Below are 144,179 nucleotides of genomic sequence, written 5' to 3' on the forward strand. Positions count from 1 at the left end.
GACTTGACTTGAGAAGTAATAGTCTAACAGGAAGCATACCGAGTTGCATTACAAATTTCAAAAACCTGTTTCATTTTAGTGTGCAGGGAAATTCAATTGAAGGCAATGTTTCGTTAATAAGTTTTATCAATGAAATGAGGCTAACTTATCTAGACCTGAGCGCAAATAGCCCGCGGCTAACCGTAGTTGTAGACCAACATTTCCATCTCTACTCTAAATTTAAACTACAGTATTTGAATTTGAAATCTTGCAATATGAAAGGTTTGTTCCCAACTTTTATATGCAAATTAAATGATCTTAGGTATTTGGATTTGTCCCATAACAATTTAACCGGAGTCATCCCTTCTAATTGCATCTCTAAACTCAAAAATCTCAATAGAATCGATATGTCATTTAACAAAATCCGCGGTCCTCTGCCGCTTCCACCTGAGCAAGCTCCGGGTAGCAAAATTTTTCCTGTTCTTGATCTATCTAACAATGAACTCAGTGGTGAAATCTCAACAGAATGTGGAAAAAGACTTTCAAAATTTTATTCCATTAATCTAGTTGGTAATAAACTTTCGGGTTCAATTCCATTTTCTATATGTTCAAATAATTCAATTCCTGTATATATTGACTTCTCAAGCAACAATTTATCCGGCGTAATACCTACCAGTATCGGGTACTGCAAAAATCTTAATGTTCTAAACCTTGGCAGCAACAATCTCATCGGAAACGTACCGCATGAGCTTGGAAAAGTACAATCATTAAGATATCTTCAACTGAATGACAACAATCTCAACGGCACCATTCTTAACTTCATCAGTAATATTGAATACTTGCAAGTTCTCAATTTAGCGAATAACCACTTTGAAGGAAGTATACCCACTGCATTTGGTTCACTTCATAACCTATGGATTCTTTCGTTAAGATCAAATAAGTTCAGTGGATCAATACCTGAAGAGATTTACCATTTAGATCAACTTCAAATGGTAGACTTATCAGTAAACTGTTTCTCCGGGGAAATTTCTGCTGAAATAAGAGGTTTAGTATTTCTAAGAACTAGACCTACTGGTGCGGTCGTGCTTAATGATTACAGTGCTAATCTGCAAGTGCAGATGGTGATTAAAGGGGTACTGACACAATTTGGGAAACTGAACAACTATAATTCAGGAATCGATCTTTCGAGTAACAATCTTGAGGGCAACATCCCAGAAGAGATTTGTTTACTACAAGGGCTTTCAACGCTTAATCTATCACATAATTTTCTTTCTGGTGTAATCCCTCAAAGTGTTGGAAGCATGGTTGGTTTAGGCGCGCTGGATTTCAGTTTTAACAAATTGTCTGGACATATCCCAGAATCTCTAGTATCAATAGACTCTCTTGGGTATTTGAACCTATCTCATAATAATTTGAGTGGCAAGATACCAAGAGAACCTCACTTTGATACATTAAGTGGAGATGGTTCTGCATATGCCAATAACAGTTTGCTGTGTAGCTACCTTACAAACATTACTTGCACAAATGATGAAAGAAGTGATGCTTCTCCAACTGAAATTGATGGAGAGGACGATCCAGAAAACGCAAAAGATAAGTTGTTGTTATATGTTATAGTTGCTTTGGGGTATGGAGTTGGAATCTGGGGTCTATTCTTGGTTTTGCTTGTCAAGAAAGAGAAATGGTGGTTAGGGTATTGGAGATTAGTGGATGTTGTTGCAGTGGGAGTTGTCGGAAACTTTGTCCGAACTAGGAGGATGGAAAACACTGAAAAGGAATTGTCATACTTCTGACTTCAAGGTTCTTTGGATTCTTTTAGACAAGACTATTCAACCCTTCCAAACAATAATATTTCACGAGTAAGAATGGGTTAGTGTAATGTCATTGTCTCTTGAAAAATTAGAGAATGTGTGGGCTGTGGTTGTATAATACTATTGTTATATGCTCATTTGTTATGTATGATAATCTTCTACCATGCATGGATTTAGTTTTTCTTCTTCTTAGAAGGAGTTTGAAAGACACTCCTATCCGAAACGGGTTCGTATAAAAATGTTGATTGTCTTGATCCATTATGGATGGTCTAATGGGCAATATACAAAAAAGATAGTATAATTGATCTATCTACCAATTGTATACCTACTACCGTATACATAGACTTTTTCTAGTCAACGGCGTTAGGAAAGAACGGACCAAAGGCTGCTAAAGTAGTCAAAAGTTCAAATCCAAACGTGCAGATCGGAGAAGCTATAGACTTAATGTGATAATTAAGGGAACAAACAAGGAGTCCTTGAAAGAAGCTCGGTCTGTGCCGGCATTTGTCAAACAAATCATTCTTATCGTGACCACAAAGATTGCATGCACTGACTACTGTTTACATATACTTTTTCCGGTCAACGGTAGTAAGAAGAAACGCACTAAAGGCTGCTAAAGCAATCAAAATTTCAAAACGAAACGTGCTGATATTATAGACTTAATCTGATTCTTAGAGAACAGATAGGGAGTCCTTAGAAAGAAGTATTGGAAACAAAAAAAAGAAGTCCTTGAAAGAAGCTCAGTCTCCGGTGATGCGGGAACTTGTCAGCATATCATCACCATCATGAGTCAGTCCAAGGTTGCATGTTGGAGTCATGTCCCCGGCACCCTAATAATCTCTTGATGCTGGAGAAGGAAAGGGATTTTCCAATCAACATAGATGTTCTGCTCTGCCGACTATAAAATTAAGATATCTAGAGACTACAGACTCTATAGAGCTGTGCCGGCTCGTTTGAGTAAATATTAACGATATAGTCAATTATATCAGTTGACTACTCACTGAGGCAACTGAATTAGACCGTAAAAAACACTTTTAAAGTGCGGATAATGGGTCAGAGCCAACCTGGAGTGGAAAAACTGTCTTTCCACTTGAAATTGACCAGAAAATCTGAATGGATTTCTAACTACGTTTTTCCTTCCAATTTCTTTGCAGTTGGACGATCAAAAGCTCTAAATTATATATTTGCAGCGGAAAATGGTTCATTTGTCGAAATATTTTTAAATCACGGTTCAAATAGACGAGTAAAAAGTAGTTTCAGTAAAAAATAGTAAGTCATTCTAATTTAAATTTAAAAAATAGCAAGGATGAAACTGGATATATCTTGTGTAAATTAAAAATAAGAAAAAATATTTGAAAATGAGCACGATGAAACTGATTACGTCCTGCCTATTTTTACATTTTTGTCCATTTAAACCGTATCAAAATCTAACTGTCCATTTCACCCAAAAATTATTGATTATGGTCTTTTTAACCAATTTTATGGATTCGCAAGCTCTAACTTTTTTTCCCTGATTGGATGAAAATGATTTTTTTTTTTTAATATCAAACTCAACTTAATTGATTAGATAGAATTTTCCAAAATCACTAGTCATTAATAGACGCAATACATTTTAATCAGCATATAGAAGGCTTCCTTTCAATCGACCTTAATACCTTAATTAGTAACTTAATAACCACTTAATCTTTTATATCTTCGAGTACAAGAATGGTTTGTTTTTTATATAAAACTTGCCAGTGGGAAGTTTCTCAGGTGGTAGTAAGACAATTTGTGCAGCCATTTCCGCAGCTGAATCCGCCGAGTGATTTCCTTTTCCGGCGGTCATGTCTGTCTGTGTAAACCCGGGGCATAAACAATTGACAGATAATCCCAACCCATCATAACGCTTAGCTAAAACTCGAGAGTACGCATTCAATCCTACTTTCGAGACTGCGTAATCTGTCCATACCTTTGGCCATCCTTCTCTTTCCCAAGTACCAGTAGTAACATCTTCAAGAAATCGATTTACAACAAAATCTATACGTTCTTCGCATAATCTGTCTTCGTCTTCTAATAACTCCCTTACAACAGGATTACTCACCTTCTGCATTTGAGAAAGTAAACAATATAATTTGCGACTGGTTTTACATCAGATAAAAACTCAACGACATGCGACCTAGGATGGGGAAGTTCGTGGTCTCAAGTCTTAACCTGCCCCAGTGTTTTAAAAGGTCCGGCATGTTAAAGAAAAATGAAAAAAAATAAAGATGTGGGACCCACACAAACAATATGCCCGGTAAATGGGAGGGAACCAACCAAAGTGTCCCAAAATATTTTGTTGTCATGAATAATTGAACTAGTTGTCTAAAGTTGTACTAGGTTAGTTGTTCTACTTACGTTCAACAAGCCAAGACGCGAGCTAACATTCAAAATCCTGCTTACGGATTCGGAACGGCGGAACAGTGGTAGCAGAGCTTCGGTTAACAACTTCGGTCCATAGTAGTTTGTCTTGATGGTGGTTTCGGCGTGTTGCATCGAGTTCTCGTTGATCTCGTTGAACGATACAGCAGCATTATTCACCTAAAACGTATACACGAAGATAAGTATATATGCAAAATTAGCTCTTTGGAGATATTTCTGAAATCCAATAATAAATGTCCAAAATTTTCAATCAAAACATTTAACAATTTTTGAGAAAAAAGGTTTATATGTATGCAAGTGGAGTCGCATCTTCTGCGCACAATAAATACAAAGATAATGTTTGTAGACTCCAGATTTTGTTTCTGTCAGTTAATTCAATTCTGAAATAAAAGTTAACCATTTTTTTTCTTTCTTTCTTTTCCGATCTATAAAGCGAGAAATATATTGATAAGATAAGAAGTAATGAAGTAATAGAAAAGCCAAATTCAATAAAAAAGTTTACACCAATAATGTCATGTATTGGACCACTTGACATGATCGAGTGTTGTGTTCTCCATCAAACATGGCCAACTCAACCAACCCCATGATCCATGATTCCTTTGACAATTATTGGAGTTTTGATTAGTCCGAAAGCATTTTATAACATGAAATCGGATAATTATATGAACTGACATATCATGTGGTCTTAAATAACTAACGTTCAGTATCTTGCGAGTCAATTTTCATGAAAGACTAAGATTTAAACAAAACCGCGTAGATACCATGAAACAAACACACTGACAGTGACCACCTTAAAAAAATGATGGATGCGGTGATGGTAAGGTTAATAAACAGAGATTTGATTTTACTTACAAGTATATCAAGACCTCCAAATGCTTCTTTCAACCATGAAACCAGTTCATTGATGCAAGCAGTGTCCATAACATCTAATCGGAAGAATCGAACATTATTGAGTCCTTGAGATTTGAGTGATTCAATTGCTTCTTGACCTTTAGAATCATCTCTACAAGTTAGGACTACAGTTAATCCAAGCTCGGCGAGTTTCTTAACTAGAGAGAATCCGATCCCTCTATTTCCTCCGGTCACAACCGCTACGGTGTTTTCCGACCACCACCTATACGTGCAACAACCACAAATTATCAATATCACATCTCCAAACATTTACAAGAACATAAATAGATACAAATTGAGAATCAAAGATCAAGAGATAGAGAAGTATTACCTAGTTAAGGAAGCAGAGGGCTCGTTAACTTCTTTTAATGCCATTGAAAGAGATGATACAAGTTGAGAGACAGAGGAGAACTATAGATAGATAGATAGATAGATAGATAGATAGATTGTATAGAGGAAGATCACCAAGCTAATGAGGAAGAAGAGTAGAGGGCAGCTTTAATGCCGATGAATGAAGTGAACACACAAGTTGACAAGATATATAGAATAAGAGTGACGATTCAAATCAAATAAAATATATAAGACTTGTGGACATTTTTCAAACTAACTAAATATATACATATATATTCACATTTACTCAAGTATATTTGGATGGGTGACGACTAAGTCGAGTCTTGATTTGATTTTTAGGTTTTGGATAATTTATTGTATCATAGGTTGAATTATTTTGATAAGACCCATAGAAATCAGATCAGTATAGTTGAAAATCATTTTTCAAATGAATACGAGGAACACCATTAGAGCTAGCACTATCTCCCTTCCCTATGCCTCTTTATCCATCAAAAACCCAAAAATTCATGTGACGTGCTCTCCCATATCCCTACATGGGTAATGATATTCATCTCTTTCCCAACACGGAGGATTATATCTGATCCCGCTTGTAGGGAAGGGAAACCACACTGTTACTCAGTTGCCGTATTTTTTCACACTTAACATTTTTTCTGGTTTTTAAAGTTTTACCTTAAAACTTTCCATTTTCACTTTTTTTTTTTACTAAAACTCCTTTTTTACTTATTATATCTCCTTTTTTTACCTATTATACATCTTTCTTTTACCCTAAAATATTTTTTTTTACCTAGACAAATATATTCCCATAGAAAAAAAATGGAAAAAAAATTTGGCACTATTCATACGGCTAAAGAGTAGCCGTATGGTGTAGGGAAGGGATACCAAACCATCATAGCGAGGTTGGCTTCCTTGTGCCATCCCTTCCCTACATATGAGGGATAAGGAAGGGATGGAATGCACCATAGTGCTAGCTCTTCAGGCACTAAGAGAGATCAGTTTTTATTCTTAAAGCAACGTAACATATACACATAACATGATGGTATTAACGGCAGAGAAATTATTTAAAGAAGCCGTAGGAGTGAAATATTGCACATTCATTATGTATGCGAAGTAAAGATCATTTGTCTTAAGCGAGGATTATCACACATGTTGAAATTAGGATGACGTATTTAATGATGTCAGCATAGTCACGAGTAAAGTGTGATAATCTATGCGAAGGAGTAAAGTATGTGAAATTGAGTGTATGTACATGAGCGATTGTAACACACAGTGATTCCGAAAACAAGGAATCTATTAGCTGCCATCCACTATGTAGTACCCTATATAAGGGGAAGGAATCTGTATAAAGGGGGATCTCTAAGGTGAGTGTTAGACAAGAAATTAAGAGAGAGAAAGTTTATTTGCAGAGCAAGTAAAGTCATTGTATTATCTTGTAACCGATTCAAGAACTTGATAAAATAATAATAAGATTTCCATTATGATTACTTAGAATCTTGTCTAAATTCATAAGGGTGTGGTTGTAGGATTTCCTGCAACTATATTTTGGCGCTAGAAACAGGGAGGAGTGGTATATCCTGTTGGTGAATCTGTGTAAAACTCAAGTTTCCAGAATTAAAAAACTTAGAATTTTTCCTTCAACATTTGAGATTTTCATTCGACAATACAAGAAAGTGGAAATGGTAAGAATTAGATCTTCTGTTAAGCAAGCGGCAGCAGCCAGAAGAAGTAAAATAATTGCCGAACAAAGAAGAGGAGAAATTTATGAGCAATTAGAGGAAGGAGAAAGAACAAATCAAAGAAATGATGTTCCGAATGGACTACAACGTACACAAGAGCAGAATAATGATATTGATTATGAGAGTGGGTATTCATACTACACATACGAACTCTACCGAAGATGAAATACAGAGAACTGGAGATGAAGGAAGAATTGAAGGAAATGAAGAAAATATGACACTTGTAGAACTTAAACAAAGATTGATTGTTGAGCGACAAAGAGAAGATGAAGAGCGTGCGAATTTGATACGACAGAATGACGATTTAAGAGAAGAGAATCTCATATTTCATGAACAAAGATCAAGAAGTGTTACGCGATCAAGATCAAGAACCAGCAGAAGCTCATCAATACATAGTCGATCAAATCTAAGAAATGTCAGACGAGATCAAACATTAGATAATATCGATGAGAATTTGCAAGAAGATGATAATCTACAAGATCAACGCGACGAGAGACGCACAGTAAATGACCGATAGGAACAGCCACATGAGCGTCGACGCAGACAAGAAGATCAAAGGAACCATAGACTTCCAGATGCAACTGAACGTCATCATACTCGTTACGAATCATATATGATGGAGAACATGATCCAGAACAAGGGATAATTCTATTACATGGTAGACAAATGTTGAGGGATCAATATGCACGCGAACAAGAGGAAGAGAGAAACAACGCTTTTCGCGAGCGTGCGAGATTTGAACGAGAAAGACGTAGAAGAAGAAGAGAAGAAACTGAAGAAAGAGAGATTGACTAGGCTATAAGTCAGAATAATCATGAGAATAGATTAAGACAAGCCAGATTAAAAATACCTATGCAACAATATTTAGACCAAACTATGAGCGAAGAAATTCTCCGAGAAATGGATGAATTGAGAGAAATGATGACTATGCGAAAAAATGGTGAAAGAAGGAAGTTAGAGGAAGCAGTAGAGGAAGCTGGGAAAACACCTTTTGCAAGGAAAATTCAAATTGCAATAATACTACCAAAATGCAACTTACCTGTATTCACTAGTATATTTGATGGTAGTACATGTGCAGTACAATACATAAAAGCCTATAGCCGATCTTTATTGCAGTGGGAAGAAAATGATGCGGTGTTGTGTAAATATTTTCCTGCGAGATTGACAGGAGAAGCCTTGCAGTGGTTTGAAGGATTACCAGTAGGAACTATTAGATCATTTCGTCATCTACAGAATGTCTTCTTAGGACAATATATCAGCAATAATATGTCAAGACCAGGAATTGAGACGTCCTTTGGACTTCGCAGAAGGGTCAATGAAAGTTTGCGTCATCTAACAACACGATGGAGAACCATGTGTAGTGAAATGGCAAGACGAGTAGATGAGCGATTTCTTATACTAGCCTTTGTCAATGCTCTTTTTCCTACAAATTTATTATATACAAAGATTTTTATGATAAAGACACCATCACAATGTCGGAGTTGCGTGAATTTCAAGAAGAGTATATTGCACTTGAGGAGAAACAAAGAGAAATGGAATCTTATCCAGTTGCAATGCCTAATGCGAACACTGGGAATGCAAGTTTACTCCCAAGGATGACAAATGTTGTTGCGAGTACATCGCAGGGTAACCAAGGAAAGAAAAGTACATAAATGGAACAAAAACAGGTAGCAATGGGTTGTGCATATCAGGAGGAACTCGAAAGAGAATATAAAGAAGCACAATCCCAAGCTAGAGGAAGAAATAACAAGATTCAAAGAATGGATAATCCCATGGAAGATTATGGAGGTCAACAACCATATCATAATAAAAGACAGGGATCTGGAAAGGTGATTTTGGAACAAATAAGCTTGCCAAAGTTGAATACTACAGTAGACAAAGTCAAGGAAGTTGTTATACTAATGGAAGAAATTCCTGAACCACACAACGTAGGAGATGAACCACCACCGAGTACAAGGAGCATAGAATTCTGTGTATATCATCCCTTTCATGGCCTTACAACAAGTAATTGCAGAAATGTGAGGAAGATCATACTGAGAATGATTGATCAAGGAAAGTTGAGCCACTTCTTAGTACAACAGCTGCAGAATTTACCACCACCACCACCAGGAGGAAATACATATGGTGAGGAAAGAGTAAAGAATACATTTATAATTGAAGTAGGTGCGAAGGCAAATAACCTATATTGCAATGCGATTATACACTCTTTCAAAAATATAGAAGATTTTCATGACAACATCTTAAGTCAGGTATATGCAAGAGATAATGATGGAAGAGAAATTCTCAACCATGCGAAGATATCACCATTAAAGGATTGGCAAAAGCAGGCAATTTCGTTCAGTGCGTAAGAAACACCAGGAGGAGGAGAATTACATGAATGTCCATTAGTGGTGAAGTTGGGAATAAATCCAAAAGAAAAAATAAATGATGATGAAGAAGAAGAAGATGAAGCAAATACTTGGGCTATAAATAGAATACTCATAGATCCTGGGAGTTCTGTTTATATTCTCTTTTATCATACATACAAGACCATGGGAGGAAGGGATGACGAGTTAATTCCAAGAAGTCAAAATGAGAATTCCACTGCGAAGCCTGCCAACAGAAATCGTATTTTGTGTTGTTGATGTTGAATCACCATATAATGCTCTGATTGGAAGACCATGGATGCATAGTATCTTGGGTGTGGCTTCGTTATTTCACCAATGCATAAAATTTCCTTTACCTCAAGGTCTAGGCATAATAAGAGGAGATACAAATGAAGGTAGAAATTGTCAGGAAATTGATATTGATAACTGTGAAGAGCGAGAATACAAACGAAGAAATTGGAAGCAACATGCTAAGGATAGTCAAAGGGGTGAAAGATTAATGGTGGATGTAGTGTCTAACTCTGGGAAGATAGACAAGAAGGATTTTGAAGCAGAATCTTCTGCGAATAATAACACCAAGTGAGTCAGGAAGATTAATTCTAAAGAAGGAGAGCGAGTTCAGAGGCAGAAGTTGTGTTCTCAGAAGAAAAATACCATATGCGATGATATTCGCACAGGGGAAATTGAAGATATCAGGTGAAATACTGTTCTGAGAAGCATCAATGAACTTAAATAAATACAAAAGATGACAGGAGCAGAAGAGTAATATGAATATATTTCTTCATGTATGAGAAATCAGTAAGAATTCTATGTACTAGACTTATATAACTCACACATAAGAATGGAATGAAAATTTTCTATTTTCATAAGATGATATCATTTTGATAAGGAAAATGTAAGACCTTAGTGTGAGGTAACAGAGTATATAACCACATAAGAGAGGCATCCAACTGTGGCGTGCACCCTAGTTCGCATACATGCAAGAGGCAAAAAGTAAGACCTATCACACGTCACATTTGGGGAAAACCTGATAAGCATGACTCAAGGGAAAGCTACATCGACCCTGGAACTTGAGTCATGGAGATTTGGGGTGAGAAAAAACGAAAAATCCCATCCAGGAGAGGTGCCTTAAATTTTCAGTCTAAGTTCATCGCCTAGATTGGAAGACCGAGGTGAGAAAGTCTCTCCTAAGGAGTGCAGAAACTCGATCAGGGCACCGAGGTACACGGTTGAGTCAAGAGTACGGGGGCGTTGGAGCCTACCTTACCATTCTTGACAAGTCCTGACTATGATGCACTCGGTCCAAAGAAACCCCACTTAGGGTGCGGTCTCGTAACGGTAAACCTTATCGGTAGAGGGATAAGAGACTGCGAAATCAACTGGATGTTGCATTACCGGATGGGAGGAGCCAACCTTAACCCGGTAGAGGTAAGATTCTTTGAAGGGGCAACCAGGGGGAATATAAGGACGACACCCTACATTAGGGAGCTGAATTGTGTCACAAAGACGTAAATGTCATGAGGCTTTTTACTCACAGGAGTATTAAGACTTATCATATTTACGCACGAGAAAAACCTGAAGAGGAAATAATACAAGAAAAAGATAAGGTGAGATCAATGAGTTGATATACTACAGTATAAAGACTTCCTGCGATTTCGCCACACAAGAATAAAAAAAAGATAGGCAACATAAGACCTTTAATTAGAAAGGCAAAGTAAGACCTCATAAGAAAAATACGATAGAAGTTAACTTTGTTTTGCATGAATTGATAGAAATAAGTTAGCTGTGAAGTGTTTCGCACGATACAAAATATGATTGAAGTAGAAAGCGACAATATGTTCATCAGCCTATCCATCTGTGACAATTAGCAGAGGCAAGAATGGAAATGCAAATATAAAAAGAGTACTATTTGCCCCATTTGGTAGTCTGATCCATGTGCGAAATAAATGGAACTTTGATATTTGCGAATGTGAATATAAGTTAAAGGGAACTTATAATTAAGGGTTGAAATTAATATTTTAAAGGTATATAAACCTAGAAGACATAAGGATATATAAGAGGCAGAAGAAGGATTTACATCAAGTGAAAAATAATTAATTATCTTCATCATTATGTTCAGCCTCAGAATTATTTCCTTCTTCTTCGTACTCTTCATATTCTTCTTCACTATCAATAATATCAGGAACCACATCGTTGGGAGGAACGTCTGCGAATTTATATTTAGAGAGAGGAATTCTATTGTCAACACAGACTTTCTTAACTGTCGCATCACGAGCGCGAATGGCATTCTTACCATTATTTGAAACAGTGAGGATATAATTCTTTTTCAACTGCTTATACTTGGAGTTGCAAGCAGATAACTCCATTGATAACTTTTCGGTCTCTTCAAGACGTATCTTTTCTTTAGCAGCAAGTTGTGTCTTTAACTCTTAACTTCTTCTCCAGATAATTCTTTTCTTTATCTGCAAAGTATAAACAAAATGGGTTGATTTAAAAGAGATGTCATCTTCAAGAAATAATTATGAAAGAAAAATAAAGTGACCTTCGTGATTGGAAATAATGTCTTTAACCAGCGCAGAATGTTCAGATTGAAGGCTCACATTTACAGCTAAATTTTCCCTAGCATCATTCAGAACTCTAGCAGCCCAACTAATTAAATTCAGCTTCACTTTCTGTGAGAAGTCGAGAACGGATTAAGCTTTTTTCCTCAATGAGTGCGAACTTTTCGCTCAAAGCTAAATCACGTTCATTTCGAACTTTATGGATAGTTTATTGGAATTTTTCTAATGCTTTCGCACCCTTGAGAGCGACTTCATCTTTTTCAGTAATGGTTTATTCTTCTTTTCTTCCAAAAGTTGAATTGTCTCCTTATTTTCATGAAGACGGCGTTTGAAGTTATTAAGTGTAGTTAGTAAGGGTCTATGATTCATTCTAAGAGCAATATACTTCAAGTTTAATCCTTCCGGGCTGAGGTTCTCAAATCCTTTGGTTGGATAATTGTTTAGAGAAGAATTAAGATGTTCTAAAAGGGTTTCCTCGTCAGAAAAGTTAGATGCCTCATCGGAAAGGTTATAAATATTTGCGAATATAAAGAAATGAGGAATGCTAATTATCACGTAAAACAAGGAGAATGAAAAAATCAAATATTACATATCAATAATTTCATCATTTCTTTCTCGAGCCTTGCGAAGTAATTCAATGTTGGTAGAATTTTCAGCCTTAAGTTTTGTATTTTCTTTTCCGAAGCTGAGAAGTTTCCTTTGATAATCCGAAGAAACTGCATACGATAAAAGAGATACCTGTAAAAGTACAGGAAAGATGTTATGTGTCGGAAAGAAAGATAAGAAAGAATATAAGAGAAAATATGAAGGTACATATATTACCAAAGAGCCAATCGCATATTGGAAACTTGGGTTTACAGCAGAAGAAGCTCCGCGAAGAGATGGATCATCCAAAATAGGAGCATCGCAGACTTGTGAGACCATACCAAAAGTCCGTCGTAGATCATCATCATTAAGAGCCGACATAGGATCAGAAAAAAGGTTGGATAATTCTTTCATTGAAGAAGAGATTGATGGATCTTCAGAAACAAGAATATCATCATCACTGGATTCAGAACTTGAAGAAGGGTAGAATTCTTTACGCTTCCTGGAAAGATCAGAAGAAGAAATTTTGGGCCCAGATTTAGATGAAAGTTTCTTGGTTCGTTTCTTGGTTTTCCCAGCATCCTTAGAACCCGGAGTTTCAACCTACGCGAATAATAAAGATAAGGAACATAGGAAACAATATTGTTTAAATTAAGAAAGGGAATGTTTCTTACTTCATTATTCTGCGAAGATGATGCATTGTGCGACGTTTTGGCCTTCTTAGCAGCCTGAAATCAAAATAGTAGCAAAGTAAGAAATAGAAAAAACAAGGTTATGCGAAATTAGGAAGGATATGCGAAGATTTCATACCATCTTCTTATTCTCATTATTAGATAAGAAAAATTTCCAAGGTTGATAAGCTGAAAGATTCGCAGGAAGGGGAAGATCAGAACCATCAACAGCTCTTCCACATACATAAAAACCAACTAAAATGACAGGGTAATTAAGCCAGCATGAATCATTAGATCTGCGAGCAGTGCTATTATACTTATCATTCCAATCAACATCACGCATAATTTTTTGGTCTTCAGTGATACCATATTTTCTTCTTAAGCGCATGTCCCATTTTTTTGATTCATTCTTCATTATCACACCATAGTAATTTTAAAAAAAATTATCAACAGTATGCTCTGAAGGGTTGATGTCTTTATCACGGTACGATGCATTTCGCACTTCATAAGAATAGGATGTTCCTAATCTGGTTGCGCGACGAGAGTATTCTAAAGCTATTCTAATAGCATCTCCACTTAATTGAAATATACCTCTTGCAAATCGATCATCGGATAGAATTTCATAGAATAAGGGAATTTCTAGAATATACAACGGGATGGGAAGATTATTCAAGAGTTGTCCTAGTGAAGTGATGATCTTTTGATTAAACCATTGTTCAGAGTTTATTAATTCAAGATTGAGTTTTGATGAATAATCAGAATGGGAAGGAAGAGAAAGTGAAAAGGCCTCTTATGCCAAATTCTCTTTTCAACCTGATGAATTCAGCTTCCTTCTTTTTACCGGCTGGAGCCATTATGAGAATGGTAATGAGAGATATATAGGTGAATGAAATCACAGTAAAAAAAAATGTGTATCTTAATCAGATCACGGACGGAAATTACAGTTAAAGTGCAGAAGCATGGGAAAAGAAAGAAGAAGATGAAAGAAGGTATATAAGGAAAATTTACTCTCGTTTTTCAAGTTTTTATCTCATTAATGCGAAGAATAAATGGATAGGAGTAGAAGGTTATAAGGACGTGTCAGATAACGAGTTGATAAAAAGACACGCGTAAGTAAGGAAAGCTCAAATTCTGGAAATGTGTCGCTAGAGCAGAATATGAAAACTCTAGCATGTGCGATATTAATAGATGGAGATCCTCATATCGCTCACTTTATAAAGAGAACGAAATGAGAAGAGGAAAAATGTAGGAGTGAAATATCACACAATCATTATGTATGCGAAGTAAAGGTCATTTGTCTTAAGCGAGGATTATCGCACATGTTAAAATTAGGATGACGTATTTAATGATGTCAGCATAGTCACGAGTAAAGTGTGATGATCTATGCGAAGGATTAAAGTATGCGAGATTGAGTGTATGTACATGAGCGATTGTAACGCACAGTAATTCCGAAAATAGGGGATCTATTAGTTGTCATCCACTATGTAGTACCCAATATAAGGGGAAGGAATCTGTGTAAAGGGGGATCTCTAAGGTGAGTGTTAGACATGGAATTAAGAGAGAGAAATTTTGTTTGGAGAGCAAGTAAAGTCATCGTATTATCTTGTACACAAAATTGGTTAAAAAGACCAAAATCAACAATTCCTGGGTCAAATGGACAGTTAGATTTTGATACTGTTTAAATGGACAAAAATGTAAAAATAGGCAGGATGTAACCAGTTTCATCGTGCCCATTTTCAAATATTTTTTCTTATTTTTAATTTACACAGGATGTATCCAGTTTCATCCTTGCTATTTTTTAAATTTAAACTAGGATGAAACCAGTTTCATCCTTACTATTTTTTCTTTTGGCCATTTCACCCAAACTATTTTTTACTCGTCCATTTGAACCGTGATTTAAAAATATTTGGGCAAATGACCCATTTTCCGTATCTTGTAATCGATTCAAGAACTTGATAAAATAATAATAAGATTTCCATTATGATTACTTGGAATTTTGTCTAAATTCATAGGGATGTGGTTGCAGGATTTCCCGTGACTATAGAAGCCATTAAAATTATTTCGATATTTACTTGTAGTTTCATGTAAAATTCCTTAATCTTCGAAAAAATATTTGAGTGGAATGAAAACATCCGGTGATAATCACGTTATTCTAGAAGCAACGGACTAGCAATTTCAAGTTCATCAATAAATTTCAATCAAGTCAGTAATAATATCACTTAAAAAATGATTAACTAGCTTGAGAATCTTTCCTTAAACAATGATATATATTGTGGCACTGGCACATGTACTTTGACTAGTTCCTTAAAGACTCTATGACCAAAGGGAGAACAAATTCAAGATAATGTTGTACAATTAGATGGAACTTAAAGACTCATCGATAATTTTGTCACATGGAGCAGATAAAATATGTTGGACCAAATTAGGTTTGAAGTCTTTCCCTTTCCTCTTTGCATATGCACCTTTAATAATGGCTGTCAAAAGCAGAACAAAATATATATATATATAAAAGTTTCACGAGTGTTATTTGAACAGAACATGCACTCTGTAAACAGTGCTGCAAGTATTTCTCCACTAAGCACCCAGCTAATTAAGAATGTTTAATTAACTAATCTCTTGTGTTCGTTTAGCGGCTGTTGTACGATCTCAATCGCTTAGGACGGTGGTGGTTTGCATTACCTAACCACAAATTGATTATGCAATGTGATACGTCATGAACTATGTTTTCTGGTTTTAAATAACCGAGCCATGCGTTAAACAAGTTAATTTAGATTAAGAAATGATTTGTGTTCCTTCTCTGCGCAATTAGGCCAGTAATTAACTAGTGTTTATGCTGCTCGGCATGTTTCATGTTTGGCACCTGAGATTCTTAAAAGGTTTTAGGCTTTTAGCAACACACTATTATTTATATTTTTTTCTTTTTCTTGGTTCCAGTGTAAAAACTCCTGGTGATTTTTCTTTAACATAATTATGTGGGTTTTGGGTGTTGATACCCAAGATCCGAGTCTGAAACCAATAATTGTAAAGACCCGTAGCCGGAGTTTTCGCCATGAACACTTACTCGGTAAAGAAGTATGGTTATGCTTTCACATCTGAATTTCACTTTTGTCAGATGAGCTTTACTTTAGGTGTGGGAAAGCAACGTACGAATGATGCACACTCCTAGATGTGGATTTATTGGTGGGATTACGCAAACAAGCACTACAGAAAACTGTTTATAAGAAAACAAAACAAGATTTAATAATACAACACTTGGTTTAAAAATAATGTCTTCATTTTAATTTATTTTAACATTATTCTCAGTTAAAACGCATTCTGGAATGTCTGCAGCAGATGCATAAAGAAGGATTGGAAGTGAAAAACTCATTTAGATGCGTGGGTTTTTCATGGCTCGAATTGCATGTTTTCGCATTCTTCTCTGACTGATTCGAAGAGAACAGAAGATAGATATCTCTCACCACAACTCGGAAACAAAACCTGCAACGTCCAGACATAGTATCAGCTAACAAGATAATTGGTTAAAAAGACTCAAAAAAAATAATCAGAGATTAATGTCATCCCTGCAAGACCAATATCAATGTGGGAGAAAGTAAGAAATAAAAGTATCTAATTGAAGTGTTGGTTATTGTAAGATTAGTCTTTTGCATCTAGAACGTTTACGGCAAGATGTCCTCTTTTGGTTTGCTGTTGTTGTCAGGATGCAATCGATTCTAGAACTCAGGCCTGAGCAGATCTTTTGACCAGTAGAGTACAGACACTAAGTATTGCAATTGTATCGCCATCGAGAGAAAAGAAAAAGACCAATTCACATCTTTAAGTTTACTTGAATCTATTTATGTCTTGAACTTTTAACAATTTAACCTGATAAACATTTTATGTGAACAAAGACTTCACACATGATGGGACCCTTAAAAGTCATGCATAAGTTTCACAACTTCAATTTAGAGGAAAAACTTAAGCTTACCAAGGAATGAAAGTCAAGACCCAAAAGGTCTCCATCGGCTGATTTGCCTTTGTAGTACAAGTATTCTCTTTGTGTTTACTATGTATACTCTTTTATGAATGAGACTTGGCTCTTATAGAGTCTTAAATACCATATTCAAAACCCAAGGAAGGAAAAGAGTGAAGGTCCTTACCGCAATAAGCTTTCCTGCATTCTCAGGCCTCTTTGCAACTTTGACGGCAGCTGCTGCAGCAGCGCCAGAAGAAATTCCTACCTGCATGACACGTTGAAACAAAAGCATTCAGGTATAGCAGTTTCTTTGCATGTATCAAAGATCCTCCACAGAAATTTTGTAGCTCGTCATTCAAGAGCAGTCATTTTTATAATTTCTATTGAATTTATGTAAAGAAGGGCCCATTATAGCCCTAGAAATAGGTGAATAGGTCTACTTATTCGCCAAATGACATTGTATTGCTTCTCAAATCTCAAAGAGTTTTTGATCCTCCAACTATAACAAGTATAAACCATTCGATTGTACTTCAAGGAGCTTCCCACGGTTAAATTCCTTAATATCATCTACTTTATGTACCTTTCCTGTAAAATAACTGAACACTTTAATCTAGACCTGACATGGTTAAATGTTTACCACATGGATTCAAGAACCCATATTCAACTAGATAATACAAAATCAAGTCCGAGACAAGAGTAAGTGTACAAACCATTAGGCCTTCTTTAAGTGCCAGCTGTTTCGCTGTTTCAATAGATTCATCACTTGATACCTGTTACATTAAGAATAATGAAATCCCAGAAAACAAGACTGCGTGGTTTTTACAGACAGATGAAATAACATGCATGAGAGAAGAATTGAACCTCAATGATTTCATCAACTACGCTCAGGTCTAAATTCCCAGGTACCAAGCCTGCTCCAATCCCTTGAATTTTGTGCGGACCTGTATATTTCATAGAAGCATGAGGGAAGTATTTAAACAATATGACAATGAACTTTCAGTGAAGATGCCAAACAACCCAGAATATCTAACCATTGCTTACCAGGTGTTCCCCCTGAAAGTATGTTGCTTTCTGTTGGCTCGACACCAATAACCTAATACATCATGAAGTCAATTGAAATTTCACACAATAACATCCTATTCTCAAAACAAATCTTGTTTTCAAAATAGTTAATCTCATAACTGAAAAGAAAACTTAAGGTACCTTTACGTCAGGATTTTGTTTCTTTAGGTACCGACCAACTCCAGATATAGTTCCACCGGTACCAATTCCGGCAACAAATATATCCACTTTGCCTCTTGTATCTTCCCAAATCTCAGGACCAGTAGTCTCAAAGTGAATCTATATGCCCCACATTAAAAAAACTTACTTAGGCAACATGAAATTGTTCCCCCACTCAAAACTAAAATAGATAATCTCATAACCCAGAGTGTTGTTATATTTGAAAGGTACAACGTCCTAGCAATCCCACCATGAGGCAGAACTTCACAACAGAGATGGTCAAACGTGTAAGATTAGTTTAAGGCGATACCTTCGGATTAGCAGGGTTGTCAAATTGTTGAAGCATGTACGAATTAGGTGTCTTCTTGAAAATCTCTTCTGCTTTTTCAAGAACTCCCACCACACCCTTGGCAGGATCTGTAAGAACTAACTCTGCTCCAAATGCCTTCGGAACAACTCGTCTTTCCATACTCATAGTTGCAGGCATTGTTAAGATGAGTTTGTATCCTCTTGCAGCAGCAATAAAGGCAAGGCCGATACCCGTGTTTCCACTGGTTGCTTCCACCAGGACACTCTTGATAATAGAGAGAGAGAATACAAAGTTAGATATAGCAATATAAGGTGATGAGCATATCGAATTTTCTGAAAAGCTATAACTGTTACCTTTCCAGGTGTTATAAGTCCCTTTTCCTCAGCATCAACTATCATACTGTAAGCTATCCTATAATAATTGGAGAAGAATGACGTCAGAAAATCAAATTTCATTCGCTAAGTGTCAGTCTCATAGTATGTGTAATGTACCTGTCTTTGACACTGCTACAAGGTTCCATCATCTCGATCTTGGCAGCAACACTTGCAACACAACCCTCGACAATATGATTGAGGTAAACCATAGGTGTCTTCCCAATAAGCTGTTATATAGCAACCAACATCGACATTGGATAACCTAAGTACAAGTATAATACCATATGTATCATTCATAAACGTTACAATACACAACTGAAGGCTCACCAGTCAGATCGTACAACTTGGCTTAGTCACTCAATTCAATCTAAAAGCACAAAACATAAAGCCCATGTCTCCATTTTCTGTTTCTCCCTCGATCTCAATTCGCAACCTGAGCTACCCTTCTAATTTTTAGAATTGGCCGTTCAAAATTGGAAGGTATTCTAATAAAACTAACTACAACATAATTTATATGTCACATCAAGTATAGATTCTATCTGGGTGGCACCGGCTTCCGGCTTCCCAGGGCCGAAACCCCCCAAATGCAGATAAATCTAATTGGGAGTTGACCCAGGATACATGTAAGCTCTAATGTTTTTGGTAAACAAAAACACCCAATTGACAACAGTAATCAGTGATATGCAACAAATTGAACACTTATGAAACAGAAATTCGAGTAAATGACTGGACAAAACCAATAAAAATTCAAACTTTATTTCAAAATGAATACAAGTAAACAAAACCCAGTTTGTAATTTGGGTTGACTTAATGATTGTGAAATGTATATACCTGAGTAACATCTTCAGCAATGTTAGAACCTTCAATTTCAGCAGATGGTTTGACTAATTGGGGTTTAGATTCAGAAGAAGAAGAAGAAGAAGAAGAAGAAGAAGAAGAAAGCCCTAATTTGGGGATAGAAGTCGATGGGTTTGAAGCCATTGTTGTTGTTGAATGGTTGGAGATTAAGAGTTGATGATGAGTCTGAAACCAACAACTCTAAAGATCCATAGGTTTCATCACGAAGTTGGAATGGCACAAGAAACAACATTTTAACTGGTAGTGAAGTTGATATCAAAGAGGATGAAAAGGAAAGGCAACTTCGTTCGTACTCCATCCGTCCCACTAATAATAAGTGACCTAGTTATTTTTAGATTTTGTCCCACCATTAAGTGACTTATATCAATAAACAAGGAGATATTTCTAAAATTATCATTTTAATTGATTATAAGAAATATAAGAAATATGCATAATTTGATAGTCATGTTTATATTTGTTACGTAGGTGTTTTAAAATGTTTTTCAATGGTATGAAGTTTGCGAACATCTGCGGTGTAGTTTGAGAGATAAATCATTTCAAAATTTCACTATTTATTATTCATAAGAGTATAATTGTAAAAAGTGCTTAAAAATACATTTCCCCTTGCTTACCTTAAAAATTGTACAAACTTGAACGAGATCACTTAATGGTCGGACGGAGGGAGTATTATTTTAACCAAATAATCCACTTTTGTGTGAGGGGTGAGTCCGATGTCGTCTTGGTCGGGTTAGGGACAGTAGGACGACTTTATTTCAGAGAGATTGTAGGTGGAATCTCATAATTTTTGGAGTACTTCTAAATTCGTGGAAAATGAGGGGTTTAAAAACCTGGCCAGATCCGGGTATACCCGGATTAATTAGGTATACTCATTTTGTTCCCATCTAAGATAGTGTGCTATGGGGTGTCTAAACGATGCTAAAAGACCAAATTACCCTTGCTATTAATATTCTGCCGACTTTTTTTAAAATGTATCTTCAAAACTGTAACCCAATATGATGAAGAAATTAATGATCAAAACGAAACTAAAAAAAAATGTGGCTACAGGATTTGAGATTGAGTATGATTGTAGAAAGATTGTAGATACAAAGGAGATGAAGAACAAGCCCGTAGAGCGGAAGAAAAAGAAGAAAAACAAAAAATGTTTTATGCTTGTCAAAGTGCTATGGAGACTTCCAAAAGTGAAGTGTGGTTTGTGGATAGTGGTTGTACAACTCATATGTCTGGTGACAAAAACGTGTTTGTTGATATGGATACTTCCATAAATTCTCTCGTGAAGATGGGGGATGGAAACATGGTTCAAGCTAACGGAAGAGGTACAATTCGCGTGCAAACTATCAAAGGAGAAAAATACATTAGAGATGTGTTATATGTTCCAGACTTGGCACAAAATTTGCTTAGTATTGGGCAACTTGTGGAGCTTGGGTACGCGGTCCATTTTGAAGATGGATATTGCACATTTATGACAAGAAACACAAGGACAAGAGACAAGTAATGAAGAGTATCAAGATGGAGAAGAATATAAGTTTTCCAATTGTGTTTGAAAAACAGAAGAATCTTGCAATAAGGATGGAAACCATTGATGAAACATGGTTATGGCATAAAAGACTTGGGCATTTGAATTTCAAAAGTCTTAAGGTGCTTTCCAACAAGAACATGGTGCAAGGACTTCCACAACATATCAACCATAAGGATGGAGTGTGTGAAGGTAGTGCACTTGGGAAGCAACATCGCCAACCATTTCGAAAAGGTGTAGCATGGAGAGCAAAAGAACTTCTTGGTTTGGTACATAACGACGTGTGTGGACCAATGAAGACACCAACTCATGGTGGTAATAGATACTTCATTTTATTCATTGAGGACTTTACTCGTATGACTTGGGTGTACTTCATGAAACAAAAGTCCGAAGTTTTTAGCATCTTCAAGAAGTTTAAAAGCCTTGTTGAAAAGCAAAGTGGTCACTACATCAAAGTTTTGAGAAGTGATAGAGGCAAAGTGTACTACAACAAAGAGTTTGATAAATTTTATGAAGATGAAGGCTTGGAAAGGCAACTAACCGTGGGTTATACTCCTCAACAAAATGGTGTTTTCGAGAGAAAGAACCAAACTGCGATGGAGATGGCGAAGTCCATGCTTCATGAGAAGGGTATGCCTAAAGAGTTTTGGGCCGAAGCCGTTAACACCGCCGTCTACTTGATGAATAGGTGTCCAACAAAATCAGTATGGGACAAAACTCCTTTTGAAGCATGGAGTGGGAGAAGGCCATCGGTAAGGCATCTCAAAGTTTTTGGTAGTGTGTGTTATTCTCAAATTCCAAAGGTAAAGAGAACAAAGCTTGATGAATCAAGTGAGAAATGTATATTTCTTGGATATAGCCTTCAATCAAAAGGTTATAGGTATTTTAGCTTGAAAAACAACATAATGATTACAAGTCGTGATGTATTATTCGATGAAGGTTCTTCATGGAATTGGAAAGAAGGTAAAATTGAGAAAAGAACCGTTGTTGTTGATGATGAACAAGAAAATTCAGAAACAAGTGGAGTTGGATAAGGTGAAGAAGAAGGTGAAGAAGAAGGTGAAGAACTACCTCAAACACCCCCAATTGCAAGGTTTAGAGCATCTCCAAGTATGTCTCCAAGTACTAGTGCATCAACATCACCACCATAGGCACCAAAGAAGATGCATAGTTGAATGAAGTGTACGAAATATGTAACTATTGTAGGGTTGACCGGAAATTTTTGAAGAAGCATCAAAAGAACTAGTATGGATAAAAGGCACAAAGCAAGGTTAGTGGCAAAGGGATATTCACAACAACCCGACATCGACTACAATGAGACTTTTGCACCAGTTGCTCGTCTTGACACCATTAGAGCCATGATTTCCATGGCTTCTCAAAGAGGTTGGTTACTTTATCAACTTGATGTCAAATCGGCATTTTTGAATGGAGAACTCCATGAAGATCTCTATGTAGAACAACCACAAGGTTTTGTGATTGAAGGAGAAGAGGACAAAGTATACAAGTTGAAGAAAGCTTTGTATAGCCTCAAGCAAGCACCAAGAGCTTGGTATAGTGCGATAGATGGATACTTCAAAGGGAAAAACTTAAACAAAAGCAAGAGTGAGACTACAGTATATGTGAAAACACAAGGTACAATTATTCTCATTGTTGCTTTATATATTGATGATCTTATTTTTACGGGTAATGATGCTCATATGATTGAGCAATTCAAGAGACAAATGATGATGAAATATGAGATGAGTGACATCGGTTTGATCAAGTACTTCCTTGGTATAAAAGTTCATCAAAGTGAAGACGGAGTGTTCATTTCTTAAAGCAAGTATGCCGAAAAGGTGTTGAAGAAATTTGGTATGCTTGGTTGTGACCCCACATCTACACCACTTGTAGTGAATGAGAAACTCAAGAAAGATGATGGAGGAAAAACAGTCGATGAGACTTACTATAGAGGTCTTATTGGAAACTTGTTGTACCTTACACATACAAGACCCGACATCATGTTTGCTTCAAGTATGCTTTCTAGTTTTATGAGTTCACCTAGTCATCCACATCTTGGCGCGGCAAAAAGGTTGTTAAGGTATATTCAAAGAACAATGAATTTTGGAATCTTGTATTCTAGAAATTTGGATGTCAAATTAGTTGGCTATTGTGATAGCGACTTGGCAGGATGTATTGATGACATGAAGAGTACATTGGGGTATGATTTTTCTCTTGGTTCGGGTATATTTACATGGGAATCGAAGAAGCAAGAAACCGTAGCTCAATCCACGGCGGAAGCGGAGTATATTTTGGAATCAATAGCTACATCTCATGTTGTATGGCTAAGAAGAATCATGGAAGACATTCAAGAGAAACAAGAAGGGTGCACCGGAATTTTTTATGACAACAAATCGACAATTGCTATGTCCAAAAATTCGGTTGAGCATTGTAGAGCAAGGCACATCAAACTCTAGTATCACTTCATTTGAGAAGCGGTTGAATATGGTGAGATAGAACTCTAGTATTTCAACACGGAAGATCAATTGGTGGACATATTCACCAAGACACTTCCCAAAGACAAGTTTCAAAAATCTAGAGAATTACTAGGAGTTGAAAATCATCACATTAAGGAGGAAAATGTTCAGTAATGTGATTAGATTAATTAGTTAATTAGTAGTATTAGTAGTAGTAGAATTGTATGGAAAATAGATGTCCACATGTCCTCTTATCTCTATGGTCTTATATTGACCATGTGTAGAGAGAGAAATTATTATTATTATTTAAACTGAAAAATGAATTGATTAAGCTTGAGTGTTTACATAGTGAGCTTCTTCTTGGACTATAGCAATGATCTCAACTGGTGAATCTAATAACCATACACTGCTTAATCTTTCAACTCTAGCAAGTTTAGATAACTTGTCCGCTACTTTATTCTGCTTTTTAGGTATATGTTTGCAATACCAAGAGCTAAAAGTCGAAAATAAAATTTTAATATCTAGAATTAAATTACGAAGCTTCCAATCAATATTAAAAACTTCTTTGTTTACTGAATCCACCACGATCTTTGAATCCATCTTGAAAACAACCTTATCTAGCTTCTTCTCCTTATCCCAATGCACAACCTCCCATAAGCCTCTACATTCATCTTGTTCTGCATTCAATATATGATTCAGATAGATGCATTTTGATCCCCTGTGGGTACCTGCAAAATCACAAATAGTTAGTCATATACCACCTGATTTATTAATATGCTGAAACGAACCACCAGAGTTAATTTTAAAAAAGCCTCTTTGAGGAGGAGACCAGTGCAAGTTAGATCTAGGATAGGAAGAGCATCCTTTAGCGTAGAAACTGTTTGTATGGTAAAATTACTTCTACCACAAACACGCTTTTTGATGATGATTTTGTTGAAGATCGATCCGTTGTTTTGTTCTCCAATTTAACAGTGAAGGGGGTACCTGCAAAAAAAAACCTTCGATGCTTAAGTTAGCTAGGGATTTTCCACATATAATTGTATGAAGAAGATTGCATACCTTTTGGGGTTGTGACCCCTGTATTTATATGGTGCGAATTTCAGTTTTATTTTGTGGTAGGCATCAATTGCCATAACTGGCCCCTGAATGCCTCCTGCCATAACTGGCCATGCATGCCTCCCTGTCATAACTTGCATTGACTGGTCCTGCATGCTTCCAGAATCTTCTTCATGGGTTATGGAATTGGTTAACCAAAATGGACGAAAGAGACCAAGCCCACGAAATAGTGTGAAATGACAAGCCCAAGAAGTAAAAAACTTGCTTAAGCCCACATGGAGCGCACAAATCCGCAAGGCCAACTGAATGGGGCTGAAAATTACTGAGCCAATGGCTTGAATAGCTTGCAACCCGGCTAGCTTGGCTCGGCTCGGGGTTGATATATCCATCAGTTGAGCAGAGGAGGGGTGCACAAATCTAAGGAGTATGGATTTACGTTACATCACGATGCCATGAATCAAGGGTACGGTATTAAGTTGTACCGCGCTGCACCAAAACGGATCCATGGAGTTAAGTTGCGTCGCGCTACACTGGATCAGACAAAGCTGCCAGCCGTGGTAGGCCGCCAGGATCTGCTACTGCAACTGTGCCGATAAAGGTAACGGAGTCGACGCCGGATAAGAGGACTGTCACCGGCTAGTAGCCGGCGACCTGCTGCTGAACAGCAACGGAGAAGACGAGCTGACGACATGGTGACGTCATCTGCTGGCATCATGCTGACACAAGTGACGGTAAAACCTAACGGCGTCATAACGGAGGCGGAATATGCCACTGGTGTAAGGGATATGCCAACGCCGTTATAACCTAACGGAATATTCGTAGAATATTTCGTCACCGTTTGCCGACGACTTGCTGACGTCTTCGTCCGATGGCGTCATGATGACGTCATCACCTGCTGACACCTAGTGACGTCATCGTTTGCTGACGCCTGCTGACGTCATATCTTGCTGACGTCACTACCACCTGTTTTGCTGACCGTTCTCTTCTCGATTACGTGGCAGTTATGGGTTGGTGGAAATTGTTTGACGTGGCGGTGTTTATGTGGAGACATCTTGCTACTTGGCTTGGAGTTTCTTGCACATGGGCTTGTGCATAGTGTGTTTGCAAAGCCCATATTGGCTATTATTAGGCTAATATGAGTTTCTTGCACATGGGCTTGGAGTTATTAGACCATTATTACTGTGAAACCATCATGGTCTCCCAATGTTAGGCTTAAGTCTAACCACTTGTGGCGCATCTTCTAGTGTAAAATATTATGGCACAAACAGAAACGTGTTTAGTTTCGAATTCAGAGATCTCTTTTCTGCACTTGTTGTTAGAGCACTGCTCGGTCGAACTCGCATGCGTTGCTATCTCAAGCATGTTTGTCAATGTTAGTGATCAAAACTATAAGTCTTGATCTCTAGTCTACTAATAGCTAAGTCTCGGACTAGGATAGAAAGTGTAGTTGAGCTCAAGACTCCATGGCGATCATCATAGAAAGACAAAGAACTACCCAAGGAACTGGTGGAACTTCAGCGACTAAAAGGTATGTGGAGACTTGAACTTATCAATCACTCAAAAGTCTATCTACTATATCTCCTATCTTAAGACAAAAGTCGTATTGCTATATAGACTTTGATTATACACATTTTCTATTTCGATCCGAGTTTATCTCGCTTATCTATTTCTCGAAATGTGTGTTGGTAAGCTTTCGCTTTTGCCAAGTTCATCTTTACTAGTGACGAAAGTCATATTAGTTTCAATTACTTGAAAATTGCTTTGACGAAAAATGGTTTGTGAACAACAACTATATAACGTCCTCTAAGAATGTTTCAATGATTGAAATGAGAGTTTAGAATATATAACCTTGGAAGGATATAAACATTGTGTGGTAACACATACGTGTGTAAGTCCTTATTCCTTGAACCAAAGTCCTTATTCTTTGTTGCTCAAGAGAATCGGAACTAAAGTCCGCGTACCAGTACGCGCACTGTCGGAAGTTCACGTCCCGTGAATTTCTGCTGGAGTTTGTGAACTGAAAACGAACTTATTCCGGGTACTTAAGTCTGCGTACCAGTATGCGTACTTAAGTTGGTTATTTTCTAAAAACGGTTGTTCGTGAACTTAAACTTATATAAACTAAGGAATGTATAATTGCGAATCGTGGCTATAAAGTTCATGAATTGATTCGGGTGAATCAAATCGTTTTTGCTTCTATTGTGTCTTGTATATTTCTATAAGATCTAAGCAATTGAACAACTCTCTAACTAGTTCATTTGAGTCATTTGAACTAGTTTTGGTAAAGAAGAATATGGTTGATATGGAAGTGCTCATATGGCTAACCATTTGGTTAACTACTGTTGAACCAACTAAGTGTACATGTTCGGGTACGGTTACACAAACCTAAATAAACGTGCGTTTAATTTGTGTGTAACAAGCTAAGTTTCGATATAACGGTTGAAAGATATTAGTTTGAATCTAATCAGGTTTTTATCTAACGGTGAATATTGAATGCTTTGTTACTAAGCTAACATTGATTGCAAACCTTGATTTGAAAGTCTATATAAAGGACATATTCACCCGGTTTGAATGAATTTTATTTGACTTTATGATCATATCTCATCTTGATTGCCTGCTGGTATCGGACAAACTGTTGTAAGGCCGTTTATCTTTGTTCTTCTAGCAACTCTTTATCCAAAGCCAGTATGTTGTCGTTTTTCCCAGATTTGACAGCACGAGTTTTGGTAGTCTTGAGATGTACCTCGGTGGGTATGACTGCCTCTGTCCCATAAGCCAGTGTAAATGGTGAAAATCCATTGGATCTTTTTGGGGTTGTTTGATAGGACCATAAGACTCCAGGGAATTCTTCTGTCCATTTTCCCTTCGCCTTTTCCATCCTTTTCTTGAGATTGTCCATAATAACGCGATTGGTCGCTTCCTCCTGCCCGTTGCTCTAAGCATAGTAAGGAGATGAGAAATTGTGGCGAATATTCAGGTTCTTACAAAAGTCTTTGATCACCCCAGAATCGAACTGCTTCCCATTGTCTGATATTATCGCGTCTGGGATTCCAAATCTGCAGAAGATATTTTCCCATATGAACCTTTTCACATCATATCTGGTAACGTGTACCAGTGCCACTGCTTCGACCCATTTGGTGAAATAATTAGTAGCGGCTAGTATGAATTTAATGGCTCCATGAGCTTTGGGAAGTGGTCCGACGATGTCTAGTCCCCACATAGAGAATGGTCACGGACTAAAAACTGGATGCAATTCGTTGACGGACCTTTTAGGAACTGAAGCGTGCTCTTGGCATGGAACGCATTTCTGTGCGTATTCTTTAGCATCTTTATACATGTATGTCCAGAAGTATCCCTGGTCAAGTGTCCTGTGCGCAAGACTGCGCCCTCCAGAATGGTTGCCACATATTCCTTCATGAGCCTCCGCCAATATCTGTTGCCCTTCTTCTGCTGATATGCACCTCAAAAATGGCTCCAAAGCTACAGGTTTGCGGTACATCTGTCCCTCGATCATTGAATATCTCCAAGCATTCTTCTTCACTTTTGAAGCGAGATGCTCATCTTCTGGGAGTTCACTGGTTGTCAAATACCGAACATAAGATTGACGCTAGTCTTAAGTGTTTTCAACAGGACTGCTTGAATCATCTATCACTGGATTGTCAACATCCATATTGTTGTCAACGTTATAGGTCTCCCTGTGCTGATGTAGTTGCCCTCTCGCGCCCCACTAGCGTGTTCGAGAGCCAGAAAAAAGTGGCTGTCGGAGATGCTAGGTAGCTCTTGAAAATCCACTACAACGAAACGGGTGGTATCAGTTTCGACTGCAGAAGAAAGATATGCTAAAGCATCTGCGTGCCTGTTTTCCAGCCGTGGTCGCTGCCCAATAGAGAACTAGTCGAACTCATTTGCCAGCTCTTTCATACGATCCAAATATAAGTTCATCCTTTCTTCCTTGGCTCTGTGGGTTCCCAGAAACTGGTTGACTACTAGCATGGAATCAGTTACCAGCTTCACGTTCTTCGCATCTAACTGTTTGACAGCCTTTAAACCGACAATTGTTGCTTCATATTCAACTTCATTGTTTGATGCTTGAAAAACCAATCTGGTCGCTTTCTCGATCCTCGAACCTTCAGGAGTAAGGATGACACATTCAACTCCATCTCCACCAACATTTGATGACCCATCAGTAAATACAGTCCATAATGGTTCAGGTGTATCGACCTCCATTACAGACTCGCCCCTAGTCTGATCTGTGGCTGGTTCTATGGGTTTGAACAACTCCTCTTCTTCTTCAGTAACTGTTTGTATGTCGTCCATAGGAAAATCTGCTAGCAGTGCAGCCAGGGCGTGTCCCTTCTCTGCAGTTCTGGTTTCATACTTGATCTCATACGCCCCCAGAAAATTTGACCATATGGCTAGTCGGCTGGAATCATCAGCACGTTCCAGGATTCTCTTCAGCTGGTATTCCGAGTAGACTACGATCTTCCTGGCTTGGAAATAAGGCTTGAGGCGACGAGATGCATGGAAAAGTGCAAGCGCTATCTTTTCAATTTTCTTGTACCATGGTTCCGCCCCTGTCAGAGATTTACTGACGAAGTAAACATGCTTTTCATGTGGATCCGTAACAAACAACACTGCACTTACCACGTTCTCTGTTGCAGCCAAATAAACTCCGATAGATTGTCCAGTTTTTTGGATTCACCAAAACTGGAGGAGTTTCCAAATATTGTTTGATCTCATTGAAAGCTTTTTCGCACTCATCCGTCCAACCAAAATTCACTGCTTTCTTCAAAATATCAAAGAATGGTTTAAACCGATCCGACGAGCGTGAAATGAAACGATTTAAAGATGCTAATCGTCCCGCTAGCTTCTGGACCTCCTTCTTCGTTCTTGGGGATGTCATCTCTTTGATGGATCTGATTTGCTCTGGATTCGCCTCGATTCCTCTTTACGTCATCAAGTATCCAAGGAACTTTCCTGACGATAGCCCGAATGAACAATTTGCTGGATTGAGCTTCTATTGCCTCAAGATATCGAACGTCTTCTAAAGATCAAGAAAATGCGACTCCTTTTGTTTAGATTTCACTACCATATCGTCGATATACACTTCCATCGACTTCCCAATCATATCCTTGAACATATTATCTACCAAATGCTGGTAGGTCGCCCCTGCGTTCTTTAGCCCGAACGGCATTACCGTATAGCAATAAACTCTTCTGTCAGTCACAAACGCAGTATGCTCTTGATCTTCCTCGAACAAAGGTATTTGGTTATACCCTGAAAAACCGTCCATGAATGACAGTCTCCCATACCATGAGGTTGCGTCCACCAAATCTCTTATATGTGGCAGCGGGTACGGATCACTCGGACATGCTTTATTCAAATCATTAAAATCGATACATACAAGAATTTTACCATTCTTCTTTGGAACGGGTACCACATTTAACAGCCAGCGAGGATACTGCACTGGTCTAATAAAGCCTGCTTCCAACAAATTTTTGACTTCTATAGTTACTTCATCTTTTTTGCTTTGCACCATATTCCTGATTTTCTGACGAACTGGATGGAACTTCTCATCGATATTTATCCTGTGGCAGGCTACATTCGGATCTATCCCAGGCATCTCAACAAAACTCCATGCGAAAACGTCGGCGTTTGACCTTAGCAATGTAATCAAACCATCATGTTCATGTGCAGGCAGATCTGCCCCTACGAACGTTGTTTTGTGCTTCTCATCTCCTATCTGGACCTCGATCAGTTTCTCAACTGTTGGGGGTTCAACTGCATCCTCTCCCGTATATGATTCTAGAGGGAGAGGATTTTGTAATTACTATTTTTGCTCCACTCGCATAATTTGGTTCCCGCTAACTTCTGACTTCTTGTACTCGTCCATAGCACTCTCGTGGCACTTGTGGGCGGCCATTTGGTCGCTCCTAATTTTCACGACTCCTTCAAGGGTAATAAACTTCAGACATGTAGGATCAGAATCTCGCAACGATAATGTGTCAGCGAAATTATCAACAACACAACACAACAGCATCGCAGAACAATTTCAGAAATGATACGATAAACGACGTCAGCTAGGATCACGAGAAAGATGTGATAGTCCTGCGAAAATTAGAGAGCTTGCGAAATTGACATTTGTAAGGTTGCGAGAATATCGCAGACCATACCCGAAAATAAAGGACAGATTAGCTGTCATCCACTATGTATTTCCCTATAAATAGTCGTTCAAGTTGTAAAGAAAGGGGAGAGATCTTTGTGAGTAAGAAACAAGTAAATAGGAGATAGAAAGTCTAGAGCAGAGGTCATTCTTGATTCCTTTATCTTTTATTGTAAGAACATTCAAAGATTGATCAATAAATTAAGAGTGTAAATCTAAAAATGAGTTGAGTAATAACGAAATCATATGAGGGGTGTAGTGCAGGATTTCCTACAACTACATAATGGCGCTAGAAACAGGGAAGAAATCAAGATGCCACCTCTAAATGCAAGTGTGGAGAAAATATGTGAAGCTATAATTTTAATGGAGAATATACCAACACCATGGAACATGGGAACGGAACCACCTCCAAACCACAGAAGCCATGAATTTTGTTCTTATCATCATTTTCATGGACATACAACAAATAATTGCAGAAATGTAAAAAGAATTATTTTGAGAATGATAGATCAAGGAAAACTAAACCACTTTTTGGTAGCGCATCCACCATCTCAACCACTACCACCACCATCAGAGCATCATAAAGTGAACACGATGAAAAAGAAGAAAACATTCTTCATAGAAGTTGGTGCAAAAGCAAAAACTCTATTCTGTCACTGTATCGTACATTCATATAAGACAATTGAAGATTTTCATGATAATGTTTTGAGTAGAGTTTTCGCAAGAGATAACGATGGAAGAGAAATTATGAATATTGCGAAAATTTCTCCACTGGAGGAATGGCAGAAATAGATCATTTCTTTTACCGCAGAAGAAATTCCCGAAGGAGAAGAGGTGCATGATAATCCATTGGTGGTAAAATTAGAAATTAATCAAAAACTGAAAGAAGATGAGGATGATGAAGCTGAAGATTCATGGGCAATTAATATAATTCTAATCGATACGTACTGGAAGCTCTGTGAACATTTTATTTTATCATACTTATAAAACTATGGGAGGAAGAGATGATGATCTTATACCATCAACATATAAGATATATGGTTTTAATGGTACTGCTAACAAGCCTAAAGGGGAGTATTATGTGGGATCTCTTCCAAGAGACAAAGATAATCAGAATGAGGAATATTATGATCGTCACAAACCATTTGGATAGTTTGATTGCGAAAATGCATGGCATCATTCTTAAAATTCGCAACAGTGATCTTGATTTGATTCTTTAATCTAGAATACTTGTCGTTGCGAGAAGAAAGATTCTTTGCGAGTTCCTCCTTTTAAGCTTCGAGTTCCTCAATCTTTTCACGATATCTATTTTCAGAATCTGCGAGCAAAATACAATCAATTATTAACTTGATGAAAATTCATAAGAAGCAAAAGATTAGTAAAGAATAGCAGTTAGTAACCTTCTCTGTCAGAAATCATATCTCTAATCAAGGATGTATGCTCAACTTGGAGACTAACATTTACACCTAAATCTTTTCTAGCATCATCTAAGATTTTTGCAGCCCAAACAAATTCATCCTCATTACTTATAAGAAGACGAGAACGAATTTGATTTTCCCTTTCACAGAGTTCGATGTTCTTGCGGTTAGCTTCATATCGTTCAAGTTGAACTTCAAGAAGAGTCTCTTGGAATTTCGCCAAAGCCTTAGCACCTTGATCAGAGATGCGATCCTTATCATCTATGAGACCGCTAATTTTGGTTTTTAACTCATTCGTTTTCTCTTTAGAATCAAGAAGGAGACGCTTAAATCGGTTGGCTAAACCTAAACTAGATCTATGGTCAATTTCTAAGAGGCGAAATTTAGATCTAAGCTCATTAAGAGAAAGAGATGAAATTCTATCATTTGAGAAGCTATTTAAGGAATTTTTAAGACGCTCAAGAAGAGTATCATTATCCAAGGCATTAGGAAATGAACGAAGAAGGGTATCTTCATCAGAAAGACCATAAATGTATGCAAAAAGGATCATTTAAATAAGATAAAACAACAAGATGAATGAATGAAGGGAAAAGAGAAAAGTAACATACCGTAAAGCTGATTATTATCTTGCTGAAGAATAGAGATTTTGTTCTTATACGAAGAAGAATCAATTTCTAATTGTCTATTTTTCTCGCGAAGACCCTTAACTTCAGCTTCCAATTCTTCATTCTTAGTGCGAAATTGGAGATTCTTCTTTTCAAGGTTTTCACGTCCCCTCTCTAGATCCGAGGCAACATCGAAAGAAGCTTTTCCATCCTGCGAGAAAATATAAAAAATATTAATATAGAAAGAAATTTTGAGTTATGACAATGAAGAAATAAAAGGATAAAAATATACCAAACTATTGAGGGAATGCAAGAAGTCGGGAGTCACTGATCTAGAAACTCCACGAAGAGAACTATCACCATCTAGCAAAGGGACATCGCAAATTGTAGCGAGAGCCTTACAGGTGTTAGCGAATTGGGTATCTCCAATTCCTTGCAGAGATTCAGAAAAGAGGCCAGAGAGCTTAGCCATAGAAGATTCAGGTGGAAAATCTTCACTTGCGGCAAGATCATCATTGTCCTCATCATCATTGTCACTTTCAGAATTTTCTTGAGGAGGAATATTTGAAGGGTAAGAAGAACAGACTTTCCTTTTCTTTGAAGGAGGAGCAGTTGATTTTTCTCTGCGAAGAGCACCTTTACCTTTATCACCAGTCTTCGCAACATCAGCAGGTTCTTCTATTTCAGCAATAATCTCCACACACAGATAGAAATAAGAAATGGAAGCAACAATATACAGTTTAAAATCATAAGAGAAAATTTCTTACCTCATCTGTGTATGAGCGAAGAGCTAACATAGTACTAGCTTTCCCAGTCCTGTTATAACTATCTTTCAGTTTTTGGATCTGCAGAATGTCGCAAGAGTTAGCGAACAGAATAATAAAAATAAATAAAGAAAGAAATATAAAGTGAGTTAAATGGGAAGAAACATACCTCTTTCTCTTTCTCAGGCCAAGAGGAAACCCAAGGTTGATAAGCAGCGAGATTCGCAGGAAGAACATTTGACCCAGCAATGTAAGGTCCTTTTAGCATTAAAGGAAAAACACACCATTTATCATCTTTGGATTGGCGAGGAGTTGTGTTTTTACCAGAATGCCAGTCAATATCTTGCATGAGAATTTTAGCTTCATCAATGTTATCTTTCCTTTTTAAGCGAATACCCCCGCGAGTATTCTCTTTCTTCATGGAGATAAGTTCACAGTTCTCAAAGAAACTCGCTACTGTGTATTTCTCAGCAATTATCTCTAGGTCTGCGAATTTAGGATCTCTAAGTTCTTTGGAGTACAGAGATCCTTTACCAGCACCACAGTTAGCGAACTCTAGCATCAGACGGATGCAGTCCCCACTCAGTTGGAAGATAGCTCGCGAAAATCCCGAGTGAGCGAGAATTTCATAGAATAAAGGAAGATCTGGGTCATAAAAAGGAATAGGGATACCTGCGAGAATATGACCTAGCGAAATTATGATTTATTGATCATCACAGTACTGATCAGAGAAAAGTTTGACAGAAAGAATTGATTTGGCATTTTCACCAGGAATGGTAGAGAGTGTGAAACCTTTATCAGCAAGATCTTTTTGGACATCTTTTAAATTCTTCTCATGTCTATGACTACTTGGAGCCATATTTGAATATTGAGTATGGGAATGAATAAAAGTAAGAGGATTGAAGGGGGGAATATTACAGCAGCAGAACTTGCAGAAGAATAACAGAATTGTAGAGATGAGAGAATAAAAATAGAAGAGAAAGTAAAAAGAAAGTGGAAAGAATAGTAAGAAGAGTATATAAAGGAGATTTTTGTACTCTAAGAAATAAACACCATTAAGACGAAAAGACGTGAGCGGTTGAAAAGCATCGGTTACAGAAGACATGTCAAGAAACAAATGGAAGAAAGAATATGTGTGATAAATGCAAAATATGAAGAGATGAACAGCTCCGGCATTTCTTACATCATTCTCTACTGTGCAGAGAAGATATGAGAAGAGGCAAGATGTAGGATCAGAATCTCGCAACGATAATGTTTCAGCAAAATTATCAACAACACAACACAACAGCGTCGCAGAACAATTTCAGAAATGATACAATAAACGACGTCAGCTAGGATCACGAGAAAGATGTGATAGTCCTGCGAAAATTAGAGAGCTTGCGAAATTAATATTTGTAAGTTTGTGAGAATATCGCAGACCATACCCGAAAATAAAGGACAGATTACTGTCATCCACTATGTATTTCCCTATAAATAGTCATTCAAGTTGTAAAGAAAGGGGAGAGATCTTTTTGAGTAAGAAACAAGTAAATAGGAGAGAGAAAGTCTAGAGAAGAGGTCATTCTTGATTCCTTTATCTTTTCTTGTAAGAACATTCAAAGATTGATCAATAAAATTAAGAGTGTAAATCTAAAAATGAGTTGAGTAATAACGAAATCATATGAGGGGTGTAGTGTAGGATTTCCTGCAACTACAAGACACTGATGGTATGAGGATGTGATTGCACCGATCTCATTCAGCCAGTCTCGTCCTAAGATCGCATTGTAGGGAGCTCTACAGTCAAGCAGCAAGAAATTTCCTAGCACGGACTTGTCAGCCACTGTTATAAGTATCTTCACTTTTCCAATTGCCTTTGTAACTTTGCCACTAAAACCGATAACTGGATTTTCATCCTCTTCGATCAAGTCATGTGGGAGATTCATAAAAGAATAAGCTCCTAAAAACAGCACGCTCACTGATCTTCCTGTATCCACTAGCATCAGGTGCACCCCGAAACATGCCAATCCAAGCAATTATAACGATAGCATCATTGTGGGGAGCATAAACACCTATCATGTCTACCTCAGAGAACTCGATCTTCATGCATCCAAGCTCCCGAATTTCTTCTCCATTTCCACCGACAAAATCGATATGATTTGTCAAGTACCATTCTTTTAACTGCCTGAGCTTTCTCCTGGTTTTATCTTCCGATGCCCTCCTGGTCATTGAATGGATCCTGGCATGACTGACATTAATCACATGTGCATTAATCACGTGTGATGCGCCAAATTTCCCCGAACCTTTCCCAAATTCACGTACTCTTGTATCTTTCCAGCGCGGATCATTCGCTGGACCTCGATCTGTAAAGAGCGGCAATTCTTAGTCTTGTGACCATGGTCTTTATGAAAGTTGCAGTATTTGCTCTTATCACGCTTATCACGTGTCTCCGCTGGCAAAGGCTGAGGGGGGCTCAAATCCTTGCTTATTTTCTCATACATCTCTGTAAGGCGTATGTTGAATGGTGTCAGCTTCATATCATGATATTTCTGATATCCAGTTTACATTCGTTCCCCCTGGTTTTTCTCTCGAACTTCACCTCGATCTTTATGATGTCCGCTCGAACAGTTTTTTGACTTGTCCTTCTTCCCATCATTTAGATGATTGGATGATCTGTTAACTTCTTCTCGAGCTTTAGAATCATCTTCCACTCGAGCGTATTCTTCTGCTCGATCATATAGTTCTTCCAAAGTATTTGCTGGTCTGTTGACCAAAGAACCGTACAAACCCCTTTGATCATACCGGTATGCCTGTTTGTAAGCCGCGATGACGACTTGATCGTTGGCACCATCCACATCGGCCGCCTCTTGATTGAAGCGTCGAGTAAACTGTCTGATGCTTTCTTCCTTCCAAATTTCCAGAAGGAACAATATGTGGCATCGCTTCCGATCACGTCTGTTGTATTTGTAGTGAGCACATAATTCGTCAACCAGTTTATGGTAAGTCCCGATCGACTGTATCGGTAGTTGATTGAACCACGTAACTGCTCCACCAGTGAGTGACTGTGGAAACATCTTACACATCAACTCATCGTTGTACTGCCACATAGTCATGGTAGTTTCATAGTGTAAAACATGCTGATATGGATCATCTGTTTTCTCATCGAATTCCGGCAGCTTGGGAACTTGAAAATTCATTGGCGGTCGGAATTCTCTGATGTTCAGTTTGAAAGGAGCTCATGTGGTTCAATGCAACCTGTCTATCTTTTCCTCTCTGGAGCGCTTTTTCGACATTACTTTCTCGATCTTATTGCAAAGGCGAGAACCTGTAATTTCGCTTACGTCGCCATCAGAAGTATTGTCTTCCTGCTCATAATCCCGATCATCTAGAATATGAGCTTTAGATCTCATTCTTTTCCTTTGGGGTCCAGTGGGATCTCTTCTAGCTCTTCCTTGCTCCGAACGAGCATAATAATCGGGTGAAAATTCTCTCTCATCGTGTCGATATCGAACCTCTTCTTTATCATTCCTGAGACGTTTTGAATGGGTGGTGGTTCTCGCCGCACTCTGCTGAGTTGCAGCTGGCCGGGTCCCTTCTCGTCGGGGACGTACAGGCCTTCGTTTAGGTAGATCTCCAGTGACCAACATATTTTTCTCTGGTCGATTAAGATCGATCACTTCTCTGTTTCGGTCTGCAGCTTGCGGGCTAACTCGACTTCCAAGGCGTTTCCATACAGACCGACCCCTATGGTTGTTCAGAATACCAGACCTAGGTCGAGGCTGGTTTTCACGTTCTAATCTCAGGAGAGCGTTCTCCTTCTCCAACTCGTTCATCCGATTGAGTAACAGTTCTTCCTCTGTACTAGGATTCGCGGTGCGGACATCTTGCGGGTCCTGTCGATCAGCATTCCTCCTACATGGGTTGCCGAACGCATGCCCTCTGTTTCCTCGAACTTGTGGGTTTTCCCCATCAACATACATTCATTCGTTATCGATCACTGGTTGTTTCTCCCTTCTCCGATTCAGATATGGAGTTTATCACGAAAACGATCTCGATATTGTCCACGATTCAGGGATCTGTTATGAGCATGATCACGATCTCGATCTATGGTTCTGTCATGAGCACCATCTTGACCCTGCCTGTTTCCAATGGGTACTGTTGGAGCTGACTGAACCTCAATTTCGTGCCTTTCAGCTTCGCGTCTCCTGCGCTGTTGGGAGTCGCTAACAGAATCAGCCCTTCGTGCTGTCTGTCTGACTACTGCCATAACTCGATTTGGTAAAACACGAAAATCTTTTCTCGAAAAACCTCAATCGGCGCCAATGTTTGTATGGTAAAATTACTTCTACCCCAAACACGATTTTGATGATGATTTTGTTGAAGATCGATCCGCTGTTTTGTTCTCCAATTTAACAGTGGAGGGGGGGTACCTGCAAAAAAAAACCTCCGATGCTTAAGTGAGCTAGGGATTTTTCACAGATAATTGTATGGGGAAGATTGCATACCTTTTGGGGTTGTGACCCCGTATTTTATGGTGCGAATTTCAGTTTTATTTTGTGGTAGGCATCAATTAACATAACTGGCCCCTGCATGCCTCCTGCCATAACTGGCCCTGCATGCCTCCCTGTCATAACTTGCATTGACTGGTCCTGCATGCTTCTAGAATCTTCTTCATGGGTTATGGAATTGGTTAAACCAAAATGGACGAAAGAGACCAAGCCCACGAAATAGTGTGAAATGACAATCCCAAGAAGTAAAAAACTTGCTTAAGCCCACATGGAGCGCACAAATCCGCAAGGCCAACTGAATGGGGCTGAAAAATACTGAGCCAATGGCTTGACTAGCTTGCAACCCGTCTAGCTTGGCTCAGCACGGCTTGGCTCGGCTCGGGGTTGAAATATCCATCAGTTGAGCAGAGGAGGGGTGCACAAATCCAAGGAGTATGGAGTTACGTTACATCGCGTTGTGTTGAATCAGCGCTACGGTATTAAGTTGTACCGCGCTGCACCAAAACGGATCCATGGAGTTAAGTTGCGCCGCGCTACACTGGATCAGACCAATCTTGTCTGTCGGGATAGGCCGACTGCAGTGGCCTCCGGCCTGCTGCAACTGTGCCGGTGAAGGTGACGGAGTCGACATGGTGAAATCATCTTCTGGCGTCATGCTGACACAAATGACGGTAAAACCTAACGGCGTCATAACGGTAGCGGAATATGTTAAAGGTGTAAGCGATACGCCAACGCCGTTATAACCTAACGGAATATTCGCAGAATATTTTGTCATCGTTTGCCGACGACTTGCTGAAGTCGTCGTTCGCTGACGTCATCACCTGCTGACGCCTGATCTTGCTGACTTTAGTACCACCTGTTCTACTGACCGTTCTCTTCTCGATTACGTGGTAGTTATGGGTTGGTGGAAATTGTTTGACGTGGCGGTGCTTATGTGGAGTCATCTTGCTACTAGGCTTGGAGTTTCTTGCACATGGGCTTGTGCATAGTGTGTTTGCAAAGCCATATTGGATATTACTAGGCTAATATGAGGTTCTTGCACATGGGCTTGGAGTTATTAGACCATTATTATTGTGAAACCATCATGGTCTCCCAATGTTAGGCTTAAGTCTAACCACTTGAGGCCCATCTTCTAGTGTAAAATATTATGGCACAAACACAAACGTGTTTAGTTTCAAATTCATAACTCTCTTTTCTGCACTTGTTGTTAGAGCACTGCTCGGTCGAACTCGCATGCGTTGCTATCTCAAGCATGTTTGTCAAAGTTAGTGATCAAAACTATAAGTCTTGATCTCTAGTCTACTTATAGCTAAGTCTCGGACTAGGATAGAAAGTGTAGTTGAGCTCAAGACTCCATGGCGATCATCATACAAAGATGAAGAACTACCAAGGAACTGGTTGAACTTCATCGACTAAAATGTATGTGGAGACTTGAACTTATCTATCACTCAAAAGTCTATCTACTCTATCTCCTATCTTAAGACAAAAGTCGTATTGCTATATAGACTTTGATTATACACATTTGCTATTTCGAGCCGAGTTTATCTCGCTTATCTATTTCTCGAAATGTGGTTGGTAAGATTTCGCTTTGGCCAAGTTCATATTTACTAGTGACGAAGGTCATATTAGTTTCAATTACTTGAAAATTGCTTTGACGAAAAATGGTTTGTGAACAACAACTACATAACGTCCTCTAAGAATGTTTCAATGATTGAAATGAGAGTTTAGAATATATAACCTTGGAAGGATATAAACATTATGTGGTAACACATACGTGTGTAAGTCCTTATTCCTTGAACCAAAGTCCTTATTCTTTGCTGCTCAAGAAAACCGGAACTAAAGTCTGCGTACCAGTACGCGCACTGTCGGAAGTTCACGTCCCGTGAATTTCTGCTGGAGTTTGTGAACTGAAAATGAACTTATTCCGGGTACTTAAGTCTGTGTACCATTATGCGTACTTAAGTTGGTTGTTTTCTAAAAACAGTTATTCATGAACTTAAACTTATATGAACTAAGGAATGCATAATTGCGAACCGTGGCTATAAAGTTCATGAATTGATTCGAGTGAATCAAATCGTTTTTGCTTCTATTGAGTCTTGTATACTTCTATAAGATCTAAGCAATTGAACAACTCTCTAACTAGTTCATTTGAGTCATTTGAACTAGTTGTGGTAAATAAGAATATGGTTGATATGGAAGTGCTCATATGGCTAACCATTTGGTTAACTACATTTGAACCAACTAAGTGTACATGTTTGGGTACGGTTACACAAACCTAAATAAACGTGCATTTCATTCGTGTGTAACAAGCTAAGTTTCGATCTAACTGTTGAAAGATATTAGCTTGAATCTAATCAGGTTTTTATCTAACGGTGAATATTGAATGCTTTGTTATTAAGCTAACATTGATTGCAAACCCTGATTTGAAAGTCTATATAAAGGAGAACTCTAGCAACTGGGAAACCTAATCCCCACACCTCATGTCTGATGCTAGTTGTATTAGCTAGAGTCGAATCTCCTTTAACCTTAGGTTTCTTATCGAGACCCTGTAGGTTAACGACTTGAAGACTTCATTGGGATTCTGAAGCCAGAACCAACTATTTTCTTTGTAGTTGCGTGATCTGATCTTGCTGTTTCTATCGTATTTGAGTACAATTGTAAGATTAGATTGAGATTGATTTCTCCGATAGGAAAGATATAAAAGAAGTCACAAACACCTTCGTCTCATCGTTTGTGATTCCGCAATATCTTATTTCGCTAGTCGATTAAGATTATTGTGAGGTGATTGATAATTCTAGGTTGTTCTTCAGGAATATAAGTCCGGGTTATCATTTGGTTCCTGTTCACCTTGATTTATCAAAATACGGAACAAAAACTCGTGGGTATTTCTGTGGGAGATGGATTTGTTTATTAAAGTCTTCGACTTTGGGTCGTAGTAACTCTTAGTTGTGGGTGAGATCAACTAAGGGAATCAAGTGCGTAGTATCCTGTTGGGATCAGAGACGTAAGGAACGCAACTGTACCTTGGATCAGTGTGAGATTGATTGGGGTTCAACTACATTCCAGACCGAAGTTAGTTTGTAGTATGCTAGTGTCTGTAGCGGCTTAATACAATGTGTGTTCAATCTGGACTAGGTCCCAGGGTTTTTCTGCATTTGCGGTTTCCTCGTTAACAAAACTTTTGGTGTATGTGTTATTTCTTTTCCGCATTATATTTTATTATATAATTGAAATATCACAGGTTGTGCGTTGAATCGATCAATTGGGAAATCGAACCTTTGGTTGTTGATTGATCCTTAAACATTGGTATTTGGTACCGTTCAAGTGATTTCTCTTGTATTCAATTAGACTCGCAGATTTCTATTTGCTTGGGTAAGTATTGAATCGAGAAAGAGAGATATAACTCTTTAATATACTTTCATTAAGATTGAGTCTGACTGTCTAGTTGATTCTCTTAAAAGTATATTGGAGTTTTTCCATACATATTGCTAAGCGAAATATTGAGTGTGGTTTTTAGACCCCCGCTTTTTCACTTGGGTATGATCATTTCTGGTGTAACTTAAACATTTTTGAAAGCTTTTTCACATCTGAAATACTATATGCACCATGTACTATAGCAATCTTGCAAACTACATCCTCTTGAATTTGATGCGCAATGAGTTTACTAAACCAACCACAGAACCAGGTCATAAGATCATGATTATTTCCCATGTGCAGTCCTAACACAGTAAACCAAACCAGTCTTGAAATATTTCATTCTAGTATACAGTGACCTGGAGATTCAAAAAAAAGATTGCAGAAAGGACAGTTATACATTCCATCTTGAATAAAATGATGCAGCTTATCTCTTGCTGGCGGAATATCTTTAACACATTTCCAAATGAACTGATTAATTCTAGGAAGAAGAGGGAGCTTCCATAGTTTCTGGAAGATACTTTGCATTCCTGCACCAACTGAGTTGTTACCATGTTTTTCCTCCATCATTTTCCTATAACTTTACTTTACTGAGAAACAGCCATTCCTCTCAAGGGACCAAACAAGTCTGTCTTCCAAGTTATGATGAATAGATATCTTGAGAATTAGAGTAAGAGTAGCTGGATCAAATGAAGTTGAGAGTAAACTGATATTCCATCCACCTTTATTTGTATCATAAAGTTGAACAACAAAAGTGAAGTCTTGATAATGTGTAGCACTGGCTTTAGGAATGGGAGGACTATCAAGACCTTCTATCCATCTATACTTCCAAATTAGAATTTTCTTCCCATCACCAACTGACCGAAGGCTATATTTATTAACAAATTGCAGCTCTGAACTAATGCTTCTCCAGGACCAGGTAAATTTAGGATGTTCACTTGTATTGAAAACAAGTCCATTAGGAAAGTATTTTGCTCTAAGTGACCTAACATAAATGGAAGTGTCATCTGTGCAAAGTTTCCAGGAAAATTTAGCTAATAGTGCTCTATTGAAAACCTCAAGGTCTCTAAATCCCAGACCTCCTTCTTCTTTAGATTTATTGACATCTCTCCATGCTATGAAGTGTTTTCCTTTGTTATTCTTCTTATTTCCCCAGAATTGTTGCTGAACTGAGTTGATTTTGGATATAGTAGAATCTTGAATTTTGAAGCTGCTCATATGGTGCACTGAAATAGAGTTAGTTACATTCCTAATCATCACAGATCTCCCTGCTTCAGAAACATTAATAAAAGACCATTTTGAGAGTCTAGCTTCCATCTTTTGAACAAGACAAGTAAATGGGGTTTTCTTATTCCTTCCAATAAAAAAAAGGTAAGCCTAAATATTTTTCAGAGGAAATATCAAGTTGTCGAACCTGGAGAAGTCCACTGATATTTTGAGAATTTGAAGGACTTGTATTCTTACTGAAGTAAACAGCTGACTTATGAAAGTTGATTAGCTGACCTGAGCACCTACTGAAATCTTGTATTACTTGTAGTAAATTGTTTGTTTGAACTTGGTTTGCTTTGCGGAATAGCAAACAGTCATCTGCAAACAATAAGAGAGTGAGTAGAAACTATTAGTTTCCCACTTCTACGTAATCAAAATCATCTTAATCTTTAAATTAAACCAACCAAAAATCCAACAGTTTTCTTTAGTTTTTTCTTCTCGGTTTCATAATGAATTTTTTTTTTGTTCCGGGAAACACTGTTATTTGTGTGTAAGGATGCCGTTTTTTTAATATAAAATCGATATTCACTGTTACATTCATATAATTTGAGGAAAAATGGAATAGAGCAATTTCAAGGGGGCGGTGACGCTCATCCAAGGGAGGGTATTCTCACCGCGCAACGTGGGGGCTTATATGACTTCGGATTTTAAAGGCTTTGATTGATAACACTTGGTTTAAAAATAATGTTAGGATAATACACATTTCATTTTAATTTATTTTTAACATTATTTACTCCATTAAAACGCATTCCGGAAAGTCTGCAGATGCATAAAGAAGGATCGGATGAGAAAAACTCATTTAGATACCCGAGTTTATCATGGTTCGGGTTGCATGTTTTGGCATTCTTCTCTGACTGATTCGAAGAGAACAGAAGAGAGATATCTCTCACCACAACTCGGAAACAAAACCTGCAACGTCCGGAAATGATATCAGCTTACGAGATAATTTATTAAAAAGACTCAAAAAAATAATCAGAGAATGTCATGCCTACAAGACCAATATCAATTTGGGAGTAAGTAAGAAACAAAAATATCTAAATGTATTGTTGGTTATCATAAGATTAGTCTTTTAATTTGTATGTATAAAGGCTCACAGTAAGATGCACTCTTTTGGTTTCTTCTTGTTGTCAGGATGCAATCGATTGTAGAAATCAGGCCTGACCAGATCTTTTGATCGGTGGAGTCAAGACACCAAGTATTGCAAGCATATCCACATCGAGCGAGAGAAAAAAGACCAATTCACATCTTGAAGTTCATTTGAATCTATTCAAGTCTTGAACTTTTAACAATTTAACCCGATAAACATTTTCTGTGAACAACCCATTAAGTCGTCATGCACAAGGTTCAAAACTTCATTCAGAGTCATAATGTTATTTTTCAGACTACTTAAGCTTGAAGGACTGTAAGTCAAGAGTCAAGACACAAATTAAAGGTCTCCATCGGCTTATTCGGCTTTGTAGTACCGGTATTCTCTCTGTGTTTACCATGCGGACTCTTCTGTGAATGAGATTTGGCTCTTATAGAGTCTTAAAAGTTAAATACCATATTCAAAATCCAAGAAAGGAAAAGAGTGTGAATTGAAGGTCCTTACCGCAATAAGCTTCTCTGCATTCGCAGGTCTCTTTGCAACTCTGATGGCAGCTGCTGCAGCAGCACCAGATGAAATTCCTACCTGCACAAGATATCGACATAAAAGCATTCAGGTACAGCAGTTTCTGCATAAAATTGGCTTTGCATGTAATAAACATCCTCCACGGAAAATTTGTTGCTCGTAATTCAACAACGGTCATTTTTACCATTTTATCTTCATGCATGATTCATAAATTCTTTTGAAGTACAGGGCCCATTTTTACCATTCACTAATTGACAATACATTGGTTTACTCAAGATCCCATATTCAACTATAAAATACTAAATTAAGTCTAAAACAACAGTAAGTGCACAAACCATTAGGCCTTCTTGAAGTGCCAACTGTTTCGCTGTTTCAATAGATACATCACTTGGTACCTGTTACATAATGAATAAGAAATATGAAATCCCAGAAAACAAGAGTGCACGGTTTTAAGAAGTAGAAAAAGAATATGTGAAGTTAAAGCATCAAACTTAAGAATTGAACCTCTATGACTTCATCAACTATGCTCAGGTCTAAATTCCCAGGTACAAGGCCTGTCCCAATCCCTTGAATTCGGTGAGGACCTACATATTTGATAGCAGTGTGAGGGGAGTATTTAGACGGTCTGAGAATAAACAGAATTTTCAATGAAATTGTGAAACAACCCAGAATGTCTATCTGTTGCTTACCAGGTTTTCCCCCTGAAAGTACGTTGCTTTCTGAAGGCTCAACACCAATAACCTGATACATCATTAAGTCAATTGAAGTCTCTCACAGTAACAGCCTGCTCTTGAAGGAAAATCTTGCATAATAGTTATGCTCATAACTGAGAAAGAAAACCAAAGATACCTTTACGTTAGGATTTTGTTTCTTTAGGTACCGCCCAACCCCAGAAATAGTTCCCCCAGTACCAATTCCTGCAACAAATATATCTACTTTGCCTCTTGTATCTTCCCAAATCTCAGGCCCAGTTGTTTCATAGTGAATCTATATACACCACGTTACGAAAAATTAGACAATATCAAGTCATTCCACTCTTTTGACAATTAAAAGACCACTCTGAAGTTAAGTAGATAATTTCATAATTGCCCAGAGTAATTTCATACTTGAATGGTGCAAAGTCCTACCCATCTCACCACGAGGCAGAACTTCACAACAGCAAGGGTCAAACGTGAAAGATTAGTTTAAGCCGATACCTTCGGATTAGCAGGGTTCTCAAATTGTTGAAGCATGTACGAATTGGGTGTCTTCTTTAAAATCTCTTCTGCTTTTTCAAGAACTCCCTTCACACCCTTGGCAGGATCTGTAAGAACTAAGTCTGCTCCAAATGCCTTCAGAACAATTCGTCTTTCCATACTCATAGATGAAGACATTGTTAAGATTAGTTTGTATCCTCTTGCAGCAGCGATAAAGGCAAGACCGATACCCCGTGTTTCCACTGACACTCTTGAAAATAGATAGAGAGAATACAAAGTTAGACATAGCAATACAAGGTGATGAGCACATTTTGTATCGATTTTCTTGAAAAGCGATAACTGTTACCTTTCCAGGTGTTATAAGTCCCTTTCCCTCAGCATCAGCTATCATACTGTAACCTATCCTATAAAAGAATTGGAGAAGAATTACATCAGAAAATCACATTTTGTTCTCTAACTGTCTGTCTCATATATAGCATGTCTAGTTTACCTGTCTTTGACACTGCAACAGGGTTCCATCATTTCAAGCTTGGCAGAAACACTTGCAACACAACCCTCGACAATATGATTGAGGTAAACCATAGGTGTCTTCCCAATAAGCTGTTATAGGGCAACCAAAAGCAACATTGGATAACCTAAATGCAAGTATGTACCATATGTATCATTCATAAACGTTATGATACACAACTGAAGGTTCACTAGTCAGAACGTATTCTTAAATAATGACTGTACAACTTGTCTTAGTCAATTCAATCTAAACACTCAAAACATAGAGCCCATCTCTCCATTTTCTGTTTCTACCTCAATCTCAACAAACAAGTGCATCTAGTTTCTCATTATCCTTCAAAATAACATGTTGATGCTCCAATTCTTTTTGGCAAATAAACACACCCAATTCACAACAAGTGCATCTGTTTTTGGCAAATATTCAAGTATAGTAATGAATAACACAACAAAAATTCCAGCTTTATTTCCAATAAACAAAACCCATGCCAGTTCCAAATTTAGTTGAATAACTGATAGTAAGTAAGTCGTATACCTGAGAAACATCTTGAGCAATGCTAATCAGACCTTCAGTTTCAGTAGATGGTTTAGAAACAACAACAGATGAAGAAGAAAGAGAAGAAGCCATTGCTGTGGTTGAGAGTGGTTAGAGATTAAGAGGAGACAATGAGTATGAAACCACCAATTATAGATATCTGTAGCTTTCCAAAAAAACCCAAAAGTAAAGTTTGAAGCTAATATTTTATTATTATATTTTTCACGCAAAAATGAGTGCACGTCTTGGACTTTTTTTGCTTCCAATATGTGCTTGCAAAGAAGCACTAGAAAATATGTGTTGAAGAAAACAAAACAAGAATTATACAAAAAATTATTTGAGAATAATGTCAAAATAATACACATTTCATCTTATCTGTAAACGTTATTTGGTGTATTCCCTGCAAAACACATGTCAAAATAATACACAACTCTTTACTTAATAATTAGATGAGTAAGATACTAAACACGCATTGTGGAGTTTCTGCAGGTAAAACGACGAAGAAAAGGAAGAGGATTATGAGAGTAGAACGAAAGACCCATTTACATGGTGAGGTGATGATCTTCATTGCTCAGGTTGCATGTTCTCGCATTCTTCTCTGATTGATTGGAAGAGATTAGAAGAGAGATATCTCTCGCCACCACTTGGAAACACAACCTGCAATGTCCGAAAACGATATATCAGATTATAAGAGAATTGGTTAACATATAAATTAAAGGCAATGTGGTGATAAGTAAGAATAATGTATCTAACCAAATTGTTGATTATAGTAAGATTAGCATTTTGTGGGTAAAAGGTTCACAACAAGATGCACATTTTTGGCGTTGCTCTTATCAGGGCATAGTGGATTCTAGAAATCAGAGTCCATACCTAAGAGTACTGTAAGGGTTTATACATCGGAAAAAGAGATCAACTCCTATCTTTAGGTTTACTTTAGTTGATTCAATTTATGTGTTGGAACTTTCAAACTGATAAACATTCTGTGTATGAACAAGGATTTCACACAAAATGGGACCCTTAAACAAAACTTCAGATTGAGTGTGTACGACACTACAATATATAATATACACTTACATTTATGGATGACTGTAAGTCAAGCTAGCAAAATGTTGTGTTTACTGGTCTCGTTCTTCTCATGATCTCAAGAATGTAAGACTCGAAGACTTAGTCTTCAAATGGGAAGAAACCGTTAGGAAATAGTTTCTTAAAGCATTTTCTGTTATGTAATTCTTTCATTCTTTCCACCTTTATATATAAATATATCGTTTTGTTGATCAAAAAAAAAAAAAAATGTTGTGTTTACTATGCATACTCTTTTATGGACAGGAACTTGGCTCGTATGGAGAATAAAGAACCATGACCAAAGCCCAAGAAAGGAAAAGAAAGAAGGCCCTAACCGCGATAAGCTTCCCTGCATTCTCAGGTCTCTTTGCAACCCTGATGGCAGCTGCTGCTGCAGCACCAGAAGAAATTCCCACCTGTGTAGACATTGAAATATACCTATATAAGCATTCAGGTTTTAGTAGTATCTGCATGAAAATGGTTGTACATGCATCAGAAATCCTCTGCAGAAAATTTGTTACTCTTCATTTTTGAGAAGGTTCATTGTTAGCATTTTATCCTCGTGCATGTTTCAAAATTTGTATGGAGGTTATTTAAAGAATGATCCAGTATTGCTCCTAGATATAGGTCAATGTCTATTTACCTACTTATTTACAATATGTTGCTTCTCAAATCTGAACGAGGGTTGGATCTTACTCCTACTAAAAGAAGCAAAACCTGACCCATTGTACTTCCTAGGAGCTTCTTACAGTAATCTAACTAATTAAAGTCCTCAATATCATCTATTTTCTGTACCTTTTCAGATCCGACACTGTTGATTGTTCCCTACGTACATGGACTCAAGTCTTGTACCTTTTCATATTTAAATACAAAATCAAGTCTGAAACAACAGTAAGGGTACAAACCATTAGGCCTTCTTGAAGTGCCAATTGTTTCGCAGTTTCAATAGATTCATCACTTGATACCTGTTACATAAATAATAAGAAATACGAAATCTCTGAAACAAGAGAGCACGGTTGAAAAGAAGTAGAACATGAATAAGTGAAGTAAAAGAACAGTATACAGATTACAGACAGGTGAACTAATAAGCATGAGATAAGTATTGAACCTCTATGACTTCATCAACTATGCTCAGGTCTAGATTCCCAGGTATCAAGCCTGCTCCAATCCCTTGAATTTTGTGCGGACCTGTATATTTGATAGAAGAGTGAGGTAAGCAATTAAACAATATGACAATAAAAAAAATTCAGGGAAGATGTGAAACAACCCAGAATATCTATCCGCTTCTTACCAGGTGTTCCCCCTGAAAGTATGTTGCTTTCTGTTGGCTCAACACCAATAACCTAATACATCATGAAGTAATTTAAAGATCCACACGGTAACAAGCTGTTCTCAAAGGAAAACACTGCTTTTAAAATAGTTCAGATATCTGATAAAAAAATATTGCAGGTACCTTTATGTTAGGATTTTGTTTCTTTAAGTAATGACCAACCCCAGAAATAGTACCACCAGTACCAATTCCGGCGATAAATATATCCACTTTGCCTCTTGTAGCTTCCCAGATCTCAGGACCAGTTGTCTCAAAGTGAATCTACATGCCCCACATTACAAAAACTTAGTCCATATCAAAAGTTTCCTCTCTTTGAATGACAATTAGCGACCAGTCCGACGACTCAAAAGTCAGCTAGATAATCTCATAACCCGGAGAGTTGTTATATTTGAATGGTCCAAAGTCCTAGCCATCTCACCACGAGGCAGAACTTCACAACAGCAAGGGTCATATGTTTAAGATTAGTTTAAGCTGGTACCTTGGGATTAGCAGGGTTCTCAAATTGTTTAAGCAAGTAAGAATTGGGTGTGTTCTCTGCAATCTCTTCTGCTTTTGCAATTGATCCCAACGCACCCTTGGCAGGATCTGTAAGAACTAACTCTGCTCCGAATGCCTTCAGAAGGACTCGTCTTTCCATACTCATAGATGCAGGCATTGTTAAGATGAGCTTGTATCCTTTTACAGCAGCAATAAAGGCAAGACCGATACCCGTGTTTCCACTGGTTGTTTCCACCAGGACACTCTTGAAAATAGATAGAGAGAATACAAAGTTAGATGTAGCAATATAAGGTAAAGAGCATATATGGAACCGGAGCCATTTGTTCGAAACTTTTTTCTATGAAGTGGTAACTGTTACCTTTCCAGGTGTTATAAGTCCCTTTTCCTCAGCATCAGCTATCATACTGTACCCTATCCTATAAAAGAATTGGAGACGAATTATGTCAGTAAATCAAATATCATTCACTAAGTGTCAGTCTCATAGTATGTGTAACTGCCTTACCTGTCTTTGACACTGCAACAGGGTTCCATCATCTCAAGCTTGGCAGCAACAATTGCAACAGAACCCTTGACGACATTATTGAGGTAAACCATAGGTGTCTTTCCAATAAGCTGTCATAGAGCAACCAATACCAATATTGGATAACCTAAATGCAAGTATATACCATATGTATCATTCATAAACGTTACGATACACAACTGAAGGTTCACTAGTCAGATCGTATTCTTAAATTATGACACTACAACTTGGCTTAGTCAATTCAATCTAAAAGCCCAAAACATAAATCCCAAGTCTCCATTTTCTGTTTCTCCCTCAATCTCAAGTCTCAACATACAACGTGCATCTAGTTTCTCATTATCCTTCAAATTAACATTTTGAGGATCTATTAAGGACAATGCTTAAAAAAATTGACTTCGCCTAAAGTAGCTAGTTAAGAGAAATAGCATTTTCGAAAATGACGGTGGCCTGAGCTAATAAAACTAACTACAGTACTATTTCTATGGCACATTAAGTATAGAATCAATCTGAGTGGCACCGGATTTCGCCATTTCAGCTAATGTACTATTTCTATGGCACATTAAGTATAGAATCAATCTGAGTGGCACCGGATTTCGCCATTTCGGCTCACCGGTCCAAACCCCCCAAATGCATACAAATCTTATAGGGGGTGAATACAGTTAACCCAGGATACATGTAAGCTCCAATTCTTTTTTCAGTGATGCAGAACAGATTGAACACTTATGAAACAGAAATTCAAGTAAAGGAATGAACAAAACCAATAAAAATTCGAACTTTATTCCAAAAATAATACAAACAAACAAAACCCAGTTCGGAATTTTAGTAGAATTACTGATTGTAAGTGTGTATACCTGAGAAACATCTTCAGCAATGTGAACACCTTCAATGTCAGCAGATGGTTTGACTAATTGGGTATCAGAAGAAGAAAACCCTAATTTGGGGATTGAAGTCAATGGGTTTGAAGCCATTGTTGCTGTAGGAGATTAAGAGGAGACGATGCATCTGAGAACAACAATTCTAAAGATCCGTAGGTTTCATCATCATGGAGTTGAAGTGGCACAAGAAATAACATTTTAACTGGTAATGAAGTTGGTACTAAAGAGCATGAAAGTGTTTCACTCCCGGTCCCGGATAATTCACTTTTGAGTGAGGCCTTTACTTGGGTAAAATGTAGTCAATCTCCTATCCAGGAGTCTTGGTCAAGCATTTTCTTTCCGAGAAAATGTAGTCGGTCAATCTCCCACTTTTGAGTGAGATAGTGGGACAATTTTGTTGCAGTGGAAATACACGGAAGATAAAGGGGCAGGGGAAAATTTCTATTGATTAGAATCAACTTTGTTATATCCATATATTCCTTTATATACAAGTAGGAAAAAGATCATAGACACTATATTGGGCCGCACATCCATGGGATACAAGCCCTACAACACTCCCCCTTGTGCGGTCCAGTAGAACTTCATATGCGGTGCTTCACATTTAGTGCTTCGAATACAATTCTTCAAATGTCGTCCTCTCCTTGATGACTTGTGTCGAAATCAATTGCCTCGTTAAAACTTTGACAAGGAAAACCCCAATGGGATAAAAACCTTGGTACAACTCTTCACATGTAGTACTTCACATATTGTCTCTTATTTTACATGTAGTTCATCACATGCAATACGATCTTCACAGATCGATGAGTCTAAGTTAATTGCCTCGTTAAAACTTCTTTAGGAGAATTCAGAGGGACAAAACCTGAACTAAAGAAATGGTACAATATTAAGAAAACTTGGAACATAGTTGGATGCATATACGTTGCCTCATTAAAACCTTGACAAGGGAAAACCCAGTGGGACAAAACCTTCACGAAGGAAAAAGAATACAACGTGACAGATGTAAGTAAAAGTCATCCGTTGCAGATGATCACTTTGCTCCGTTGAAGTTGATTAGTTGCTTCACAACTCATAAGGCAGAAAAACCTTGTGGGAAAGAAAATAACCTTAGTTAACAAATTACTTCCTGGTGTTTGTTGTTGTATCATTAAAAAACTTGCCGAGTATTAAAACCCTGTGGGAAAAAGCAACCTCGGTGAAGGAAAATTGTTCAACACACCATTAGATGCTCCCCCTGATGTCAGACAATTTTCATTAGTCTAATGCAGTCAAAAGGAGTTTATCACACTTTACTTTGGTGACTTGAATGTTTATAAGACCCCGTTGTTGACTCTGGAAGTTACGCTGCTTAACATGTATCACGTTTCATTTCTTTGATTCAGATATTTTCAGTAATATCAACGTGATCTTTATGTCTTCAACGTTCAACATACTTGATGTTTTTAGTGTTATCTCGCTAAAAACCTTGTCGAGTGACAAAACCCTTTGGGAAAAACTATTCTCGATCGAAGGGAAAAAGAGTACAACACATCTTCAATTTCGAAGTAAAATATGTCGACATCATATCCTTGGATCCTCCCCTTGATGTCGGCATCTCCCCCTGATTACTTTCAGAGTTGTTCCAAACAGTTTTTTTAGTCATGTACTTTTCGAAACTGAATATCGGTAATGACTTAGAAAATAGTCTACCATATCTCTCCCTGATTACTTTATTTGGAGAAGAGATATTATTGTTCCTTCATAATCAACAACCTTTGGATTTCAGTTCCTTTAGCATTCCTTTTATGTCTTTGCAGGGATAAAACAAACTCATTTCAATGGTTACTTTTAAGTACATGATTACATTCACTGTACCATTCCAATGACGTTGGTGGCGCTAAGCTATATCTAGCTTACAAGTTCACTGAGGATGTAAGATTTAATCGAGTACATTATTATACTAAGTACACCAATGCGTCTATTGTACTTAAATATGGGAATTTCATCTCCCAACACATCTTCGTCATCTTTCTTTAGAAGAAATGGCCACTTACTTACATTTGAACCTCGATTAATCATGGGAGTGCTATCAGGATGCATGTCTTTGTTAAATTGCCTGAAAAATTTAGACATATGCAAACTGGTGGAATAATATACCACAAGCTCAGTATTCGATCGAGCTTTCCCTAGATTTTTCATCTCAAATTCGAATGTCAAATATATTTTAAGGCCTCTTATTACATCAAGAGTACCCATTATGTCTGTACTATCGACATAGATAGCTACAATTCCAAATCAGGAACTTTCTTGTGAATACGCAAGGAAAAATAACTTACTTGTATATTCCCTCCAAATCAAATAGTCATCTAGACGGGTATACCACATCCGCCTGATAATGATGCTTCAATCTATAAGTGAGCGTTATATCTAACTGTAAACACACTTTGTGGTTTAGAGTCACTTAATTTGGGTAACAAAAGGCTATCAAGTACTTTTGTAAACATCTTCTATATCTTGATTCTTTCAGAGATACGTAACAACCACATACATATGTTGCATTTCAAGTCCTTTTGAAATTACCAAGCTAACTAAGTATCGGAACTCTATAACGTTCATTACAATAGAACAATTCCAGGGCTTTGTGAGAACCCTCGCGCCACAAGGAGAGTCTTTTTACTTTAAGACTACTTTCTTCTCATTATGTTTTATGAAAAATTAATAATGTATGTCCAATAGGCTTTACACTTGGTTGGTTAGCACTACCACATCAAATACCCGTATATTTACCAAAGAACTAAGTTCTACCTGGATTGTGTAGGCCAAATATGTTATTTATTTGAAATTAATCAAAATAGAACATGGTTCAATCTCATTGTGCTTTATTTCCTTGAGAAACTATATATAAAAATAATCATTAATATGCTCGCACGATCTTTCCATTGACTCGTGTGTGTTCTCATAATCCTTTAGGATTTAATTGTTCTATGGAATCGTTAAACTTCGGAGCGTCCTCCAGTATTGATTCATGGACATAGTAGGAGACAATCAAATGAGATTATTTCATTAATGATACAAATTAGGTTGTTCCTTACTCATCTACTTCCTTTCTAGGTGAGTATTGATCGAACCTGGTGGTCTCTTCATCTTCCTTTGTGGAGCCACGGCCTTAACTACACTTCCACGAAGTGTAGTTGCAACACCTTAGTCTATGGTGTATATCCCTTATTAGGGATTTGTAACCTTGCAGGTAGGTTTGCAGTTGGTATGTGTGATCTCATCATTTTAGCGACATCAGTGTACATTCTGAAAATCAATTATTTTTTTTGTCACTTCATATTTACAATTATGGAGTACAAGAATCAATATGAGACACATTAGGGAACACACCACGGAAATTCCTGTCGTTCCCTTAGAAAATACTTTTTTTTATCTCCCCCCAACGAAGGGAAGACTGTCTCGTTAAAGTGATAATCCGCAAATCTAGCGGTAAGAGATCTGCTGCAAAAAGGTTTAAAATGCGGATAATTGTCGGGAACTCATTTCCAACATAACTACTTAACAGTTTTGAAGACCCATCATAGTACGATGTGGAGTCGTAATGGCACATATATAGTGCAACCAAAAATGTGTAACAACACGAATGTCAGGCTTAAATCCAGTTACCAACTGGTACGCAGAAAAGGTTGACTAATATTGGGTTAAAAAACGAATTAAGTAAATATGCGTGTAATGTTGCATATCCCCAAAGCAATAAAAGGTAGGTTGGTACGCATAACCTATTCGTCAGGAACCATCTGTAACCTTTGATGGTATCCTATGCGAGACCATTGGGTATAAGATGTTTTATATTGATATTATTAAACATGCAATATTCATCAAGTCTTTTTGATGCAAATTCTCTAGCATTGACAAGGGTGGTGATCCGTTGCACTTTTCTTTGTGTAATATGTGCTAGGAATTTTACAAAAATTAAACGCATCGTTTGTTATGAGCAATAACTGATTCAATGCATCGAATCATCCACCAGTGTCATAAATCACTTGAATGGTACGCATTCTGCATGGATATATGTTCACTAACAACACTTTATATCTTTGGAGAATGCGTTATTTAGCATTTGCATCTAAGTAAAACATGATGGTCTCAATCATGTTTTACCAAAGAAAGACTCTGTAAGATGAGTGACGTTCTTTCTTACTTTAAAGCATAATGGGGAGAGGCAGTACAAATCTAGTAACTTTAGAAATCACTGATTGTGATAGATGTCGTAACTTCGCATTCTACTAGTTCATTGTCTTGTACTCAAATGAAGTGATGGTCGTGTTAGTACTTTCAAAACGGAACATCGTGTCACAACCAATGTGCCTCATGGTTATGTCAAAGTCTATGAATCAATCCCAATCGATTCATTGTTTGGGGTTAAAATGGATTCAGTAACTTAAGTCCAGTGATTTGCATTTCACTAGATTGACACATTAATTTTCTAAGAATATGTTTTCTTCCACATTTGGTAGAAATAATTTATATATGCAATCAACTCCATTCTCAATGTTCAAAAAGGTGCATGAACACCCTTTGTACTTAACAATATGCGATTATCCTTTAGTACATACAGAGCTTAGACATTGAGTCTTGAGAGATTTAATAAGTGGTGTGGTCTTATTATGTAACAAAATTCGGATTCAACTCAATTAATTTGAATTGAATATATGTTACATTTCATCTAAATATATCCCAAGTACTTTAGAGAATTTATGTCTTGTGGGAATGATGTACTTTCCATTCCATAAGCGTAGACATTAGATCTAGTTCAATTAAATAGTCAATTGGCTAGGAAAAGTTCTTGTTGCCATTAAAATTGATGTGAAAATTGGTTGCTACTATGTTACACACATTACATTGTATATACCAATACCTATAACCAAGTGCATTTCCAATTCTTTCATTTATGATGGAAGCTAGAATTGTGATAGTATTTTTCAATGATGTTGTAGTAAGATGATTCGTTCACTCGGATTTGTTGAGAATTTGTTTTAAGACTTAATAAAGAAAATAAGGAAAAATATATATACACAATTTGTCACAAGATGAAGAGACGCTGAGACGCGGGATTCCACTACTTTTCATATTGTTATGGTTCAGTCATTAACTCTAGACAACATAGCTCAAACAAAAGAAGTTGTGACTCTAGTTCTTTGCCAAAAATAGATTTCGTAAAATATTATTTGTAAGTTAAAAGCATGACGCATCTAAAGTATTTAGAACTAAGCATGCGACATCTAACAAAATAACAAATAATTAATAGAAATCATAAAGCAATTAAATCTATGCAAAAAGTCAATAAAAGAATTAATTCATTTACCACAATCATGAAAAGTTGCTTCCTCCGTTGTCCCAGTGATGGGGTCTAGCTCTGCATGGTGAAAACACACTCAAAGGAATTTTTTATTGCTCAAAAATGTGTTTACAAGGAGAAAATGAAGAAAATAATCAAAGCAACTAGTTTGCAACGCTTTATCAGTGTACAGATTCGCTGTACAGAACGGGCGTTGCGAACTGAAGATATACATTAATAATGGACTGTTACAGACTTGAAATATACGACCCTATAAAACGACTGTCCTTAACAGCTAATGTTCTTCATGTTCATCTTCTCTGCAGCAGCAGAAACTTGTCTCTGCAACTCGTGATTTGATCACTCTGTTGCTCTCTGTTCTAACCCCCAACTCTCCATACCCCTTCTCTTCAACCCTGCTGACTTATTTATACCCAAAAACACCGATATATTCCTCACTGAATGTGAATAATCTCGTAATAATTGTGTTTATTTTCGCCGGTCTGTTATGAGAATAATCTTCCTTCTTTAGCTCCATCACGCGTCTGCATGGTTTTGAAATACTCCAACACACTCAGTAAACAATCAACACGACTTCAAGTCCCTCCAGCCACACGCAGAGTCTCCAAAAATAACTCTGAAAATCTCGAGAATAACCCATGTACGTGCCATGTTCTTCAACTCCACGTAACTTCCCTTTTCTTCTCACCCGAGTGTACTGAGCTGGCTTCATTGATTATATTGGCTTAACAGATCAAACATGTTGACTGAAGAAGAAAATCTTCTCGCGAATCATCCAAATATCTGTGATAATCTCCCCCTTGAATGCAGTTTCCCTGAATTATCAAAACTACGTGGACTTTGCTATTTTTTCGAAGCAAAACTCCATACAATCCCTGTTTAGGTGAAACAGGGTCAACTCAATTAAAATCTCCGAGAAAAATGCAAAGAACACATCCAATTCTGTCCCAGGAAATTCCGCCGTTGATAATTCATTTTCCCGCCAAAACATTCTTTAAACGTGAAGAAGAAGGGTGCCCCATAACCAGACTAGGGGTCCCTTTAGCAAATGGGGTGTCTTGGGGGTGCAAATAGAGGCTAGTGTGCCCATTAGTAAGTGAGTGCCCCTTATCCAATCCGAGATTCCGAATAGCAAATGTCCTCTGGGGTTCCCCGGGCAACTTTTCGAGCCGATTTTTCCAAGAATGTTTATTTCCCAAAAATGACTACAAACACATAAAATACCAAAATTAGTACAAAATCGAGTGCCAATAATATATAGTATTGAGATCAAATTAGACACAAAAATGTGTCTATCAAATACCCCCGCACTTATTATTTTCTAGTCCTCGAGCAAATTTATTCTAGAAAAGTGACCGAGTAAATCTCGGGTGGGTTTATCAGAGGTGTACCCACAAAACCATTACTCCAGATCCTAGATATCTACGCAAAACCTTGGAAGGCACTAAAGAATCTCCTTGGTTGGCATACTTATTGATTACAGGAGGAAGTACCCTGATACGGAATTCCAATTGCTGTACACGAGTTTGGACTCAAGCGTACTAAAATTCATATATAAGTGACAGAGCTCTACTCAGATAGTTTCTAGACATCATAACCGGAGTCAACCAATCACATGGAAAGATTAGGAAGATGGATGTAGAGAAAAATGTAGATGGTTTTAACTAAGCTGAACCTATGACCTATCCTAATGGACTGAGATACCGGTCTGACTAATATCAACCCAACTGGCATATACAAGGGAACCAGTGGTTGATAATCCTAACTAGGTCAACACAACTGGCATATACAAGGGCACCAGTGGTCGAATTTATTGAATTTATTCCGGTTGGTCTGATGGTCTGGTCTCAATTTTTTTTTTTTGTATCTCAATCACTCTATTTCACCAAATCACTTACAAGAAAAGAAAAATAAAAACAGAAGGATTAGGATTCAACGAGATATGGCGAAGCTACCGTGTTTGTTTTTAATTCTAACACCTGAGATCTGTGTTTTTATGAATAGACTCTATAGATGTTTCCATCTAATCAGATTGGTTCCTCAACTCCTACAACCAATATACTTCCATCCACTTAGATTGGTTAGTGTCATCCTTAATAAACATAAATTTCTAGGCTCTGGAGTTTTATTTATTTATATTGCAACTAAAAAGTTTCTCCCATACCCCCAAACTTAAACCTAACATTGTCCTCAATGTTCTAAAGATAAAATTAAAAGCATGAACAAGGAGAAACTGTTATTATTTGAAGCAAAAGAGTTAAGGAAAGATTTTACCGTGTTGCATGAGATTGGGTTACCTCCCAAGAAGTGCTAAGTTTAAAGTCTTCAGCCAGACTTGGAAGAATTAATCACCTCGTAGAATCATATAGTAGTAGCCGGAATAACTGTGGGTCATCTGGATCAAAAAGTGTTACCCACAAGAAGAGGAAACTACAACAGACCAAGAAGATACCGAACATACCCTTGCTTAAGACAACTACATCTAATTTTGGTTCAGGTTCAGGCTCTATAAAAGGGTCTAAATAAAAAGTTTTCATCGGTTGGAATTCCTCAAAGGCATTCTGAAGATCAGGCTGAAGAGTCTGGAAATACTCAACTAAGAACTTAGAAGCTCATAACAAAAGCCTGAATAATTGGGGATCCTCTAAGTCAATCAAATTTGACTCGCACAGCTGACCACAATGAAAGAGGTGGTCTCCCTTAAGAAAATGTGTCGACCCTATTCTCCTAAAGTAATTAGGTTTAGTCTCAAAACTTAATAACCGACACATCTTAAAATCAAATGTTCCCACAATTGGTTGAAAAGTTTTTGGTGGGAAAACAAAGTCAGTCTTGGTATCATAGCCTGGGTTAACCACATCAACCAGAGGATGGGTTTCTAACAACTGAGCTTCTTTCTGGACATCATTAGGTTCGGGAAAACATGTATGAAGATAATCTTGTAAAATGGTTGAGGCATAAATGTCAAGTCCTACACGAGGGAACTTTCTACGAGTTAAAGAACATGGAAAATGATAATCACCCCCAAACTTAGAGTTTTTCGTGTCTCTAAAAAGACTAGTCACAATTTCCCTAATTTCTAGGTTATCAGATTCCTGGAAATGGTCAATTGATTCTTCTAAGTTGGGTTCATCCTCACTCATTTCTACGAGTTTATCATCTTCTAAGACTAGTGTTTTTAAATCTCTAGATTCTAAAACAGTATTCTCAGGGTAAACTCTTTCCTCTAAACCATCATCACAATCATATAAAGGATTATCAGCGGAATTTTCTAGTAAAGGCTCATTAACTAAACTGTTAATCATAATAACTTCCTCTGATTCACTGATAGGCACGTCAAATAATGGATTATCCAACACACTGCAGGCTAAAGGATCATGAACTGCATCATCTAAAACGGTTGTATCTCTAGTCAAATCCTCATCCTTTTGAATAGGTGAATAATTATTAAAATTATTTGGATTTGAACTAGAAACAACACTATCATTATAAATCTCAATTGGAGTAACAAATTCCTGATCACTATGCCTACATATTTCATGTTCTTCATCAATATTATCCTCATCATAGTCATCAGTATTATAACATGAAAATGATCGAACCTCGTCTAAACAAGTTGTGTCACCAATTCTAACCTCTTCATCTTCATTATTATAAAAATTATCCTCATTTTCATGGGTGAGATAGGAAAGAATATATTGGCAATCACGAGTAATTCGAGCAGTTCTTTCTTCCATCTCTAATTTATGCATACGTGTTAAATCAGCAAACTCACGTGTTGACTCAGCTAACTTCCTGAGGTTATCTTCTAAATAAGTTTCACTCACCGTTAAAGTTCTTTCGTCCATAACTAAGTCATCTGTGTCCGCTAACTTATGTGTCGACTCAAGTAACTTACGCGTTGACTCAAGTATGTTACGTGCTTCATCTAGAGGAGAGGAATTATAAGAATCTTGCTCGCATGACTGATATGCATGTGGATAGTAATTTGTCTCACCATGGTATGACCCATATCCTTCAAAAGGATGGCGTTCCCAACCACTATTCACACTCTGGTCATAATAAGAATAATGTTCATACTGCTCAGTCGGATACTCATTGTATTGGCTATTATAATACCAGTTCGACATCAAAACTGCAAGGGAATTCTAAACAAACACAAAGAAGGCTGACTCGACCACAACAATCCTAATTTACCTAGCAAACAAAAAGCATGATGGCTCCACTTAGATTGTTTCTAGACCAACTTCTAATCCTTCGAAAGGGAATTCGTTACAATTTAAGCAAACCCCTCTAGAATCAATCCGAGTCAAAGTAAGTTGAATATAGGCGAGGGAAGCTGCGTGGAGCTTTGATACCCAAGGATTCACCACATTACAAGGCGGCACAGTTACGCATTCAACTCACAGAAACCATCATGAACTTTGAAGAATGCTTAAAAGAGTAACCAATATTTTTCGAACGACTTTCCTATTAAGCTCGTTACCCTATCGGTCTCGTTCTAGTCAATATTTTAAGATTAGGTTCGCATAGGTTATGTGTTCCTAAGACGGGCAAGAAGGAAACAGTGATGAAATCCGAGTCCTTATCTTGATTTGGCCAGGCCTTTCCCTTTACTAGAAAATTAAATCCGATTTCAGGTCCTCAACATATATGCATACAAAATCATCCAGTAAACCCGCTGACAGGGGATTCGCGAGTGTTTAGAATTCTTACCTCGCGTTCCAGACGGGGGATGAACCGTTGAAGTCGACTCGGGCCACAACTCCAATGTCGTGTACGAACCCGAGGGGCCGAGACGATATCGTAATCGTCGTCCTTCTCTGCACACAGTTTATATTTAAAACTACCCTTCCGTAGGGTTTAAAAAAATAAAGTCTCAAAGTTCAATGTCTGAAAATAAAAATATGTCCAAAAATAAAAGATTACAAAAATAAAAACCTTAATTACAGTTTCTAAAAAAAATAAAATAGAATATCTATATACAAAAATTTTCTTCTTCACTCCTTTTGGATTCCTCCTTTCTTTTCTTCTTTGGCTTCGCTTTTGTTTTCAGCACTTTCTCCCCTTTTCTTTAGCTCAGTTCGAAATATGAAAGCAAACAAGAAATACCAAAAGGCGTAAAAAGGAACAAATAAAAAAAAACCTAAAAACAAATCTATAAACAAATCCGCGTTGGCGGCGCCAAAAATTGATAGTATTTTTCAATGATGTTGTAGTAAGATGATTCGTTCACTCAGATTTTTTGAGAATTTGTTTTAAGACTTAATAAAGAAAATAAGGAAAAATATATATACACAATTTGTCACAAGATAAAGAGATTCTGAGACGCGGGATTCCACTACTTTTCATATTGTTATGGTTCAGTCATTAACTCTAGACAATATAGCTCAAACAAAAGAAGTTGTGACTCTAGTTCTTTTCCAAAAATAGATTTCGTAAAATATTATTTGTAAGTTAAAAGCATGAAGCATCTAAAGTATTTATACCTCTAAAGTATTTAGAACTAAGCATGCGGCATCTAACAAAATAACAAATAATTAATAGAAATCATAAAGCAATTAAATCTATGCAAAAAGTCAATAAAAGAATTAATTCATTTACCACAATCATGAAAAGTTGCTTCCTCCGTTGTCCCAGTGATGGGGTCTAGCTCCGCATGGTGAAAACACACTCAAAGGAATTTTTCATTGCTCAAAAAGGTGTTTACAAGGAGAAAATGGAGAAAATAATCAAAGCAGCTAGTTTGCAACGCTTTATCAGCGTTACAGATTCGTTGTACAGAACGGGCGTTCCGAATTGAAGATATACGTTACTAATGGACTGTTACAGACTTGAAATATACGACCGTGTAAAACGACTGTCCTTAACAGCTAATGTTCTTCATGTTCATCTTCTCTGCAGCAGCAGAAACTTCTCTCTGCAACTCGTGATTTGATCACTATGTTGCTCTCTGTTCTAACCCCCAACTCTCCATACCCCTTCTCTTCAACCCTGCTTACTTATTTATACCCAACAACACTGAGATATTCCTCACTGAACGCGAATAATCCCGTAATAATTGTGTTTATTTTCCCCGGTCTGTTATGAGAATAATCTTCCTTCTTTAGCTCCATCACGCATCTGCATGGTTTTGAAATACTCCAACACACTCAGTAAACAATCAACACGACTTCAAGTCCCTCCAGCCACACGCAGAATCTCCAAAAATAACTCTGAAAATCTCGAGAATAACCCATGTACGTGCCTTGTTCTTCAACTCCACGTAACTTCCCTTTTATTCTCACCCGAGTGTACTGAGCTGGCTTCATTGATTATATTAGCTTAACAGATCAAACATGTTGACTGAAGAAGAAAATCTTCTCCCGAATCATCCAAATATCCGTGATAATCTCCCCCTTGAATGCAGTTTCCCTGAATTATCAAAACTACGTGGACTTTGCTATTTTTTCGAAACAAAACTCCATACAATCCCTCTTTAGGTGAAACAGGGTCAACTCAATTAAAATCTCCGAGAAAAATGCAAAGAACACATCCAATTCTCTCCCAGGAAATTCTGTCGTTGATAATTCATTTTCCCGCCAAAAAATTCTTTAAACGTGAAGAAGAAGGATGCCCCCATAACCAGACTAGGGGTCCCTTTAGCAACTGGGTGTCTTGGAGTGCAAATAGCGGCTAGTGTGCCCCTTAGTAAGTGAGTTCCCCTTATCCAATACGAGAGTCCGAATAGCAAATGTCCTCCGGGGTACCCCGGGCAACTTCTCGAGCCGATTTTTCGAAGAATGTTTATTTCCCAAAAATGCCTACAAACACATAAAATACCAAAATTAGTACAAAATCGAGTGCCAACAATATATATAGTATTGATATTTAGACACAAAAATGTGTCTATCAAATTGCATTTTAGCTTCATCCCATGATATATATGTCCATTTTCTCATACTTTATATGAGTCGGTACGTCTAACCCTCATTACTTCAGGGTTCTTTCCATTTTCAATTTTACTACATTTAGCTTAATTTGAGAAATTTATTTATCTCAACAGGCCAAGAGAATCTCACTTCACATGTCAACCACTTACTTTAGGTTGAATATGTTATTATAGATAATTTTCTTGTTGTCATACTTCAACATATACAGGTTCGTTAGTATCATGGATGAAGTAGAAAAATAATAATTTTCTGACTCATAACGCCTTTTGTGAGTTCTTCCATAAAAATTGGAATACATATGATTTTATTTGCAAAATATCTTTTGAAACTATCGACTCTTTGATAGTCGAGCCAGTGGATTACATCCCACGAAACGTTTCAAATTTGGCGGAAAATGTCAAGTATCCAGTGATGGTGCTCAAGTACTTCTAAGCCCCAAATGAATACATTGGAATTGAGTCGGTACAACCAATTGAACAAAACACATCATTCAAATATAGCCAATATCATATTCAATAGAATAAAAATAACAATAAAAAACAAAATTCTTTATGGCGGAGATTAAAATTTTTAATGTTCTAAAAAACAGGTAAATAAGCCCAACAAATATTAAATTTAAAAACCAACAGTGGTTACATACCTCAGGCTTGCCAAACTTTGGTTCCACCTATACATAGAAAGAACCGGACCCCACTTGCACGTGGCCAGCTACCATGACAGAACAGGATAGGGCTGGACCGGAACGGACGAGTCAGTTGGGACGAGTTGGAACAGACGAGTCAACTTTTCCTTTTCCTTCTCCTTCTCCAGAGAAATTGCAGCCAGCTGACTCCTCCTTTTTTTTTTCGGATTCCGCTCAATTTTCACGCCAGAGAAACCCCCAAACATAACTATCATCACAAAACAAAATTATCCCATCATTATCCCATCAATTACAGAACATGGAAGATTCCAAACTTCATAATTATGAGGGATTCAGTAAGTCCAAATTCTTTTAAGTCCAACTCCATCACATTTTAGATCCAAAAAAATTACCGATAAATAGTGCTTGAAATCGATGAAGGAGGTAAGTCTTTACTTGTGAAGAGAATAAAATCAAGGATTCCATCTTTAACTCTACGGCAGAACTCGTGCATGATAACGTGTTGTAGTGGAAATACAGGGAAGATAAAGAGGCAAGGGAAAGTTTCTATTGATTAGAATCAACTGTATTACATCCATATATTCCTTTATATACAAGTAGGAAGAAGACCCTAGACACTATATTGGGCCGCACATCCATGGGATACAAGCCCTACAACAAATTTTAAAATCTTGAGGGCTTTTTTAAAATTTTATGGTCGTAATACAAATACTTTGGCAGAAGTATTTTCTTCAACAAAATAAACATCTGAGTTTTAGTGGCTGATTTTGATTTTTTTTACGTTTTTGGAGATGTGAGACTAAAACACCAACAAGCCGAAGAAGAGGTACTAGTACTAGTTTGGCATCTGATCAAAATCCCGAGGATATGAATCTTCTGAATAAATTGGTGACAACAAGTAGAATTCATGAAGTTCTGCAACAACATAATAAAGAAATTTCTCAGCGAAAAGCAAGAGTTAGATGGCTTAAAGGGAGATGCAAATACCAATTTTTTCCGTACTTCTATGAAGGTAAGGTTTGCACAAAATGCTATTACTGAACTAGAAAATGATGTTGGTGGAATTATTTCCAATTAGAAGGATATAAGGAGACATTGGTGCAACATTTTGAAGAAAAAATTAAGTTTCAAGATGTTCTTTTGTTGAAGAGATATTCTCTATTATTCCTTCTTCCAAAGAAATCAAATGTGTGTTGTATTTGAGTTGGACCAAGATAACGCTCCAAGTCCCGATGAATTTGGGGGTGGTTATACATATTCGCTTGGGATGTCAATGGTGCTGATCTTATAAAGGTTGTTCAATTTTGTTGGAGGAGAAGATTTATCCCAAATGGTATGAATTCTAACTTTCTTATTCTACGACCAAAAGTAAAGGGAGCTAAGAAAGCACCTCATTTCAGGCATATTGGGCTTAGTAATTCCAGTTTTAAATTTTTCACTAAGATACTAGGATAAGTTAGGTTATTAGTAAAGTAGTTCACCTCAACAAGGTGCATTCATTAAGGAGAGGAATATGAAGGAAACAAATTATTCTGGCATTTGAATTAGTGAATGAGATTGGCATTAGGAGGAGGGGTGGTAATGTAGGATTGAAAATAAATAACTTGGGAATTTATATTTGAGCTGATGCGACATTTTGGATTTTCAGAAAGAGAAGTTCATTGGTTGAAGTAATATTTAAATCCGCTAGAATCTCTGTAATGGTGAAATGGAGATCTAATGGGTTTTTTTCGATTATGTAGGGGATTGAGGCAGCAAGACCTTATCTTCCCCATTTTATTTGTGATAGATGAGGATGTATTAAGTAGGATGCTGGCAAGTATGGCGCAGTGGAGGAGATTAATTGTTGTTAGAAATGGATTCCATCCAAACCACATCTTCTACGCAAATGACATTTTTTATTTTGTGATGGTGCTAAGAGGAATGTGAGAATGTTAATTAATTTTATAGAAGATTATTAAAGATAATCAGGACAAATAGTAAGTGTTTGTAAAAACAAATGTTTTGTAGGTGGGGCTTCTGCTGGTAGAAGGTCTCAGATTGCAGATGCTTGGCAAATGACTTTGTCAGAATTTCCTGACAAGTATCTAGGAGTAATGCTTACCCCTTGAAACATTAAAGCTACTCATGTAATGGAATGTGTTGAACTGCTTCAAAGCATATTGGCGGGGTGGATGGGTAGATTTCCTTCATTTCAAGATAGGATAGTATTGATTAAGTCGGTTTTGTGTATAATCCTTATATCTAGTTGCTCTCCTGATAGGTTTCATCCTCTTCATCCTAGATATCCTCTTTCTCCAACATACTTTACTGCAAAAGAACATCAAGTAAATTAGTAAAGAATTAATCATTTTGAGGATTCAAGATGGTGGATATTTTCAGAGTAACGCCAATGGATTCTTTGATAGAAATATGCCATAATAATGATCATTGTTATGAATGTTTTCCTGATTGTTATTAACTATGTTGTGGTAAAAGATATGTTATTTGGCATTATTTTTGCATCAAGAGCAACATTCTTGAATATGTGATCACATCTAGCTTGACTGTTATAGTATGCGGGCATCCAACTCAAAACCAATTGGCAGTGAGCGGAGTGGTCCTTCTATATTATATTTTAACTTCATTATGCGCATACTAGCGATGTGATACTATTGTCCTTTCACAAGTCCCCTTACGTGTAAGGCCATTCACTTGGCCTAACACGAGGACCTATGTACGAGTGATCAATTATTCGGGCACGGGTGTACAAGTGACCATTCATTCAGTCACATTGACCAGTAATTCGGCCTACACCCAACATACAGGTATGAGCCTAGCTCTGACACCATATTAAAGTCTGCGGGCATCCAACTCAACACCAATTTGCAATGAGTGGAGTGTTCCTTCCAAATTATATTTTAAGTTTATTATGCACATACTAGCGATATGAGACTCTTGTCCTCTCACAACCACCAAGCACTAGCTAGAGTTGAACTTCCAAATCTTCTATAGGGAATAATATCGAACCAGGAATTGAACCATTCAATGAAGGTGAAAAAGCGGGGGTCAAATAACACCACCAAATATTTCGCTTAGAAATCTGTATGGACTAACTCTGAAATACTTTGATAGAGAATCAACTAGGCAGTCAGGATCAATCTAGATAAAAGTATCTCAAAGAGTTAATATCTCTCTCTTGATTTGATTTTTACTCAAGCCAAAATCAATAGCAGGTCTTTATCAAATACAAGGACTAACTTGGACGGTACCAAAGACCAATGTCCAAGGATCAATCAATATCAATCAACAACCAAAGGTTGGATTTCCAATTGATGATCACGAACGCACAACCTGTATTATTTCAATTATATAAAATATAATGCGGAAAAGAAATAACACAGACACCAGAAATTTTGTTAACGAGGAAACCGCAAATGCAGAAAAATCCCGGGACCTAGTCCAGATTGAATACACACTGTATTAACCCGCTACAGACACTAGACAACTCCAAGCTAACTTCGGACTGGACTATAGTTGAACCCCAATCAGTCTCCCACCGATCCAAGGTACAGTTGTACTCCTACGCCTCTGATCCCAGCAGGATACTGCGCACTTGATTCCCTTAGCTGATCTCACCCACAACCAAGAGTTGCTGCAACCCAAAATCGCAGACTTGATAATAAACAAATCCGTCTCACACAGAAAATTCTATCAAAGGATAAATCTGTCTCCCACAGATAAACCCTAGGTTTTGTTCCGTCTTAAGATAGGAAATCAAGGTGAACTGGAACCAATTGATAATCCGGTCTTATATTCCCGAAGAACAGCCTAGATTAATCAATCACCTCTCTACAATCCTTCCTGACTACACAGGCGGTTTGTCGAGGAATCATAAACAGTGAGACGAATATGTTTGTGACTTCTTTATCTTGCCTATCGGAGAACTCTCACGATCTCAAGCCAATCAAAGATTGTAATCGTACGATAGAAGATGCAAGATCAGATCACCCAACTACGATAAAATTAGTATCGGCCTGGCTTCACAATCCCAATGAAGTCTTTAAGTCGTTAACCTGGTTTTAGAGAAGAAAACCAAAGGTTAAAGGAGAATCGACTCTAGTGAGCGCACTAGTATCACACAGACGTGTGGGGATTAGTTTTGCACAATGCTAGATGTCTCCTTTATATAGTCTTCAAATCAAGGTTTTTCCTTAGTTACAAAGCAATTCATATTCACCGTTAGATGAAAACCTGATTTAGATTCAAGATAATATTTCTCAACCGTTAGACCGAAAACTTAGCTTGTCACACACACTTGCATAGACGTTTACTGGGTTTGTGAAAACCATGTCCAAATGTGTACGTGTATGTTGGTTCAACATAGTAACCCAAAAGGTTAACCATATGAGAATTTCATATTAACCTTATTCTTCTTCACCATAACTAGTTCAATTGACTAAAATGAACTAGTTAAAGAGTTGTTCATTTGCTATGAGATCTTATGTAACTACACAAGACACAATTGAAACAAAGATGATTCGATTCGATTGAATCGGCTCATGAACTTTATAGCCATGGTTTGCATAAAGCATTCTTTAATAATTTAAGTTTCATGTTCAGATCTAGAGCTGGCAAACAAGCCAAAAAACCCCGGGTTCCCCCGGCCCGGCCCGTGAAAACCCGCACCCGTCTTGGCTGGTTTCTAAACAAGCTGGGTTAGGGTTGGAAAAATGTCGGCTTGTGGTCATAACCTCTTAAGCTCACAAACAAGTTCGCGGACTTAAGACAACCGGTGGAGTCTTCCAAACTCAGTAGAATATCTCGGCAAAGAGACTTTCGCCAGTGCATGGACTAGGTTCGCGGACTTACACGCAAACGAGTTTTTGGAAAATCCCAGCAGAAATTCTCGATACAAGAACTTTCGTCAGTTCGCGGACTGGGTTCGCGGACTTGGCAAAGCCAATTCCTCCGGTTTCTCTCAATCAACAAAATTCGAAAACTTTGGATTAAGGAATATATGGTTATGTAATCTAAACTCTCATTCCAATCATTGAGACATTCTCAGAGGACATTATATAGCCGTTATTCACAGACCGTTTCGCGTCAGAGCAATTCTCAAAGTAATTGAAACTTTTCATGACTTTCGTCACTAGGTGAAGATAAACTTTATCAAAGCGAAACGCTTTACCAACACATGATTTCGAGATATATATAGGCGAGATATACTCGGCTCGAAATATCAAATGTGTATGATCTAGTCTATATAGCATACGACTTTTGTCTCATAAGAAGTAGGAGATACAAAAGATAGACTTTTGAGTGATAGATAAGTTCAAGTCTCCACATATATTTTTGTTGATGAATTTCCACGGTTCCTTGAGTAGATCTTCGTCGTTGTATGATGAATCGCCATGAAGTCCTTGAGCTCAACTACACTTTTCTATCCTAGTCCGATACTTAACTATGTAGGCTAGAAATCAGGACACATAGTTTTGATCACTAACATTGACAAACATGCTTGAGATAGCAACGCATGCGAGGTCGACCGACCTATGCTCTAACATAAGGTAATATAGTTTCCAAATTCAATGTTGTTCTATCCCAGAAGTTTCTGGCACACTTCATAGACAAAGGGACAGTTCATGAACATATGTTTCATGGTTTCCTCTCCACATTTGCAAGACTTGCAAATTAATAGGATCGATATAGTGAAGAATATTATCTTAGCATTAGTTGGGACAATATCATGAGCATGTTTTCCCAAGAAGACCTTAATAGATGGTGTAGTATTCATTTTCCAAATCACGTTCCAATCAAATCTTTGGATATCATCATTGTACGTGTTTATCATTTTTCCTGATTTAACAGAAAAATTTCCTCTATCAGTTAGCTTCCATATAATATGATCTTCCTCCTCATTGCTTAGGCTAGTATATCTTATAGACACTCTTCCCTATAGAGTGAAAAAACTCTCTAATAGTGTAGTCCTAATTCCCATTGTTAGTAATTAGATGTTTAAAAAACATTAGAACCTCATGAGAATTTATTGACTTAGTGAGAGTTATAATAGGATTATCAATCCAATTGTTTTCTCATATATATATTGACCTTATAACCATTCACAATATTCTACTTACTATGTTTTTGCATATTCTCAATTTCTTTTCATAAGAAAAATTCTCCAAATTTGGGTTTTAAATCCATGGTGAGGATGTTTTCTCCATTGATTTATTTAATTAGATGTCATAATATGAGACTAGAGAGAGGCCTTGTCTTGCACCAGCCTCCAACTGATTTTAGTCATCATAAATCCCAAATCCCTGACTTTTTAGGCATGCAAATTAGAGACCAAGTTTTGGGGTATATTCCTTGTGGGTTTTCACTCCTTTGTATCTTTTTTAAATTTTAACGTTTTTTTTTTGGAAGTTTGAGGTAGTAACCAGTTTTGACGATAGTAACTCTACCTGCAAGTGTGAGACAATTGCTAGAGCACTGCTCGGTCGAACTCGCAAGCGTTGCTATCTCAAGCTTGTTTGTCAAGTTTAGTTGCCAAATATTATAAGTCTTGATTTCTAGTCTACTTATAGCTAAGTGTCGGATTTGGATAGAAAGTGTAGTTGAGCATTAGACTTCACGGCGTTCATCGATTGAAGACGAAGAAGTACTAAGGGGAGCTTGTGGAACTTCGTCAACAAAAGGTATGTGGAGACTTGAACTCATCTATCACTCAAAAGTCTATTTACTCTATCTCATATTTGAGACAAAAGTCTTATAAGCTATATATACTTCAATTATACACATTTGATATTCCGAGTTGTGTTTAACTCGCTTACATATTTCTCGAAATATGTGTTGGTAAGCTTTCGCTTTAACCAAGTTCATCTTATAATCTTGACGAAAGTCAAAAGATGATCATGTGAAAATCGCCTGGTAACATCTTACATGATATGTGTGAGACGGTCATTTGATGTAGGCTCAAAATGTTTCGTATTGATCATTCGATCACTTGAAAATTGCTTTGAAGCTAATGTTTGTGTGAGGCAGCTATTCCCATCTTCCAAGAATGTTTCAATGGTTGAAATAAGAGTTTAGAACAATTGGATTTAAGCATAATATACGTACTTGCAAATATGTAATCCATGTTCGGGAACCATGGTATGCATACCCGTATGTGTACTGGTTGGTTTGTGAAGTCCGGAAACCTGGTATGCGTACTGGTACGCGTACTAGCGTAAGGTTCATGTCCGGGAGTTTATGTTGAGTTTGGATGGTATGCGTACCAGTTCACGTAATGGCGAAATCCAAACTTAGTCCGGCTACTTAGGTACGCGTACCCGTATGCATACCTAAGTGGATGATGTTCTAAAATCGGTTTGTTCATGAACTAATACATTTGTATATTAAGGAATGCAATGTTTTGCAAACCGTCGCTATAATGTTCATGACTTGATTCGAGTGAATCAAAATCGATTTTGCTTCAATTTTGTCTTGTATACTTCTATGAGAATATAAAAAATTGAACAACTCTAGAACTAGTTTCATTTGAGTCATTTGAACTAGTTATGGTTAAGATGAATCAGGTTGATATGAAAGTGTTCATATGGATAACTTCGGTTAACTATTGTTGAGCCAACAAGGTGTACACGTTTAGGTACGGTTACTCATATATAAATGAAGGTACATTTCATTTGTGTGTAACAAGCTAAGTTCGATCTAACGGTTGAAAGATATTAGCTTGAGTCTAATCAGGTTTTCATCTAACGGTGAATATTGAATGCTTTGTTACCAAGGCAACATTGACTGCAAACCCTGATTTGAAGACTATATAAAGGAGAACTCTAGCAATTGGGAAACCTAATCCCCACACCTCCTGCGTGATACTAGTTGCGACTAGAGTCGATTCTCCTTTAACCTTAGGTTTTTCACAAAACCATGTAGGTTAACGACTTAAAGACTTCATTGGGATTGTGAAGCCAGACCCAACTATTTTCTTTGTAGTTGCGTGATCTGATCTTGCAGTTTCTATCGTATTGAGTACTATCTTCTCTAAGATTGGATCGATATTTATTCTCCGATAGGCAAGATAAAAAGTAGTCACAAACATCTTCGTCTCATTGTTTGTGATTCCACAATATCTTGTTTCGCTTCCATACGATTAAGATTATTGTTAGGTGATTGATATTTCTAGGTTGTTCTTTGGGATATAAGTCTGGTATATCAATTGGTTCCTGTTCACCTTGATTTATCAAAGGACAGAACAAAACTCATAGGTTTATCTGTGGTAGACAGATTTATCTATACAATAAACTTTTCTGTGTGAGACAGATTTTTTTTATCAAGTCTTCAACTTTGGGTCGTAGCAACTCTTAGTTGTGGGTAAGATCAGCTAAGGGAATCAAGTGCGTAGAGTTATGCTGGGATTCAGAGACGTAAGGAGCGCAACTGTACCTTGATCAATGTGAGACTGGTTAGGGATCAAATACATTCCAGTCCGAAGTTAACTTGGAGTAGGCTAGTGTCTGTAGCGGCTAAATACAGTGTGGTGTTCAAATCTGGACTAGGTCCCGGGGTTTTTCTGCATTTGCGGTTTCCTCGTTAACAAACTTTCTGGTGTCTGTGTTATTTCTTTTTCGCATTATCTTTTGTTATATAATATAAATATTACAGGTTATGCTTAGTTAAATCAATTAGAAAAATCCAACCTTTGGTTGTTGATTATATTGATTGACACTTGAACATTAGTCTTTGGTACCGTTCAAGTTGTTTCACATAATAATCAGGCTCACAGATTTCTATCTGTTTGATTTGCTGATTACATTGTGAAACAGAGATACAACTCTTGGATATATTTCCATTGATTTAGTCTGACTGTCTAGTTGATTCTCTTGGAATTATATATATTGGAGTTTGTCCATACAGATTGCTAAGCAAAATATTGGGTGTGGTTGTTAGACCCCGCTTTTTCAACAGTTATAACAAAAATCAAACTCTCTACTCAATCTAAGATAATTAGATGAGTAATAAAACGATTCATATGGAGTACACCTTCTATGTAAAGTATTTCCTTATATCCTTTAAGATCTTGTATCTATAGAATACATTTTTCGTTGAATCGTAATTTTTTTTCCTGGTCTTTTTTTTTTTTCTTCTTTTCGGAATTCCAGTAATAATCTTTCTTAAAAAAAACATGACCTAGACTTTCATATAGTTTTTTTTTTAAAAAATAATAGGTCTTAATTTGCCTTTTTCTGCTTTGTATGCTGGTCAATACTCCAACAACATGGACTCCTCCAATGCTAAAATATTAGTTTTCAAAAATAATAAGAAGAGGGAAATATACAGATTACTCGTATTATTAAGTCTGAAATATAGGTACCCATGTATTTTGACATTTGCAAATCTACGCTCGTTATCACCTTTTCCACCCATCTTGGTTAAATCCAACTATATAATTTACTTATTTACCTTTTACTCGTTTCCATGTTGAGCGCCTATAATATTTTTCTGGTTCGTCGAGATCGGTTCAAGATTGTTTCACCATTTTCAGGTTCATTAATCATTCACCCAAAGGGTTCATCGTTCCCAGTGTCTTGGGGTTTTTAGTTGGTAGGAAATCAACATTCTACCACACTTTTCAGGTTTGTGGAGACGGTTCAGGATCGTTACATCGTTTTCAGGTTTGTCCTGCTCGATTCATGATCATTGAATCATTTGCCATTCCCGCCAAGGAGATGTCACTCAGGGGTATATATGACTTTTTAATAGGTAAAATAACGCAACCTCGCACTTAACTGCATTAAACCCATATTTTCTTCAAAAAACAATTGGACCAAGTCAAAACCAGAGATGGACCCAGAATTTTTCCTTGCGTAGGGTTGGAATGTCAGTAATCTGCAATGTGAGAAAAGGCCACACTGTTTGAGCACTGCTCGGTCGAACTCATAAACGTTGCTATCTCAAGCTCGTTTGTCAAGTTTAGTTGCCAAAACTGTAAGTCTTGATTTCTAATCTACTTATAGCTAAGTCTCGGACTAAGATAGAAAGTGTAGTTGAGCTCTAGACTCCACGACGTTCATCATGCAAAGACGAAGAACTACTCAAGGAACTGGTGGAACTTCATCGACAAAAAGCTATGTGGAGACTTGAACTTATCTATCGATCACTCAAAAATCTATATATTCTATCTCCTATTTTGAGACAAAAGTCGTATTGCTATATAAACTTAGATTATACACATTTGGTATTTCGAGCCGAGTTTATCTCTCTTATCTATTTCTCCAAATATGTATTGGTAAGCTTTAATTTTGGCCAAGTTCATCTTTACTCGTTATGAAAGTCGTGTTGATTATTTCAATAACTTGAAAATCGCTTTGATGAAAAATAGTTTGTGAATAACAACTATATAACATCCTCTAAGAAAGTTTCAATGATTGAAATGAGAGTTTAGAACATGTAACCATCTTTGGATATAAACATAGTGCGTTCTCACATTTGTGTAAAAGTCCGAAACCGGGAACCCAAAGTATGCGTACTCGTACGCGTACTGGCGGTTGTTGGAAATCCGGGTGAGTATGCGTACCCGTACGCATACTGGCGGAAAGTTCAAGTCCGTGAATTTCTGCTGGAGTTTGGAATTGCAAAACAAACTCAATCCGGTTACTTAAGTATGCGTACTTGTTCGCATACTTAGTTAGTTAGGTTACTTTATAAAATCGGTTTGTTCATGAACTAAAACATTTATATAATAAGGAATGCAATCTTTGCAAACCGTAGCTATAATGTTCATGAATCGATTCGAGTGAATCAAAACCAATTTTGCTTATATTGTGTCTTGTACACTTCTATAAGATCTAAGCAATTTAACAACTCTCTAACTAGTTCATTTGAGTCATTAATTTGAACTAGTTATGGTGAAGATAAAGAAGGTTTATATGAATGTGCTCATATGGCTAACCATTGGTTAACTATTGTTGAACCAACTAAGTGTACACGTTTAGGTACGGTTACTCAAACCTAAATGAAGTTACATTTGGCTAACCATTGGTTAACTATTGTTGAACCAACTAAGTGTACACGTTTAGGTACGGTTACTCAAACCTAAATGAAGTTACATTTCATTTGTGTATAACAAGCTAAGTTCGATCTAACGGTTGAAAGATATTAGCTTGAATCTAATCAGGTTTTCATCTAAAGGTGAATGTTGAATGCTTTGTTACCAAGGTAACTTAGATTGCAAACCCTGATTTAGAGACTATATAAAGGAGAACTCTAGCAACTGGGAAAACTAATCCCCACACCTCCTGTGTGATACTAGTTGTGTAATATAGAGTCGATTCTCCTTTAACCTTAGGTTTCTTTCGAGACCCTGTATGTTATGACTTAAATACTTCATTGGGATTGTGAAGCCAGACCCAACTATTTTCTCTGTAGTTGGGTGATCTGATCTTGATGTTTCTATCGTGATTGGGTGCAATCGTAAGATTGTCTTGAGATTTATATCTCCGAGGCAAGATAGAAAAGTAGTCATAAACAACTTCGTCTCATTGTTTGTGATTTCACAATATCTTGTTTCGCTAGTCGATTAAGATTATTGTGAGGTGATTGATATTTCTAGATTGTTCTTCGGGAATATAAGTCAGGTATATCAATTGGTTCCTGTTCACCTTGATTTATCAAAAGACGGAACAAAACTCGTAGGTATTTCTGTGGGAGACAAATTTATCTATTCATGTAGACTTTTCTGTGTGAGACATATTTGTTTATTAAAGTCTTCGACTTTGGGTCGTAGCAACTCTTAGTTGTGGGTGAGATCAGCTAAGGGAATCAAGTACATAGTATACTGCTGGGATCAAAGACGTAAGGAATGCAACTGTACCTTGAATCAGTGTGAGATTGATTGGGGTTCAACTACAATCCAAACCGAAGTTAGTTTGTAGTAGGCTAGTGTCTGTAGCGGCTTAATATAGTGTGGTGTTCAATCTGGACTAGGTCCCGGGATTTTTCTGCATTTGCGGTTTCCTCGTTAAAAAAACTTCTGGTGTTTGTGTTATTTCTTTTCCGCATTATATTTTGTTATATAATTGAAATATCACAGATTGTGCGTTGAATCGATCAATTGGTAAATCCAACCTTTGGTTGTTGATTGATTGGTTGATCCTTGAACATTGGTCTTTGGTACAGTTCAAGTTATCTCTCTTATATTCAATCGGGCTCGCAATTATTATTTGTTTGATTGCGGATTGAATTGAGAGATTGAGATATAACTCTTTGATATACTTTTCTTAAGATTGAGTCTAACTGTCTAGTTAATTTTCTTGAAAGTATATTGGAGTTAGTCCATACAGATTGCTAAGCGAAATATTGGGTGTGGTTGTTAGACCCCCTCTTTTTCACACACCATTTTTTTTTTTGAAGTGAATCACATAGGTAATAGTTAATTGTAATTCACAAACGAAATACTTAATGGATAGACATTTAAAAGTTTAAAGGAACAAAACCAATAAAAAAATTATCACGAAAAGAAATTTATAGTTTACGGAAGAAAATGGGAGATGATTTTACTGAGAAGAATATTTTTTTCATAAGAATCCATATTAAATAACCTAAACATTATCTCATAAATAGTCGAAAAATAAATAATTTATAGTCTACATTAAGTAATTACTAATGGACTTTACAGTAAGAATGAAATAAGTGGGCTAAAATGATCGATAGAAATGAGCTAAAAATAAAAATTTCACAAATTTTACATATAAAATACTGTTGGGATAGAATTAGGGACATGTTATAGCCTCTTTTTTCCAAGTAAAACTTGGTTTCTATCAATTCAATTCCTTTGATTTTTTAATGTGGTTCTTTGGATGTAGGTGTGGATATATGACCATTTCCCAATTTTGAACTTGGCCAAAGTATTTGAGAAAGATGTCGATTATGTTGATACAGAGCCAACTGCAGCACGGTACGTGTAAGAGGACTCCAAGAAAAGGAACAAAAATAAGTTGGTGACAAGTTTGAGAGAGACGTTAGACCGTCTTGGTGTTGATGATGTCACTTTTCAACCATATGAGAAGGAAGATGAAGAAGATGAAGTTGTTGAAGATGAGGATATGCCGGTAGGTATGTATCATGGGCCATTGTGGTATCCCGATGGTTATGTTATATACGATCCTAGGCGAGTACTCCGTCAATTAGGATGCGTCCAAAAGGTTCCTTTGTTTGACGAGAAATTCAGGTTGTTACCAAAGAGTGGTAAGGGAACTAAAAGCACTACTTCATCTTGGGAACCAAAGTATGATCCTGATCCCATCGTTGAGTTTTGGAATAATTTAGACAATCACACATTAGATGCGTCCAAGTTAACACCTTTACTTGATGATCCATGTGAAGAGGATCCGGGATATATGGATTGGTATAACCAAATTTCTCATCCCTTCATTATCAATAAGAAAAGGAAAAAGATAGCTGATAAGGGGAAGGCGAAGCCAATCAAGATCACCAACAAGTCTACTTCCGAAGATGTAATCAAGGCTTTCAAGATTATGGTAAGAATGACTTCACTTTATACTATTTTCATATATTATTTATGGTAAAAATGTCTTCCACCTCACGATTATAAGTTGTTGACAAATGAAAAAATAGGTTGCCGCGGGTAGGGAGATGTTGAAAAAAATGAAGGCCAAACTTGGTTGCAAAACACCAATGACCGTGGAAGAACAAAAATACCTCATCAACAAGTGGGATGCAATCATCAACAAAGGACAAGGACCTGAGGAACCCGAACAAAGGCCTACCACTAAGAGGTCTCAACAAGTTGGTGAAGGTACAATACAAGGTGGTGCTACCGTCCATCCCGGTAATGATGCGTCGGAAGATGAAGACCAAGGTGGAAGAAGAGGTGGTCGTGCAACTAAGAAGAGGGATCGTGGTTAAATTCCCCTTTATGTTTCCAAATTCCTTTTAATGTTTTTCTTAAGTTTTAAGTACACTTTTATGGTGTTGCAAACACCTTTGCTTTTAGTTGCTGAACTTTGTTTTTAATGGTGTTGGGATTGGGTTATGGACACCTTCAATTTCATGTTTTAATGAATACCCGAACCTTTGTTTTTAATGGTTTTTTTTTTGTCAGGTTCGGATTATAATACTCATTATGTGATAAGCCGAACCTTCGCCTGTGTTCATGGTTCCAGTTTGCAGAAAACGACACGTTTCATAACTAAAAAGTAAATCATTCAAGTATTTCGTTTTGATGGGTACATGTAACTGCAATTCTAGTCAAAATATCATCCTCATCTTACACGAAAATAAAAAGACACAAAATAAACGGATAAATCCATGAAACATTTTTTATGGAGATCCTAAACGAATCTCATCCTCTTCACTGACCTCTTTCTCATCATCTTCACTGACCTCATTCTCATCATCTTCACTGACCTCTTGCTTAACATCTTCATCCTCATCACTTGAAAACGTAATTACTTGTCCACTTGGAGGCTGCACATGCAAAGATTTCCAAAGATCAATTTCCATCGCATAACTTGTATACCAATCCATCGCAAAATTATTTTCAAATCTAGGCCAAAAGGCTGCACTCATCAAGGGTGGTAACGGGCAACCGGGTCTAAGTTTGAGGCCGATAAAATGAAAATTTTGAACAAATCCAAGAACAAGTCTTCTATCCTTTACACCATCATTGCAAGGTTTTGTTGGAGGCGCGTAAGTAAAGCTACTACCCGTCCATGCGAAACAATGTACGACGCAATTGAATGTCTCCGCTATTAAAACCCCACAAATGGGCATTGCCATCCAATGTTCTTCGGTAATGATAAAATCCCCATGCAAACGACGTTCGAATGCAACGTACTCCGCTTCCACCCCTGCATCTTTTCTTAGACCTGTTCTCATCATTGTCTTATAGAATTCTTTATTTTTACATAGGGTTTGTAACAATCGTTGCCGAATATAGTCCACTTCATTTTCAGGGGGCACCGGATTATTCCCTTCCATAAAAGGACCAAGTTGTTCCGTCGTGACGTAATAACCACAATTTCCATCGCCTTGCACGTCGTCCATTGCTATAATATGCTCATGAATTATTGGCGATAGATCTTCCAAGTAGTTATCATATATAAAATTGATAGGCTTCATATACTTATTGGACTAATCTCTTTTGAGTCCTCTCATCCTACCAATTTCATGTACGGTCATTTTCTCCTTTATCTTAGTTTGTGAAGGATACATCTTAGCCTTCCCCTTGACATCCTCTTTACTATCCTTAGCTTGTGACGGACAATCATTATCATTCACCTCTTTGGTACTTGTTTCTGATTTTTGAATACTCAGACGACCTCGTTTTTTTGGAACTTTGACTTCTTCCTCCTTCATCAACTTCTCAATTTCTTTCTTTGCCTTTTCAAACCTTGCATCATGGTAGTCAACGCCGGATGGATTCTCACTCTTCTCCGGTTCCAAAATATTTTCTTGGGTGAAAGGATACATGACCGGCATCATGTTGTCCCATAGGAATTTCTTTTGAGGTCGGGACATATTCCTATACATCTCCGCCAATTTTTTCCCATTTGTCGTGTCCCATATCTCTATATCATCCTCGTCGTCTTCGGTTGGGAGAGGATCGAAGCTTAATTGTTTCCAAAAATGATCGATATCCTCAAATGGTACGATACCATCCTTGTACCGAAGTAGGTCATGGCGGCATGGAAGTCCCATAGATTTCTTCATTGTACAAACACACTCTTCCTCCAAGGTGGCGCCTAATTTCTTAATCAAATCCACTTCTTTCATCAACAAGTCGATCCATAGATGGGAGACTCTATAAGTTAATTCCCGTAGCCAATTAGTACCATAATTCTTGTGTCTAAACATAAGGTCATGCTCAAACGCGGTTTTAATTCTCACAACATAACTTTTGAAATATTCATCAATTGCATCAAAAACCGTGACAAAAGTGTCAACACAACCAAAAAGGTTCTTCTTCAACCGATAATGAGCCGACTCTACCATACTTGTGGCTTGGTTGTCTAAGTGCTTGTGCCTATTTGTGAAACAACTCACGAACCTTTCTTTGTTAGGTTCCAACACATCTTTGACCAAGTAAGTGATGACATCGGGGTAGGCGGTCTTCCAATGCTTAATAAGAACTTTAAAATTTTCTTCATAGACATCCTCGGTGATTGACCATATCAAAGCTTCACATTCTCCTTGTAAAGAAGCCCACAACATCTCATTATGTGCATATGCTTTCAAGAATTCCTTCTTTTTCTTTACTCGTGTCTCCAACGGTAGCTTAGCAATATTCTCTAATTCTTTCAACTTAAGTGGTTGAATTATCGGTTGTCAATTTTTCCTCACATTGCACCATATGTGAAACGTACAAAGAAAATTGAATGCATCCGGAAATACCTTCTTAATAGCATACAACAATGATGAATCTTGATCGGAAACGAACACTTTAGGAAGAGCAACCTCCCGGAAGATTAACTTCAATTGTTGTAACCCCCAAACATAACTCTCTTTCTTCTCGTTTTTCATGAAACAAAAAGCCACGGTGAACGGTGCCTTTGTCGAAGTATGCCCCACAATGTTCATCAACGACATCTCATATTTATTAGTCTTGTACGTGCAATCCAATATAATAACTTGTGGGAAGCATAGAGCCAATTGGGCGCATTCCGGGTGGGTAATGAAAAGGTGTGTGACTTGACCGAAGTCATCCAACTTCTTTTGGAAAGCGTAGTTATTCTTCACCCCTAACCACATTACTTGTTGCATCACCATCCTACCTTGCAAATTGAGTCTTCTAATCTTTAGTCTTGCATTGTAGATAGTTTGCATAGTCGACTTGTTATTCTTGTTGTCCACCTTGAATTTTCTAAGAATCCTAGAAGGTGGAAAACGTGCTCGTGTCATTTTATCCACTTCTAGCATCTCGTCGGGTTTGAGTCGCGCTACGTTCGCATGTCCTTGAAGGTCTTTAGGACGTGGGTGGTTATGACGACAATCCATATCTTTATTCATTATCCAATATTGATCTTCTTTGTTCATGTACTTATTCTTGAGGTTGAAAACGATCTTGAAAGGACAATTTCTTTTCTTCATCTTCGTCCTATTATTTCTCCCGGTCTTCCCAACGTATACAATACCCTTTTTAACCTTGCTAGCGCCGGTTCCACTACGCTCACAAATCATTTCAAACCGATCCCATCGGCTTTGTTGTCCTTTAACTAGTACACAATTTATCTTCATTGCGTGTTCCTCAAGCCAATCCAGAACTTCTGGTTTAGTTTTCCATATCTACGTTCATTCCAAAACAAGTAATTAGTAAGAAAAACTTTGGAATATTCCGACAACATTAAGGTAAACAAAAGGTTCTTACATACCAAATCATTTTGGAAGTGATCCTTGGTATCCTCGTGAATTATGTCTACTGGATCAGGTTGATTTTCCATGGGTCCAAGCACGATCTACAAAGAATATCACAAGGTTAAACACTAGAAAGGGAATATAATAACAAGGTTCGGCGCATTCGATAGTCACATTATGTGCCGAACTATAAACATTTACAGGTTTCGGCTTATACGATATCCTCAATATGTGCCGAACCACGAACAATATTTTAACCCAAAAATTAACAAATTCATGTTCGGCTCAGACGATAATCATATTATATGCCGAACCTTGAACATAAGAGGTTTCTGCCGATACGATATTCTCCATATGTGCCGAACCAGTAACAATATTTCAACCCAGAAATTAAAAAATTATGTTCGGCACATATGATTTTGGATATATAAGCCGAATTAGTAATGATTCTATTCCAGGCTATTCAGGATGTTGTTCGGCTTACTATGAAACTTTCATATAAGCCGAACTAGTGTCTAGCAAAAGGGTTGGAATTGGAAATTATAGGTTCGGCGCATGCAGTAAACATATTAAGTAAGACGAACCGTTCATCAATTGGTAGATTCGGCTTATAGATGTGAGCCGAACCTCAATCTGTTTCGCCGAACCATGATTCAAAAAACCTAACTTTTGATAATTGAGAGCTATAGAAGTGAGATTAAGTATAGGATATAAGTGTACCTGTGTATTAGAAGCATTGGGTTCGTCATCAATGTCTTCATCATCTGGATTTGGCTCATAAAAATCATCATCTTGAGTTTGTGTTTGAGTTTGAGCTTGTGTTTGAGTTTGTGTAAAATCATTCTCATAATCTAAGAAATCAGCCATTTCTGGATCATTGTTGTAGTTGATATGTATTTTCCTAGGTTTTTTAGATGAATGATGACCCTCCTCATCCTCCATTGAATCAAGAATTAGAATTTTCTCACTTTCTCCTTCTCTTTCTCTCATTCTTAACCAAACCAAAACTTTGATTTTTTTTCCCCAAATTTTTCATCTAAACAACTCTTATAATTCTGAAAATTATTTTAATCACTAAACAAAATATTTAATCACTAATCAAGATTATTAACACTAATGTGTAAAGGGCATATTTGCCATTAATTTTTTTTTGGGTTAAGGGGTTATCTGATTTTGCTATTTCACAACCTTTTTTGTCTTCATTCAGTATGCCTTGGAAGATTTTGGTATGCCCAAAATCATAGTTCAAACTTAACGGTGAGATACAAACAATTTCTCTATAACGAGAGTTTTCAACCATAAAGGAGAATCACTTCCCCAAAACAAAGAAAGACTTCTAGTCCTAGCTTTTTTAGCCAAACAATGGGCTATTTCATTTGTGTCTCTTGGAACATGAACACAGACCCAACTACTAAAATTTCCTAATAGTTCCTTCCAATTCATGAAAATCGGGTTATTAATCCATCTAACAGATCCTAGATTTCCATTTATGGCCATAACCACATTCAAACAATCTCCCTCCAAACACAGCTTTTGAATGTGTTTCCTTTTCGCCCATTTGATTTCCTCCCAAGCTGCAATAACCTCTGCCTGTTCTTCAGTTTCAGCTACTCCTGGGATGCACCATGCTCCATAGAAAGATCCTGCATCGTCGATCAATATTAAACCATATCCCATAGTATTTTCTTTTTGGAAGGCTGCATCGATTTTTTTTCTTAAATCAAATTGTGGAGGGTTCCATCTAATTGGCTCCCTAACTCTGTAAGCATGTAGGTCGCCTATTGTGTTATATCTCAGGTTAGCCTCTTATTAGGTCTGTGACGTCTATCCCTGGTCAAAACATGCTTAGATTTGCAAAATGCAAAAAATGATGGTATGGATTTGAAAAGGAAAAGAAAAAACAGATGAACATTTGTATTAGTCCCCAGGAAAAAATACTGATCGATTAAGGTTTCATTCAACAGCAACGAGTTACATATACAAACACATATATCATTTCAGAACCTGATGATTCAAAAAATTTCAGACAATGGAAAAACAAGTAACAAATGTATATATAGCCAACCATTAACGTGATGTTGCTAGCTGATTTCGCATAGCTGCTCTATCAGTCTCTAGAAACTAAGAGAAAGGGTCTAAATGGGCGGTCTGCTTCTTTTTTTTCTTTTTTTTTAGCTCCGTCAAATGGGTGGTTTGTTTGGCAGTGGCTTTACTAGTCGAGGACACCAACGGGTCCGTCAACACCAATTTTTCCCATTCATGTAACTTCATCTTGAAAAGGTAATAGGCCATACTTTGGGAACGCAGGTTGTCATCTAGTTCACTCACCTGCATCCCAACCCGTTCCATGAATTCAACATTAGTTGCATAATTGATAATATCTATTGCGTAATTGATAATGTCTAAGAAAGGATGAAATCAATCTACACAATAAGGAAAATGTTGCACAAGGTTTTGAAAATCAATTGCTGAAAGTTATACCCACCGCTCTTGGTGCCTCCTTTACTACCAATTTTCCCTTGTGGCTATCTATTGCTTCTGTGCAAGCTTGGATTGCATTAGTAAGAACCATTATGCCTTGTTCCTGAGCCAACCAAAAAAAGTAGAACGTAAACTATCTAGTTCTTGATAAAAGGTACAGAAAGGATGAAACTCCCAGGCAGTGCATGCCCAAGCCATGTCAAGACATGCATGAGCATGCATGCTTACGGATGGATGATTGTATATGAATATTATAGTTAAATACAGTATACTACTAAAGACCAAGGCTCAACACATATATGCATGCTTCAAATCTAGGTAAAACCAAACTTACATATGTTACTTGCAATTACAACTATGAAGAACTGATGTTAGTTGTAAGATAGGGAATTAGTCTCGATAAAGATCTTCGTTCGTATGTAAAACATTAATACATAGTTGAATTGGTCTAAATTAGGGAATATACCCAACTAACCATGTCAAGGGTCTGAGTCGTCAGAACATAGAGAGGAGGCACCACCAGTTTCATTTTAACTGGACAATCATCATTACCAGTTTCTTCAGCTTTCCTCATCGCTTCCTGAAAATAAACAATGATACTTAATTGGAATCTTGAATATTCTTAAATTTTACTATATAACATTACCTTGATATATAGAACCCCATCAAAATGAAAGCATATCATTTCAATATGTGCACGGATCGTTGTCTGTAGGACTATATGCTTTTTGATGTTTTTAATCAAAGCATCTTTAACCTCCTTTGTGATGTTTTCAATCAAAGCATCTTTAACTTCCACAGTCAGAGCAGGTTCCAGTTTAGGCATCAGCTATAATATATAAGACGATTGAAAAGTTTATTTCCCATCAGTTTCAAAACAAACAACAATAGTGAATTTAAGCAAATTACTGTCGAACCAGTTTTACCTCTTGTCCATCAGGGCCGACTTCACTAACTTTACGTGTGAGGGAATTAAGAATGGTATCAGGATCAGCCACGATTAACCTGAAGGCCTAATTAACAATAGAATACCAAATCAAACAAGAACAACATGCAACGATAAAGAGTAAAAAGTGAAAACCCTATGTGTACTTCTCGGCATCGTGTTACCTCATAGGCATGCCCATATTTTCGATATAGAGGCCAGCCAACATGGATATACAGATCCTGTCGATAGAAATTTTCATCAGAAATTGGTACAATCAAGTTAGCAAATTTAATGCATATACGAAGACCACATTCCCAAATGATGTAAACTGAACCATCTCACAGTGGAAGTACATATATGAAAGAATCCTATGCGTAAGAAACGAGACTGTATCGATCCAAAAGAGATTTGGTGTCACCAGAACACTCTTTATCAAAGCAATACAATAATTTAAATTCGTTCTCCACTACTGATTTGCGGGGAAAGCTAGATAAGTACAATTTGTTGTAGGGTCTTATTCAGGATATCCGACTATTATTCTTCTACCTTCCTCCTCCACCATTGTTACCATATTATCAAGTGCCAAGATCAATAACTAATTGCTTCATTTCATAGGCATAACCAACGCCCTATCATGTTATTATTAAGATTCTCTTTTCGTCTACTAAAGCAAAATGTGACATATTATCAAGAAATGTTTCATTATAGAAATAGTAATCTTACTATTTCTTTAACTGCTCTGGGAGAGAGACTTGCCTAAGGAGTTGGAAATAATTGTACGTAGTTTGAACACAGTAATTGTAATTTTATTATAAAGATACAAATCATGTTGCAGATTCTCTAGCAACATATGCTAGAAATCTTACTAATAAGGAAGAACGAGTGATTACTTTCTTTCTTGAATTTCTTTATCTTTACAGGAAGATAAATAATTGTAATTACCTTTTATTCAATATATATTTCTTTCGAATTAAAAAAAAGAAGAAAAAAGAACATAATACAGTAGAAACTCTATAAATTAATGCTGTCGGTACCATCAAAATTTATTAATTAAACGAGATATTAATTAACCGATAAATTAATAATTATTAATTTATATATTAATTAATATTTTATTAACTTATAGATAAATTTCGTATTCATAATGTTAGACAAAATTGATGCTTTCGTCATTGTAAACTTCGATCAATAGATAATATAAGTTATAGACAATTTGGATGAACATACAGATAGTGAAATCACTCAAGACTTGCAAAATTTGATCGAGAAATTAGGCTATCGCAATTTAATGATTGTCGAAGATGTCCTAAATTATCCGAAAGAAAATGAAGTTACACAGTTGTTGACTGATGAAAAAATAATCGAGAGCGTTACGGGAACTGATAAAGATGTGGAAGAAGATGATGAAAGTTCTACAATAGACCCCCTTCACGAAACGAGGCTATTAAAGCGGCAATCACATTGAATAATTTCTTGCTGAGCTATGAGAAAACAACACCAAAAATTCTTACAATGATAAGAAAAATTAAAGATGAAATTCAATGCGATATTGATTTTAGCAAAAAATAGAAGTCAATTAAATCATTTTTCAGAAAATCTTCGTGAATCACTAATGTATTAAATATATATATATATATATATATATATATGCATTATTATTTTATATTTCATATGGGGTCTACATAGGTAATCAAAAATGTATTATCTTATAATTTTAATGAATTATTAATTTGACACGTTGTTCCCGACTCGAGACCGGAAAGATATTATTTAAAAGAATTTATTAAATAATCGAGTATTAATTAAAAGAATTTCTACCGTACACGAAGAGAATCTTTCTAACCGGTGCTGTTTCTAGGCCAAAATTCAGGCCCATTGGAAACCTTAAAAACATCAGGTTTGCTACAAACTAACAAATTTCTGGTGAGAGAGAAAAAGCAAGAAGCAATCCACAAACATTGAAAAGTAACCTAGTTTAATTGGGGCCTCAAAAAAACAATTAGGGGCCTCCCATTAGAGGACAAAATAGATCATTAAAACTCAAATTGAATCACCCCTTAACCAAAATATTTTTAATTGGCTAAACTGCCCTGAATGATTAGTATTGAAATTTAATTAGGTTAAGTTAATTAATGTGGTTAGATTATGTTAGATTAAACTCAAATTTTAGAATCAATATTTTTTTTTTGAGTTGAGAAGAAGAAGAGGAGGTTTTAGAGGAAAATTTAGGGTTTTTAGAAGTGAGTAATTCAAGTAGGAGAAATGATGTTGGGAAGGTTCAAGCAACAAAGATGATTGTGTTGATGGTAAAATTATCTTAAATTCTCTCATGGATTGGATGTATGTCACAACACAGAGAAAGAGTCGTCAATGTCAAGGGATGTATATCCCAACGACTCTAGAAAGTCGTCAATGTATTGACACCAAAAATGACGACTCAAACCTGCAACTTTTCCAGGTTATGAAAAATCGTCAGGGTAATATGATATACCCTGACGACTCTTAGCATGGAACATAAAAGAGTCGCTATTTTATGTGTTTATACCAAGATGAATCTGAAAATTTTCGGGACACAGAGGCTGTTTATTTTTCACTTGGGGTCGTTGACGTTTAAAAAAGGGTCGTTCATAGAGGATCGTCAAAGGTTTCTATATTATGTTAACGACTCTAATCTAGGGTAAAAAACATGAAAACCAGAAATATGGTCGTTATCTTGATCATCATATACCCTAACGATTTTTTATGGTCTCTACATGCATATGAAAAATCGTTAGGGTTTAGGATTGTCGAATTGACGACCCTTTTACTGTAACTGAAATTTTTCGGGTGAACTTTTTTTTCCTTGGAGTCGTTAATGGAGGAGAAGAGAAGAGTCGAGAGGATGAGAGGGGAGGGAGTGACTTTTTTGTTTAGAACTAGAAATGAATTAGGGTTAAGGATTAAGGGTTAATAGGTTTTTAAGATTTATTTTTAGTAGAGGGTAAAATAGTATTTTCAAAAAATTTTAATACACCCCCGGGTGCAAATAAAATGGGTGAGGCCTAGTTATTTTTGGGGCCCCAATTAAACTAGGAAAAATAATCTAATAAAATGGACAGCCGCCTCGCGTATGGCCAGCTTGTTCCCTCATTTCGGTAAGCCTATATCAATATAGAAAAAGACAAAAAGTTAAGGGGATTCTACACTCACCCAACATTGTCCCTTCGTTTCTCCCAAGAGGATCTGATGGATGAGATAAACGCACCGAAAATTCGGAACGAACCGTGGTTTTCAACCACGACTAAACAACACACTCAGAATGGGTGAGCCCAAAACCTGCACCCCCTGTTTTCTTCCGTCGACGGGGCCCACCCGCTATGAGGGGATGGTTTTGTCATTGTCCAAAATCTCGATTCATAAAGAACCAGCCTAAATTTACTCTCACTATTGGGATACAGAGTGGACGTATAGCATTTTCGAATAATTAATGGCTTGTCCCAACCAAATCACTCAAAAACCGACTCACACATAGTTTTTTTATAAGATATTCCCTCCGTCCCAAATTAGATGAGCTAGTTGTAGTTTACAATTAAACTGTGATGCCTCTTGGTTATCTGAGATTACTAATGCTGGTTTTGGTTTTGTTATTCGAAATTCGACAGACACCTTTCAAGCAGCAAAATGTGGATGGTGCAGGACCTTCTCAGCCGAAGAGGCAAAAGTTGTAGCTCTCCTCAAGGCAATACAATGGGCCAACAGACACAATGTTCAAAATTTGGTGATAGAAGGGGATAATCAAGCAACAATATCGTATCTACAAGGAAAGACAAATTCTGTGAACTGGCAATGCATAGCAGTATTAGAAGAAGTTGAACTTGTAGCAGATCAACTAGTTTCTTTTAAAGGTTTCCAGTACGTAGATAGATGAGCTAACAAGGTGACAGACTTATTGGCAAAAGAAGGGTGAAGATCAAGTAACACAGCTTTTTTGGACTGATCAAGCTCCTAATTTTTTATTTCCTGCAATTGCTTTTGACACTGTCAAAGCATATGATATATGTAATCCAAACAACAATGTCTCTGTATCTTGTTCTGCCATTGTTAATCCAACAAATTCAGTCATTGGAAGAGCAACTCAACCTGAGTTTGTCTCGGAAGAGTCTGAATTAGCAGATTAATGGTGGCTCAGTTATATAAGTCTTATTTTCAAAAAAAAAAAAGTTGTAGTTTCCACAATTCTTAAGGCACGGAGGAAAGGGGAGTATATTTAAGTATTTTTTACACTTATACCCTTATGGATAATAACTAGTAAACCTAGAAATGATTTATCTCTTAAATTATACCACGGTTTTTCGTAAACTTTATACCATTGAAAAGCATTTTAAAACACATAGGCGACGAATATAAACATGGCTATCAAATTATACATACTTCACATAGTAACAATGATCAATTAAAAGGGTAGTTTTAGAAGTACCCCTTGATTAGTGAAATAGCTTATCTATTATGGGACAAAATTTAAAACCAAGTAACTCATCTAATTTGGGACGGAGGGAATATTTAATTTGGGATTCACGTTCTCTAAAAGATTTAGCATTTCCATTCGGAAGGATGATTTGGGATTTAGGTGGTTTTGGAGTGTGTTTTTTTTTGGACGGGTTGTCTAGAATTATTGTATCATGATCAACAAGTGTTATAGATTAGATTTGAAGTGCTCATTAATCGTTCCAAAGCGTGAAATCAAATAAAAACCAAACTGATTATTCTATAACGAAACAAACCGTTAATTTAAGCGTTCTGAATCGGTTTGTTCCTGATCTAAAATGATTAACATACTCGTCTCTAACAGTTTTAGAATCTTATAGACCGTTCCTCGTCGTTTCCGTTCTAGTAAATTCCAAGTACATGGAGCAACTGAGTTATGGGTAAAGCATGTTTAACCCTTAAAACTATCCGTTTAAGTAACGTTTCTTATCCAAACTTTAACCTTATTTGTGCAAGTCACGGACTTCTAAAAAGAAAGCATCAATCAAAGTTAAATAAATCAACAAAAGAGTGCCAGATTATGATAATTATTAATACCTCCAAATCGAGTTGCATAGTCTCAGCAACATGCCTCAGAATAGAATGAACAAGTTTACTCTTACTGTATCTTTCCCCACAAGTAGCGATATCATATTCATTAACTCTTGTTTTACTTAAATCGACATAACCTTTATCTTTATCAACCCTAAGTACCATAACTGGTTCTTGTCTTCCAACTTTTATCAAACTACTAACACTTCGAATACGTGTTCGTGAAAGCTCACTGAATAAGATCATACCCTCGATGTTATTGTATTCGAGAAGGGAGACATAAACACCCATATCTTCTTCTATGTTTTTCACTTGAATCATCACTGCCGTATCTACTTCTGGATATGGCGCTTCGTACATTCTACACTCTAGATTTGGAGCGTTCGACGCCATGAGTTTATCCAAGAATGTGCAGAAGGACAACCTTGAATCTTTGATTGATCAAATAATAATGTTGGATTTTTTTCTTCTCGATAAGTATAACAAACTTTTTTAAAGTCTTTCTTTTACCCCTTTGTAAACGCCCCTTTAATAAAAATACATATAAAAATGTCATGAGTGTGATTTGCTACGGAACACTATACGTCGTTAGCAGTACGATGCATGTTTAATTAACTAATATCTGATTTTAGTTAGTAAAATTATGGCATTTAGCGGCTGCTATACGATCCCAATCGATTAAGAAGGAGGTTTGAAATACCTAACCGGAAACCAATAATGCAATGTGATGCGAGGTGAACTAAGTTTTCTTCCTTAATTCTCTTCGCAATTAGGCCAGTAATTGGCTACTGTTTATGCTGCTCCACACCTAATAGAACTAAATAGTTGTTAAGTGTTGATATCTGTAATTTGAACACGAAACCACCCGTTCAATCCGTAGGTTTCATCGTGAACTGGCATATGAAAACATTTTAACAGGGAGTGAACAAGGGAAAGAAAACATTTTAAGTGATTTTTTTAAAGTGATTTTTTAGGGTTGATGTGAAATATAAAAGAAGGTAAAAAAAAAAAATGGGAAAGAAGATGTCACTCCACCTCAAGCGTCACACACTAATACAAGTTAGCGATTGAGCTTAGTTTAGTGGCAAAGAGGGTTTGTGACGTTTGTCTACTCTTTAGTCTTTCTTTTTTCTTTTCTTTTGGTTATGCTACTTCGGGTTCCCAGCAGCCAAGGTTTTAGTAAATTAAATAATACTCGCATTATTCTCTTTCAAAAATAAAAATAAAAATTGTGAACTTCTCGGTGGGTGGGGGAATTAAGGCATGCAATTATACAGTATGATGTAGACACACTCCTAGGCCCTAGCCATGGAATTGTTGGTGGGAATAGAAGTTGGGAGGGAGTACAAAGAAGCACCCGAAATAAATGTTTGCAAGTATACAAAACAAGAACAACACACATTTCATTTTTATTTATTTTCCATCATGCCTACAAAATAATAACAAAACCCAACTCTTTACTCAATTGTGGAATGTCTGCAGGTACAGAAAGAAGAAGAAAATGAAGTGAAAATTTCATTTAGATGGTGGAGTTCATCATGGCTCAGGTTGCATGTTCTCGCATTCTTCTCTGATTGATTGGAAGAGAATAGAAGAGAGATATCTCTCACCAAAACTTGGAAACACAACCTGCAACGTTCGAAAACGGTATTAGATTACAAAAGAATTGGTTAAACAGTCGCAAAATAATATATAATCCGAGATTAGTATCATTCGTGAAAGATTGGTGTCGATGTGGTGGAAAGTAAGAACAATGTATCCAACTAAATTGTTAATGATAGTAAGATTAGCGTTTTGCTCCTTAAAGATGCACACTTTTGGGGTTGGTGTTGTCAGGACATAGTAGATTCTATAAACCAGGGTCCAAACCAGATGTTTAGATTAACAGCGTCAAAACAATAAGAGTATGGCAACGGGAAATCTGACTCGGCCCGACTTGGCTCGAGTCAGATGTCAAAATGTTTGTTTTTCTTTTTCAGTCGGATCTGACTCGTGATCTAACTCAGATCTGACCTCTGACTCGGACTATTTGAGTCGGGGAATAAACGCCCCTGACTCATGGGACCGAGCCACTAACTCACATTTTTTTTGAGTCAGACGAGTCAGATCTGACTAAAAGAATTTTTTTTTTTTGAGTCAATCCAGATGAGTCGGGTGATATCAGTTAGATTCAGACGACACAAATGAGTCAGGAAAAGACAAACAAGGTGTAACATCTGTAAATTACACCTTAAGTGGAGACCTTTTGCTAGCTCGACTTATAGTCTTCCAGAAACTTAAGTATTGAGCTTTCAACCTGATAAACATTCTCTGTATATACATGCAGAGGGTTCAAAACTTCAAAAGACATATTGATCATTTTCCAAACCACTTAAGTTTCTGGAAGACTGTAAGTCGAGCTAATAGAAGGTCTTCATAGGCTTTGTACTACAAGTATTGGCTCTTTGTGTTTACCATGCGTACTCTGTTATGAACAGGAACTTGGCTCTTATAGAATTCTAAATACTACATTCAAAACCCAATACAGAAAAAGAGTGAAGGTTCGTACTCTGTTATGAACGGGAACTTGGCTCTTATAGAATTCTAAACACTACGTTCAAAACCCAATAGAGGAAAAGAGTGAAGAAGGTCCATACCGCAATAAGCTTTCCTGCATTCTCAGGTCTCTTTGCAACCCTGATGGCAGCTGCTGCTGCTGCACCAGAGGAAATCCCCACCTGCGTAAGACATTGAAATATAAACACTCAAGTCCACTGGTTTCTGCATGAAAATGGTTTTACATGTACCCAAAATGCTCTACAGAAAATCCGTCACTTCTCATTTAAGAACGTTCACTGTTACCATTTTACTCTCGTGCAAGTTTCCAAATTTCTATGAAATTAATGTATAGAATGGTCCATAATCGCTCCAAGACATAGGTCAATGTCTACTTGTTGACTATTTGTTTCTTCTCAAATCTCAACTAGTTTTGCATCTTACTCCAACTAAAACAAGCAAAAATTTATCCATTGTACTTTTCAGGGAGCTTATTACAATAGTCTAATTTAAGTCCTCAAATATCATCAACTTTCTGTTCCTTCAGTCAGATGAGAAAGTAAAATCAAACACAGTTAATTGTTCCCTACATGTACTCAAGTTCCCATATTCTACTACATGATACATAATCAAGTCTTAAAACAACAGGAAGTGTACATACCATTAGGCCTTCTTGAAGTGCCAACTGTTTCGCTGTTTCAATAGATTCGTCACTTGATACCTGTTACATAAAGAACAAGAACTAAGAAATCCAGAAAACAAGAGCGCATAGTTTATAAGAGGTAGAAAAGGAATAATTGAAGTCACAGCATCAAACTTAAAAACCTGTATACAGATTACAGAGAGGTTATAGATTATAAGGGAATCACATCACGAAGTAGAATAATAGCCCCACATTTTCATATGTAGATGAGGCAAACATAATAAACAACCGGGAATATAATAAGAAAGACCAGTGTTGACAATAACTTGAAGGAACCACTGAATTGTAAATCAAGCAGTTTGTCCAACTGGACTCCACAACTGTACTATAGAATAATTAGAGACATTAAAGTATAAACATTGCAAATTATTTCCTTGGGTAATGAAATACAAAGGAGAAGATAGAATACGAACTCGGACAGTGAAATTATAAGCATGAGATAGGATTCGAACCTCTATAATTTCATCAACTATGCTCAGGTCTAAATTTCCAGGTACAAAGCCAGCTCCAATCCCTTGAATTTTGTGAGGACCTGTATATTTGATAGCAGTATGAGGGAAGTATTTAAACACTCCGAGAATAAACAAAATCTTCAGCGAAAACGTGAAACAACTCAAAATGTCTATTAATTGCTTACCAGGTGATCCCCCTGAAAGTATGTTGCTTTCTGTTGGCTCGACACCAATAACCTAATAAATCAGGAAGTAAATTAAAGTTTCACAAAGTAACAGTCTGTTCTCAAAGGAAAACCTTGCTTTCAAAATAGTTGAGCACATATCTGATAAAGAATATTTCAGGTACCTTTATGTTAGGATTTTGTTTCTTTAGGTACTGACCAACCCCAGAAATAGTTCCACCAGTACCAATTCCTGCGACGAATATATCCACTTTGCCTCTTGTATCTTCCCAGATCTCAGGACCAGTTGTCTCAAAGTGAATCTATATGCATCACTTACAAATATTAGATAATATAAAATAGTCCCTCTCTTTATATAACAAAATTAACGACCAGTCAACAATCAACCAGGTAGTCCCATAACCTCAGGTTTTGTAATATATGAATGGTCCAAAGTCTTAACCAATACACCATAACGCAGAACTTCACAACAGCGAGGAGATTAAACTTATACCTTTGGATTAGCAGGGTTGTCAAACTGTTGAAGCATGTAAGAATTGGGTGTCTTCTTTAAAATCTCATCTGCTTTTGCAAGAGCTCCCTTCATACCCTTGGCAGATTCTGTAAGAACCAACTCTGCTCCAAATGCCTTTAGAAGGACTCGTCTTTCCATACTCATAGATGCAGGCATTGTTAAGATGAGCTTGTATCCTCTTGCTGCAGCAATGAAGGCAAGACCGATACCAGTGTTTCCACTGGTTGGTTCCACCAGGACACTCTTGGAAATAGAGAGAGAAAGTACAAATTTAGATATAGATAATAAGGTAATGAATATATTTCGAAGCATGCACCATTAAAACTGGGGCAATTGCTTTGTAAGAAAAATAACAAACAATGAGCTATTTTTCTTCGGGAAGTTCAAAAAAGAGGCAACTGTTACCTTTCCAGGGGTAATAAGTCCCTTTTCCTCAGCGTCAGTTATCATACTGTAACCTATCCTAATGAAGTAGGTGGAGAAAGATTATATTAGAAATCAAATTTCATTCTCTAGTTGTCTGTCTCATAGTATGTGTAGCTCACCTGTCTTTAACACTGCAACAAGGTTCCATTATCTCAAGCTTGGCAGCAATACTTGCAACGGAACCCTTAACAATATTATTGAGGTATACCATAGGTGTCTTCCCAATAAGCTGTTATGAACCCACCAAAAGAAGATTAGATAAGCTAAAGTCAATTACATACTAAATTTACAATTCATACATGTAACAATACATAACTGAAGGTTTGTTGGCCAGATCGTACACTTGAACTATAACAGTTCCCTTGGGTAGTTGGGTTAGCTAATTCAACCTAAAGCAGAAAACACAAACCCCACGTCTCATGTTTCTCGCTCAATTCACCTGATATGAATGCAATTGGAGATAACGAAGTTCCTATTTATCCTTGAAATCCAAAGATTTATAGAGGTCAATGCATAAAAGAGTTAACCTCAACTAGCTTCGCATTCTAGAAAATGAAGGAACAACAAACAAACAACAAAGAGGGGGTGGAAGTGAGTAGTACTGACAGACTACCATTGGCAATTCATATTCAAAATTGGAAGGTGTTGTAACTAAATACCGGCTTTCCATCCACCCAAACCCCACCACCACCACCGCCCCAGTGCCTATGACTCTAATATGAAGTGAATTCTAGAGTTGATCCAGGATATATATATAAGCCCTAATTTTCTTGAGAAACAAAAAATAAACTGAAACCCCAAATCACTACAGTAATCAACGAAACAGAACAAATTGAAGACTTAGGAAACAAAAATCAAGTAAATGAATGAAGAAAACCAGTAAAAATTCCAACTTTACTTCTAAATCATTAGTACAAATAAACAAAACCCAGTTTGGAATTTGAGTTGAATTAATGATTAGTGTTAAAATGCATACCTGAGAAACATCTTCAGCAATGTTAAGACCTTCAATTTGAGTAGATGGTTCAGCAGAAACAGCTTTACAAACAACTGAAGAGTGTGAGAGTTGTTTTTTCGCAAATTGGGGAGATGATTTTCTCAAGTTAATGAAAGAAGATTGAGATAATAATTGGGTTTTAGAAGAAGAAGATGAAAACCCTAATTTCGATTTGGGGATAGAAGTCAATCGGTTGGAACAAAGAGAAGAAGAAGCCATTACTGTGGTTTAGTGATTTGTTACTAAATACTGAACAATTTTAGATTTGTTTTTCTTCAAAAATTTGACTTTTTTATGACCTCCTCCAAGCTCAGCAAAAATGCAAGATTTGCTTACTCATCTGATTTTCACTTTTATGGTATCAGGCAGGAGATTTGCTACAGGGAGGAACAAAACATCTTATAGAAGGGAGCTTTTGCTGCTTTTCCTGGTTTAACTGATGTAAACTGTTTATCCTTCCGTAAGATATTTTCTTCCTCCCTATAGCAAAACACATTTTTGGGATGTGCTGTTCTAAAGGAAATTTGCTAATCTGACTTTGATACACACCTAGAGAAATTTGCTAATCTGACTTTTTTTCTAGGGCTTCTTTGCATGATCATCCCACTTTTCTTTCCCACCAATTTTTCTTGTGGTCAAGAGAAGTCCAGAGAAAAGTGGTCCCAAAAAATTAAAATAACATTTGACTTTAACAATTAGGAAACTTGCCTATTTTTCGAAACTTTTATATATAAAAACTTACCTATTAAAAAAGAACGGAGGGAGTAGTATAAAATAAAAAAAAATTCATTTAGATGATTTTCGATCATGGCTGGGGTTGCATGTTCTCGCGTTCTTCTTTGATTGATTGGAAGAGAACAGAAGAGAGATATCTCTCGCCAAAACTTGGAAACACAACCTGCAACGTCCGAAAATGATATCAAGATAATATTTTAAATTGACACAAAATGAAATATAATCAGAGATTAATATTGCTCCTTATATTTTTTGAGAAACTGCAGGGAGTTAAAAAAAGAAAAAAGAAAAATAGTTGGGTAATAAAATTGTTTTTCAAGTATTTTCCTACTTTATACAAAGTGTCAGCATTTAAAGAACGACCACATCGTAGCCCGACCATATCGTAGCCGCACCAGATTAATATGATGCATGATCATGAAAGATCGATATCAAGGTGGTACAAAGGAATATAGATGTGTCCAATTAAGTTGTTGATAATAGTAAGTTTAGTGTTCTGTGCGTATAAAGAAGCACTTTCGCATTGTATGTTTATTACATGTACTCTTTCATGAACTCAGATTTGGCTCTTAATAGGGTTTTAAATACGGAAATTGGGTCAATTGTCCAAATATTTTTAAAACATGGTTCTAATGGACGATTAAAAATTTATAGGTGAAGTGGACACCAAAAAGATAGCTAGGATGAATCTGGATTCATCATGGCTTAAACTCAAAAAATAGCGAGATCAAACTGGATGCATCCTGATGTAAATTAAAAATAAGAAAAAGTATTTGAAAATGGGTAGGATAAAACTGTTTACATCTTAGCTATTTTTACATTTTCGTCCATTTAAACAGTATCAAATTTTACATGTCTTTTTCATCCAGAAAATATCATTATTGGATTAATTGACCTATTTTGTGTTTTAAATACCATGTTCAAAACCAAGAAAAGGAAAAGAAAAAAAAGGTCCTTACAGCGATAAGCTTTCCTGCATTCTCAGGTCTCTTTGCAACCCTGATTGCAGCTGTTGCCGCAGCACCAGAAGAAATTCCTACCTGCTTAAGACATTGAAATATAAGCATTCTACCAGGCATAAAAATAACGTAGAATGTACAAAGATTATCCAAAATAAAATAGTCAGCTCGTCATTTAGGAACGTCCGTTTTTACCCTTTTATCCTCGTGCATGTGCAGGTTTCAAATTTGTATTGAATTTACGTAAACAAGGGTCCGTTAATAAATATGTCGTCAGCAGTCCTACTTATTTACATTTTGACAATTCGCCGAATATTATATCTCAAAGTGCAGTGGTAAAGTTATTGGAGCCGGTACCAGCGTTCTGAGTTTGAAACTTGCCAGCATTCAAGATCCGATTGTTCTAGTCCATAGTATAAAATCAAGTCTGAAACAACATACAGTAAGTGTACAAACCATTAGGCCTTCTTGAATGGCCAACTGTCGCGCTGTTTCAATGGATTCATCACTTGATATCTGTTACATACCCTAAATATTAAGGAAACGATATTATGGTTGCAGAGAAGTTAGAGATTGTAAGGGAATATCATCATGAAGTAGAACAATAGCCCCACAATTTCATATAATCAACAACTATACACATTAATAAAGAACATTAGAAGTAATTTCTTGGGTGAAATAATATGCATAAGATAAGAATTTGAACCGCTATGATTTCATCAACTATGCTCAAGTCTAAATTCCAAGGTACAAAGTGTTGGTTAATCTTCAATATAGAAGTCACTAACAAGCTGGTTAGGACAAAATTAGGAAATTGGTATAATCCTAAGGGAATTAGAAGTCATCTAGTTCTAAGAAAAGGAAAGACATGTAATAAGGTAATAGGAAAAGGAATTCATAGTTCTATATATATATGATCACCAAAGTTGTGGTTGATCATATGAGCAAGATTAGAGCTTGTGTTTAGTTTTGAGAGATTTTCTAAACATTAATAAAGAGAGTTGTCTTTATATAAGCTAAGTTTCATCTTGCAGTTGCCATTAATTGGTATCAGATCTTGTTTCTGAGCCATGGCAAACGAAACCACCATTATGGGTGCAAAACAGTTCACGCCACCATAAATACAAGTTCCAATCCTCAACGCCAAAAACTACACAGTATGGGCCATGAGAATGAAGGTACTGATGAAAATCTACAAAGTTTGGGAAACAATTGATCCTGGTATATTGGACCCAGACAAAAACAATGTTACCATTGGATTACTCTTTCAAGCAATACCAGAATGTCTTGTTCTACAAGTTGGTGAACAGGAAACTTCAAAGAAAATTTGGAATGCAATAAAGGCACGTAATCTCGGAGCTCATCGAGTTAAAGAAGCCCGTCTGCAAACCTTAATGTCTGAATTTGAAAGAGTGAAGATGAAAAACACTGATACTATTGATAGATTTGCAGGAAAGCTACCAGAGATAGCCTCAAAAGCTGCGTCACTTGGACATAAAGAAGATCCAAGTATATTCATATCATAGCTTCTCTCGAACAAGTCTTAGATTTAAAGAAGACTAGCTATGAAGATATAATTGGAAGATTGAAAACATATGAAGAAAGAATCCTTGATGAAGAAAACAATGGAGAAACACAAGGAAAACTCTTGTACACAAACTCTTACCAACAAAACTCTGCGACAAGAGGAAGAGGTCGTGGAAGAGGTGGTAGAGTAAACAGAGGCCGAGGAAGGGGAGGAAGGTTTAACTCACAAGATAGAACAACAAGTCAGAATGATCAAAACCAAGGGAAAGAAAAGAAGGATAGATCAAACATTATTTGTTACAGATGCGATAAACCAGGACACTTCTCCTCTGTATGCCCTGAAAGAATACAAAAGATGGAAGAAGCAAACAAGAATGAAACAAGGGAAGCAGATACAACTCTTTTCATGCACGAAGTTGTATTCTTAAACGAAGGGAAACTAATACCAAAGAACTACGAATCAAAGGATGGAGAAGAAGGAATCTGGTATTTAGATAATGGAGCCAGCAATCACATGACTGGTAAGAGACACTACTTTTCTGAACTCAATGAGAAAATTAAAGGACAAGTGAAGTTTGGGGATGGATCTTCTGCAGAAATTGAAGGGAAAGGATCAATTCTATTTCAGAGCAAGACCGGAGAACAGAAGCTTGTCACAAACATCTACTTCATCCCAAACTTACAAAGCAACATTCTAAGTTTAGGACAAGCTACAGAAGTTGGATGTGATGTTAGAATGCGACAAGATTATCTAACAGTTCATGACCCAAGTGGAAGACTTTTAGTTAGAGTCTCACGCTCACAGAATAGACTCTACAAGATAAGTCTCATGATTGGAAGGCCATTGTGTCTGAATATGAGACTGGAAGATCAGACATGGAAGTGGCATGCAAGATTAGGACACATAAGTTTCAGAACCTTAAAAACTATGTCTCAGAACAAGATGGTTCGAGGGCTACCACAACAAAACGAAGTGGTGGAGAGGAGAAACAGGACTCTAATGGAGATGACAAGAAGTCCTTTAAAGGCTATGAAGGTACCTAATTATCTATGGGGAGAAGCTGTACGACACTCCACATACCTAATAAACAGGATACCTACGAAAGCTCTAAAACATATGACTCCATATGAAAATTTGCGAAAGAGAAAACCAAACATAGATCATTTAAGAGTGTTTGGTTGCAAAGCATACGCAAAAGTTGATTCTGCAACTTTTAAGAAACTGGATGATCGATCTAAGACTCTTGTGAATCTAGGAATTGATCCTTGATCCAAAGCTTACAGATTATTCAATCCAACAACGAAAAGAGTGATAGTGAGTCGAGATGTGGTATTCGATGAAAAAGCAAACTGGAACTGGAAAAAAACTAATGATGGACCAAGTAGGGATCCAGGAATGTTTCACATGAGATTGGGTCAAGTAATTGATGAAGGCGAAGGACCCATAATCATCAATACCAATGGAAACAATGATGTTAATCAAGAAGAAGAAGAGAATAATTAAAACACTGAGAATAACGAAGAAGTAGAAGAAGAAGAAGAAGAGATCGATGAAATAACTCAACCCATTCCACTGCGAAAATCAACAAGACAGATACAAAAGCCACAGTATCTGGAGGATTATGTTCTTCAAGCTGCGGAAGAATGTGAGATAATGCTACTTTCTGTTAATGATGAACCAAGGAATTTTCAGGAAGCAAAGGTCTCGACTAAATGGACACAAGCATGTAGAGAAGAAATTAAACAAGAAACAAGACTTGGTTTCTAGTTGATAAGCCATATGGGATTCAGATTAAACAAGAAGCTTATGCAAGGAGAATTCTGAAAGAAGCAGGACTTGAAACTTGTAATCCAACTAAGATACCAATGGAGTTTGGACTTAAAATTTCAAAGGCACAAGAAGAAGCAGAGATTGATTCAACGAGTTATAGAAGAAATGTTGGATGCCTAAGATACTTATTACACACAAGACCAGATTTGGCTTTCTCTGTGGGAGTAGCAAGCCGTTATATGCAGTGTCCACGCAAGTCTCATGGTGATGTAATAAAGCAGATATTGAGATATCTAAGAGGAAAAATCAGCTGTGGATTGAAGTATGGTCGAGGATGATCAAAAGTAATTGTTGGGTATAATGATAGCAGTCGTAATATTGACCAAGGTGATGGAAAAGGTACAACTGGTCATATATTTTATCTAGGTGAAGCACCTATTACATGGTGCTCACAGAAGCAAGACACAATAGCTTTGTCATCACGCGAAGCTGAGTTTATGGCCGCAACAGAAGTAGCTAAACGATCAATATGGCTTCAAGAACTGTTGGGTGAAATCAAAGAAAGAGAAACTGAAAAAGTTCTCATCAAGATTGATAATAAGTCTGCAATTGCACTCACTAAAAATCCAGTGTTTCATGGGAAGACGAAACACATTCACAAAAGGTATCATTTCATATGAGAATGTATCGAGAAGGAGATCATCAACGTTGAACACATACCAGGAACTGACCAGAAAGCAGATATATTGACAAAGTAATTAACTCGGATCAAGTTTGAAGAAATGAGACAATTGATTGGAGTACAAGATATGTCACGGGTAAGGTTGAAGCTTAACGGGGAGAATGTTGGTTAATCTTCAATATAGAAGTCACTAACAAGCTGGTTAGGACAAGATTAGGAAATTGATGTAATCCTAAGGGAATTAGAAGTCATCTAGTTCTAAGAAAAGGAAAGACATGTAATAAGGTAATAGGACTAGGAAAAGGAATTCATAGTTCTATATATATATGATCACCAAAGTTTTGGTTGATCATATGAGCAAGATTAGAGCTTGTGTTTAGTTTTGAGAGATTTTCTAAACATTAATAAAGAGAGTTGTCTTTATATAAGCTAAGTTTCATCTTGCAGTTGCCATTACAAAGCCTGCTCCAATCCCTTGAATTTCGTGGGGACCTGTATATATGTGATAGCAGAATGCGGTACTGAGAATAAATAAACAAAATTTTCAGTGAAACAACACAAAAACGCCTATCCGTTGCTTACCAGGTATTCCCCCTGAAAGTATGTTGCTTTCTAATGGCTCAACACCAATAACCTAATACATCATGAAGTCAAATTAAATTTTGATATAGTAACATAACAGCCTGTTCTCAAAGGAAAATCTTGTTATATAAAAAGTTAGGCAAGAAAGAAAACTTAAGGTACCTTTACGTTAGGATTTTGTTGCTTTAGGTACCGACCAACCCCAGAAATAGTTCCACCAGTACCAATTCCTGCGACAAATATATCTACTTTGCCTCTTGTATCTTCCCAAATCTCAGGACCAGTTGTTTCATAGTGAATCTATATGCACAAAAAAAAAATAGACAACACTCCTCTCATCATATATATGACAATGAACGACCACCGACCACTCTACAATCGTTTAAATAATCCCATAATCCAGAGTCTTGTTATATATGAATGGTCCAAATCCTGCACTGCAAGGGTACGTAAAATGTGAAATATTAAGCTCGTACCTTTGTATTAGCAGGGTTGTCAGATTGTTGAAGCGAGTAAGAATTGGGTGTCCTTCTTAAAACCTCTTCCTTTTGTAAGAGCTCCCATCATATCCTTGGCAGATTCTGTAAGAACTAACTCTGCTCCAAATGCCTTCAGAAGGACTCGTCTTTCCATACTCATAGATGCAGGCATTGTTATGATGAGTTTGTATCCTTTTACAACAGCAATAAAGGCAAGACCGATACCCGTGTTTCCAGTGGTTGATTCCACCAGGACAGTCTTGAAAATAGATAGAGAGAATACAAAGTTGCATATGGAAAATAAGGTGATGACCATATTTCGGAGCATGCACCATTAGAACGGGAGCCATTTCTTCGAAAGTAGGAAATACCAATTGGTCCTACAAATAATATATTAGTGAGAGTCTATTCCAATTGACCTAGTCAATTGTCTGTTTGGTCCTATTTGGTAATATAAATTATAGTTTGGTCCTAAAAATTATAGTTTGGTCCTACGATGACGTCATCGATGATGTAATTTTCATCTTGTAGTGGCAAAAATATCCTTTTAGATAAGGACCATATATATAGTCAAAAGGTAAGAAAAGAAATCATTTCTCAGATCTACTTTCTCTCTCCTCTCTCTCTCTCCTCTCAATCTCTCTTTTTTTCTCCCTGCTACTGCAATTTTTTTAGGGTTTTTTTCTATTTGAAACGAAAGATGAAGACGAAGATGGTGAAGATTGAAAACGAAGATGATGAAGACTGAGATGATGAAAATTGATTTGATTACAAAGATTTACAAATATTGATTTCAAGATTTGATTTTAACTTTTTCTGCTGCTGTCAAAGAAGATGAAGATTGAAACGAAGAAGATGAAGATTCTGCTGCTATTTATGATGATGATGAACCTTTATCATCTTACATGCTTGGGTAAGTTTCGGATCTACAAAAGAAGATGAAAATGACGGAGTTCATTTCTGGAATGAACTCTGGTTTGTGATGAAGATTTTGATGTTTTTTCGTCTGTTGCTGCTGCTGATGATGGAGAGGATGAAGATGGGTTGTTATTGCTTATGAAGAAGATGAAGATGAAGATGACGGAGTTCATTTCAGGAATGAACTCTGGTTTGTGATGAAGATTTTGATGTTCTCTCTTGATGAAGATAGATTTATGTTTTTCTTCATCGCTGCTGCTGCTATTGTTGAAGATGATGAATTTTGATGAAGTTCATTCTTGAAATGAACTCTGTTTTCTTTTTGAAGATGATGATGAAAACGATGAAGATGATGAAGACGACGATAGATTTATGTCGAAGATGACGATGAAGACGATAGATCTTGATTTTTTGATGTTTGCTGCTCGTATTGAAGATCTTGAATTTGATGTTTTTCTGCTGGATCTGCTACTGCTGCTGCTGCTGTTTGAAGACAACGAAGATGATGAAGATGATGCTACTGCAGTTCATTTCTACGAATGAACTCTGATTTTTATGGATTTTTTTGTGTGCGTTCATGTAAAGAATGAACTCTGTTTTTTTAGGTTTTTATACGGAGTTCATTTCTGGAATGAACTCTTTTTTTTTAGGTTTTTATACGGAGTTCATTTCTGGAATGAACTCTGGTTTTTTTTATGTTTTATATGGAGTTCATTTCTGGGAATGAACTCTGGTTTTTTAGGTTTTTATATGGAGTTCATTTCTGGAATGAACTCTGGTTTTTTATGTTTTATATGGAGTTCATTTCTGGAATGAACTCTGTTTTCTTAGGTTTTTATAGGGGGTTCATTTCTAGAATGAACTCTAGTTTTTTTATGTTTTATATGGAGTTTATTTCTGGAATGAACTCTGTTTTATTAAGTTTTTATATGGAGTTCATTTCTGGAATGAACTCTGGTTTTCTAAGGTTTTTATATGGAGTTCATTTCTGGAATGAACTCTGGTTTTTAGGTGATTTATGAAAAAATATGTAGAAATTAACAGGAGTTCATTTTGACGAATTAACTGCTACAAAAAATAAGTAGAAATTAACCCGGAAGGGTACTTTTGTCCATTTAATATTTTTAAATAATTATGGACCAAACAGTAAAGGTGTTTGACCAAAGGACTAAACAGACATGGACCCACCTAAAAAAGGACCAAATGATTATTTTCCCGGTGTTATAAGTCCCTTCTCCTCAGCATCAGTTATCATAGTGTAACCTATCCTAAAAAATATAATTGGAGAAAATGACGTCAGAAAATCAAACTTTTCACTAGCTAACTGTTTGTCTCATAGAAGTACTCCCTGAAAAAGTGTTACTTTCACTTTTTCATTTTAGCCTGAAAAAGTGAAAGTAACACTTTTCCAGAAACGGAGGTATTATAATTTACCTGTCTTTAACAGTACGACAGGGTTTCATTATCTCAAGCTTGGCAGCAACTCTTGCAACAGAACCCTCGACAATATTATTGAGGTAAACCATAGGTGTCTTCCCAATAAGCTGCAGAGCAACCAACACCAACATTGGATAAACTAAATGCAAGTATATACCATATGTATTATTCACAAACGTTAGAATACACAGCTGAAGGGTCAGATCGTATTCTTAAATTATGACACTAAAAGCACAAAGCAGAAAGCTCATGTCTCCATTTTCTGTTTCTCCCTCAATCTTAACATACAACGTGCGTCTGATATGTAAACTAGAACGCAGCTGGAGATAATTAAGTTTCGCATTATCCTTCAAAATATCATTTTTAAGATCTATAAAGGAGAATGCATGAAAACTATGAATTTACCAGCAGGAATGGCATCATAAAAAATGACAGGAATAACAAACACGAAAGAGATGGGGCACTTGCATCATGGAAGGTGTTCCCATAAAACTAACTACCATACTATTCGCATAGCATATCAAGTATAGATTCTATCAGAGTGGCACCGCCTCCCGGTTTCCTGGCCGAGACCCACCCACATGCATAAAACTCCAATTGGGAGTGAATACAGTTAACCCAGGATACATGTAAGCCTCCACTTCTTTTGGTATACAAATTAACAAACCCTATTCACTATCGTAATCAATGATACAGAACAAATTGACCACTTACGAAACAAAAATTTAAAGCATATGAATGAACAAAACCAATAAGAAAAAACCCAGTTTAGTATATATTCTAGTAAGTGTTGAAATGTATGCCTGAAAACATCTTCAGCAATGTTAAGACCTTCAGTAAATGGTTTAACAGAAGCAGCCTTGCAAACAACTTCAGAAGAGTGTAAGAGTTGTTGTTTCCGTGGAGATGATTTTCTCAAGTTAATGAAAGAAGATTGAGATAGTAGTAATTGGGTTTTAGAAGAAGAAGGAGAAGGAAACCATAATACAGATTTGGGGATAGAAGTCAATATTGGGTTGGAAGTAAGAGGAGAAGCCATTGTTGTTGTTGAGGATAACTTGGTAGATGGCTATATAAGTACCATAGACGTCATCTTCATTTTCTCCCTTCACGTTTCCGGTTGAGACAATTTTTTTTTGTTGAAACATCAAAATCTTATGCAGCCTTAAATTTTGGACCTTTCAATGTCTCATTGGAGATGCTCTTAGAAAGTTGATGATAACGAGGCAAAGCAAGTGTCTTCAGACTTCGGGGGAAAGTTGAAAGATGAAAAGCAGAAATTGATATGTAAATACTCAAGGCAGTCCAAGAAATCTCATTGGGTGGTCGGCGGTCCAAGAAATCTCACTGGATGGTTAGCTTTCCAAGAAATCTAATTGGATGGTCCTGGTCTATATGGGAGTCGATCGACTGTAATAGTAGATTGGTCCTGCTGTATATGGATGTCAACTGTAAACATAGATTGGTCCTGCTCTATATGGGTGTCTTATGGCATGTATCCGGACACAAGATTCACAAGCACTGTTACATCAGCCTTGGGAAGGCACTAGTTCTTTTAATTGTTAATTGTGAATAGACAAAGTCCGAAATGGGCAACCATTACCCATGACAACCCGTAGGTAACACGCTAATTGAAGATTTCAAATCTTAAATTCCACCAAATTTAATCAAGGCCAGAAGCAAGGGGATTAGGGTGGGTTGTAGCAAGTTTACTTGTGCCATGGAGACGGCCAAAAAAAAAAAATATTAGCCCACCCTAGGATAATAGACGAACCCCATATTATATCAGTCCCAACTTAATTCCTTAGCAACATTTTTTTTTTCGTTAAAGGTGGTAGATATCAGGCTACGATGATATATATAATTTTACTTACTTTATGTTCCAAATATCTTTTACCTTACTTTGGTTTAACTAAATCATAAATGTAAATGTATGCACATAATCCATCTCTCCATACGTGTCCAAAGATCTACACGTGGAAGGCATGCGGGCCACTATACCAAGGGGTACTGAAACTACGAACCACCGAGAAGTAGGGAAAGATGCCCTAAACGTTACTTTACCCAATCTAAAGGATAACTCAAATATCGACGGTAGGGGTTAAACATACAGACATGGGTGTGATGGGACCTGCAGACAGCTGACTGTCGCACGCAGACGACCCAACCACCCACATTAAATGCCCTAACCATAGTACGTGTCAAGATATCTAAGAAAGAGAAGGCATCGATCCAGCGGTATCAACAACAGTCGCTGGGGGCATCGGTTCAGAACGAAGACACCAACGGGATTGGCACAGAGAACAAGAAGAAAAGATTTCAACGGTCTCTGACAAGAGACCCCGCATATTTTCCCTATAAATACCCTCCTCTGAGAGAGAAAGGGGCGACCAATCTGTAAGAGTGAAGAGAGAACTAGGAGAGAGAAATAGGAAGAGTAAGTATGATTTCCATTTCCTCCATTATCGTATTTCACTTAAAGTCATTCGACTTCATATGTAACCCTTCAACGCATAGTGAAACTCAACACCCCGTGGATGTAGGCCTTAGTGCTGAACCACGTAAATCTCTGTGTTATTTACATTTCAACGTCGTATTTACATTTTATTACTTATATCTGGATCGGTCATGCTTCGTAACCCTGTGGGATGATTGATCTAACTTAATCTCGACTAGACAATGACGAGTCCGAAGACTCCGAGTCGATGAGTCATCGTGTTTATGCTATTTATAACCGTCATATTGTGTATAACGTCTTTCATTTATGAATGCGAGCATTGTTTGTGGACACATGGATGCCTTCGTGATTTATGTGTTCACAATCTGGCGCTAGAAACAGGGACTCTGTCCCGGTAAAAGATTTAACTTTCCTGTGATTTTTGAGCCTTTGATACTATTCCTCGTGAAATAGTATCTCAGACGGTTTATTCTAACTTCGTTATGGCCGCCTTTAAAGGCCTTAGCAATTCTATAAGATTTTTACGCTGATTCTTCTATAAGAATTTTACACTGATTTTTCCATAAGAGTTTTACGCTGATTCTTCTACAAACTTCGTTTACGTACTTGTAAAAACAACAGATCTGTTTCCTAGGATTTGTCTTCTCTGTTTTAAGGTAACAGATCTGTCATCTGTCCTTTTAAAATACCGAATCTGTCGACTTTGAGTGTTGAAACCGTAGATCTGGTACCTTTGCTGTTTAAAACAAACAAATCTTCCAACCATTATCGTTTAAAACCGCAGATTTGTTGTATTAGGATGTTAGAACACATTTAAAACTCCCTCGTGTTATTCTTAGAGCTTCACCATGGATCGAAGGAATCAAGAAAATCCAATACCTCTGAAGAGGGGAGTAATAGCTGGAATATATTTTTCGTACCTTCGGTGTCGTGATCGCCCGCCCTTAAGTTTAACTATGCTAACAAAACTGTTGCGGTCCCCTTTTCCCTCGACTGCTTATCGTCTTTTGCAGGAATCTGACATGGAAAAAGTCAAAGAGGTAGGAAAAGTAAAGGCCCCATCAAAAGAAACGTTGAGGACCACACCAGTTGTGACCCGCAGTAAGCAGAAGGGTGAGAAGGAAAAGACAGCGACCCAGAAGGTGGACACAACTGAGATCACCTCACCAATGAACGCCAGCACGATAGCAGCGGTAGCAGTCAAAGCCCTTGCGGCACAGGCTGATAAGATCAATCTAGCAACGTGATCACGCGTTCATGAGCAACGTGAAGGGTTCGCAGAATCAACAATGCACCTGGCAGCCTTCGGAATGGCGCAGACAAATGATCAAAACCAGACCATTTCAACCACTCAGCCATTGCTAACGATGAATCAACCCATTGTAACACAAGGAGAGACACCGATGAGGGCTACCGATCCCCCTTCCCCCCAAATCCATACAATCGACGAAGGTCGAACCATGGCGGTTGGAGGGCAGGGACAGGTCGGGTTACCAAACCAAGGATCGAATCATTCCTCCCAATTGATGGCAGAGCTCGAAGAACTAAAGAAGAATCAGAGAAAAAACGCAGAAGCAGTGGAATTACTGGCTAGAGAAAACCAGGAGCTCAAAGATAAGATGGAGAACCAACATGACGAAGCTAATTCAAAAGCAACAGAGCCAAATCACGGTCGAAGAATGGTCGTAACAAACGAAGCCAATCCCGATCCCTTGAACCGAGGACACATCAGGGGAAACCGATCGCCAGACCAAGAATATGTTCCCGAAGACTCGGATTACTTCGATAGTAATGATCGAAGACCAGGGCAATCCGTAGCAATAGTCGGCCATCACCATGCGATGGAAGATCTTCGCGCTGAAATGATGGCAGAGATCAAGCAGCTGAAGGCCAGGCAAGGAGGTGTAAGATTAGAGGAAGTCATGAGAGAACCTAATATTACTCCTCTAGTCCCAAGCTTAACCAAAGCTGAAATCCCCAAGAAATGTCCGATCCCATCATTTGAATGCTACGATGGATCCAGCGATCCCGCGGCCCATTTTCGGTATTACAACCGTATGTTGGCCCGATGGGATCAGGACGACGTGGTCCTCTGTAGATATTTACCTTCAAGCTTGAAGGGATCGGCTCTGTCCTGGTTTGATAACCTACCTCCCAACTCCATCGGATCGTATGAGCAACTCACCGAAATTTTTTTAAGAACTTACATGTATAACAAGGCTGTCCACGCTGGGATGCACAAGTTATTCTCATTAGCCATCAGATACAAGGAGACGACCAGGGAATACACGGATAGATGGCATAAGATATGCCAGGCTATAGGGAATGTGGACCCAGTGGTCAGCATTAACTGCTACAAGTGGGGTTTAGACAGGATGAACCCGTTGTTTGTCGAGATTCATGGGAGCGTACCCACGAGGGAATGGGATCTTCGAGTAATCATCGAAAAACACGCCAGGTTGGAAGAAATCCAACGAGAAAATCCGAGGGCCCATGCTCAAAGATATCATCTAACTAACTCCACATAGCAGGCCAGCGGATCGAAAAGAAGTTCAATCGAACGCCCATACGAAGATAGGAGAGGAAGAAGAGAAGGTCCTCGAAACGATGATCGAAGATTCGAAGATCAAGTCTACACGAATCTAAACACAAGTTACGCTCGAATCTTAAAAGAAATTAAGGGTCGAGAAAACTTGGAATGGCCATGGTCAAAAGGAAAGCAACCCCCAAGATCTGAAAATTGAAGGAATACTGTGACTACCACTGTTTCAATGGGCACCCAACCGAGAAGTGCAAGAACTTGAAGATAATGGTCCAAAAGCTTATCAACAGCGGAGAACTGAAGCAATACATAAGTAAGGAAGAAGCATATGACAGGTCGAAACGAAGCAAACAAGTTCAACTGTCTGAAGGCAATCGAACACTAAACACCATTTCGTGTTCGGAAGCCGCTGGACCATTGTTAACAACGCAGATTGGAAAAAGGCTGAGAAAGCAATTCGAAGACTACTGCGAGCTGTACAAGATCGATGGGGTAGAGATAGACGATCACGAGCAATGGATGGATGCACCGATCACTTTCGAGGCAGATGATGTGGAGGAAGACATGAAGGATCACAATGATCCTTTGATCCTCACACTGCCCATAGCAGGGTGCAACATCAAGAAGATCCTCATTGACGGAGGAAGTTCAGTCAACGTCTTGTTCTATGATACGTTCAAACGAATGGAGCTAAACGACGAGCAGCTGATATCTTCGTACCACACCATTTATGGATTCAACGGGGCTCCTACGAAACCATTGGGGGACATTATTCTACAAATAAATGCAGGACCGATGAAGATAGACACCAGTTTCAGCGTGGTAGACGCTCCTTCCCCCTACAATGCTATCATCGGACGAAGATGGGTACACAAGATCAAGGGGATAGCATCAACTTATCACCAGTGTCTTCGATTCCCATCACCCGAAGGGATAATGGAGATCAAGGGTGACCAGGTCACTGCTCGGGAATGCCAAGCCATGCTCAATAAAGATCTAGATGAGCAACGAAAATCCCGCAGAAGCCGTAACAAGGAAGATGCCAAAAAAAAGCCATTGATTTGTACCTCGAAGGAATCGCAGAAAAAAGCCTGACGAAGGGGGGCGACGTCCAATGCGCTGAGGAAAGTACTTCAGCGACCAAGACGACAGAGGAGCCTACCAAATAGCAATTAAAGAACGTCCCTCTCCTAGGGGAACCGAAGCCTACATTTACATCTTTGGAACCTGCTAAGGAAATCAACATAGGGACAGAGAAAGATCCGAACATGATCAAGATAGGAACTTTAATGAGCAAGGAAAGAGAGCTAGCCCTAACCAAACTACTCATAGAGTACGCGGATGTCTTCGCGTGGAAATTAGGAGACATGCCGGGAATAGATCCGAAGATAATTCAACATGAGCTCCGTATAAAACCAAGAATAACTCCTTTCAGAAAGAAGGTACGCAAGATAGCTCCAGAGTATCATCAGCCCATTGAGAAGGAACTCAGCAAGTTACTAAAAGCAGGATTCATCAAGGAGGTGAAATACCCCACGTGGATTTCGAACATGGTCATCGTGTCAAAGAAAAACGGAGGAGTGAGAATTTGCATCGACTTCACCAACCTCAACAAGGCCTGCCCTAAGGATAGTTATCCACTCCCTAGCATCGACCAACTGGTCGAAGCTGTGGAAGGATACGAAGAACTGTCCTTCATGGTTGGTTACTCAGGATACAACCAGGTTTTCCTGGCAGAAGAAGACCAACAACACACAACATTCTACACCCCTCACGGCCTCTATTGTTACACAAGAATGCCCTTCGGACTGAGAAATGCGGGGGAAACATATCAGAGGATGGTCGACGCTATCTTCAAACCGTGGATAGGGAATACGTTGTAGGTCTACGTAGATGATATGCTGGTCAAAAGTAAGCTGCGCGCGGATCATCACCAGGATTTGAGAGATATCTTTGAGGCTATGAGGAAGCACAACATGAAAGTAAACCCGGATAAGTGTACGTTTTGTGTTACTTCATGGAAATTCCTTGGATACCTAGTAACTAAAAGGGGCATCGAGGTTGATCCTTCCAAAATCCAAGCCATCGTAGAAATGCCATCCCCGAAGAACTTGAAAGAAGTCCAAAAACTCAATGGATCCCTAGCAACGCTAGGGAGGTTTATCTCAAGATCATCAGATAGATGCAAACCCTTTTTCAACATCCTCAAGAAGGGATGCAAATTTGAGTGGACCCCTGAATGTGAGATAACTTTCCAACAAATTAAGGAGTACTTGGCAACAGTCCCCATTCTCCAGAAGCCGGATCCTGACGAAGTATTGGCTCTTTATATATCTACAACCGATGATGCGGTCAGCGCAGTGATGGTTAAAACCAATACGAAGATTGGGCAGCCAATTTACTATGTCAGCAAGACATTTAACCCGGCGGAACGGAATTACACGAAGATCGAGCAGCTCATTTTGGCACTAGTATGGGCAACTCAGAAGTTGAGAACCTATTTCTTGACTCATTATGTTCGTGTCCCCTGCAAAGCACCGTTAGAGGCTATTCTCAAAAGCACTGGGAAAGTTGGGAGGATAGCAAAATGGAACACACATCTCGACCAATTCAACATAATCCATGAGATTCAACCAAGTTTTGGCAGATTTCCTAGCGGACTTACCTCTGGACAATGACGAGGAAGTCCAAGGCATGCCAGAAACCGAAGATGGAAAAGACCCTGTCGATATTCTGGAACCTACAAACCAAAGGCAATGGGAAGTCTTCGTAGACGGGTCCAGAAATCGGGAACGTGCTGGCATAGGCATCGTAATCACCACCCCCACCGGAGAAAGGATCGTCCATACGCTGAGACTAGAGTTCAAGGGGCATACCAACAACATCGTCGAATACGAGGCTGTGGTACACGCTCTTCGTTTAATAATAGAAATGGGCTTAACCGAGGTACGCTTGACAAGTGACTCACAGCTGGTCATACGACAAATCGGGCTAGAATACAATGTCTACGATGAAACCCTTTCAAAGTATATGGCGTTAGTCCAGACACTGGCAATCCAGATACCGAACATCAAATTTTGGCACCTATGCAGAAAGGAACTCAGGCATGCCGATGCCTTGGCATAAATTTCATCTATGTTAAAAGATGAGAGCGTGAAATCTATCAAAGTATCCAGGGTGTACAAACCTTCCATTGCTGAGGATGATGTAGGGGAGGATATTGCCGACTATTTCATGGAAGTTGACATTGTAACGAAATCAAATGAAGATGAGGATTTTACCAAGGAAAAAGATTGGAGATCTGAGATTCATCTTTACCTTCAAGAAGGTACTCTACCTGCAGACCTGAAACTAGCCAGGAAGATACAAGCCAAGGAAGGGAGATATGACCTCCGCGACGGGATCTTATATAAAAAATCTTTCCTCGGGCCATTACTACGATGCGTGGCAAGACAAGAGGGGCACCTTATTCCAAAAGAAATACATTATGGCGATGCAGGGAATCATAGCGGAATGAGATCGTTATCGGACAAGGCAAAAATACAGGGGTATTACTGGCCGCAGATGATAAGAGATGCAGCTAGGATGGCCAGAATATGTGAAGAATGTCAAGGGTTTTCCAGAAGGATCCATGCTCCCGCAACAAAGTTAAATTCTGTATATAGCCCATGGCCCTTCTCCAAATGGGGAATAGACATTGTCGGACCCCTGATCGAAGGGTCAGGGAAAAGACGATTCATAATCGTAGCCACAGACTACTTCAGTAAGTGGGTGGAGGCCAAGGCTCTGGCTAGAATCCGTGACTCAGACGTATTCACTTTCATCTTCCAAGATATCATCTGCAGGTTCGGTATCCCAGCGGAAATCGTATCTGACAATGGCAAGCAATTACAAGGAAAAAAATTAGACATGCTTTTCGATACTTTCAAAATCAGGAAGAACAAATCAACACCGATCTATCCCCAGAGCAACGGACATGCCGAAGCCACAAATAAAACTATCGCCCTCATCCTCAAGAAGCAATTGGACGAACACAAAAAACGCTGGTGCGAAAAACTACACAATGTCTTATGGGCATACCGAACCACGCGTCAGTCCGCCACTGGTGAATCTCCATTCCTCCTTACCTACGGGGCCGAAGCGGTCAAACCAAAGGAAATCCTTATGCCAACAACGAAGACCGAGGCATGAGAAAAGAACTTCAACACAGACATGATGTTGGAAAAGCTAGATGACTTGTAGGAAAGAAGGGAAGCAGCGTTACAAAGGATGGAAAACTACCAGCAAAAGTTAGCAAGGGAGTACAATAAAAAGGTTAAGCTTAGAAATTTTTTATAAAGGCATTATGTGCTGAGAACTATACCCCAACACCAGCGAGAGAAGAAGTGGGGTAAACTAGCACCAACGTGGGGAGGACCATTTTTTATACACGACATCGCAGGAAACGGGGCATACTACCTGCGTAACCTCGAAGGAGAAATCCTCAGACACCCTTGGAATGCTAAATATCTCAAACCATACTACCCATAATGCAGCGCATCCCCGCACCTGCGTGAAGAGTACCGGAAGAAGAAAGCAGCGTACTCACTCGACATGTTTCTATCTCTGGACGAGGAGTAGCAGCCCTCAATCTATCAATGAAAATGATCCAACTTTTTGAAAAATCTATCCATTGGGGAAAGTATTCACTTACAATCTCTCAGGACCCCCCTATAAGTGTTTATAATTGTAAAACCATGGGGGAGACATCCAGCATAAAGAGATACCCAACCAACTCTAAGGTAGCGGTTCAGCGGAATGGGTGTTTGTAAATATTTCAATAACTCACCACATATCCGGGAACGCTGCCTCGACCTCCACCGTCTGGGAATCCTCTGGCCCAGGATTAGCCAACGGGGTATAGGTCCCAAGATGATCACGAAGGTGCACACCTTTGGCATCACAACCAAACACTTTTATCATTTGAAATCTTATTAAGCATCTAATATACTAACTGACCAAATGTTGCAGGTAGGAAGAAAATTGTAAATATACCAAAAAGCATTGATCTATTTCATGAAAGTTGATTACAAGATCGGGCAAAACATAAGAAAACAATATTATATCCAAAAAATGGCCCGAAGCCAAATAATCAACAAAGATCAACTTCCCAAATAAAGAAACCTATTTTCCCCTAGATGACTCAGCATGATCAGTGGGATTCTTCTTCTGAGACGAAGGAACGCTTCCACCCGAAGAAGGACCAGAGGAGAAAGTCATAGGTTCGGGCATGGAGCGACGGGGATAGTTCTTAACAATATTATGATCCCTTAAGAGGCCTTGCTCGACCCGTGTCAAGACCTTGTTGACCTCCTCGGCCAACTGACAGCGAGCCTTGTGACCGATAACAGTAGCCCGAAGCTCAGATTGGGACAATAAAACATTCAACCGATCCACTTCCTTAGCTTCCTCCGTCGCCGCTTCGTCACGAGAACCAGCTAAACCTTTGTAATACGATGTCTGGCTCTCCTGCTGTACTAGGGAAGATTGAGCCTCTTTAAGCTTTGCATTTGTAGCAAGAAGCTGTCCCTCGAGCTATACACAAGGAATAAACGCAGCATATAAGGAATTAAAGATACGAATTTACACACCAAAAAATAAACATATACCTCTGACTCTAGCCGAAGACGCCTCTAAATTATAAAAAACAGCGTCGCGGCCTTCGACGAGAAAATCGAACTCATCGATATTTTCTTATAATCCAACTGAAGATTTGAGAGAGCATATTGACTCTCATCTAACTCTACCTTCTTCATAGAGTCCTGGTGACGAAGGTGGTTAACTTCATCATTCATTTTCTCTATCCCTTTATTAATCCTATACATGTTCATCTCGAGATTCCTCTCAGACTCGACCATACGGGCAACGTCAGCACGAGAAGCAGTCAAAGCATTGCTAAGAGCATGGGATTCGGCCCTAGCATCGCCTCTCTCTCGAACGAGCTGTTGTATATAATTAGTAACTTTCGGACCATGAGAAGAACGAGCTTGATGTAGATCCCTCTCTAACTGCTCTACCCTAGCCGCCAAGCTAGAGGCATGTTCAGTGGCCTCACGAAGACTATTCTGCATATCAATAAACTGGGCTTTCCTGGCCCTTAACCCAGCTAGTAGCTTGTTATGCTCTTCGGCCCTAGCATTCCACCTGATGGTTTCACTCTTGATCTTCTCCACTAACCCCTTGATATGAGAGGCAAGCCAGACCCTCTCCTTCCGAAGTCACATCAACTCTTCGGCGTCACCCGCTGGAGATAGGGTGGGACTCATACAGAACACCAAGAAGACTAAGGAAGAAGATGAAGGTAAGATAACGAAGAGAACACGAACCTTTAACTGACGAAGAGCCCTTGCGAGCTTCATCCAACTCGCTGCGAACAAGAGCCAAGTCCGTTCGAAGCTGCTTTTCCATAGCACCCAGTTGCTCTTTCCCTTTCAGTCTGTCCTTCAAATCCTGAATCTTTTTATCCTTAGCAGAGATGAGAGACCCAGCGGTGCTCAACTCCTCTTCCCGATGACGAAGCTTGGCCTCAAGCTTAAGGGATTTGGCCCTGAAAAACTGGTATAGAGTATGGTTGCAATTCTCACTCCTCATCATCTGATGGAGCAAAGTAGAAGTCAGATTTTACGCTCACGAAAGAGTGATCAATCAGAGATCTAAAGAACATACCTCGAGTACCCGCTGTTGAGGAAAACCATATTGATAGCCATCAACAATGGCCATAATCTCAGCAACCGATGAAGGAGGATCAACCAAGAGTTTCGAAGAAGAACCCCTTAAATCTTTGTCCCACATTTCTGCAACTTTCCCTTCGGGAGTCATCTGCATCATCTGACGAGTAAAGGCATCAGATTTTTTCTCACCAGGAACCAGCAGTGCAGGGTGGGGCACGAACATCAGCTTGGTCTTCATCATCCAATCAAGGATTACATCGTCACCTTCAGGCGTCTGCAACTGAGGAAATTCCTCTGAGGATGAATCGATGATAGTACCTTCGACAACAACTCCTTTTACTGTATCAGGATTACCCGTCACTACAGAAGTTTTTTGAACCTCCTTCTCCTTGCCAGCAAGAGTTTCTGCATCTTCACCGACAGAACGGTTCTCCTCCCCAACAGTCTTGTCACCCGTACTGATGGGGTCACCACTAATCCCGTCGCCAAGAACATCCCAATCATCGTTGGGAGAAAGAAGAGAGAAAGCCTCTATCAAATCCATGGCAGCGCGCATACTAACCGGCCCACCCAAAGAGTAAATCTTTTCAAAAGAAAACTCTTGGGTAGATACAGGAATCGAAGATTGAGGACCCGCTCCATCATTCCCGTGACTAAGAGTGGAGGGAGGACCAAGGCCTCCGCCAGGGGCAACTTCTTACTGCACACCTCCCCCAACGACAACTTCATGTTCCTTAGCACCATCATCAGGAATAACGTCTTTCTCAGCAGAACCATCACCATCATGCTTGGACTCTTCGTGCTCATGGGGGGAAGTACCGGTACGTTCTTCATCATCGGACAAGTCATCCTCAATAAAGTCTTCGTTCACTGGACTATTCACCTCATCAGGCATTTTCGTCTCTTCAGCAGCAGCAGTAGAGGATTGAACGGGTCCAAGCTTTTTCTTCTTTGTTGCCTAAAAACCAATATGTAGTGAGTCCGATGAGTTTTTCTCCTCATTTTGACTAAAATGTCAAATTCAACAGAAAAGGGGAAAATACACGGACTAACAATAAACCATACCTTGACGGCAGTGGAACTCTTCGAAGGAAGATCAGAACTCTCCTCCTCATCCATATCAACAACGTCGCAGGAATATTCACAGTTCATCCCCTCAAAGTTTAATCTCCACAGACCGAAATCACCATAGCGAGAGGGAGGAGTTTCACGAGCCTTGCTACCAACAACGGGACGCCAATCACGTGTACCAGGTATCCAACCGTAATCCCAAAGACCAATAACCTCAATAATGGTAGCATGCCACTCATAATCATGATCACGTTGATTCCTCTCACGATTAGGAAAAATCCTCCGCTGGCTTGACTTTTCGGTACCAGGAACGTATTTCAGCTTGGTACCACACACTTCGCTTAAAAGACGAACACCACAACTAGGTGTCGTAATAGTACGAAGACCAACACTCCAAGGCTTGCGGTTCCTCCCATTAACATAATCTCCGAAGAAGCTATTAAAGTTCTCAGGAGTATACCATCCCCGCTCATCTGGGTTAGGAACATAGCATGTCATTGTTGTTTGCCCCTTGCTACGGAGATAACATTCCTTGAGTGCACGAAGATAATTTCCGGCCAGCTGCACCACGGAACGAAAGTTTGTAGAGGAAGTAGAACCCTCACGATTAGCCAAGGCGTCGTAATAGAAAGAATCGCCATATTTATACAAAGGCAACATCAACCAGGCCTCGAAGGCCCCCACCGTAGTAAGAAGATGATACTCATCGTACTTATAGCTTGATATCATCTCAAAGGTAAGATCATCATCAGGAGCATAAAATCTAACATCAAAGTGTTCGAGTTCGTGTTTCGCTTTAAAAGCCTTGAGATCTATGTGCTTGAAAGTTACCTTCTTTCTGGCAACGGAGAGGATTTGTATCAAGGGAAGGGCCTCGGAATCTTCATCTTGATCTTGAGAAGACCCCTTCGGGGGACTTAAATCCGAATCTTTTCTCTTAGATGAAGGATTCATGGATGAACCAATCTTTGAAGCGCCGCCTTTAATGATCTTCCCTCTCATCGGAACGGCCGGAGGGGAGGAGGTATCGCATCAGGAACAACTGGGCGAAGAGGTTGGATATTCAGTGGCGGCTCAGTGAGACGATGAGAAGTAGGTGATACCGCTGCTGACCCAGCTCGTTGGGTATCCGCGGGACGACTAACAGCGTACCTTGACCCTTGAGGGCCCCTCGCTTGATCCCCCTTCTTAACAGAAGAAGTTCTAGAACTTGGGGCAGAAGACCTAGCTGGACCTCCTTCGGGCGGAGATATATCTGGGTCCCTAGGAGGAGTCCCATGAGGGCTCGGTGGCGGAGTCTGGTAGGGAGCCCGGTGATGATCAGCCATATCTACACGTAGAAGGCATGAAAACAACACGAAGAGTCAACAAAAGAAACTATAAGGATCAAAAAGTGCAACTTTTCAAGTTTTGTGAACTCATCATGAACATTAGTTGAAAACCCTAAAAGAGAGTATCTAGCGGAGAACCCTAGGTAGGTTGAAAACAAAAGAAGTAAATCCACAGAGTAAGAAGTTTATAGGTTTAGTGATGAAGAACAGGGGCAAGTATATATACTTTCGTATAATTGTTCTTCATCACTAAACCAATAGTACAGCAGCAGAAAAGCAAAACAAACGCAACTGAAATAAGAGGACAAAACCCCGTACCTGCGATTCAAGCTTACAAAGGCGAGTAAGGAAGGTAGCGACAAACGGACAAAACTCTGAAAAATCCTAGGATATCCTGCTCCTTGCAGCACCAGCAGTAAAGAACTAAAGAACAAAAGAAAAGAATAGAAGAAGAGGATGAAGAGTCAGAGAGTTGAAGACTGACAGAAGAAAGAGAGAGTGAAAGAGAATGTGGATTTATTTCAAATTAACTCTCTCCCACCATTTATAGCACCAGGAATATTGAGACCAACCCACGAATCGAGAAGAAGTTATTGCAAGGGTGTGGGGAACGTTCCCTAAAATCCAGGGGAAGTTATTGAAGAGAGATGGGAGGACTATGACGACAGTTATCTTCTAACCTTGACTAAACCCCACATTAGAAGAAAAGGGGCAAATTGTATGCACATAATCCATCTCTCGACACGTGTCCAAAAATCTACACGTGGAAGGCATGCGGACCACTATACCAAGGGGCACTGAAACTACGAACCACCGAGAAGTAGGGAAAGATGCCCTAAACGTTACTTTACCCAATCTCAAGGATAACTCAAAGATCGACGGTAGGGGTTAAACATACTGACATGGGTGTGATGGGACCTGCAGACAGCTGACTGTCGCACGCAGACGACCCAACCACCCACATTAAATGCCCTAACCATAGGGTACGTGTAAAGATATCAAAGGAAGAGAAGGCATCGATCCAGGTATCAACAACAGTCGCTGGGGGCATCGGTTCGGAACGAAGATACCAGCGGGATTGGCACAGAGAACAAGAAGATAAGATTTCAGTGGTCTCTGATAAGAGACCCCGCATATTTTCCCTATAAATACCCTCCTCTGAGAGAGAAAGGGGCGACCAATCTGTAAGAGTGAAGAGAGAAATAGGAAGAGTAAGTATGATTTTCATTTCCTCCATTATCGTATTTCACTTAAAGTCATTCGACTTCATATGTAACCCTTCAACGCATAGTGAAACTCAACACCCCGTGGATGTAGGCCTTAGTGCTGAACCACGTAAATCTCTGTGTTATTTACATTTCAGCATCGTATTTACATTTTATTACTTATATCTGGATCTGTCATGCTTCGTAACCCTGTGGGATGATTGATCTAACTTAATCTCGACTAGACAATGACGAGTTCGAAGACTCCGAGTCGATGAGTCATCGTGTTTATGCTATTTATAACCGTCATATTGTGTATAACGTCTTTCATTTATGAATGCGAACATTGTTTGTGGACACGTGGATGCCTTCGTGATTTATGTGTTCACAGTAAATCATAACAATTTTTATCTTTTCTAGTTTTTATACACACACAAAAATTGAAAAAAAAGAAAAAAAATAGAAAAAACTAGAAAGATATAGCAGGTGCAACAAAAATAAGGAAAAACAAAAGTCTCAACCTGATCAGAACCAACAAAAAGAAGGAAAAACAAAACCCTACTCAGTTACAAGAGCTACAAACTAGAACATCACATTACTAATGGCTCAAACTACTTGTTTCTAACTGACTTTTTTCTCGGCCACGCAGCTCATTATCCAAAATCCGAGGCAGCTTAATTGCTTGTCAGGGTTTATAAGCTTAACTTGTCTGCCTATCTATAATACCATACCACCAAAGATATCCTTCAAATCATCTTCTTTTTACCTCCCTTGGTTGATACCCCTAGAAAGGAACTAGTGTCCCTTGGTTGATACCCCCGGTTGTACAATCAAGACTCGAGTGGTCTGTGAGGGCTAGAAACATGACTCGCCACGTGGGGCGAGATTGGAGACGAAATAACTTAGCACCTTTGGGGTTTGTCGTCTATTTTTATTATCTTAACTTTTAAGCTAAAGATTATTATGTAACTTCCATTTATAACTCCTTGGAGGGGACTTCTCATTTTCTTACCACCACCATCTTAGCTAGAGAGCGTCAAACCTTTAATGAAGACTCAAATGTAACACAAGAGACTTATAGTAAAATCGATCTGTGGGCGTAGATTTCTTGAATGATCGAACCAGGTAAAAATCTGGTGTCCACTTTACTTTATGAACTTGATTCTTCATTTTATGATTGGGAATGGTATTTTTGGTTTAGTTTTGTTAATGGGTGTAGCCGTGGTTCTCTGCTTTTACATGGTCCATAGAAAGAAATGGCATACCACGTTTTCTTATTTCACTTTTTTTTTGGAAAATGGGTCATTTGTGCAAATATTTTTAAAACATGATTTTAATGGACGAGTAACAATTAGTATGGGTGAAATGGACACCAAAAATATAGCAAGAATGAAACTGGATTCATCCTGTCTTAAACTTAAAAAATAGCGAGGATGAAACTGGATGCATCTTAATGTAAATTAAAAATAAGAAAAAAAGTATTTGAAAATGGGTAGGATGAAACTGTTTACATCCTGGCTATTTTTACATTCTCGTCAATTTGAACAGTATCAAATTTTACATGTCTTTTTCACCCAGAAATTGTTATTATTAGGTTAGTTGACCAATTTTGTGTGTTTTTTTTTTTAATTATCTTCTCTTTGTAGGAAAAAATATCTTATTTACCGATTCCTCCATAATATAGATCATGTATTATGTCCACCAGTTTTTTATAACTTTCTGTAACTATTGTCTCGTTTATGTATTAGCAACTCCAAAAACAAGAAAATAAAAAAAAGAAAGATAAATCTAAAAACATATTAAACAAAACTTACTTGAACCGAGGCGAGTAATTCCTTTCTTTGGGACGTTATCTGTCCCCAATATATGTTGTAACAGTTTTCATAGTGATACGTCTCCCAAGATACAACAGTTCATTCATCATTGATACAACAGTGGAACAATGACGAATACAACAAACGCAATCTGATGTAGTACATACTCTTTTTTGACACTCATAATATGCAAACTACAATTTCTAGTACTAGTTTACCTTGCTAAAACATATTTAATATAATGATAATGAATGGGGTTTATATAGAAGGAGACTCTTGGAGAGATCCTTCCATGAAGACTCACATCCCTTAGGAGAGGATACTACAAAAGGTTTAAGTGAATGTACACATCCATTCACAACAAGTTATTTCAACTTTGAATTTCAACTAACTAAACAATATTTCCATTCAAAATTCTAACAATCCTCCACATTGAATAGAAATTCATGCAAATTTAATGCATAAACTGGAAAGAGTTTGTACGGGAACATCACTGCATTGGGATTTGGCTTCGAATCTTCTGTAACGAATACCTATCGGTTTTATTAGTTTCTTAGTGAACGCAATGCATCGAACTGCTCAACTTTGTGATGTAAACCGATGCAATAGATATCACACAACTTATTTTTATATGATGTGTTCCCGGTTGTGTTCATTTCTGTTCTGAACGTTCTTGGTATTCTACGAGTGCTCTAGCGTAATATAGCTTTACAATTATTATATAAGCGACCACACTTCTCACTCATATAGGTGATATCCTATTTGAAAGTATCTTGCCATAATTTTCTTAGTCAAACTAAGATATAGGAATCATTAAGAGAAATTCTCAACTTCTTACTTGACAGAAACATTGTTTTATCATAGAAATGGGAAAGAGCGTAATCTGTCACAGTGTTTCCGGTGAGTATAGATTTGCAACTTGGCTGTCCCTTTTGAACCTAGATAACCTTGGGATCTCAATCGCTAGGTTGGGTTTCCGTTATAAAACTTCTCTTTATTTATAGGAGATAATCTCATTTCCCACGATGATGCAATTATACGCTCTCTATAATAACTGATATTTGACTAAAGTCGATCTTGATTACCACATTTAAAAGTCCATCCTTTATGTCAACCCATATCCACATGATCAATCCATCCTTTATGTTAAAAATACATCCTTAGTGATAGCTAGATAATACCTTCTCCAGTATAAATGAAATTGATCAATTCTGTGAGATTTCCTTCCTTTCATCTATCATTAAGGATAGATTTGTGACATAAACTCATCACATATCATAGATATGGCGATGTTAATATGATATCTCATGAATCCTGGATAATGCCAAGTGTGTAGTTCAGTTATTTGTAGGTTTTAATCCTTCATTGTATCATTCTAAAGGCTTTGATTTAGGTTGAAAAGGAGAGGATACTGTAGTTGCAGGAAATCCTACACTACACCCCTCATAAGATTTCATTAACATTCAACTCATTTTTGGATTAACAATCTTAATTTTATTGATGAATATTTGAACAATCTTACAAGAAAAGATAAAGGAATCAAGAATAACCACTGTTCTAGATTTTCTCTCTCCTATTTACTTGCTTCTCACTAAGAAAAAATCTCTCTCTTTCCTTTACAACTGAACGGCTATTTATAGGAAATTACATAGTGGATGACAGCTAATCTGTCATTTATTTTCGGATATGACTTGCGACATTATCGCAACCTTATAAATATCAATCTCACAAAACATCCTTATTTTCGCAGGACCGTCACACTTTTCTCATGATTTGGCTGATGGCGTTTACTATGTCGTTTCTGAAGTTGTTCTGCGACACCGTCGTGTTGTGTTGTTAATAATTTCGCTGAGGTATTATTGCTGCGAGATTCTGATCCTACATCTTGCCTCTTCTCATATCTTCTCTGCGAAGTAGAGAACGATGTGAGAAATTCCATAGCTATCCATCACTTCGTATTCTGCATTTATCACACATATCCTTTCTCCCATCTGTTTCTTGACACGTCTTCTGTAACCGCTGCTTTTCAACCTCTCACGTCTTTTCACATTAATTGTGTTTATCTTCTTGAAAATCTCCTTTATATATACTCTTCTTACTCTCCCTTTTCTTCTTTTTTACTCTCTTTTTCATCTTCTCTGCAACTTCATCATTTTCTCCGTAAATTCCTCTGTTGTAATTTTTCTTCTTTCTTCTTCTTTCAATCTTTTTAATTTCTTATTCATCTCCATACTGTTCCCTCTGTAGATCTTCACTGTTCGTAATTTTCTTCCTTTTTAATTTTTACGAATTACTCTTCCTGTTGGTGTTTTCCATGGATTCATCGAGGTTAGTTTTTTTTTTCTTTCTTATGGGTTTTGCTGAAATTGATCTTGATTACTACCTTATGTGATGTTGTTTATGTGATTCCCATACTGTTGTTATTTCAGCAAAAACGCCTCTAACACCAAATTTACGGTTCAGAACCCTAATATTCCCGAATCGCAGCATAAGGTTGTTGTAAACAAAAGAAAGTCTGCGGATCATAAGGTAGTAAGAAACATTATTCTTTTCTAATAACAATATTGTTGCCTCTGTTTCTTATCTGGATTGGTCGCAGGGTGATAAGGATGCCAACAAACCTCTCAAGAAATCTCTCCACCTCAAAACCGTTGAAACCTCTGTTCCATTTCACTTACTTATCCCTTCAAAATCTCCTGTGACATCTTCGCAAGTTAAACAATTATCTCCAATTCGCGAAAAGGTTGCCTCAGATTTCATCCCTTCAACTGACTTTTCAATGATTGAAACCACCCTTTTTAATCCTTCTGTGAATGAAACTTCTTCTCCTTCGATTAATAATGTTTCCCAAACTTCTATCATTGCCAGTTCTCTACCCGAGCCTCTTCCTTTTTTGAAAGAAACTGTGGAAGGAATAGATATTGCTTTCAAAGTTTTGTCTGAGGTTCTGGATGATGTTAAGAAGTCTCCCATGAACTGAGAGGTATGATTTCCTTATCTGTGTCTTCAATTTGCCTTTCTAATGATTTTACCCTTTCCATATTTAATTGTCCTTGAAATCCCTTTTTCGCATGTTAAGCCTTAAACCAGAAATGAATAATGGAGAGATATCAATTTGAATCTGTTGTTGAAGAAGCCCGTGTTGATAAAGAGATTTTGACGGATCAATATAACCAATTAGATAACCTCTATTCATATTCTGTTAATCATATAAATAATCTTACCAATGAAAATACCCAATTAATTCAGAGGCAAAATTTATTAAGTAATGAAGTAGCCCGTCTTTCTTATTCTTTAACTAAAGTTAATCTAGGGATGGAAACTTTATCAGATGAGAATAAAACCCTATCTCAAGAGAAGCGAACTTGTTTAAACAAGATGGCGATATCTTCGCAACAACTTAGCATCCTTCAGAAAGTATGTGATAACCAAGAACAATCTCTTCGCTCTTTGAAAAATGAACTTAAAGAAGTAACAGAGTCATCTATCGCTGAAAGAGATACATCATTAAAGGTAGAATAGCTTTAAGTGTAAAGGCGAACCAACTTAAAGAACAATATTCCAAATTAGAAGAATCTTATTCTTCACTTGCGAAGAAAAATTCCTTTCTTATTTCTAAAGAGAAAAATCTTCAGTCTCGACTTAAAGGTTTAGTTGGAGATAAATTTGATGATGCGATGGACCATGGGGAGAATAGTTGTTTGACCTTGATTCAACACCTTATTTCGCAAAAGGAAGGTAGTCATAATAGTTTGACTGCCTTAACTATCTTTTTTTTGTCATACCTTTTTGAGTTCTTCATCTTAATGAAATTTTGTATTATACTTTTCGCAGAGTCTGAGAAAAATCTTCATTCCTCCATTTCTGTTTTGGGGGCTAAATATACCAAAATTCGCAAAGAAAATACACTACTCGTCTCTGTCCTTACTGGTTCTCGTGACCGAGCAGAAAGAAGACTTGATTATCTTGCTTACTTTAAGGATATTCCAGATAGGAATCATCAGAGAGCACTTTTTCGTCAAGTTCATCTCCAGGCTGAAGTTCTTGTGAATGATATTTTATTGTCCAAATCTCTTCCTCCTACATGAATCGAACCTTTGGAAGTAGATGATGATGAAATTCCTCGTCCTACTGACAGTGATTATGATTATGAAAGTGGTGGAGAGAATAATCTTTTGGAAGATTAATAAGAGATCCCTTCTAAGGAAGCAACTGCTGGTGCTAATCAAGATGGAAGCGAAAAAGAAATCCCTTCTAAAGAAGTAATTGCTGGCGATAATCAAGATGGTGGCGAAAAAGAAGTCCCTCTCAAAGAAATTATTGTTGGTGAAGATCAGAATTGAAATGAAAAAAAGGCTGGCGATAATGAGAACATTGGCGAAGAGTTTCTTATCTAGTTCTATCTTCTTGAACTGTCTCATCTTTATTATTTCCTGCGAAATATATTCTTCAACCAACTTTGGAATTAATTTTCTCTTTTAGTATTTTTCTGGAGAGAAAGACAATTCCTCTTGTTTACTGATTCCCATACTTGCCTCTCATTATCTTTCTTGCGAGAAATGATCTGTTATGAATACTTATAAATATTTTGTTTTGTCATGTGGTCTTATTTTGCCTTCCTAATTAAAGGTCTTATTATGCCACCTCTTGTCATTGCGACAAAATCGCAGGACGTCCTTGCATTTTCATGCAAAAACCCATTGATCTTGCCTTAACTTTTTCTTTTGTATTATTGCCTCTTCAGGATTGTTGCGACAATATGACAGGCCTAAATATTGTTGCGAAAATAAAGCCCCATAACATTGTCGTCGTGCGACGAAATCGCAGGACGTCTTCGCACTTTCATGCGAAAACCCATTGATCTCGTCTTATCTTTTTCTTTAGTATTATTGCCTCTTCAGGATTGTCGCACAAATATGACAAGCCTTAATAACCTTGCTAATAAAAAGCCTCATGACATTTGCGTCTTAAGACACTTATCAGCTCCCTAATGGAGGGTGCCGCCCTTATCTCCCCCCTGGTTGCCCCTTCAAGGAGGCGTACCTCTACCATACAAGGTTGGATCCTCCCATCCGGTCTTAACAACAACCAGTTGTTTTCGCAGCCTCTTATCCCTTTTACCTATAGGTCTTATGGTTACGAGAATGCACCCTAAGTGGGGTTTTCTTCGGGCCGAGTGCAGTATAAGCCAAGACTTGTCAAGAATGGCAAGGTACGTTCCAGACGCCCCTGGCACTCTTCACTCAACCGTGTACCTCGGCGCTTTGGTCAGATTCTGCACTTCTTGGGAGAGTCCTTATTACCTTAGTCGCCCAACCTAAGTCATATGCTTAAGATGAGAATCCAAGGTGCCTCTCCCGGATGGGCTTTATTGACCCCAAATCTCCATGACTCAGGTTCCGGTGGAGGTGTAGCCTTTCCCTGAGCCATGCAACAGGTACCCCCTTATATGACGTACTTTAGGTCTTACATTTTCCTCTTGCGAAATTGTATTCGCGAACTAGGGTGTATGCTATAAAGGTTCGCCCCTTTCTCTTTTGTCATTGTTCTCTGATTGTCTTTTGTAGAATTCATTAATTCTGCTTGATTCTCGCACATTATCATATCAGATTTGCACTTCTCAATCTCATTTTCATCATTCAGTAAAATATATTTTTGAGAATTTTATTTGTTGCGAGAGTGTCACAACAAATCAATCATTCATACACTTCTTTTTATTATCTTTGTCATTCTCTGCTTCTTTGTTATTTTCTGCTACTGCTTCCTTGGTATTGGTATGTTCATCATTTCTTATTCTGAGCTAGAATTAGTTTCGCAACATTTCTTCTTCTTTTCGTTCGATTGCATCCACCATCAATCTCTCACTTCTTTGCTTCGATTTTGTGTCGCCAACTTTCCTTCTTGTTTGCTCTTCCTTCGCAGGATTCTACCTCAATTTCGTAACATTTCTTTCCTTCAACCCAATCTCCTTTTATGATTCCTACACCACTGGGGTGAGGGAATTTTATGCACTGGTGGAAAGTTGAAGCTACACCTAGAATCCCATGTAGCCAAGGGACCAATTAATGCATTGTAGGGTGACTCTACGTCAACAACACATAACAGGATTTCAGAAGATATTCCCTTCAATGGAATTCGCATAGTAACCTCCCCTTTAGGCTTGTTAGCGGTACCATATATCTTATATGGTATAAGATCATCATCTCTCCCTTCCATGGTTTTATAAGTATGATAGAATAAGATGTTCACAGAGCTTCCGGTATCGATTAGAATCCTATTAATTACCCGTGAGTCTTCAGCTTCATCATCTTCATCTTCTTTCAGTTTTGGATTAATTTATAATTTTACCACCAATGGATTTTCATGTACCTCTCCACCTGTGGGGACTTCTTCTGCGGTAAAAGAAATAGTCTGCTTCTGCCACTCCTTTAGTGGCGATATTTTCGCAATGTTCATAATTTCTCTTCCATCACTGTCTCTTGCGAACACTCTACTCAAAACATTGTCATGAAAATCTTCAATTGTCTTGTATGAATGTACGATAGAGTGACAGAATAGATTCTTTGCTTTTGCACCAACTTCTACGAAGAACGTTTCCTTCTCTTTCACCGTGTTTACTCTGTGATGATCTGGTGGTGGTGGTAGTAATGGTTGAGATTGTGGGTGTCCTACCAGAAAGTGGTTTAGTTTTCCTTGATCTATCATTCTCAGAATAATTCTCTTTATATTTCTGCAATCATTTGTAGTATGTCCGTGAAAATGATGATAAGAACAGAACTCATGACTTCTGCGGCTTTGAGTTGGTTCCGTTCCCATGTTCCATGGTGTTAGTATATTCTCCATCAAAATTATAGATTCCCATATTTTCTCCACACTTGCATTCAGAGGTGGCATCTTGATTTCTTCCCATATTACCTTGTGACCTCCTTGTCCTCTATTATAATTTTGTCTTTGACCTCCATAGGTTTCTTACGGCTGATCAAGTCTTTGAATCTTATTATTTCCACCACGATTTTAGAAATTTCTTTCTGTTTCACACTCCTCTTGATCTCGGCTTCCCATAGCCACCAGTTTCTGTTGATTATTGCCCGTAACCTTTTCTTGTTGTACTTGCGAAGTGCTCGCCACTGTGTTTATTAGTTTAGGTAATAATCTTGCATTCGCTGCTTGTGAATTGGTGTTCTCAACTGGGTATGATTCCATTTCATTTTGCATTTCCTCTAGAGCAATATACTCTTCCTGAAGTTCTCGCAGTTCAGTCATTGTGATTGTATTATTGACTCTGAAAATTTGGATATACAATAGATTGGTTGCGAACACAGCATTGATAAATGATAAGATAAGATATCTCTCTTCCACATGGCCAGCCATTTCACTACACATATTTCTCCACCTTTTAATTAGGTGCTTCAAACTTTCGCCAATCCTTTGCTTTAATCCAAACACATCTTCAATACCAGGTTGCGAAGAATTGTTACTTATATATGCCCCCAAGAATGTGGTCTGCAAGTGATTGAAAGATGTTATTGTATTTTTTGGTAGACCTTCGAATCATTTTAACGCCTCTCATGTTAGACTGGATGCAAAATAGTTGCGCAATACGGCATCATGATTTTCCCACTGCAACATGCACCTCACGTAGGCTTTAATGTGTTGAATTTCACAAGTTGTTCCATCAAAAATGTTGGTTAATGCGGGCAAATTGCATTTCGGAGGTATTCCTCCTAGTTGTACTTCTCTTGTAAATGGAGTTTCCGCAGCTTCTCCTATAGCTTCATCTAATTGTCTTCAGCCTACTTTTCCTCTATTATTTATCATTCCTCTCATTTCTTCCAATTCTTTAAGATTTGTACATTTCCGCCTGAATTTTGATCCGTTGGTCTTTTTAATTTCGTCTCCCTTCTTCTGCGTTCATGTCTTTCTTCTTTCGCGAAATTTTGCATTTCTTCTTCATCTTCCTCATCTCGTCTTCTCCTGCGATTCTCTTCCTCATTTCTATCTTGAATTCGTATATGATGATGTCTCTCATTTTCCCCTCCATGATTTTGTTCATTTCTTATCAATTCCATTCGCTGTCTTTCATCCCTCCACTGTACTCTATCATACTCTTCATTGAGATTACTGTTATTCCGGTTTTGTGTACGCCTTCTTTCTCGATTGTCATGATTGTTCTGGAGAATTGCCTCCTGAAGCTTTTGTTCTTCCATTTTCTCTCTCAATCTTTCACGTTCGCAAGCTAAACATGCATTTCAACATAGTGTCTTTCAATTTCTTCTTCAATCGTTTGTTGATTTCTTTGAGTTTCTCTCTCATGTAAAATTGACCTTCCTCTCTCTCGATTCCCTTCGCCATCTTGATTATTTCGTCCCTGACGTTGTCCATTCTCCTGATTTCTATCATTTTGCCTATCATCAAAAGTTTCATTTTGTGGAACGTAACGATCATCAGTCCTTTCTCTACCTTCGCGATGTTCTTCATTCGGATTTCGTATTTCTTCTCGAATATTATTTCCAGCATTAACTGTGGATGAGTTTCGCCTCATCTCTCTTCTAGTCGATCTTGAATACGATCTTGTAGTACTTCTTGATCTTCTACTCTGTAGTCTCATATTTTCCATCCTCAATTCGTGATTTTGCCTTGTTAGATTTGCACGTTCTTCTGTCTCAGCTCTTCTTTATTCATGCATTCTTCGTCTCAACATCTCTACTTCTCCAATTTCCTCATCTTCACGAATTATTCCTTCAACTATTTCTTGTCATCCCTCTGTTTGTCTATTATTTCTCGTTTGTCGCTCTACTTCTTCATCTGCTGAATTTGATCGCCAAGTATGTATGCTCACTCTATCATAATCCATTGTTCTATTTTGTACCGGTGTTTGTTGAACTGGTTGTTGAATTTAATTTTATCCATCATTTCTTATTCTAGTAGATTCTCCTGTTTCACTTCTCTCCCTTCCAGCAAGTCTTTTACTTCTTCTTCTAGCGGTTGTTGGTTGTTCGGATATATTCCTCCTTCTAGCCATTTCTTCAATATTAATGAATTGTAAGAGATTCCGTAAAATTCTTCACCAGTTATTTTAATTTCCCACAAATCAGAATATTAATCTTCAACCTTTTCTAGGGTGATCTTCAATCTTCGTTCCCTGTTTCTAGCGCCATAATGTAGTTGCAGGAAATTCTACACTACCCCCCTCATAAGATTTCATTAACATTCAACTCATTTTTGGATTAACAATCTTAATTTTATTGATGAATCTTTGAACAATATTACAAGAAAAGATAAAGGAATCAAGAATAACCACTGCTCTAGATTTTCTCTCTCCTATTTACTTGCTTCTCACTTAGAAAAAATCTCTCTCTTTCCTTTACAACTGAACGGCTATTTATAGGGAATTACATAGTGGATGACAGCTAATCTATCCTTTATTTTCGGATATGACTTGCGACATTATCGCAATCTTATAAATATCAATCTCGCAAAACTTCCTTATTTTCGCAAGACCGTCACACTTATCTCATGATTTGGCTGATGTTGTTTACTATGTCGTTTCTGAAGTTGTTCTGTGACACCGTCGTGTTGTGTTGTTAATAATTTCGCTGAGGCATTATTGCTGCGAGATTTTGATCCTAAAGATACCCAAATATATCTCAAGCTAAAACTTTTCCTACCTATAAGTCCTTTCTCCGAAAGTGATTGTCTATGGACTGAGTCGAGACAATGAAACTAATCGGTTCACACTTCGTGTGATCGTCTATGGATACGAGATCGAGACAATACAACAACGAAGTATGTTTACTTGAAAAAAAAGTTCGGACTTAACAAAACACAATAGGATTGCTTATCAAGTAAATATGAATTAACGTTTGTGTAATTTACTTTAATTATAATAAAACAATCATAATGCGGAAATATAAAGTAAATGACACAGCAAGATTTTGTTAACGAGGAAACCGCAAATGCAGAAAAACCCCAGGACCTTGTTCAGAATTGAGGACTCTCAGGATTAAGCCGCAACACAAAATTAAACCAACTTCGTATAGTTGAGACCAAGCAACTAAACCTATGGTTCACCTAGTTCTGTCTGTATTCCCACGCCTCCAACTTATGAATAAGTCACGTACTTGGAACAATTTCTTTGGTTTGTATTCCAAACAGTAAAGGAACAACAAAGCTGTTTAGTATCAACTCTATTCAACCAAGTGATGTGAGTCGGACAAAGGCTCTTCCACTAGTCCAAAACACAGAAATTAGGACAGGCCGAAACTGTCAAAAATGGAGTTATATGACAAATATGATCTGTCCTAAAGTTTGTCATATTTTTGGTGTACTATTTATTATAGGACGGTTCGTTCTTGTCCAAAAATTACAACGAATAACTTGTAGTTGTAGGAAATCCTACACTATACCCCTCATATGATTTCATTATTAATCAACTCATTTTTAGGTTTATACTCTTAATTTTATCGATTAATCTTTGAATGTTCTTACAAGTAAAGATAAAGAAATCAAGAATGATCTCTGCTATGAACTTTCTCTCTCCTATTTACTTGTTTCTTATTCAAAAAAGATCTCTCTCCTTCTTTACAACTCGAACAACTATTTATGAGGAAATACATAGTGGATGACAGCTAATCTGTCCTTTATTTTCGGGTATGGTCTGCGACATTCTCGCAACCTTACAAATACTTATTTCGCAAACTCTCTAATTTTCGCAGGACTATCATATCTTTCTCGTGATCTTAGTTGACGTCATTTATTTTATCATTTCTGAAATTGTTCTGCGACGTTGTTGTGCTGTATCATTGATAATTTCGCTGAAACATTATCATTGCAAGATTCTGATCCTACATCTTGCCTCTTCTCATATCTTCTCTGCAAAGTAGAGAATGATGTGAGAAATGCCGCAGTTGGTCATCTTTTCATATTCTGCATTTATCACACGTATTCTTTCTTCCATTTATTTCTCGACACGTCTTTTGTAACCGTTACTTTTTAACCGCTTATATCTTTCCGTATTAATCGTGTTTATTTTCTCTAGGAGAAATTCCCTCTATATATATTCCTTTTCACTCTCTTATTCTTTCTTTTTATCTTCTCTGAAACTTCATCGTTCTTCTGCAAATTTCATTATTGCAACTTTTCTTCTTTCTTCTTCAATATTTTTAAGTTCTTCTTCATCTTCATACTATTTCTTCTGCAAATCTTCATAGTTCATAATTTTCTTCGAAACAATCTCCCTGCTATTATCTTCCATGGATTCATCAAGGTTAGTTTTCTTTTTTCTTCTTTATGAGTTTTGTTGATCTTGTTTATTGCCTTATTTGATGTTGTTTATGTGATTCCCATACTCATTGTTATTTCAGCAAAAGTGCTTCCAACACTAGATTTACAGTTCAGAACCCTAACATTCCCAAGTCGCAGCATAAGGTTGTTGCGCATAAAAGAAAGTCTGCGAATGAGACGGTAGTAAGAAACACTATCCTTTTATAATAAAAATATTATTGCCTCTGTTTCTTATCTGGATTGTAATTCGCAGGGTGATAAAGATGTTAATAAACCTCCCAAGAAATCTCGCCACCTTAAAACTGTTCCAACTTCTGTTCCCTTCCAATTACTCATCTCTTATAAATCTTCTGCGACATCTTCGCAAGATAAACCTTTATCTCCAATTCGCGAAAAAGCTGCCTCAGACTTCATTTCTTCAGCTGACCTCTCAATAATTGAAGCTCCTCTTGTTGATCCTGCTGTGAATGAAACCTCTTCTCTTCCCATTGAGAATGTTTCTCAACCTTCTATTTCCACCAGTTCTCTACTTAAGTCTCTTTCGAAAGAAACCGTGGAAGGGATAGATATTTCCTTCAAGGTTTTATCTGAAGTTCTGGATGATGTCAAGAAGTCTTCTAATGATCCTATCAAGTTTAATGTTTTCGAAATTCTGAGCAAGCATTTGGGTTCTGACGGAGCTGCTTCGCAAACATCTTTGGAAAAAGAATGTAATGCTCTTCGTCTCGAAATTCAGAAACTTCAGAATGTTTTACTGGATCGTGACAATCTTCGCAAGAAGAATGATGAATTGAGAGGTATGATTTTCTTATCTGTGTCTTTAATTTGCCTTTTTAATGGTTTTATCCTTCCCATTCCTTATTATCCTTGAAATCCATCTTTCGCATGTTAAGCTTTACCAGAAACGAATAATGGAGAGATATCAATTTGAATCTGCTGTTGAAGAAGCCCGTGTTGATAAAGAACTCTTGATGGATCAATATAACCAATTAGATAACCTCTATTCATATTCTCTTGATCATATAAATATTCTTACCAATGAAAATACCCAATTAGTTCAAAGACAAGATTTATTAAGTAATGAAGTAGCCCGTCTTTCTTATTCTTTAACTAAAGCTAATTTAGGGATGGAAACTTTATCAGATGAGACTAAAACCTTTTCCCAAGAGAAGAGAACTTATTTAAACAAGATGGCGATATCTTCGCAACAACTTAGTATTCTTTAAAAAGTATGTGATGACCAAGAGCAATCTCTTCGCTCTTTGAGAAATGAACTTAAAGAAGTAACAGAGTCATCTATCGCTGAAAGAGATACACTCATTCAAGGTAGAATAGCTTTAAGTGTAAAGGCGAATCAGCTTAAAGAACAATATTACAAATTAGAAGAATATTATTCTTCTCTTGCGAAGAAAAATGCCTTTCTTATTTCTAAAGAGAAAAATCTTCAGTCTCGACTTAAAGGTTTAGTTGGAGGTAAATTTAATGACGCAATGGACCGTTGGGAGAATAGTTGTCTGTCCTTGATTCAACACCTTATTTCGCAAAAGGAAGGTAGTCATAATAGTTTGACTACCTTAATTATCTTTTCTTTGTCATATCTCTTTGAATTCCTTATCTTAATAAAATTTTGTATTCTATCTTTCGCAGAGTCTGAGAAGAATCTTCATTCTTCCATTTCTGTTTTTGAGGATAAATATGCCAAAATTCGCAAAGAAAATGCATTGCTCGTCTCTACCCTTACTGGTTCTCGCGACCGAGTAGAAAGAAGACTTGATTATCTTTCTTATTTTAAGGATATTCAAGATAGGAATCATCAGAGAGCACTTTTTCGCCAAGTTCATATCCGGACTGAAGTCCTTGTAAATGACATTTTATTGTCCAACTATCTTCCTCCTACATCAATTGATCCTTTAGAAGTAGATGATGATGAAGTTCCTCGTCCTGCTGATAGTGATTATGATTACGAAAGCGGTGCAGAGGATAATTTCTTAGAAGATGAAGAAGAGGTTCCTTCTAAAGAAGCATCTGCTGGTGTTAATCAGAATGAGAAAGAAATTTCTCCTGAAGAAGTAATTGCTGGCGATAATCAAGATGCTAGTCACGGCGAAGATCAAAACCGAAATGAAGGAGAGGCTTGCGAGAATATTGGCGAAGAATTTCTGTTATCTCCTGCTACTGAAATTAATACTGAAGCTTGAGATTCTTATTTAGCTTTGTCTTCTTGAACTGTCTTATTTTTATCACTTTTGTGAGTTACATTTTTCAACCAACTTTGGAGTCAACTTTTCCTTTTAATATTTTGTTGATGAGAAAGATAATGCTTCTTGTGTATTGATTCCCATACCTGCCTCTCATTATCTTTCTTGCAAAAAAAATAATCTGTTACGAATACTTATAAATATTTTGTTTGATCATATGGTCTTATTTTGCCTTCCTAATTAAAGGTCTTATTATGCCACCTCTTGTCATTACGACGAAATCGCAGGACGTCTTCGCACTTTCATGCGAAAACCCATTGATCTCGTCTTATCCTTTTCTTTTGTATTATTGCCTCTTCAGGATTGTTGCACAAGTATGACAAGCCTTAATATCCTTGCGAATAAAAAGCCTCATGACATTTTCGTCTTAAGAACCTTATCAGCTCCCTAATGGAGGGTGCCGCCCTTATCTCCCCCCTGGTTTCCCCTTCAAGGAGGCGTACTTCTACCATACAAGGTTAGATCCTCCCATCCAGTCTTAACAACAACCAGTTGTTTTCGCGGCCTCTTATCCCTTTTACCTATAGGGCTTATGGTTACGAGACTGCACCCTAAGTGGGGTTTTCTTCAGGACGAGTGCAGTATAAGCCAAGACTTGTCAAGAATGGAAAGGTACGCTTCAAACGTCCCTGGCACTCTTGACTCAACCGTGTACCTCGGCGCCTTGATCATATCTGCACTCCTTGGGAGAGTCCTTATTACCTTAGTCGCCCAACCCAAGTCATATTCTTAAGCTGAGAATCCAAGGTGCCTCTCCCGGATGGGATTTATTGACCCCAAATCTCCATGACTCAGGTTCCGGTGGCGGTGTATCCTTTCCCTGAGCCATGAAACAGGTACCCCCTAATATGACGTACTTTAGGTCTTACATTTGCCTCTTGCGAAAATTTATTCGCGAACTAGGGTGTACGCCATAAAGGTTCGCCCCTTTCTTTTATGTCATTGTTCTGTGATTATCTCTGCGAAATTTCGCACATCATGATCTTGTTTTGATATGAGTAATCTTGCAATTATTCTTTCAGAATCCATAACTTCTCAAAGCTTCTTACGGATAATATCTTTTTAAGTACAACCTGTTCCATGGTCTGTCTAATCTATGACCAACATCTCTTCCTTCTGGATCCATTAATCTATAAGCTCCTGTTCCAACTATCTCCTTTACGATGTAAGTTCCATCCCACTTTTTTGCTAATTTTCCTCCATTTTCTCGTTGATATATTGGTGTTTCTCGCAGAACTAAATCTCCTGGTTCAAATTCGCGTATTTTGACACGTTTATTATACTCTCGGGCTAATCTTCGCTGATAATTCTCCATATGTTGTAAAGATTTTTCTCTTCTTTCTTCTAATTCATCAAGTTTATTTAAAATCAAGCCCGCACTAAGATTTTTCTCCCAAGCTTCTCTTTTTGTTGTCGGAATAACAACTTCTGTTGGTAACACCGCTTCAACTCTGTATGTTAAACAAAAAGGTGACATCCCAGTAGCTTCTCTTCTAGTTGTATTATAAGCCCATACTGCATTATGTACTTGTTCGCACCATGCTCTGTGATGTCCTTCCAATTTCTTCTTTAATATATCTGCAATTGTTTTGTTTGTTGCTTCTACTTGCCCATTAGCTTGTGGATACAAAGGAGTAGATTTTCCACATTTTATCTTGAATGCATTAAGTAGCATTTCTATATTCTGTCCTTCAAATTGTTTCCCATTATCAGATACCAACTGTGCAGGAATTCCGAATATGCAAATGATATTTTCGAATATGAATGTAAAGATATCTTTGTCGCGAATATGTTGTACTGCCTTCACTTCTGTCCATTTTGTGAAATAATCTGTTGCGACTATTAAGTATCTTATTTGTCCAGATCCTGGTAAAAATGGCCCCAGAATATCTAAGCCCCACTTTCCAAAAGGCCACACACTGGTTGAAGATGACAATAGTGCTCCAGGTGCATGTATTTTCTTTCCATGCCGCTGACAATCATCGCAACGTCTTGATATTTGTTTTGCATCTTCATGCATATATGGCCTGTAATAACCTTGCATTTTTTCTCTATGTGCCAAAGATCTTCCTCCACTATGTTCTCCAGCATCCCCACTATGTAACATTTTTAGCACCTTTTCTCCTTCCTCTCGTGTCAAACATATGAGTGATGGTCCATTAAAGGATTTTCGGTATAGCAACCCATCTCTTAATTCATAATTCGTTGCACGGCTTTTTAACTTGTGTGTTTCCAATCTATTTCTTAGTGTTTCTCCTTTCGCCAAATATGCATGAAGTTCCATTCTCCAGTCTGCGATATTGTTCATTTGTTCTTCTTCTTCATTGTCTATTATCATCACGTCCACGTCTTCTTCTTCTTTATTGATTGATGGTGACATAAATGTTTGTATTTTTATGTATCTCGCAGTTGGGTCTGTCATCATGCTTGAGATGAAAGCAAAATCGTCTGCGAGTCTGTTATCCTTTCTTGAAATGTGCCTCCATTTTATTTTTGGGATTTTCGCTGACAATTCTCCAACCAGCTTCTTGTATTTCTTCAAGGATGGTTCATTTGTAGTATAATCTCCCTTTATTTGGAGAATAACTAGATGCGGATCACTAGTGATCCTGGCATTTTCTAGTTTCATTTCTATTGCGAATTTTAAGGCATGTATCATAGCTTCATATTTTGTTTCATTATTAGTGGATGCAAATTCCAATCTGAATGAAAAAGCCATTTTTATTCCTTCTGGCGAAATTAAGACAATTCCAACTCCATTTGATGATCCATCTACCAATATCTCCCATCTATTTGGTTCTGTTAATAAGTCTTTTGGATCTCCATGTTCTTCTTCTACATCCATCATTTCTTCTACTACTTCATCTTCTTCTAAAGGAAATTCTGCCAAGAAATCTGCAACAACTTGTGATTTTGGTGAAGATAAAATTTCATATTTAACATTAAAGTGGCCTACTTGTGCATTTCATCTCTCCACTCTTCCTGATCTTTTAGAATTCTTCATCACTGATTCAATTGGTACTTTTGTTAATACCTTTATCTTGTGTGCTTGAAAGTATATGCGGAGCTTAAATGATGCATAAACTAATGCTAAGATTAAATTTTCAATCTTTGAGTAATTCTTCTCAGCAGCATTAAAAGTTTCGCTAATGTAATAAATGGGTTTCTCCACTCCAGCGTCTACTCGCAATAACACAACACTTAATGCATGCGACGTCGTCGCAAGATAGATCAATAATTCTTCTCCTGATTCTGCTTTTTGTAAAATATTTGTATTCATAAGATGTTCTTTGATTCCTTGAAAAGCTTTTTCACATTCATCAGTCCATTTAAATTTCGCACCCTTCTTGAGTATATCGAAAAAATATTTTCATTTGTCTGATGATCGCGAAATGAATCTCCCCAGCGAAGATAGAATCCCATTTAACTTTTGTACATCTTTTATTGTTGCTGGTGTTGGCATGTCACGAACTTCTTGCACTTTTTCTGTATCAACCTGTATTCCTTCTTTTGATACAATGTAGCCTAAAATTTTTCCCGATGCAACTCCAATAGTACACTTCTCAGGATTCAATTTAATGTTATACTGCCGCATTTGTTCAAAAATCTCCCTCAGGTCTTGTACATGTCTTTAGCTTCTTTACTCTTTACTAACATGTCATCCACGTATACTTCTAATGTTTTGTGTATCCATTTTGCAAACACCTTTTCTACCATTCTTTGGTATGTCGCTCCCGCGTTTCGCAAACCAAATGGCATTTTCGTGTAACAATATAAACCTCTAGGGGCAAAGAAAGCAGTATGTTCTTGATCTTCTTCAGCGAGAGGGATTTGGTTATACCCTTTGTATCCATCTAAAGATGATACCCTATCATTTCCCGCTGCGGATTCCACCATTTGAGGAATATCTGGTAACGGAAAACTATCTTTGGGGCAAGCTTTGTTTAAATCAGTGAAATCTATGCAAATCCTGATTCCTTTGTTTTTCATTGAGACAATGACCATATTCGCTATCCATTCTGGGTATTTAGCTTCTCTTATGATTCCCGCCTCAAGCATTTTCTGTAATTTTTCTTCTATTTGGGAATGGTAAGTTGTTGCAATTTTCTTATTCTCTGTTTAAATGGTCTCACATTTTTGTTAATCTCCAACTTGTGGCATGCGATTGATGGATCTATTCCCGGTATCTCATCCATGTTTCCTGCGAAAACATCTTTATATTCTCGCAACAAGTTAACAGTTCTTTCTTCTTCTTCCATATCCATTTTGGTTCCAATTCTCAATATTAGAGGTTCTTCTATAGTCCCAACGTTTATTTCTTTTGTTGGTTCTGAGGCAGTGTAAGTGGGTTTAGGTTCTCCCATTGGTGTTGGTTCTTTTATTGTTTTCATAGGTCCTTCTCCTTCTTCCGAAATTTCGCTGGGTATTCTTTTGCCTTCTTTTTCCCTTATCATATATACTCTAAATTCTTCTTCTTTCTTTGCTTCCTTTGCCAACTTTCTGCGAAATTGTTTCTTTTTTGCTTGTCCTTCATAATGCTTTACTTCAATTTGATGACGTAATTTCGCATTGTCAACATCTCCTCTGATTTCACCTATTCCATTTGGTGTGGGGAATTTAATACATTGATACAACGTTGATACCACAGCTTTTATCGCATGTATCCATGGTCTTCCTAATAACATATTATATGGTGATTCCATATCCACCACGCACAACGTTACATGTGTTTCGATTTCTCCAAGTGGAATTCGTACCACTATCTCTCCTTTAGGTTTTGTTGTGGATTTTCCAAAGCCGTGAACAAAATATGTTGAACTGGACATTTCTTCATCTTTAAATCCCATTCCCCGGAATGCGTGATAAAATATTATATCCACTGAACTTCCTGTATCGATTAAAGTTCTGATCAATATCCATTCTCCTGTGGATTTTGTCGTTGTCTCCTTCTTTTTTCGCGTAATAGGCACTGTGATAACCACGGAGATGTGTGGTTCAAATTTTCTTTTGGTATTCTTCCGCCATGAATGTTATTTTTTGCTTTTCCCAATCTTTCAAGGGTGATGTCTTTTCTACCGCCATAACTTTCCTTCATTCAAAATTTCGTTTATGTATTCTTCCTTTGATGTTTTCATGGAATTCATTAATCATCGTTTTTGTTATCATATTACACTCCAATCTTTTGTCATCTTCATTAATTCTATTCATCTTTCTTCTAACTGATTCACTGATTTATTTAATCACTTTCTTGATTTGAATATTCTCAACAACAATCTTCAACTTTCGATCTTCAATTTCCCTGTTTCTAGGGCCATTATGTAGTTGCAAAAAATCCTACACTACACCCCTCATATGATTTCATTATTAATCAACTCATTTTTAGGTTTACACTCTTAATTTTATCGATTAATCTTTGAATGTTCTTACAAGAAAAGATAAAGAAATCAAGAATGATCTCTGCTCTGAACTTTCTCTCTCCTATTTACTTGTTTCTTATTCAAAAAAGATCTCTCTCCTTCTTTACAACTCGAACAACTATTTATAAGGAAATACATAATGGATGACAGCTAATCTGTCCTTTATTTTCGGGTATGGTCTGCGACATTCTCGCAACCTTACAAATGTTAATTTCGCAAACTCTCAAATTTTCGCAGGACTATCATATGTTTCTCGTGATCTTAGTTGACGTCATTTATTTTATCATTTCTGAAATTGTTCTGCGACGTTGTTGTGTCATTGATAATTTCGCTGAAACATTATCATTGCGAGATTCTGATCCTACATAACTTCTGTCTAAAAATAACGACTGATTATTATTGTAGAAATTCTATGATAAGAGATTCAACCAAACCTAGTTCAGGTGAGTCAGTTCCAGCTGAATCTGATTCAGCCTCTAAGAAATTTTTTTCCTTTGTTTTAAATTTTTTTCCCTTGCTTTTTTCCGTTACTGTTTTAGATTAAGACTACACCGACAAGCCAACATCTGAATTTTGTAAGCAACTGCAACCCATTCTATTAAAATTAACTTTGGTTTCTGTTAACAAATTAACAACCCAAACATCTCTGAATCAACAACAAAAGTTACTTCATTTTCAACATAACATAAAAAAATAAAACAATACGTTTTAACATCCAAGTGCACCATTTACGTATTGCTTTAGCCATTCAATCGTCTCACCAAGATCAATATGTCCAATTGTCCCATCTCCAACACAGTTTCATATGTCTATCAGCAATTTCATCGATAAGGACTTCATAATTTTCAGTATTTGGTGGTGGTCTGAATTTAACACGTCCAACTGCAACTGCCTTCTTCTTTAAATTCGACAAGACACATCCAATTACTAGATACTGTCCACCAGCAATATGGGACCAAAATTATTATACATAACGAAAATTATACAAACAAATATAGAATCCAGTACTCTAGCCTAGATAGGAATGTAGAATTCAGAAAACAGAAAACAATATGAAACTTCTTAGCTGTATCAACAAACAGACATGATGCTTCGAAAAGAATGTACATAAAAGGTCAAGTTTGCATGTCATATATATCATGCATTTGTCATATCAACGTAAAAGTGTCACATCAATTATGCTACAGGCCAATGAAAGAAGTTGAAAACCTGTTATTCTACTTAGTAAAATGTCATAAGGCTAGAACAATTAAAACAAACATGCCATACCTGTTGTGGAGCAGCCGAGGATGATTAAGCAGTATTGTTGTCCTGCCTTCCTGCCTCAAAAACATTAACTCTTTCCTCTAAAGTATTTAGCTGAGTTTGAAGATCTTGATTTTTCAATTTCTCCATACGTAATTGTTCGCCTACAAGCTGCAGAAGCAAGTATGTATTTCTGTCTTCGATGCCTCGCCACCCATCGCACGAACGCAGCCCTTTCCATCACGTCCAAACACCTATTAAAACAATAATATTAATTTTAGCAAAAAAGAGATGGTAGGTTTGGGAACCAACAAAGTCATGATCGTGTAGTGATCCAAAGCTATGAGATCTGTTACTTGGAGACCAGGAGTTATCATCCATAATTCACTATAAATTAGAGCAAAGAAACAATCTATGAAAAACACAAATTGATAAATCAACATACAAGTGCTTGGATTCGTTGGCAGAAAGTCAACGGTATTTCCGTAGTAGATTAATATGCATACAAGTCAGATCACTTATCTTAGTAGCTATCTATAAAATACAATTGAGGCTTTCTAATTCTGTAAAATTGGTGCATTCGGCTGGTGAAATAACAAACTATGTCACTGTAGATGCTTATATAATTGGTTAATTTCCTTACTGATTTCATCAAAAATGGACCACATACTCGAAGAAGCACATGAGGCATACCTCTGTTTCATTGGTCAATGAGCATTAATATGCTAATCCCTTGTGTTGCAGGCATTCTCATCCGTTCATTTTTCTTTGCATGTTCACCGACCTCTACCTCCATCATTAGCCTTCCCCTCTTATTTCAAGCCTATCATATAATCTGTACAACAGATGTATAAGCTGCATCTTAAACTTGTATGTCACTAACCAGTTTGAGTAGATAAGAAATGGACTTTATGCGCAGGGTCCATGTTTATCGTCCTGGCATCTGGATTTGGCCCAATAATTCTATCAAATAGGGAGATATATTTTCCATAGTTAGGCTCTTATACGAATATCAAAATGACATCATTTTGGAATTAAATTAAAAATGACAACATTTTGGAATTAAACTTAAGAACATCCTCCAATAAAAAATATACAAGAAAACAAATTCCAAAAACATCAATGTCGTAAACCCAAATCTTTGACAAACCCAAGTTCCGCAAAGTATCTCTATCTATGATACAAAGATGGCAAATCTGATTTCTACGGCTTCAAATTCTAATTCCCCACAAGCCAAAACCCCATGTTTCCTAATCCCGAGCTCTAAAATAGTTGTCAATAGCCCGCAAAGTACATGGAAAATCTGCTCATACTAACCTGGTGTTTCAGGCATTTTGTCAAGCAGTAAATGTGCGTCTTGCAACTGATGCGGATTAGGTGCAGGCTGCACTCTGGAGACTACCCAAATAAAGTCCTTCCCTGCAGACACAAATTAGATACAAACCCAATGTTTAAATCATATTGATAGTATTGGGACATGGTAAATCTCATTAGACAAATGGTTCTTTTGCTTCCTGACGTATAGTACGAACTGATTTAGGGTAGGAGGAGCTAGCGCTGGAATATGAGAGTTCATCTGTTATATGAAGATTCTGGATTTAGGGGTCTGATAACTATTTCAAATCAGAACTCAAATCATCATTTCAAATCAACAAATATTCATAAAATTTCAATCAAAAGAAGGGTTATAATAGCAAACTCTTGATTTTGGGGGTTTCATCTTCTTACAATTTCTAAACCCAAAATATTGAAAACCCTAAATCTCATAAAACCAACAGACCGTTGTACCTAATTCAAATCAAATATAAACAAGAATAAACGATCTCATATAAGAAAACCCTCAATTTAATTAGAATTTCATAAAAAAAAAAAAAAAAAAAAGT

The 144,179-nt window shown here is 37.5% G+C and overlaps 10 protein-coding genes, 1 long non-coding RNA gene and 1 pseudogene across 22 annotated transcripts in view; 2 read left to right on the top strand and 10 right to left on the bottom strand.

The window, feature by feature from the left end:
• LOC113362754 (receptor-like protein 36) overlaps window positions 1–1,975 on the top strand; it is a 7,413-nt gene extending 5,438 nt beyond the window's left edge. Inside the window, exon 5 of the mRNA XM_026605250.1 lies at window positions 1–1,975. This exon is cut by the window's left edge and continues 1,039 nt beyond it. Coding sequence (XP_026461035.1) covers window positions 1–1,769 — 1,769 coding nt within the window. The 3' untranslated portion in view covers window positions 1,770–1,975.
• Window positions 1,976–3,337: 1,362 nt separating this feature from the next.
• LOC113317971 (salutaridine reductase-like) lies at window positions 3,338–5,908 on the bottom strand. Its single transcript, XM_026566092.1, has 4 exons — window positions 5,410–5,908; window positions 5,040–5,301; window positions 4,164–4,346; window positions 3,338–3,870 (listed from the first exon to the last, which is right to left on the bottom strand). Exons 1-4 carry the CDS (start codon window positions 5,451–5,453, stop codon window positions 3,475–3,477), a joined length of 885 nt encoding a protein of 294 aa, XP_026421877.1. The 5' UTR covers window positions 5,454–5,908; the 3' UTR covers window positions 3,338–3,474.
• Window positions 5,909–16,563: 10,655 nt separating this feature from the next.
• LOC113317979 (cysteine synthase, chloroplastic/chromoplastic-like) lies at window positions 16,564–20,313 on the bottom strand. 3 transcript variants are annotated; one of them, XM_026566102.1, is made up of 10 exons: window positions 20,034–20,311; window positions 19,320–19,429; window positions 19,182–19,239; window positions 18,829–19,092; window positions 18,501–18,638; window positions 18,339–18,390; window positions 18,159–18,238; window positions 18,008–18,067; window positions 17,482–17,562; window positions 16,564–16,822 (listed from the first exon to the last, which is right to left on the bottom strand). In XM_026566102.1, the coding sequence occupies exons 1-10, from the start codon at window positions 20,181–20,183 to the stop codon at window positions 16,730–16,732; spliced, it is 1,086 nt and encodes a 361-aa protein (XP_026421887.1). In that variant the 5' UTR covers window positions 20,184–20,311; the 3' UTR covers window positions 16,564–16,729. The 3 variants fall into 3 exon arrangements, with proteins under 3 accessions (XP_026421887.1, XP_026421901.1, XP_026421897.1); XM_026566116.1 differs by having other exon boundaries at window positions 19,320–19,464; window positions 20,034–20,164; XM_026566112.1 differs by lacking the exons at window positions 16,564–16,822; window positions 17,482–17,562 and adding an exon at window positions 17,605–17,882 and having other exon boundaries at window positions 20,034–20,313.
• Window positions 20,314–36,569: 16,256 nt separating this feature from the next.
• Window positions 36,570–37,205, bottom strand: LOC113362777. The gene has a single exon (XM_026605275.1). The coding sequence runs from the start codon at window positions 37,203–37,205 to the stop codon at window positions 36,570–36,572; it is 636 nt and encodes a 211-aa protein (XP_026461060.1).
• A 5,307-nt stretch (window positions 37,206–42,512) lies between these two features.
• On the bottom strand, window positions 42,513–43,247 carry LOC113362787 (uncharacterized mitochondrial protein AtMg00310-like). The gene has a single exon (XM_026605281.1). The coding sequence runs from the start codon at window positions 43,245–43,247 to the stop codon at window positions 42,513–42,515; it is 735 nt and encodes a 244-aa protein (XP_026461066.1).
• A 597-nt stretch (window positions 43,248–43,844) lies between these two features.
• On the bottom strand, window positions 43,845–47,185 carry LOC113318027 (cysteine synthase, chloroplastic/chromoplastic-like). 2 transcript variants are annotated; one of them, XM_026566154.1, is made up of 10 exons: window positions 47,047–47,185; window positions 46,498–46,607; window positions 46,325–46,411; window positions 46,008–46,242; window positions 45,661–45,798; window positions 45,501–45,552; window positions 45,316–45,395; window positions 45,147–45,206; window positions 44,791–44,871; window positions 43,845–44,108 (listed from the first exon to the last, which is right to left on the bottom strand). In XM_026566154.1, exons 1-10 carry the CDS (start codon window positions 47,137–47,139, stop codon window positions 44,016–44,018), a joined length of 1,029 nt encoding a protein of 342 aa, XP_026421939.1. In that variant the 5' UTR covers window positions 47,140–47,185; the 3' UTR covers window positions 43,845–44,015. The 2 variants fall into 2 exon arrangements, with proteins under 2 accessions (XP_026421939.1, XP_026421936.1); XM_026566151.1 differs by lacking the exon at window positions 47,047–47,185 and having other exon boundaries at window positions 46,008–46,257; window positions 46,354–46,411; window positions 46,498–46,581.
• Window positions 47,186–47,371: 186 nt separating this feature from the next.
• On the bottom strand, window positions 47,372–51,575 carry LOC113318009 (cysteine synthase, chloroplastic/chromoplastic-like). 3 transcript variants are annotated; one of them, XM_026566140.1, is made up of 10 exons: window positions 51,308–51,575; window positions 50,439–50,548; window positions 50,295–50,352; window positions 49,917–50,180; window positions 49,562–49,699; window positions 49,400–49,451; window positions 49,217–49,296; window positions 49,014–49,073; window positions 48,359–48,524; window positions 47,372–47,703 (listed from the first exon to the last, which is right to left on the bottom strand). In XM_026566140.1, the coding sequence occupies exons 1-9, from the start codon at window positions 51,422–51,424 to the stop codon at window positions 48,363–48,365; spliced, it is 1,041 nt and encodes a 346-aa protein (XP_026421925.1). In that variant the 5' UTR covers window positions 51,425–51,575; the 3' UTR covers window positions 47,372–47,703; window positions 48,359–48,362. The 3 variants fall into 3 exon arrangements, with proteins under 3 accessions (XP_026421925.1, XP_026421921.1, XP_026421931.1); XM_026566136.1 differs by having other exon boundaries at window positions 47,375–47,703; window positions 48,444–48,524; XM_026566146.1 differs by having other exon boundaries at window positions 47,375–47,703; window positions 48,444–48,524; window positions 50,439–50,583; window positions 51,308–51,410.
• Window positions 51,576–82,812: 31,237 nt separating this feature from the next.
• Window positions 82,813–90,520, bottom strand: LOC113317999 (eukaryotic translation initiation factor 2 subunit alpha homolog). Of its 2 annotated transcripts, none has more exons than XM_026566132.1 (7): window positions 90,067–90,520; window positions 85,188–85,244; window positions 85,004–85,090; window positions 84,724–84,906; window positions 84,553–84,657; window positions 84,082–84,180; window positions 82,813–83,239 (listed from the first exon to the last, which is right to left on the bottom strand). In XM_026566132.1, exons 1-7 carry the CDS (start codon window positions 90,451–90,453, stop codon window positions 83,204–83,206), a joined length of 954 nt encoding a protein of 317 aa, XP_026421917.1. In that variant the 5' UTR covers window positions 90,454–90,520; the 3' UTR covers window positions 82,813–83,203. The 2 variants fall into 2 exon arrangements, with proteins under 2 accessions (XP_026421917.1, XP_026421914.1); XM_026566129.1 differs by lacking the exon at window positions 82,813–83,239 and adding an exon at window positions 83,523–83,924.
• Window positions 90,521–91,308: 788 nt separating this feature from the next.
• Window positions 91,309–96,262, bottom strand: LOC113317991 (cysteine synthase-like). The gene is made up of 10 exons (XM_026566121.1): window positions 95,852–96,262; window positions 94,995–95,104; window positions 94,855–94,912; window positions 94,429–94,692; window positions 94,100–94,237; window positions 93,936–93,987; window positions 93,751–93,830; window positions 93,257–93,316; window positions 92,697–92,777; window positions 91,309–91,689 (listed from the first exon to the last, which is right to left on the bottom strand). Exons 1-10 carry the CDS (start codon window positions 96,089–96,091, stop codon window positions 91,597–91,599), a joined length of 1,176 nt encoding a protein of 391 aa, XP_026421906.1. The 5' UTR covers window positions 96,092–96,262; the 3' UTR covers window positions 91,309–91,596.
• A 376-nt stretch (window positions 96,263–96,638) lies between these two features.
• On the bottom strand, window positions 96,639–103,080 carry LOC113337914 (annotated as a pseudogene).
• Window positions 103,081–110,229: 7,149 nt separating this feature from the next.
• LOC113362795 lies at window positions 110,230–111,057 on the top strand. Its single transcript, XM_026605290.1, has one exon. The coding sequence runs from the start codon at window positions 110,230–110,232 to the stop codon at window positions 111,055–111,057; it is 828 nt and encodes a 275-aa protein (XP_026461075.1).
• Window positions 111,058–141,628: 30,571 nt separating this feature from the next.
• Window positions 141,629–144,179, bottom strand: part of LOC113318035 — a 2,712-nt gene continuing 161 nt past the window's right edge. For 2 of the 6 annotated variants that reach the window (XR_003344259.1, XR_003344256.1), the window contains exons 2-6: window positions 144,025–144,084; window positions 143,614–143,715; window positions 142,990–143,259; window positions 142,321–142,550; window positions 141,629–141,985 (exon numbers count right to left, since the gene is read on the bottom strand). This is a non-coding gene — a long non-coding RNA (uncharacterized LOC113318035). Of the gene's footprint in view, window positions 141,986–142,320; window positions 142,551–142,989; window positions 143,260–143,613; window positions 144,085–144,179 lie in introns of all 6 variants that reach the window. The other 4 variants (XR_003344255.1, XR_003344249.1, XR_003344254.1 and 1 more) reach the window with 2 other exon arrangements.

Source organism: Papaver somniferum, chromosome 1 (assembly GCF_003573695.1).
Source record: "Papaver somniferum cultivar HN1 chromosome 1, ASM357369v1, whole genome shotgun sequence".
Lineage (NCBI taxonomy): Eukaryota > Viridiplantae > Streptophyta > Magnoliopsida > Ranunculales > Papaveraceae > Papaver > Papaver somniferum.

Coding starts and splice junctions, on each gene's coding strand:
- LOC113317971 (XM_026566092.1), bottom strand. CDS start 5,453: ATGGCATTAAAAGAAGTTAACGAGCCCTCTGCTTCCTTAACTAG. Junction 5,302..5,409: donor CCCTCTGCTTCCTTAACTAG/GTAATACTTCTC, acceptor TTGCACGTATAG/GTGGTGGTCGGAAAACACCG. Junction 4,347..5,039: donor TTGGAGGTCTTGATATACTT/GTAAGTAAAATC, acceptor TATACGTTTTAG/GTGAATAATGCTGCTGTATC.
- LOC113317979 (XM_026566102.1), bottom strand. CDS start 20,183: ATGGCTTCAAACCCATCGACTTCTATCCCCAAATTAGGGCTTTCTTCT. Junction 17,563..18,007: donor CACTTAAAGAAGGCCTAATG/GTTTGTACACTT, acceptor CGTGTCATGCAG/GTAGGAATTTCTTCTGGCGC. Junction 16,823..17,481: donor ATGCAGGAAAGCTTATTGCG/GTAAGGACCTTC, acceptor TGGACGTTGCAG/GTTTTGTTTCCGAGTTGTGG.
- LOC113362777 (XM_026605275.1), bottom strand. CDS start 37,205: ATGAATTTTCAAGTTCCCAAGCTGCCGGAATTCGATGAGAAAACAGAT.
- LOC113362787 (XM_026605281.1), bottom strand. CDS start 43,247: ATGGAAGCTAGACTCTCAAAATGGTCTTTTATTAATGTTTCTGAAGCA.
- LOC113318027 (XM_026566154.1), bottom strand. CDS start 47,139: ATGGCTTCTTCTCTTTCTTCTTCATCTGTTGTTGTTTCTAAACCATCT. Junction 46,412..46,497: donor TGTTGCAGTGTCAAAGACAG/GTAAACTAGACA, acceptor ATTCTTTTATAG/GATAGGTTACAGTATGATAG. Junction 45,553..45,660: donor AACAAAATCCTAACGTAAAG/GTATCTTTGGTT, acceptor ATGATGTATCAG/GTTATTGGTGTTGAGCCTTC.
- LOC113318009 (XM_026566136.1), bottom strand. CDS start 51,424: ATGGCTTCAAACCCATTGACTTCAATCCCCAAATTAGGGTTTTCTTCT. Junction 50,549..51,307: donor TTGCTGAAGATGTTTCTCAG/GTATACACACTT, acceptor GCTCTATGACAG/CTTATTGGAAAGACACCTAT. Junction 48,525..49,013: donor CACTTCAAGAAGGCCTAATG/GTTTGTACCCTT, acceptor ATGTCTACACAG/GTGGGAATTTCTTCTGGTGC.
- LOC113317999 (XM_026566129.1), bottom strand. CDS start 90,453: ATGGCGTCGAACGCTCCAAATCTAGAGTGTAGAATGTACGAAGCGCCA. Junction 85,245..90,066: donor CTATGCAACTCGATTTGGAG/GTATTAATAATT, acceptor TTCTATCGACAG/GATCTGTATATCCATGTTGG. Junction 84,658..84,723: donor ATGGGGTTCTATATATCAAG/GTAATGTTATAT, acceptor GTTTATTTTCAG/GAAGCGATGAGGAAAGCTGA.
- LOC113317991 (XM_026566121.1), bottom strand. CDS start 96,091: ATGGCTTCTTCTTCTCTTTGTTCCAACCGATTGACTTCTATCCCCAAA. Junction 95,105..95,851: donor TTGCTGAAGATGTTTCTCAG/GTATGCATTTTA, acceptor GGTTCATAACAG/CTTATTGGGAAGACACCTAT. Junction 92,778..93,256: donor CACTTCAAGAAGGCCTAATG/GTATGTACACTT, acceptor TGTCTTACGCAG/GTGGGGATTTCCTCTGGTGC.
- LOC113362795 (XM_026605290.1), top strand. CDS start 110,230: ATGGTCCAAAAGCTTATCAACAGCGGAGAACTGAAGCAATACATAAGT.